The sequence below is a fragment of the Plectropomus leopardus genome, chromosome 6 (assembly GCF_008729295.1).
Source record: "Plectropomus leopardus isolate mb chromosome 6, YSFRI_Pleo_2.0, whole genome shotgun sequence".
Lineage (NCBI taxonomy): Eukaryota > Metazoa > Chordata > Actinopteri > Perciformes > Serranidae > Plectropomus > Plectropomus leopardus.
In genome coordinates, this window is record NC_056468.1 from 9,915,506 (window position 1) to 10,059,684 (window position 144,179).

The 144,179-nt window shown below is 39.9% G+C and overlaps 8 protein-coding genes across 14 annotated transcripts; 5 read left to right on the forward strand and 3 right to left on the reverse strand.

Annotated features, from left to right (window-relative positions):
- The first annotated feature begins 14,062 nt into the window (after positions 1-14,062).
- On the forward strand, positions 14,063-18,629 carry npy8br (neuropeptide Y receptor Y8b). The gene is made up of 3 exons (XM_042488407.1): positions 14,063-14,154; positions 14,523-14,654; positions 16,336-18,629. The coding sequence occupies exon 3, from the start codon at positions 16,497-16,499 to the stop codon at positions 17,598-17,600; it is 1,104 nt and encodes a 367-aa protein (XP_042344341.1). The 5' UTR covers positions 14,063-14,154; positions 14,523-14,654; positions 16,336-16,496; the 3' UTR covers positions 17,601-18,629.
- A 15,076-nt stretch (positions 18,630-33,705) lies between these two features.
- LOC121944750 (progonadoliberin-1-like) lies at positions 33,706-34,211 on the reverse strand. The gene is made up of 3 exons (XM_042488639.1): positions 34,074-34,211; positions 33,871-33,969; positions 33,706-33,753 (listed from the first exon to the last, which is right to left on the reverse strand). The coding sequence occupies exons 1-3, from the start codon at positions 34,209-34,211 to the stop codon at positions 33,706-33,708; spliced, it is 285 nt and encodes a 94-aa protein (XP_042344573.1).
- Positions 34,212-35,540: 1,329 nt separating this feature from the next.
- On the reverse strand, positions 35,541-43,830 carry kctd9a (potassium channel tetramerization domain containing 9a). Its single transcript, XM_042488094.1, has 12 exons — positions 43,660-43,830; positions 43,214-43,335; positions 43,090-43,133; positions 42,095-42,191; positions 41,898-41,956; positions 40,799-40,927; positions 40,623-40,690; positions 40,430-40,525; positions 40,193-40,342; positions 39,559-39,664; positions 38,328-38,461; positions 35,541-37,112 (listed from the first exon to the last, which is right to left on the reverse strand). Exons 1-12 carry the CDS (start codon positions 43,705-43,707, stop codon positions 36,996-36,998), a joined length of 1,170 nt encoding a protein of 389 aa, XP_042344028.1. The 5' UTR covers positions 43,708-43,830; the 3' UTR covers positions 35,541-36,995.
- Positions 43,831-45,987: 2,157 nt separating this feature from the next.
- ankrd39 (ankyrin repeat domain 39) lies at positions 45,988-58,009 on the forward strand. 3 transcript variants are annotated; one of them, XR_006105921.1, is made up of 6 exons: positions 45,988-46,081; positions 46,239-46,342; positions 47,908-48,111; positions 48,216-48,427; positions 56,380-56,460; positions 57,941-58,009. XR_006105921.1 is itself a non-coding variant. In XM_042488497.1 (4 exons), the coding sequence occupies exons 1-4, from the start codon at positions 45,988-45,990 to the stop codon at positions 48,360-48,362; spliced, it is 549 nt and encodes a 182-aa protein (XP_042344431.1). In that variant the 3' UTR covers positions 48,363-49,269. The 3 variants fall into 3 exon arrangements, 1 of the variants encoding a protein (XP_042344431.1); XR_006105920.1 differs by lacking the exon at positions 57,941-58,009 and having other exon boundaries at positions 56,380-56,676; XM_042488497.1 differs by lacking the exons at positions 56,380-56,460; positions 57,941-58,009 and having other exon boundaries at positions 48,216-49,269.
- A 5,658-nt stretch (positions 58,010-63,667) lies between these two features.
- On the forward strand, positions 63,668-97,114 carry fgfr1a (fibroblast growth factor receptor 1a). 5 transcript variants are annotated; one of them, XM_042488890.1, is made up of 18 exons: positions 63,668-64,288; positions 69,839-70,019; positions 77,092-77,334; positions 77,889-77,978; positions 79,438-79,610; positions 83,053-83,176; positions 84,112-84,302; positions 84,967-85,117; positions 89,014-89,210; positions 89,906-90,051; positions 90,408-90,529; positions 91,044-91,154; positions 92,505-92,695; positions 92,892-93,014; positions 93,106-93,176; positions 93,282-93,419; positions 95,504-95,609; positions 95,704-97,114. In XM_042488890.1, the coding sequence occupies exons 2-18, from the start codon at positions 69,866-69,868 to the stop codon at positions 95,878-95,880; spliced, it is 2,508 nt and encodes an 835-aa protein (XP_042344824.1). In that variant the 5' UTR covers positions 63,668-64,288; positions 69,839-69,865; the 3' UTR covers positions 95,881-97,114. The 5 variants fall into 5 exon arrangements, with proteins under 5 accessions (XP_042344824.1, XP_042344826.1, XP_042344828.1 ...); XM_042488892.1 differs by having other exon boundaries at positions 89,014-89,204; XM_042488894.1 differs by lacking the exon at positions 84,967-85,117 and adding an exon at positions 85,888-86,032.
- A 16,643-nt stretch (positions 97,115-113,757) lies between these two features.
- On the forward strand, positions 113,758-122,636 carry lgi3 (leucine-rich repeat LGI family, member 3). The gene is made up of 9 exons (XM_042488340.1): positions 113,758-114,328; positions 115,113-115,184; positions 116,591-116,662; positions 118,268-118,339; positions 118,630-118,701; positions 118,980-119,149; positions 119,230-119,394; positions 119,494-119,584; positions 120,979-122,636. The coding sequence occupies exons 1-9, from the start codon at positions 114,132-114,134 to the stop codon at positions 121,706-121,708; spliced, it is 1,641 nt and encodes a 546-aa protein (XP_042344274.1). The 5' UTR covers positions 113,758-114,131; the 3' UTR covers positions 121,709-122,636.
- A 1,275-nt stretch (positions 122,637-123,911) lies between these two features.
- chmp7 (charged multivesicular body protein 7) lies at positions 123,912-129,324 on the forward strand. The gene is given in 11 exon segments (XM_042488166.1): positions 123,912-124,258; positions 124,261-124,490; positions 125,172-125,343; positions 125,730-125,915; positions 126,050-126,183; positions 126,455-126,503; positions 127,161-127,280; positions 127,372-127,470; positions 127,566-127,623; positions 128,305-128,538; positions 128,631-129,324. Coding segments are annotated over 11 exon segments (1,371 nt in total). The 5' UTR covers positions 123,912-124,225; the 3' UTR covers positions 128,687-129,324.
- Positions 129,325-131,642: 2,318 nt separating this feature from the next.
- ccdc92 (coiled-coil domain containing 92) lies at positions 131,643-143,189 on the reverse strand. Its single transcript, XM_042488702.1, has 4 exons — positions 142,940-143,189; positions 139,746-139,917; positions 138,450-138,491; positions 131,643-133,801 (listed from the first exon to the last, which is right to left on the reverse strand). Exons 2-4 carry the CDS (start codon positions 139,879-139,881, stop codon positions 132,993-132,995), a joined length of 987 nt encoding a protein of 328 aa, XP_042344636.1. The 5' UTR covers positions 139,882-139,917; positions 142,940-143,189; the 3' UTR covers positions 131,643-132,992.
- Between the last annotated feature and the right edge of the window lie 990 nt (positions 143,190-144,179).

The following is a 144,179-nucleotide window of genomic DNA, read 5'->3' on the forward strand; positions in this document are numbered from 1 at the left end:
TTACTCTATACTGTGTGCAAGTAGTCAATGTTGAGGCACTGGATCTCTACTTGAGTAGACTATTTGCATTTTCTTGTGGCCCTGGAGCCTGTGCCTGATAGACTCATTCAGTAATCCATCCATGTCTGAACAAGTTAAGTTAAATAATGCATAAATATTATTGCATAAATGATTAAATATTTTTTAAAAGGAGCCTTTCTTTGTACTTCAGATACTGAAATGCATATGATAGCTAATATGTCTGTGCTTTTTTGTTTCTTAAATATTAGAATTGAACTTGTAATGGAGAACAATAGTATTGCTACTTTCTTCACCCACTTACAGGCACAGCTCCCCTATTTTAAACACAAAATGGCATTAAAAACAGTTCTGTCAGAAGTTTATTCAAACAAAAAAATACATCTTTGTCTGTAAATAATACATTTGTGTGACAAACTCAAATAAAGAGAATCAAAGAATCAAAATACAGATAAATTTGATGTTTGTCGCTGTTTGTTGTATTTATCACTTTTTCCCCTTCAATATTTGATCTCCATCCGATCAAACACTTTTCAGATTGATTTCCTGGTGTTTGATAACTGCATGAGCTGCCAGATAGATTTTCTAAGGCAGCAAGACATGATGCTCTTTTTTTATATATAAAAACTGAGGCTTCCATATTGCCTAGGTTTTACAATCTCATTCATCTTCAGCCAAGGTTTCAATTTGCATATATCATTTCATATAACATTCGGGATTTTTTCACTTCAAAAACACCGTACGAATAATCCATCACTTGATTTATTTTCCAGTCTAATATAGGCTACATTGCAGTGGAGTGCACATGGGGAAATGAAGGGGGAAAGCTCCCCTGGCTTTTTGTCTTGGATGCAGAAATGCCCTTTTCAAATAGCAAATCATAACTTTTTTCCCCTGACACATCTGTCATGTGGCTGAAGAAATGCCCTATCATAATTCCTGTCAGTAATGGAGCCTATTGCAGCTCCCTGAACAGCAAACATGCATCATTACTGATACAGTGCTGTGACTATAAAAAAGTTAATAACTATTTTGATGAGCAATTCATTGTTTGAGTCATTTTTTTAAGTGAAAGCTCCAGACATTTCCTGTTTTCCTTTCTGTGTCTTATGCCATAAATATCTCTAGATTTTGGAGAGTTGGTCAGACAGAAGCGATTTGATGACATCACCTCTGGCTTTAGGAAATTGTGATGGGCATTTTTCACCTTTTTCTGACATTGTATCGACCAAATTATTAATTGGTTAATGGGAAAAAAAGTCATTTGCAGATGAATCAATAATGAAAGTTCCCCCCAAAATATATCAGTCATCAGTCACAGACAATAAATGTAATGATGAAATTCATGGATATATGACTTAACAGGTGTCAGGAGGCCCCTTGGCCTTTACTTGCAAAATTGCGCAGAAATTATGCCCAAACAGGGAAGAGACTAAAAATATCCACAAAAAGATGCAAAAAGACCACAAATAGATGCAAAGGATCTCCAAAGACACACAAAACAATAGCAGTGAGTCACAGAATGAGTACAAGGCAATACAAATTGGCCAAAAAGACAAATTACCTCAAAGAGGCACAAAATAACTTCAAAGAGACCAAAGCAACTACAAAAAGACACAAAACAACAACAAGGAGAAACACCATGACCCCAGAAATGTAAAGGAACTGCAAAGAGACACAAAATAATTACAAAAACTGGCAGAACTACCACAAAGGGACACAAAACAACCAGATGGAGACACAAAACAACCACAGGGAGACACATAATGACTACGAAGGAGCACAAAATTACTTCGAAGAGACCAAAGCGTCTATTAAAAGACAGAAAAAAAAGACAAGGAGACACAAAATGACTACAAAGAGACACAAAACAACAAACAGATGCATAACAACTACAAAGAGACACAAAGCCACCACAAAGTCTGGGTGTCATGCTCCTGTGTCGCGGGGTGGTGGGGCCCCTTTCATATCTGTGCCCACTGTCTCATAATCCGCCCATGCTGAAAGTGTTAGTACCTTTTTATTTGTCCTTTTTAAAAAAATTTTTACTCAGTAGTAAAATCTTGATTACTGACTTTTATTGGGAGAATGTTATTCTCCTAAAAATGCTTTTATTTTCTAGCAAGATGTCGAACCTTCAAAACAGTGAACATCACACACAGATGCATGCCTCACTTTTTAAAATGCTCCACATGAATTTAGAATAACCTTTACACATTACTGCTGATTAGGGCCACATAATCACAGGTACACAAGTGACAGAGTTTGGGATTGTGTTGGTGCTCTCGCTGTTGTGACGTCAGTGGCTGGAAGCATCGTGATTGTTTGTGTCGGACCTTCTTGAAGGTCACAGAGAGCCTGATTTTACCGTTATTTAGAGTAAAGCATTCCAGTACATTAGCAGTGGACCGTCTCATCTCATCAAGCAAGGGCTGTGCAGCGGGAGCACCACAGTCTGCAGGAAGAACTGACAAAGGAATGAAAACAAAGTGGGCTGCATTTACAGAATTAACTGTCAATCCATACTACAAAAAGGCATGGTGGCTGCAGCGGTTAGCAAGACATGAAATAGTCAATCTTGAGCTTTTACGAGCATCCCTGTTACACAGATCCTGTAATTGTTAAGACATTTGACCTCCATTCAGTTCTGGAGACCACCTCTGTGCCATTAGTGGCCATCTTATGATGGAAAGAGTTAGAGAGTAGTTAGGGCACAATAGGCTCAAACAAATGCAGAGCAGCAGGTTGCTGGAAAAACACAATCGTCCCAGCCATGCTCCACAGCATGTCTCCCCTCTGCTGTACGATAAGAAACTGGTAGACCAGAGGACAATACAACTGATTAGTTTGGGACAACACAGCTCCAGTGGTGCCATTCATTCTGCTCGTATCCCACCTAACATGGTTTCCATGCCAACTACCTGCCACTTTCAGTGTGGCATCGTAGATTAAACAAGAAAAGTATGGCACACACACACACAAAAAAAACTGTACCATCATTGTTACTTGCAGACTTGACTTGAATCTGTGCTTGGCGTGTAAAAGCTGAAATCTTAATGAAGGGCCATTCTATACACAATATGTTCTTCAGATCATTTGTAAGTTTTACCACAGAGTCAACAGTGAGGCAGAAACTGCAAAGTGTGCATGTCAAAATTAAAAATAGGACAGTTCATAAAGGAAAGGGAGCAGTGTGAAATGAACTGTGTCTATACCCACTCCCCGCTCTGTGATTCATACGTTGAATGGAGGGCTGTGAAGTGACTGAGGTGCAGCCCTGGCAGGTGCAATTTTGCTGGGGCTGCTCGGTGATTGTGAGGCGAGCAATCAATTTTCCCCTGCACCAAAATCCTGTAACACAACAACTTCCAGCACTGCTGTTTGATGAAGCCTGCCAACCGTCTTAGTACGACAGCCACTGGGTGATACATAATGCTCCTGAAATTATAAACAGTGGGGGGTCATTTACACTGCCACAGGATTTGGACAGATCTGTCTCAGTATATTTTCTTTGTGGTTATGAATCATTTTGTGAGAAACTGCGATTGCAAGCCGCAGTGGGATTGTTTGGAGAAAAAAAGCAATTTTTAGCCTGTATTGAGCAAAGAATCCTAATAATTGAAATTACGTGGGAAACTATTGACATTTATTGTTTGACCATAATGGTCAAGCTGAAGGCCTGGGAGCTGCCATTGTTATTTCTTTCCTTGGTTTGCCCCTCTCCGAGGTTGGAGTCATTGGTCTTGGAAAAGCTGGAAGACTCACTGGGGACTTAGAGAAAACAAACCAATGTTGCTGAAATATTTAAGCATCCCAACAGTATGTGCTGCTCTACAGGAATCAAGGATTGTCAGTTTGTATTAATATTAAGAAGAAAACATGGAGTAGGGGAGACAGGGGATGGATGTAACATCTTTGATATTGCTGTCTGTATGATGGAGCTCTTTTAAGCCAGTGTGTTTAAACTGTGGTACAAACTAGAGACACGTGTCTGCTATTACATAGAGTAGCTTTTATCTCTGTAAAACAAACAGAAAATGCATGGTTTGGTCTCAAAAACACAAGGAGTGCAATGTCACAATTCACATCAGGGTTGGTTGTAACCATAGACTGTATAAAATTTGGATATAGCTACCGAGACGTCACCTATTGATTTGTTTGCTCATATTATGAACTATGAATGAGTTTAGCATTGCGGCCGTCGCCATCTTGGTTTTTTGGAGTGGAGGTGACCTTGTTTGAAAGAGAGGGTGGAGCTGTGGAGGTACGAGGGGTGGATCTGACTCAGAGAACTCTGGCAGTGCCATTCGGACAGCCTGTCACTCAAGCCCTTAAATTTACATAACTTTGGGCCTTAATCAATTGTGAGCAGGAAGTAGGCACCATACAGTGAAAATGAAGGCCGAGAAAACTGAGATTGAACAATGAAGCTAAGTAACGCTGATCAAACATAAACCATGATTCTGTTACTGAGTTGCCCGTTTCTTGCCTCAAACGTTTTCAGAAAGTATTTTACCTTACCATTTAACAGTAATACGAGATTGTTTCTTGATGGCCAGCTAACATTGTTTCACACGAACGAGTTCACATTGCATCACCCACCAATGGGAACGTTTATTTGTCTGGTCCAATGCAGTGCATTCTGGTATGTGTAGGTTTTTCTACCTCTTTTTCTCCTGAAAGAATTCTTTTCCCCTATTTCCTCTGGTCATGCAGCAACAAATTTCAAAAATGATTGTGTCTTTCAACTGCAAAGACTTCTTAGTTTTATTAAGATGCCATCTATCCAGCAGATAAAAACTTACATTTTCAGAATCTAACTACAAAGTAGGCAATGCCATCACAAAAAGTAAGAAGGAAAAAAGTAAATAACTTTTTTACCTTTGAAACTTTATGTCTGCTGGGGTGCGTGGTGACTCAGTGGATAGAATGGGCGCCCCATGTTTAGAGGCTGTGTCCTCACTGTAGTGGCCGCGGGTTTGATTCCAGCCTTGGACCATTGCTGCATGTCATCACCTCTCTCTCTCCCCCTTTCACACTGGTGCTGTCCTATCAATTAAAGGCAAAAACACCCTAAAAAATATCTTTGAAAAAACCCCAAAAAACTATGTCTGTCACGGGGTGTAACTTTCTCACATGAGGAATGAAGATTAAACTGAGCATGTGCAGAGTGAATCGGGGGATTCATACCTTGTTTCTAATTGGAGAAATTGAAAGTGCTACAGCTAACACTTGTTACAAACATCCCCTGTCTCCCCTAATATCACGCACTTTCAGCAAGTTTCCTCCAGTCGTTCCACCAGCTTGTCCATCACTGCTCATTTTAAGATTGTGAAAGAATGAACAACCTTTTGACTTTTTGTAGAGACAGACAGGGTAGATCATCACTTTTTTTCCTCGCCCTGCCCACACATGGCAGGAAACTGGCATTTCCCAGTGGAAAATATTATACAAGACAGCAAGCCGAGACTTGATAGCATTGCTGGACAGTGCTGTGACAGCTGCTCTCACAGGAGAGGTTTGGTCTGCGTCATGTGCACTTTGCCTACACTGCTAATGGAATATAAAAAGCCATGGAAAGAGCTTTATATCTTTACACTGACATGGAATGATTAATTTACATTATGCTCATCAAAGCCTGATCAGTATGCATTTTCTGTAAGATCTCAGCGCAACTGGCATTCTCTCCAGCACTTGCAATGATGCCAAGTATAATAGGGACTTATGGCAGATCAAATTTTAATTGGGATAAAGCAAAACTGTGGCCGAGAGCCGGAGTGGGTGGTTGGTCATATCTGCCATGTGTCAGTGAATCTGGACTCATATTGAACCAGGCTTTTGGGGATCAATACCAACTTGCTGTCCTCTCTCCATCACTGAGCTGCTCTATCATGTTACGGTGCCTCTGAATTCAGTTTCCACCTCTTGCTATTGGGATGAGTGCTATTTCGGGGGTGTGACATCCACCGTCTCATTCGCTGTGACAACGTTAGTGTAAATTCTGAATCATATGTCGACACAGAGGAACATTGAGGGAAAAGCGAGGCGGTAAAGAGAATTGTCCGTGCTCCCCACAGATGTGACTGCAGCTGAGTGGAATACTTATGTGGCTTTAGAAAGCAGGAAAGACATGCAGAACATTTATATGAATTAAAGGGGTCGGTCAGCAGGTCTAATGCACACTGGATTGATTCTACCTTTCTGTCCGCTAATGCAATTGTGTTTTAATAAACTCCAATCTCAGGCTCCTCTCCAGTCTTTTTTTTTTCTCTTTTCTCTCTCTCTCTATTGCTCCCTCCTTTAAATCAGTTTATTCCACTATACTAGATGAATTTTTTGAAGAAGCATATACCGACATTGAAATCAGTTTATTTCTGGCTTTGTTTCATTTGATATTTGGCAGAATTAAACTAGAACACAACTTTTTCACTTGACTTGGAAACATTATGGATGGAAGCATTAGGATGCCTGTATGGTGGGCCTAAATATAAAGCTAGCAGTTGGTTAACTTTAAGGGACAGTTCACCCCCCAAAAAACATATTTCCCCCCATTACCTGTAATGTTTTTTATTAATCTAGATTGTTTTAGTGTGAGTTGCCAAATGTTGGAGGTATTGACCGTAGAGATGTCTGCCATCTCTTGAGTGCAATGGAACGAGATGGCACTCGGCTTGTGGTGCATAAAGCGCCAAAAATACATTGGAAAAACTCAACAGAAATTGTGATTTAGTTATTCAGAATAATCCACAGACCTTATTGTGAGTAGTTCGATGTAGGAACTGGGTTTTCTTCTACACCCACCAAATGCATCACAGCTCAGAAAGAAGTGTGCATCGACTCATGGAGGAGTGGTTCATGCTTGTGACAGCACGAGCTGTAAACAATAATGGCGCCCTCCTCAGCTTAGCTGTAATGTTGCTAGGTGCAGCTAGCAGTAGATGTAGTAGATTTATGGAGCAGCTTTAGTATTCATTTGGAACTGTGTTTACCACCTGTCAAATGTAAGTCCAATATTAAAATGTGTAGGATTTAGTGGCATCTTGCAGTGAAGGAGCAGATTGCGACCAATGGAAACTTCTTCTGTGTGATAAGTGTGTAGGAGAACTCATGTGGCTGGCGCAACAAGGTGAATGGCCAGTGTTTGCCTTGTCCTTTTTGAGCTACTGTCAAAACAACATGGTGGACTCTGTTGAAGAAGACGTGCTCTGTATGTAGAAAGCCCCCAGAAAGAGTGCCAGGCTCAGATGCAAATTTTACTCACTGCCCAAAAGTGGAACTACACTGTCCGGGTCGGTCACATGCCCACTGACCCAGAAAGACTTTTCTTCATTGACTTACATCGGGGAAGAGATGTCTGTAAATCACAACCCTGACTCATTTTACTATCTAGATTTAAGCCATCCAGTTTGATAACATTTGGAAGATCCAAAAGAGATGCAAAATTTAATTTTTTAGACCACCATTCAAGCTAGTGCCCGCTCTAGCACCCTCGGCCGCCGTGGCCTTTAAGTACACACGCTCTGTGGGCCAGTAGATCCGGGTATTTTACACTGATTCTACACCCAGAAAAAGAGCTTTTTCTGCTTCATGTGCCTATAAGCAGCCCTCATTGGAATGAACGGGGCCCGCCTCCATGGCTATATCCAGACTTCCTCTAATACATCCGTTGTATGTAGATATACAGTAAATGGCTCATTCTAAGGTAACAAAAACATGTTTCCGGTGAATATGATATAATGAAAACATAGTTATTAATATTAAATTCAATTTCTGCCAATATATTGACCTTAATCCTACAAACTGGACCTTTAACTCTGCTTTGAGCTCTGTTGTTGGGAAACATCTGGCTCTTTAGCTGATAAATGCCTCAATATGTTCACCTTCTGGTCGCAACTTTGTCAGTTAGCAACTGGTCTTCGCTACCTATAGTAGTGTACAGTCGGTTTTTACACCTTTTTCATAACTGTGTGGTTGGCTTTGGGTATGGACCGCAGTAGATTAATCAATTTGGGATATTTTATGTTTTACAGAATATAAGTTGTGTTTTTCTTGAGTAATCACCAGCATGTGCTCCTCCCAAAAGTCACGTTTAAACAGAGGGGCATCAGGGTGAGCCTCTGTGTCAGATGTGATCTGTGCACCTGATGGGGGTTGTTTGTCATCCTCGAGTACCTGAGGCACCGTGGCATTTGTTCTTGGCTGGGGTTATTTAGAGCCTCAGGGGATTTATAGGACTGTGTTGCAGTGATCGTGTCAAGGATCACTTCAACTTGGTTCATGTAAGGGGCTGTTATACTGCGGGGAAGATTGTCCTTCGCTCGATGAGCAGCTCTCTGCACACAATGCATATGGATTTAGGGTTGCAGTGAGAGAGGAGTTGAAGGAAAAAATCAAGCGGCATGATCAATATGCTGTCTGTGTTACAGGGTTTGATTTTGCTTGATGTCAGACCCCAGCCATGTGCAGATTTTGTATTGTTAGCTGTTAGAGTTTCACGCCACAAAAATCCTAAAATAATATTACAAGTGGGGTGTGAACAGATCAAAAGTTTATTTAAGCAGTCGTGATTGAATTGTACATGCAGTTCCATTTTTCTTTCCTGTCTAATCTTATTTTTATTTTTCTCTTTCTTTCTTTCTTTCTTTCTTTCTTTCTTTCTTTCTTTCTTTCTTTCTTTCTTTCTTTCTCATACACAACATAATTAAAATCAAACAGAATACATATTGCATATAACACTCCACATAAAAATCATAAATGATTCATACATGTGCATCTCTATAAAAATTGTGATTAAAAAACTGGTCAGCTTCTCACATTCTGAAAATGCAATATAGACTCCTGCACAAGAGCTGCAACACCGATACTTTATGTGTGAAACGTAGGTAATGTGTAGCTTTTGATTAATCAGTGCATCAATTATGTTGACCCTGCTATATTCCACACGAATCTGTATCCACAAGGATCCTTATCACAGGCCTGACATATGGGTATGTTTGTACAATCTAATATATGACTGGCACTGCAATGAATAACATTCCCATGGCATTAGGGCTTGGGTTAGACTGTAAATCTCACCGTTCCCATCTCTTTGTACTTATAGATGGGCTATAAACAAGAGCATACAGTCATCTCTGACAGACCTTAACCTAATTTTACAGTAACATGTATGAAATTTACATACAAATGTGATAGCCCGTGTTAGAATTTACAACACCGTCACTATCAGTCTATCCTGTATATCACAATTATGTGCTGTATCTGTATAATCCATGACATCATCTGGAAATATTTCATCTTATTGCTCACTGTAAGAACCTCAGGAAGTAGTCATTTTCTATATTTACATGAATAATTGATCATTTGTTTGAACTCTTTTAGCAGTGCTATTACAGTAAGACATCTTTTATCCTAACAGGAACTATCGGCACTCACCTCATACAGTCTAGCAGAATATCAACGACAACAAGTGGCAAGAAGAGCATCACATTTCTGTGAGTATAATTCATTATAGTGTTTGGCCTGCCCCTTATTTTATTTTTTTATATATTTATTTTATTTTGATTCAGCTTTCTTTTGTGTATTAAGACACATCACAACAGAACTCATGATCCAATGTATCCTTACACAACAGTTCATATGATATTTATGAAAATATACTCACAATGGTTAGCATATCTTACGAAATAGTGCTCCGTGAATGAAATTACGTCCTTAATGTTAAGTTACATAATTAACCTTTTGAAACCTGAGCAAATTTGCTTTTTTTAATCGAAAATATGTGAAAAAAGGCAATGAGCAACTTAAGAAATGGCCCCAAAAAAGTAAAACAAAAAAGACCTGAAAATAATAATAAACAAGAAAATGACACGATTATAGTGCAAAAATGATATTAAATTAAATAACAGAGTAACATAGTATCACTTTAATTAAAAAATAGACAAATACATCAAGTTTTCTTGACATTGTACCAATGGGGGTAAAGACAGAAACGATCCCGAGCGGTCCAGTTAGGAGGCAGTTGATGGGTCCCAAAACACAGGATATTCCCCATGAGACCACTGTTTGTAACCTTATGAACTTTGAGTCATTTTAAGGTACGTCCTCACCATTTTTTTTTCTTAAACAAAACCACAGTAACTTTACTGGCCTAAACCTAGCCTCCATAACTTAAAATAACTTGACGTTTGGAATGTCATTCACGGGATGCTAATTCATAGGATATCATCAAGAAAGAAACCATCATAATACATTCTAAGAGAGTGTTTTTTATTGCCTGATTACTCTATGAAATATGGGGCCTTCAAGTCTATGGGGACAAACAACAACATGTTGTACCTGCAAAAGGGTGGAAGGGGGGCCTTTTGCATCCCAGCCCAGGGACCCATTGAGTTATAATCTGCCCATGCCCATGATACATTCCTATTAATAAACAGTAAATATGCACAAAATTAGACAAATTCTGTGTTTTTCTTATCTGTGCAACTCACAATTAATGTTAGACAGGTTTTATTTATGCTTCCGACTCTTTTCTATAACTTATATGATAATTAATAGAATCAATTATTATAATTTTAATATTATTTAGGGTCCTCGTGCCATAAGTAAAGCAAAATATTCACAAAGGTGTCACACTCTAAACATACAGTGGTTTATTTATGTTGTATTTTTAAAGGATATTTCTTTCTTTCTTTCTTTCTTTCTTTCTTTCTTTCTTTCTTTCTTTCTTTCTTTCTTTCTTTCCCTTCTTTAAAACACACACTGAACAAAGTGTGAAGTCGCAAAAAGACGTCATTTATTTTTGTTGTTTTGGCTGGCTGGTGTTGAAATCTATTTTGAAGCCTCACTGCACAGCAGAGGATATTAAAGGTCTGTTAAAGTGAAAGTTTTTTTGTCAACACAAATAAATCACCCATAAAACGGCTGTGGGCCTAAAAATACGGAGGAACAACGACTCCCCATATACTATTAAACATGAATATGTGGAGCAACAGCATGGGAACAATTCCTTCTTAATAGGGCACGGTATTATATTGATTTACACTGGCAGTGACACATAAAACTATTAACAATTTTCCCACAAGAAGCACTCTCAAATACCTTATGTAAGTTGAGTCTGTCTCTAAATCCAAATATGGACATATGTTTGAATCCAGTCACATTATGTATTGTGTAAATGGACACAGGATGGGAGTCTAAACAGTTGATAGAGTGTACCGAATACAAGAAATGATCAAAGAGGGATCAAATATTTAATGTCACAACGAGATTATTTTTCTAAAATGTTTGGAACATGCTATCTGTTCTCATTCAAGTTTATCACCAAAGACGGAGCAAAACTCATCTGCTTTCTGTTTGTTTATGCTCATGTGACAGAAAGGTTCATTTCATAAACCATGTCATCCACAAGAGGCATTCGTCCTTTTTCAGATTCAACAAGCTTCTCTGACCACACTTTATTTTGCTGCATGTCCTCAAGCCAATCAACTTGTCACTTATCGATCACAAATAAACTGGTTGACACATTGTCAAAAAACAACAACACAATTTCATGTCACCATAGTGCTCAGCTGTCCAGACATTTGAGACTCTAAGAAATGTTTTCTTCTCTCCCTCCATCAAAACAACGCCAGCTCTAATGAAAATCAAGATTTGAGTGACAGTAGTGGAGATTGCACAAGAGGAGAGGTACAACAACCATTCAATTTCTCAATATAGTTGCTCATTCTAGGCATAACATTCAGTCCTGCAGTTCACCCAGTTCTCTCAAAAATATGTGCATTAATCGTCCTGAGCGACTTGACACTCGTGTCTCTGTGTCAAGTAAACACCCACAGAGCTGTTGTTGTTGGTGGCAAGTCATTTCGCCGCTCTGCCTCTCAGACAAACAGCTATTACTGTTCTCTCATACAGCCTCCACTTGAAACAGGAGTGTGTGGGGACAGTGTGAAGAAGCAGTTAACAATCTGTTGCACAAGCGAGAGAGGTGCAAAGAACGGGTTTAAAATAGTTTGAGGTGTTATCTGCGGAGGGATCAGGACTGGGTTTCTTATCATGATGATGTTTTAGATTGTATGGACGTCAAAAATGATGCAAAGGGGCACACTGCAGATACAAAGAACCCGTGTGGCTAGTTTTGGGTGTGAATGCAATAGATTACACATTGACAACGTTACCGATAAAAATAACCGATAGAGCCATCAGTGCATGTCCATGCACAAATCAATCAATACTTATCAGTTTCCATCAATATTCTTTATATTCTGGCAGCAGAAAATGATGGGTTTTTTTAAATGTATACATCATAGTGTTGTGGGTAAACTTTCTCGGGCAGAATCTGCTAAGTTTGGGTAAACTTCATTGTAATAGTACCCAGTGGCACCCCCAAGTGAGGGTGGGGGCAGGGTTGGCATTTGACCCACCTGATACAAATGCTGCCCTTCCCCCTTCCCATTATATTTGCTGATATTGCTATTTCATGTTTTTTAAACTAGCAAGTAGGTAGTGGTATCTTGTGGAAGTAGACAACCAAAATCTATTTGGCGTACATTGGTACCAGCCATGTTGGCATAGCTTGTTGGGAAAGGGGCAAAATAAGTTTGTTGAAAAGCTTCCAGTAGCAACATAACATAAGGAGCTGGAACGAACATCCCTATAAAGCAGGCAAGTGTGGAAGTAGTTGGGTGAAACAATCCCCGGATCTTCACCCAGAATCCCAGTATTTGCTTCCTGTTTGAAAAAAGAGCCAAACCGTGATGTTTTTATCTAAACCTAACCATGTGCTTTTGTTGCCCAATCCTAACCATGTGCTTTTGTTACCATCCCGGCGTCAGTTGCAGCATCCTGGAGCTTCAACAGCAGATGCAGGAGGATGCTTAGAACGTAATATGTAAAGTCGTGACATGTGAGGGCTTAGGATGAGAACGTGTCGCTAATATATGGTCTTGCAATCTTGCAGACAGATCTATGAGAATACACTGACTACAGGCAACAGAAGATAGTAAAATGTTTGCAAGCTATTTAGCCTCATTGAAGCTTAGTGGCTATTACCCTGACATTAACACAGAGGCGCACATGCAGAGTCTGAACTTTGAGAGGAAATTTTGTGGGGGTGTAATGGGATGTTATAATGAATGGTGTAATGAATTACTGTTAGCAGTTAGGTAATGATGTGAAAACAGTAAAGGGAAATAAGTAATAAATAACATTTTCAGGGTTATGTCCAACACCGCCTGTACACTAAAACAGCATAATCAAATTTATGATGTTTAGTTATGGCTTTTGGTTTTCGTGTGCCACCCGAAGGTTTTTAGTTACCAAATCTGGACACTGCTATAGGAAAAATTTCTGGGGGCGGCACCACTGATAGGAGCACAACATGATGTATGTCCTCTGTAAATGGCACTCTGTGTTTTTCTTCTTCTTCTTTAACAAGCACACTTTTCATAAGAGCTTTGCACCCACAGACCCTTGCAGGGTGTGAAAACTTAAAATCTGTGCTTGAATTTCTCTGAACAGTATTGTTCTGTTTCTTCACAGCTAAAATACTCTGTCTTCATTTAAAAAGAATTGTTCCCAATGGAGAACACAAAGGTATATTATACTCTATCTATGCTATATAGCAATAACAGTAAGCCCTATAGGTATTTTAAACATTGCACTGTGATAATGGCATATATCAATATTACATTACAGTCATATTAAAGCAGTTTCTCACTGGGGATATATGAAACGTGCCTCAGTATGAAAAGGCTCAGTATACCCCTTTACAACAGATTAAATGAATCATATAATGTCGCTGGCTTATACATTTGAGTGAAACAGACCATGAGTACAAATTTCAAATAACTCAATTTCCCCATTGGCCCCTGCGAGAGCGCGTGCCTGCGCGTGCGTGCACATGCATGCGTGCATACGTGCGTGCGAGGCGAGCCGCGGCGAATTTATTATGTAACATGTTCCCAATCACATCCCTGCCTGAGTCTGAGGCATAAGGTCGCTTTAAGAGATATCTCAGTTCATATCAGTGATCCTGACAGGACACCTCCTACCTCCTCTCCGACCAAAAACTCTTGTTGTGTGTCTCACCTGATGCAAAGCAGCGCTGGAAGTCCAACAACAACAACAAAGGACATATCGGTAAGAAACGGCTAATTAAAACACGGCATTTTGCTAGCTTATAACTCTTTTAAGGGGTGGAGGGTTACCTGAAAGTAAAACATGTCATTTTATAGGGTCGGTATTTTTTTTTTTTTCACGACGACAAACCTCCAATCACTATAATATTTAAGTTTAAGTAATATTTCTTCATAGGTATTTTGGGTGTTTGCATAGTGAGTTTTAATGTCGCTGCTATTTTGAATTTCCTGTCAAGCTAAAGTAGCTATTCTTATAGTTTTCTTCAGACTTAGCGGTCAGACTGCTGTCCTTATTATGCTAAAAGTGAAAGTAGCGCTGTTTATTGGACGTTCACGTAGGAATGAGTGACCGGTCTTTCCCCCCGACAGGAGAGCAGTGAGCACACACGGTGCTACACCGGAGGACGGAGGAGTCTCCTCCACCTGTCCGGAGCCGAGCGAGCAGACACACAGCTGCGAACAGGCGGACAGGCGGGTCCAGGACAGCGGCAGAGACCGAGGGTAGGCTGCAAATACTAACTCACACTTTTCATCCCCTTATGCGTTTTTCATCCGTCGGTGCGTGATTTCTGTACTCATTTTTGCATGAGCAAATCCAGACTTGTGACATGTCAAAGTGGGTAACTGGACGATGTAAAGGACGGATTAAAAATATTATTTACAATTTACAAACATGTCTATTTTGAGACAAATCGCCATTAGGTATAATTTCTAACTGGTCTTTCTGCAGAGACTTCATAGGCTATTCATTTATGTGAAGATAATGTTTATAATATATATCATATCAAATATAAATAATGTCCTTAATTTTCTTTTTACATCCATAATGCCCTTTACCACCAGACACAACGCAAGAAATGCATCACTTCAAGTGTCCAAATTCTGCCATAAATATTCAGCATCAAGTCTGCAGCATGATATGCGGGCCACATATACAGAAATTCAGCCAGGTTTAGTCAGGTTGACATACAGGAGGGGATTAATTTTCCGGACGCCTTAACAGGGAATTCTGTGTGCCACAAAGGAATTCAAATGACGGTAACGTACTTAACTGCAGGTCAGAGTGTTCACATTTTGTTATGAAGACTTTGTAATCAGCACAGATGAAACAGCACATTGTAAAAGGACATTTCTGCCACAGGCAACTAATGTCCCACCTGTCAACATTTGTCATCGTTTCGGAGTCCTCGATTAAATACGATAAATCCTTTAAATTCTGTAGATTTCATTTTGTTAGCATGTTGCAAAACTCATTTCTGTGGAATTGAGCCGTGGGCAAAGCATCTTGGTTAATCAGTGCTGTTTTTCACTGCTGCACGCGCGCGCGCGCACACACACACACACACACACACACACACACACACACACACACATAGATAGATATGCACATACACACACACCCACACACACCAGTCAGATGTTATTGGTCTTGGTGTAAGGAAATTGTATTTCTGTTCTGTTTTCCAGTACATTAATTTGTAGAAGATTGTCAGAACCACATGTACTTTAGATTTCGGGATGCTATTGTGAATGCTTAGTGACAATGAGAGGTGTCTGTTCCTTTATGGACAGAAACAGAATAAATCCCCGCTGTCAAAAGGGGAGAAAATAGTGAGAGGGAATGATTGTCTCTGAAGGAGCAGTCATTATCACGTTATTGTGATGGAAATTTAAATCAGCATGCCATTAAAGCAATGCCACCAAGTCTGGATCTGTGCTGTGCTCTTGATGGTACGCCATCAGTGCATCATTTCCTCTTATAGCTGGTCCTTGACAAGAAGGAAAATCATTCTCATGATATATGCGTACCAATATTAATCATTACCTTCTTAGGTATCTGTATTTGTGATACTGAATCCATTGCCAGTGTGTGCAAAGGAGAAACTGGACCACTAAACACACCAAAAAGATACTTGTGGAATTACATCCAGGAGTGCTGTGATTTAAAAACTCATCCTGCAGCAAGAGAATCAGCTTCTGCCACATATCCTCATTTAAAGAGTCCAGTAATGAAATGAGCTTTTGCAGCTATTTCTTTTCATGTTGCAATTTATGGAAGCTACATTTCATTTTGAGTGATAAACCAACCTCTTCATATCTCAAGAGTTCATAACTTCAAAGTTTTTATGATTCGTTTAGGGTTACTCGTTTCATTTCATTTTCTTTCTTTCTTTTTTTCCAGGCACCAAATGAGGTCTGTTGTAAAGACCGCCAAAGATTAAGCATGAAGGCAAGCTGAAAGAAAATGCAAATATTGTTCATGAAGTAATTACAGCAGGTGTGACAAAACAAATTAGTTCAATTAATCCCTGCCGTTTGAAGTGAGCCCAGGAAAAAACCACCATGGAACAGCAGCACAACACCAATCACAACCAAGCCTTGTGGAAAGAGATACCATGGGATTTCACCGAGGACTGCTCGCTCTCAGTGAGTGGCACCACATTTCTCATCGTTGCTTACAGTACAGTCATGGCAGTGGGTCTCATTGGGAACTCCTGCCTGGTGTTTGTCATCACGCGGCACAAAGAGATGCACAATGTCACCAACATCTTCATCGTCAACCTATCCTGTTCCGACATCCTCGTGTGCATCGTATGCCTGCCAGTCACTATTATCTACACACTGATGGACCGCTGGATCCTGGGAGATGTCCTCTGTAAGCTCACACCCTTCATCCAGTGTACGTCAATCACCGTGTCCATTTTCTCCCTCGTCCTCATCGCCATGGAGCGCTACCAGCTCATTGTCCACCCGACTGGATGGAAGCCAATGGTGGGCCAGTCCTACTTGGCCGTTGCTGTCACCTGGATCGTGGCCTTCCTAATCTCGGTGCCTTTCCTCTCATACAGCGTGCTCACCTTGCCTTTCCAGAACCTGAGTGTCCCCTTCCCAGTCAATGACCACCTTGTTTGCATGGAGCGGTGGCCATCTGTTCAAGAACGGCGAGCTTACACCACCTCCTTGCTTGTCTTCCAGTACTTCCTCCCCCTCGCCCTCATCATGGTCTGCTACCTGCACGTCTACCTGCGCCTCAGGAGGAGGAAGGACATGGTGGACCGCGGCAGGAACACCACCCAAAAGAAAAACAAAGGTGCCACGAGGATCAACGCCATGTTAGTTGCCATAGTGGTTGCATTCGCCCTTTCCTGGCTCCCTCTCAATGTCTTCAACACAGTGTTTGACTGGAACCACGAGGCCATCCCGTCCTGTGGCCATGACATCATTTTCTCGTTCTGCCACCTCACAGCCATGGCCTCCACCTGCGTTAACCCCATCATCTACGGTTTCCTCAACAGCAATTTCCAGAAGCAACTCAAGTCTACCCTGTTGCGCTGTCGCTGCTGGGGGGTGACAGAGAGGTATGAGAGCGTCCCGCTCTCTACTGTCAGCACAGAGGTCACCAAGGGGTCGATCTTGAGCAATGGATCAATCAGCATCAATACTTAGATCCGAGCCTTTTCAGTAAAAGACAAAGAGACTATCGGGGCCCCTTCAGCCCTCATTCTGTCATCCTTTGGAGCTTTTCTTGCTTCGTTGCATCCAAAAGTGAGGTTGACACTTACAAAGTTATAAACCTCACAACAGCAGTCCAGAGGGAGCTGACTGGAGACACTTAACCAGCATGGCGCGCTGCCCTCAATTCAGTATGAGTTCACATGTAAGAGGAAGTAGATAACAAATTGATGGTGCAAAGGTTGGACAAGTTTAAGCATTGTAGAGCGAGTTACTGAAGGCACTTTACATGAGCACTTTTGCAACTGCAGTCTGTACAGTCCATTCCCCGTGTGTTGTGGATGCTCTCGAATGAAGAGACAGCATTTGATCTGCAATACATCTGTCATATTTCTTTCCAAAGCACTGGGATCTACTCAGGAGTCACATTCTGATGAATATCAGCTGTTAAGGGTTTGCTTTTCACTTTAACCTGCTTTAATTGTGAGAAATTAAACCACCCAAGAGGACTGAAAGGACAAAGGGGGATGGGGTTCCTTCACATTTTGCTGTTTTATATTGATAGTATTGGTAAAAATATTCAGAGATTGTAAAATGTGATGTGTTTATGATTATCGACTGAGCTGTTTCGACATGACTGAAGGAGGGAACATTAATGCATTAAATGTGCCTCCAGGCGTTCACTGAGACGATTTACTAGCATCATCTTAATGCATTTCTTATTACCTAAAATCACCACAAACGACATAATGATCTTTTACAGAAAACCTTGGCGAGAGCTGTATACATTCCATGCCGTCAGCCAAGGTTTGTGCTTCACTATATTGTGGGTGTGGGATGTTTTTTCCTCATAAAATGTGCCATTCAACAACCATACATCAAGTGCCATAAAACAAAATAAAAGAGGCAGTAAAGGACTCTGTCGGAGCGAGGTTCCTCTGCTGTATATAACATTACTAAATACATGTATGTGACACAGTTATAGTTTATGGTGTGGTGGGGAATCAAGAGCACTGTGTAGCATTGCAGATATCTCCTAGGAAACTTGTTGTAAGTCACTTCTGTTTGTGGTATTGAACTGAATTAAAATATTTACTATCATCTTTAATTATAACGTCTATGTTGTAATATTTGGTTTGATGAGTCATAATTTTTGCTAATTTTTGTTGTTTGTAATTCTTGTACTGCGTTTGCTTTTTTTAAATTCTTGGGTTTGCTAAACTTTCTTTCTCTTTGTGTGATAAAGTCTGGGTAAAGGAAAAATAAATATGTTTATTGAGTCTGTCACACCACAGCAAAATGTGTTATTAACCACCTAGCCAAATTTGAATTATTAAAAAAAAATCACCAAGTACGTAAAATTAGGTTTGAAAATTGGATAAATGTGCAGTATTCTCTGCTCTGAGACGCTGTGGAGGTTGGCTCAAGGAACTGAAACTATATTACGGTTACTATGAATGTTAGAGCTCGTAGCATTTTATTACATATTAGTGTCGTTCCGTTCATTCGCTACATTCAACAACCCCCCTTATATCTTTCAGTCTAATAAATACATTTAAAGACCAGGCGGCTAAATTCCTCAATCATATAAACACAAGCAGAATATCCATCAATAACGTGCCGTTTAGTTGATGTAGCTACCCGGCTCAATGGCAGTTACTGCTCACTGTAACTTTGTGCTAAGGTTAGCTGCTGTTTTTTTTTTAGCTCAGGATGTGTTTTACTGTGCTACTGGTTTACCTGCTAACGAGAGATTGTATCTGTTGTTGTAGCTCATCCTTCAGCTCTTGGGAAGCGTGTTCTTTGTGCTGCTTAGTTAGCTGCCAACGAGAGTCCGTAGCGGCGTGGCAGCTCGTTCTTCAGCTTCGAGGACAAGGGTGACAAGGCAACTCGTTCTTTGGTTTTGGGGGACGTGGATGGACGTTGTGCTTGCAAATTTCTGCTAACGGAAGTCTGCAAAGCTTCTCCTTCTTCAGCTCTGAGGATGTTTGTGCTTTGTGCTATGGAGTTAGTCATCAAGCGGACTTTCAGGCCTGCCCAAAACACATTTCACTACAATACAGATATCAGTCATTTTACGTGCTTTCAACATTTTTTTCTAATATTTAGAATGTGTTTAAAAAGAAATAACTGGTTTTGCTTTACCTGGACTTTAAGGACAGAATAGATTTTCCACTGTCTCCTTTCAGGTCAGCTCATCTACATAAGTATCAGCTTTTACCAGATAATTGATTGGCCCTAAGTCTCCCATTAGAGGTAAGAATGGTGCACTAAGACCAGGCCATTCCACTTTTAGGATCCCCAGAGATTACAGCGCTGATGTGCTTACACATGAGTCAATCACCACTCTCCACTGCTGTTGCAATTGGTGTAGGAGAAAACATATCCTCTATGAAGTCAGTATTTCAATTTTTTTGTTTCTGTCTGAGGTCAAATTCAGTGTTCCGCCTCTGTGTGCATTATTCAGGGAGAAGTCTGAGATCACAACAAATTTTCGATGTGCTTGTAGTGTTGAATAAATCAGTGTTGTGTTTGGTGCGTTAGATGTTAAACAGCATGGGGAGGGCAGAAAACAGCATGAGAGATCAGTGGGAATTGTGCTCAATATTCTTGCTGCTGTTGGCGCATGTTAGCAGTTATACTAGAAGATATATATCAACTAAAGGGATATAAAAGAGTAAAACTGTTGCTGTCAGGGGCCTTTTAGCTTTGATGATCATGTCAGAAGGGCAAGTGTAGCATGTTTTCTACACCTAACAGAAAAAGCCGAACCTGTTTGTGACCCTGACAGCGTCACACAGAACCCACCAAACTCTTTTTCAAGGGCGATTCAGTCCATAAAAGCACTCTCAGAGGTCCTTGAAGGCATAATTGACCACATGCTTCCGCTGTCTTCTCCTGAGCTGACCTTTGCAGCCTGTCAATCCCCTCTCTTCTCCTACATTTCCTTCTTCTCACCTGTCTCTCCTTTACCACTGAATGAAGGAGTTCATTTTCTTTGGAAGAAAAGACTCAAGATGCCAGAGGCCGACGTACTCCAGCGACACTCAACAATGAGTGGGACTTAAATGATGCCGTTTTACATTGTTACCCAAGTAACTGCTGTGGGGCTATGGGCACATTACTGCACTATGAAATTAAGCTTGGCTGAAGACAAACACTTAATGAGTCCACAGGGCCAGACTCTCCTTGTCAGTGGAGCAGTTCCAGAAAAGATTAGCATCTTGGCGCTCTGCATTTTCATTTAGAGAGAATCTCATCGAAGCAATTTCTCCAGATCACAGGAACAACGTGAACTACATCGTTGGCAAGAGATTTTCCTCAAGCTGTTGTTTTGAGCATTTACATTTTCTTCTGTCACATTTTTTTTTTGCTTGCCTTGCTACTGTAAGAAGAGGGTATAATTCACCCTGTTTTATCTTATTCCCATGACAGCTTTCTTTTTGTTGCTTTATAGAACTCTTAAAAATAAAACTCTTTCCCTGATGTGTGAATCCTCCCCAGCCACCGCTTGTAAAGATAAAAATATTTAAAGATGTATACTACATAATGTGGATCTGCAGGGTCCACACTGAGTATGAGAAACGGTGATATAAATCATAAGATGTCACAGTGTAGATATGCAACAAAAGGTTTTTTCAGTACAAAATCTTGTATGCAATAATGTCAGACAAAGTCATTGGCCTCATGCACCTTTGATCCCCATGTGAGAGGGAACTAATCTTTTTGTTCTGGCAGATGAAAAGGTCAGAGGGAGTTGGACTGCTGCCTCTGGAATCCTAATCGTGGCATTATACATGCTAACATCTCTATGGCGCACCGAAACTGACAGGTGGCTCTTCTAGGGGTCAAACACATAGATCAGCTCAGTCGATATTCCCTTGTTCTCTCTGTGTTGAATTGCTCCAATACGTCTCCCTTAAATCAGGCGCTCCCTGATTTTTTTTTTAGCTCTGTGAGGGAGGGTTTATTTCACTGTGCATTTCCTGGTTTTAGCTGTTTATTAGTTTGGATATCATAACAGAATGAATGTTGCGCCAGGCCGCTGATGAGTCGGACTTGGGTTATACACAGTTAACCCTTTGAAACCTGGAGCGACATCACTTTTCTTGTGCTGCATTCAGACACCTTTCAGAAGTATTCAAATCTCTGAACCCTGAGCAAAGTGGTGCGATTTCTGTCAAAAACATGGGAAAAAAGGCAATGAGCAACTTGTTAAGAAATGTTCCTCAGATTGCAAGAAATGTAGATTTAGAAAATTATTTTAAAAAAGCAAAGGAAAACTAAACCTATGATATTCATAATTACAGATATGAAATGATCTCACAGAATTATATATATTATATATAATTTTAAGCACTTGTTCCAGGTAATTTCCTTGTTTTGTTGTTGCTGTTTTGTTTTTAAAATTATTTTTAGGTAATTTTCTTGTACTTTTTATTATTTCTTTCTAATTTTGGGGTTATTTTTTCTGCCTTCTTCCCATGTTTTTAAAGAAAACCAAGCCAATTTGCTCATGTTTCAAAGGGTTAATTCTCCAAGATTAATATAAGGCAAAACAGTCCTCAGCTTTTTTAAATAAATCTAGAAATATCCATTGTCTCTGGGAAGATATTCCTGGGCCTCAATTTTGTCTCCTGTAGTATTAATAACACACACATACACACAAACACGAGTGCAGCTTTGTCTTGCATAACACAAGCAGACTTGAAAGCCAGGAATAGAAACCCCCTAATTGGCGTTGGCCAGTTTTTCCTTAGGATTGTTTATGGATGGATGGATATATAGATGGATTTTTAAAATAGATGAACAAGAAATTCTTTCATCTCTATAATCTTGCCCAGACAATTTAGGATTTGGTCTCTGCGTCTGACCTTCCATTTTCTCTGATCAGAAGAAAATAGGCAGACCACAGCTTGCTTTAGTTGCCTGGTTACAGCTTCCTCAGGGGTTTCTATGGGCTTCCTTCAAACTGACACAGAGCACCAAGCTATTAAAGGCACTTTATTAAACACTGACACAGATGCTGCGCCGGGCTGAAGCAGTTCTAGTGGAACCAACTCAGTCGGATGGTTCTCTCGGTTAAAAAGAAGGACGACAAAGAAAGTGAGATGTAATATTTACAGCTGGGGATGGCACATACAGTACTTTTCCTTTTGACTTGAATTGGTTTATCAAGTTAGTAGAATTGTTAGCTGTAACTGTTAAGTAATAGTGATTTCTTCAGCATGTCATAACAGGAAAAGCACAGGTGCAAATAATAATTGTTAATGATGTATTCCATTTAGGTATGCTGGGGCCAAATTTACCGTGCACACGGGTGTTGTATTGGGGAGGTGGGGGAGGAGTAGGACTGACTACCAACCCCAATCCGGAGGGGGTTTGGTTTGTTTGCAATTTTTTTATTTCTAAGTAATTAGTGCCATAACTAAATTAAAACTGGTTAAATAAATTGGTTGAAAGACTGAACTTTGTGTAAAAAAAAAAAATAAAAAATTGTGGAAGCTCCCTCACACCCGTTAAAGGTGCACAATGGTTTAGTCCACCCTTGCGTTTGGGTTTGTCTCTAAACGGAGTTAAAGCCAAGTGACTGACTGTTTATGCCCCTGGAGCACCGATGTACTAATTGGAAAAGAAATGAAGGGAAAGGGAAAGAAGTCAAACTGATGTGTAAAAAATAAAACAATAAATAAAAATGAAAAGGTGCGTGTGTGAGACATGGATCAAGAGAGGAAGGATGGGTGCCCACAGAGACTGCTTATGCATAGGGTCCAGAATTTGGAATTTGCATGCTGATTCATTAGCATTGCTTACCAAGACACTTGGGAGAAAGGCATTAGTGGAGTGGTGCTTATTCACTTTCTTGTCTTGTCAGCAAATATGTACCTTGAGCTAGGAGATGGCTATCTTAACATAAACACTGTGGGTGACAGCTGTCTATGATTCGGTTGCAGGCATAAGCCCGCAGGCTGAGTGCCGAAGATAATCACAGCTGTGTTGATATTTAGTACAACAGCACGACTTCGGGTGTGATAGTGCTTTTATTCAGCAGTTCTACAAGCATCATGTACTAGTTAACACTAATAACCCACAATAATAATATTGTTTGTTTAATCATTTATTTGGCTCCACAAGCACAGATAGTTCCGCAACTGGACTGGGACTGGACTGTGGACATTCCTGCACACTAGCTTTGCTACGTTACGCATTACCGCAGGTCAGCTACTTTGTATTGTGTACATTTATCTGTATCTTCTACTTATTGTGCAGCAAGTGAAATAGGCCTGTGTGGATTCTGATGAGTTAACAGCTGATCAGAGAGTACGTTGCAACATCGGCTGATGTCCTATGAGCACACCTGTGGGTTTGCAGTAACTATTGAGGCTTCTTTTCTTCCATTCTCCCTTTTCTGACTACCATTCATAATTCAATTCAAATGATAGTTGTGGAAATTTGTTTGTTTTGATGATCATTAATATAGCCCAATTAATGGTTATTGTAATTAATGGTTTAACTACTGAGTTAAACCATTAATTTCTTCACCCTTTTTTCTGCAATGGCACCCTAAATTGATACACATTAGGTCACAGGCCCCCATTTGATAAAATTTCGCTTCAGGGATCTCCATCTGAAAAAATATCTTAGTAGTTAAATATAACCAAGAACAGAATTCTATTTTTGTACAATTAAATTAAAACCTATAATCAAAACAGTCACTATTATAACTCTTACTCACACTGGGCTCACTTCTATAGTGAATTAAATATGTGGATAATGATAATATTCCACATTTTCTGGGGACCACCTGAAACTTGCTCAAGGACCTCTTGGGTTCTCTGGATCCACTGGTTGAGCACCACTGGTTTAGACCACCTGTAAAGTGAAGTGATACATGTGTTGTTAAAAGTCCCAGTGATGTTATACCCTATAATAGCACTCATAGAACGCTTCCTGTCCAATCAGATTGCTTAGCCAGAATTAATATGGTATAATTTATTTGTTGAAGCCATACAAAACGTGCGCCAACTTGCTGCTTTACTGGGGGTTATATTTCGGATTACGTTTTTGTTTGGAGCATATTCTGGGCGAGTGGTTTCCAGCTGATGGGTCGCAGTCTAGAAGTGGGTCGCAAGTCCATTCTGAATGGACCACAAGTTCCATGAATGTGTCAAGTTTGTAAAAAACTCACTTTATTTTAAAGTACAGGGAATTCCTATCGCTGAGTTTTTATTTTGAAGTGCAGTTTCTGTTAATTCCTGCAATATGTTTTATTTTTTTGTCCTCCAAGCCAATGTGTTGCTTACATTTTGTGAAATGAAACTGAATATGTGGTCATTTACTGTTTTATTTATTTAATATAAATTCCTGGACCTTGAACTGATGACTAAGGATAAATTTGGACCCCATGACTGGACCAGTTAGGAACCACTCTTCTAGGCATCTAGTGGAGACTCAGGAACTACTTGACGCAGCCAAATAATAAGCATACATAACCCTCTGTTAAACGGTGAATTATCATTGCAAGGTATAGCCTAGGTATGGATTAGACAAACGATAAATAACATGTTGATTAGTGAACTTCAGAGGTGCTAATAGGTGGATATGTTAAGTTGATAAAGCTGACTATTTACGCCTGCACCTAGTCTGTATGCTAAGCTAATATTGAAAGAAAGAGTTTCACAAATAGTTTAGAATAACATGTTGATCCACTCTCTTGTGAGATAAGAAGGTTGATACCACTTACACATCTATACTGCAAATATATAGAAACAACCTGCAGCCAGTTAGTTTAGCTTAGCACAAAGACTGGAAACTAAAGGAAGCAGCTGGCTTTGCCCTGTTTGAAGATTTCCTCTTACCTTTGGTCACAGTTGGTCTAGCTGTTTCCCCCTGTCTCCAGTCTTTATGCTACGGCAAGCTGACTGTCTGGTGGTCTTACATTTATTGCACAGACACAATGCATCAATCAAGCCATCTAACTGTCAGCAAGCAAGCAAATAAAATATTTCCCATCTATTCATTCAATGTAATTGGCATCACCTGTGCTTTTCCCGCCATTACGACTCAAAATGTAGAGTCTGCAAGAATGAAACACACAACATTTATATGTAAACTCCACTGCTGGCCTGCCTCTGCATGTTCCAGTCTTCTCTTTTATTATTTCAATCTGTTTCAGATGGGTCTCAATGAGACTAATTAGAAGTAACATGGTGGACCTCACAGCTGTGGGAGCACAACATCAGCAGGGTGTATGTCTCCAACAGGAATTGTCTTAATTATAGTGTTGTTTGAAAACATCAGATGGCCCACTGTGGTCGTCTAAATCTTTTCTATAATAACCCAAGCACGGGCGAATTATGAGACAGTGGGCCCCTGGGCACGGATATGCAAAAGGCCCCACCAACTCATGAGAGCAACACAAACAGACTTTGTGGTTTGGCCTCCTTTTTTGTTGTTTTGCATGTCTTTGTAATCATGATGCATCTTTTTGAGGTTTTGTGTCTCTTCAAAGGCCTTTTTAGTTATTTTGTGTCTCTTTGCAGTTACTTTGCATAATTTTGTGGTCACTTTGAGTCTTTTCCTGGTTGGTACATTTAATAGTAATTTGGCTGATATTTTGCAGATGAAGGCCAGGGGGTGCTGACAGCGTGTGCCTGATAGATCTGTTTATTAATTCAAACATCAGGCACATGCAGAGGGGGAGGCTTAGGGTGCTTAAGCATGTGCCCCTTTGCCCCTTCATGTCCAAAGTGCCCTTTTGTCAAGGCAAACTTTCTGGTTTCTTTTTTTTTCCTTTTTTGTGAAGGCCTTTCTGTGGCCCTTATCAAGAAAATCATTTATCAATTCATGCCAGATTTAGCTATTAATAAAATGACATAGTCAAGCCAGCTGCTGCTTGGATTTTGATGCCTGTCTATTCTTGGTGTTACGGGGCAGGTTGCTTTAAGTGGCCTAAAAGAAAGATGAAGAAAGACCTTTATTTCAGCAGTAACTTCTTACACCTGATACACCAAATAAAGCAGCTTTAATGCACCCATTATATGAAATCCAATTATTATTTTACATTACCATATTTTTTTCTTTATTTTAAAAAAGTTAGCGCCAAAGTCAGAATTTCCTCATCATTAAAAAAAATCCTCAATAGGTTGTGTGGAATTTTCAAAGGATTGCTGTGCTGTTCCTGTCAAATTTCATGTAAATCCTATGCTTTTTTTTTTTAGAAAAAGGAAAAGTCAGCTCAAATGACAGTGTAACATGTTCATAATTTATCATGTTTAGTTATCATAATCCCCACCTAACTTCATTGTGTGGGGGAACAATGACAATAGTATGATGCGGTTTGTTATAACGTTACACTGAATTTCAGTACACAGCACCTGCCTCTCTAAGGGTCTCTGCCAAACATGCATTCATGTTAGGGCTACTTTGACATTTCCACTTTTAAAAAAAAGTAAATAATGTTCCTTGCTGAAAGTAATGCTTATTATATGATGTCTATGATATTAAAATGGGGGTAGGTGAGAGCTGTTGTACTGATCTTGAGTCAATATTTTATGTCCTGCTGCGCTATTGTCTTTGCTATGTAGTATTAATCGCTTATCAAATCCCTTTCGATAAAGGACAATACTTGACCCATATGGTGTCAGGTGTATGCTCAACAAAAGTAGCTGCGATCTCATCGACATTGTGAAACCAGTGGAAGTGATTTTCTGTCTTGTGTGTTTGCTGAGTGACAGCAGAGTGACCGACTGATTGAACTACTTTGAAAAACACACTTTCCATTGGAGATAAGAGCAGGACCTCCTCACACGCCGGTCCGCAGGATATTACCGGCTGTTGTATCACTGTCAAATCTCCATGATGAATGAACTTCGATTTGTTATTCAGTTTGTTTAAATTCCATACGCTATTGGCAAACACACACACACACGTGTCGCCTGGTCAAATCATTTTCATGTTGCTTATCCAACCGTGAACAAGCACTTTGATAATCAAATGGAGACCGTGGAGTGTGTGCGCGAAACAAGCCAAGCAAGCAATGAGCAATTACACTACAATAAATTGGCCTCAGACACACGTCCTCATGGTGAACAAATACAATAAAGTGCATTAAATTACAGAAAGTATCGACAGGATCTGATCCAGCCCTATGGATGACACTGTAAATAAAATCGCAGTCAGACTGATTGTCTACATTTGGATTTTATGGCACATTATTTTATGGATCAGACAGATATGAATATACCACAGCATTGAGGGAGTAGAAACTTCGTTGTTTTGTGGTGACATCTGGTGGTTGAGCACTGAGCCTCTGATCAGTTCACCTTTGTGTGGAGTTTGGGCAAAAATTACCTGGTTTTATTTTTTTTCTAAAAGGACAAAACGGACGTTCAGCCGAAAAAGTGCCATTTACATGTTGTAACTTATTAAAATTGAACATAATTTGAAAAAAAATAGCACTGTATCTAGTAACTATGGTGGCACTACAAAACACAACAATATTTCAGAAAACAAAATAACATGTCAGAAAACAAAACAGCGTTTCAGAAAACACTGCAATATTTCAGAAAACAAAACCCAAAACACTACAACATGTATCTGCTCCTTGTGAAATGTTTTTGTGTTTTCCAAAATGTTGTTTTGTTTTTTTTCAGTGCTCTTGGTATATTGAAGTTTTATATGATGTATCTTGAAAATACATTTAGGACAAAGTGCACTTTACTTGATAATATAATGTATTATACAAATACATATTATACAGATTTTGGGAATGGCCCTAAAACTATTCTGAACTTTTAGTATCTTCCTCTTGTGCTGGCCATGGGTCAATGTGACCCAAGAAGTTTAATTTTTTTTCATAAGCCCTATCAGTGTTAGAATATTTTGACATGTCAAAGGCACAGGTGTAGTTTCTGATGAGTGCATTCCATTTAGGTGAGCTATAGTCCCTGGGCAGGAAAAAAATGAAGAAAACACTGAAGGAGAAAACAATTTGTTGAGAACAGGAGAGACAGAAAGAGGACGAAATACAGGATGGATAGCTGTGGGCCCTCTTCGAACCTCTCTTTCTGTCTTTCATCTTATTGAATCTCCCCTCCACTCTTCCTCTCCTTGTTCTCCTTGTTTACCTCTCCATCTCCCACCTCAACCCATCCACCCTTTTCTCCTTCATTTTCCCTCCTTTCCTCTCCATACTTCCTTCCATTAATCCTCCATCCATCTTCATCTCATCTTTCTTTGTCTTTCGGTCTTTCATCTTCACTGAGAAAAAGAGACTTGTTAACCAGCTTCAATAATTAATTAATTATCACTCCAGATAGCAACACATATGAAAGATTTTTTAGAACTGTGTTAAGTTAAATTAACATAATTTCTTTGAGATGGAGTTGATTCATTTGTGTGTTAGCAGTTGAAGTAATTATTTGAAGTTGGTTAAGAATTCTCTTTTTTTCAGTGATCAAGAAACCACAGGAAGGGAAGGATGAGCCTATCCCTATATCTATACCTCGCATCTGTGAAGGATATGGAGGGGTTAATCAGACAGGATTAAGCGGAGGAAGTGTTGGGATGAAAGGCAATAAACTGAGGGAAACAGGAGGAATATGAAAGAGAAGAGAGTGGATGAGAGGGGGTGGGGACATGGAGATGAAGGTTGAATAGGTAAAGAAAGATGAAGAGTGGGATGGGGCAGTGAGGAAGATGCAGGAGGGGTAGAGATGATGTGAGGGAAAAGGAGATGAAGAAGGGAAAGAAAGTCAAACACCGGATGGGAGATGTATATGATGATGATTATAGGAGATGAAACCGAAAAAGAGGGATTGGGAGAGGGCCATACGGTAGGATTAAAGAGAGGAAAGGAAGAAAAATGACAGTGAGGAAGGGTGGAAGTATTGACAGTGCAGTATTGACTGTTCATACCATACCAGGTGGATAGCCAGCTGATGAATTATTATGGAAAGCTAACTAATAGCCTAGTAGATGCTGGCTATTCCTAGCATGAGATAACCATTATATTGATCTATTTTCTGTTGCAGGCTGAACCAGCCAGAGACGGAGTCAGAACCATTCAAACAGGTGAGTACAAGTACCTTTTCAAAGGGATTTGAAGTATCTGATGTGGGTAAACTGTGCATGTGCTGCTGTCGCTTGCCTGTTTTCGGGACATGGTGTTGTTTGTTTATAAGTGTTGCAGCTCTCCTCTCTCTTGCCTCTATGTAGAAGAGGAGTGCGGTTGTCATGACTCGTGAGGTTATTGTACAAAAAATGCCTAAAAAAGGCGGCAGTGGTTTCAGCACCATGGTGAAATGGACAGCTCCTCAGCTCTCAGGGGCTTGTTGTCACATTTCAGAACTTCGACAGTCACAGCACTGTCCACGCTTCTGATGACTCTCTTTGACCTCTGTACTCTGCAAATACAACAGCCGAGGTAACACATTCCCACTGTAAAATCCAACACATGGTTGGTATATTATATATACGCATAATTGTGTGTGTGTGTGGGTGTGTGTGTGTTTGTGTGTTTCATATATAGGAGCCCATGGCCCCATTATAATAGCCTGCACTGGGGCCCGTCATTACTAACTTATGTCACTTGGAAGGGCAGAAAAGAAGTTAGAGGAAAGTGGAGAGGGAAAGAAGGTAAAATGAAAGAGAAAGGATGGATAGGGTAGGAAGCAAGGTAAGGTATACAATGGGAGATGAGGGATAGAAAGGCAGAATGAGTAGACGAAAATGAAGAATAAAGAGCACTCCTCCATCTCCCATCCAAGAGTTAATCGCAAGTACATACAGTAATGAATAAAAGGAGAAGAGGAACATGAAAGGAGATGAGAGAGATAAACAGTTAGGGGGTAAAGGAATTAAGAAGATGAAGATTGGAGAATGCCCCAGGTACAGCACAGGAGAAGGGGGTACAGGAGGACTAAGCAATAGAAAGGGGGAGAGGCGCATGGAAGAGGATGAGAGAAAAGAAAGTTTGATAGGTAAAGGCGTGACGGCAAGGGAAGTTCAAAGAGGCGATAGTTGGATGGGACAGAGGGGACGATGAAAGAGAGGAGGAGCTGACAGACAAATCAAGGAAGGAAGATAGAAAGAATAAGAGGAGTAAACAGATGGGCAGAAGAAGGACGATGGAAGACTGGTGCAGGAGTAAAGGAAAAAGAAGCTGAGGAAGATAGATGGGAGGAAGATGATAAATGAGAAGCGGTGGAGAGAGGAGGGGTAAAGGAAGGAATAAAAGATAAAAAGAACAGGAAGGTAAAGGACGGACCATTAAGCAAGGGATGGGTGGATGGAAGAGGGGAGGAGACAAGATGAAAAGAGTTAACAAACAGGTAAATACAGGAAGAAAGTGGATGGGAAGAGATGAAAGGTAAAGAGAGGAAGTCAAAAATGAGATAAGTTGGACGGGAGAGGGAGGAAGGAAGTTGACTGATGGAAATGATGGAACACTGAGGGTATAAGGAGGCTGGAGATGTAAAGGGTAGGAAAATAAAATGGAGAAAATATAGATGGGAGAGGGAGGTAATGTAGGAGAGGAAAGATGGATGGTTGAGGAAGTGAAGTGTGGGCGTATGGGTGATAAAAGGAAAGATAAAATAATGATAGAGAAGATGAGTAAAAGAGGGAGATGAAGTGAGAAGTGTAAAGGATGGAGAGGAAAAAGTGAGAATAGATGGGTCACAATGGGAAGATGAAGAAGAGGAAGGGTGGATGAGTGAAGGAGAGAGATGAAAGATGGAAAAAAATATGGAGACATGTATGAGAAAGTTGAGGGATAGAAAGAATATTAGGGAAACGTGTAGAGGAAAAGCCATAGTTAACACCGTAGTGGGTAACTTTTTTAAAAAAGTTTTTTGTATTTGCTGAAACTATATCCAGGCTGCTCTGCCGACTCTATTGCCGTGCAGTGCTTCTAAAGGTCTAACCACACACAAAAAAACATTCAAAGCGGAGGAGTCTTTAACACAGCTGCCAATCGTGTCAGTCACCACTCAAGGTCAGACTGTCAAACAGGGCAGCGCTGATCAAATAGCAATCAAGAATCTGTGACTGCATTGCCTGTTTCTCACCTCAAATGTTTTCAGAAACATATTTTAGTGTACTGTTTAGCTGTAAAATGAGAAAGTTGGTCCAGCCGTTGGGCAGTGCTTGGTACTTTGGTTGACTGTCACAAAGTTAAGACTAATGACAGGAGACGTAGCTGTGAGAGGGGCAAAGATATAAGAGAGGGAGGAAAGATGGATGGTTGAGGACACCAGGTAATGATGGAAAGATGAATTAGGGAGAAAAAAGATGGAAAGAGTAGAGGAAGGCAGTGATGTTGCTAGATACCAGTCCTGTGTCCCTGACATATTAAAGACAAAAAGGAAACGGTAAACTCAGTGACCTAAAGAGGAGTTAGATGTGTAAATGAGGAAGATGAAAGTTTGAGGTTAGATGGTCCACAGACGGAGGATGAAGGAGATGAAGGAGGGAGACAAAGGACAGAGGAGGGAGCAAACAAAAAATGATTCTTTCATGTTTTCCCGTCGGAGCCAGTCAAACAGTAACGTCGTTTTTGCTATCACTGTCTGGCCTTCATCTTCTTTCTGAGGCCCCAGAATCTCCTTTTACTCTTGATTTTTGAGGAGAGCTTATGAGGATAAAAGTGCACATCTTCCTCCGTCAGGTGTCTGATCTCCTGAGCTGTCCATCTCCCTGATGCAAGCTCTCTCTCTCCCTCCTCCGTCTTACAACATGCTGCTTTAGACCTCAGCCTTCTGAGCTTCAGGGTGATATATATAAACTCAGGATTTTTTTTTCCAAAGCAAACCTTCTCTCAAAATATGAAATTTCTCACAGTATAGTAAGAACTGAGGTTCTGTTTCAAACTCTCTTTTACGAAAAAGTGAACACAGCCTGGCCTCCCTACTTTTCTGCCTGTCAGCTATCATGTCACCTTCATATGACGGCATATAAGGGCCACTTTAGATTTATTTTTTCATTAAGGGCAATATTCTAAGAAAAAAAAAATCATCTCAGTTTCCAAGATTAATGTTGCAAATTTATTAGGAAATAAGTTGGATATTCTCAAGTTTATTAAGTTACAGATTTCTGAGAAAAAAAAAATCTATTCTATTGTCTGAGTTTATAAATTTGCAAATTTGTGAGAAAAAAATAGTCATAAAAATAGTGAGGCTTTATTCACATCACTTTGGATCAACCTCATCATACAGATGCTACCGCCTGCCATGACAGTGCCTGCAGTGAATTAACTTGTAGAATTATACTTAGTTACTGGATTTAGCAATAAGAAAATACTCCTGATTATAGCCCAGAGTCACAGGATTATCACGAGCATCCGGACTTTAACATACTCATTAAGTGATCGTATTACACTGAAATCTGTTTTCTCGCAAATTTGTGACATTGACAACTGATTTTTTTTTTCTCAGACTATTGCCCTTCTTTTGAGCTGTGCTGTTATTTCACAGTTTTTTTCTGCTGCTAGCCTAAAAAACTAAAACCAAAAACTAATTACATGTCAGATTTTACTTTCCAAAGTGTATATAACACTCCTATCATTCGAGAAAACTGAAAATGAACGGTACTCTTACTCTTTGTTGAGATGCCAAACTAATTCAGCTACACTTAAGTACTTACAAATGCAATAAAATACACTCTGATCTTCCTGTTTAGCACATCTAAGGCCATTAAACACCCCAAATTAAACTCCTTAGTTTTTCTGCCTGCTGTTCATTTTACACACACAAGCCCATATTAAGTCTACAGACAACACCAGCTGTAAGTCATTGTATTGTTGTTTTTTTTATTTTTTCATTTTATCTGGAATTTTTTTTAACTGCTGGAACAAAAATCAAATTTGTATAGGAAATGTAAGCTCTTCATGACAATGAGGTGAATCTGTATTTGAAAAAAAAAACAAATCAGCAAACAAACAAAGAAGGCATATTTGCTTATAATAGCACAAACATACATGTATTTGGTAAAGTAAATCTGTAGCTTGTATTTCTAATGTGAATATAAACCGTGTCAAGCAATCACCCAAAAAAACAGTGACATGCTAATAAATATTTATTGTAGAATCAAATAATCGTCATTTTTTGTACGTTCCTCGTCCGTTTTCTCTGACGCTGACACTGCCCTAAAAGAGAACAAAACATGAAATCTGTGAGACTAAATTAAAACTTTGTCGGAGCCATGAGGTGTTAAAAAGACAGAGAAAAAATTAAACACAGAATTGCAAATAAGCTAAACTCACAAGAAATCCCTTTGTTCCGTAGATTTTGGCTAAAGGTGATTCCTCTGCACAACCAAAAACACTGCAAGGTGTGTCCAAGTGTGCAAACCCCTCAATTATCTGTTGAAGGACAAAAAAAACCCAGAAACCCACATTGATTATGTGCATATTGAAAGATGGGCTTAGGAAAAGTGTGAGGCGCTATAAGATAGATTTATACTTACATTGCCCGGTGTGTCTGAAAGGCTGTCCACGTCCCTCTTCCCTCCCGGGTGGAGTCCATATGACCAGTGCTGACAGTGGCCCTGTGACAACACTGCACCGACGAGAAGCAGCCACAGCGCCAAGGATTTTGAAGCCATTCTGAGGGGAAAAATATTGCACATTTAAGCATGTTATTTTCTATTTTACCGTCTCATTTTCTTTAGTTTAACCTCAAATGTCGTCATAGTTCTTCACCCTGATTGACACTTCTCAGACTTAGAGAACTACGCCGATCACTGAATTTCTTACCTTCTGCGCAGAGGTCAGGCAGGCTTCTCTGATTTGTTCTTATCTGCTGTCCCTTGTGAATCTTGCTGCTGCACTATTCTCCAAGGTTTATATAAGCTGCTTCTCTTTCTTTTATCCCTACACTGCACAGCAGGGGGTCACAAAGTGGGATTAAGCAACACTTACTGGCAACCTCCGGAGCTGTTTAAAAGATTACATTTGGTGATTTTTGCCCTTCAACAAAAGAACAAGTTACGTGGGGCAACCATTTTATTTTTTAGCTGTTTCCTGCCTGGTGCTTTTATGACCTATTTTCAGTGTTCAACACTTAACCATTCAAAGCTGACACAACAGATGATTAACTAGAATAACCGCCTCTGCAAACAAGTTGTAGTTACAGTTTACATCATGATATGTTCAGACTCCTATGTAGCCAAGATAATTGACAAAGCTTCAACAACACAACAGCACACAGGATCTATGCAATCACCAAAGAGTTATGAAGTTAAAAATGGCCAGAAAAGTGCGGGGTTTTTTTTTGTAGAACATTATGTCACTGTGAAGATAACCTTTGACCTTTGGGGATATAAAATGTCTCCACTTCATCAGTTTATTTTTAACACATCTGTGTGAACTTTTGTCATAAAAGGCATGTGAGTTCTTGAGCTATGACCTAAAATGCATTCTGTGAGGTCACCATGACCTTAACCTTTAGCTTCATTCACTTCATTCTTGAGTCCAGGTGGACGTTTGGAAATTCTTTTGAAGGTCCTCTTGAGATATTGCATCCAAAAGAATGAGACTCAGACAAGATCACAATGACCTTTGACCACCAAAATCTAATCAGTTCTTCCTTCAAGTGGACGTTTGTGCCAAAATGTAGGAAATTCCCTCAAGGTCTTCTTGAGATATTGCATCCATGAGGATGGGACGAACTCTAGGTTGCAATGATTTTTGACCACCAAAACTCTAGTGAGTTCATCCTTTAGTCCAAGTGGATATTTGTGCCAAATTTGAGAAACCCCCCCCTCAAGCTGTTCTTAGGATATCGTGTTTACATGAATCGAAAGGATACACAGACATACAATATGTATGGACAAACATATGTGCAGACGGGTGGACAACCCCAAAACATAATGCCTCTGGCCACGACTGTCGCTGGCACAGAGGCATAAAAATCAGATGACACAAGATTTTTATTTCTTCTTCATAGCAGTTTATTCATAACAGTCATTCATGGAAATATATTTCCATGGTCGAGTGCAATAATCATAGATAGGGAGACCTACATCACTCCCTGTCTCAAACACAAACCAACCATTGCCCCATATTGCATTCAGCGAGATGTACTAAAATAAATAACCATAGCTCTTCCATTGATTTTCACGCTCAAAGTGAAATACACAATATGATTGCCTTCATCATTCATGCTCACAGGCTGGGTACCTACTGTTGAACTGAGTGAATAGTATTGCATTGGAGCAGCTTTGAGCTACAGCTAGAGAAACTTCACCAGTCAAAGACGAGTATAGGTCTTCAAACATGCAAACGGACACCGTCCTGTAGTGACGTAAGATCCTTGACAAAACAGCTGACAACACCTGCCTAATCTAATAACGCTTTTTTTTTTGGAAGTTTTTGAAACACTGGATTTACTTTAGATTACAAGCACCAAACTTTGTTTTTTTTGGTGAAAAGTTATAACATGTTACAAGTTAACATATACTTGTGCAAATAAGTTCAAAGCATGGTTACATGATATACACTGATACATGAAGCACGTTTCCAGGCAGACCCATTTTGACAGCATGAACGTGTGAAAATTGCTTTCTGTTAAAGCTGGCCTCATAATCGGAAACAGAAGAATAACGAATGTCATACATAAACATTACAATAAGCAGTGCCACAGTCAAATGCATGCAGTTGTGGATCACTCGCACTCTGGATTAAAAAAAGAGGTAGATTCACAGAGCGCAGAACAAGGGAAAGCTTTTTAAGAACACAATATTTAAAAGGAGAAACCTCACAGCTGTAAATTACGTATTGCATACCCAAGCTGTGTTTCAAACTAGCCTGTCGCATAGTTTCGTGGTGCGCTAACAGCACTTTCAGCCTTTTAGACTGTGCTATCATTATGGCTTTGGCTTGCATTGCTTCCTTTAGAATATGTTGAATCCAGCAAAAAATTTAAGTTACATACTTGAAGAGGAATATATATCGACACAGTTATTGGTAAGTGACACCTATTTCTGCTACAGCAGCATTCAGTGAAGCTCAGCGCTCTGAGCTTCACTGCACACGGATAATGTGATTTTTGACTCCCATTAACATATCAAGTAATATGAAGTGAATATAAATTATGTAGTTACATTAAATGAGTATAGTCATGGGATTGCATCCAGACACATGTACATACACTAGGAACATTATTTTTGTTTTGGTGATATATGCAGCTGAACATTTAAAAAACATCCTACCATTCAAACATACAGAGACAACCCTGAATAAATTCTAGTGCAAGGTATTTAAAGCTAACATAATATAGGTGGAATGCCAGGGATGTGCATACAACTACCTGTGCTGCAGACAGGTAAAGAGAGACTGATAGTAGGGGTGTATGCTGTAGGAGAGAGCAATAAAGAGCGTGTGCCGAGTTATCTGACACTCTGGGACATGTGCAGAGGGGTCAGCATCTCTTCAAAAATGGCTCCTTTCACATTGGACCCTCTCAGGTTGGCTTCTTGTAGATCGCAGCCGGACAGGTCACAGTTCTGCGAAAAAAAAGTGGCAGAGACAAAACAGTAGGACAGGAGGAAAACGAGTGACAAGTGAAAAACCTGCAATATGACTGAAGAACTGTAATGTGCTCTAAATTGTTTTGCATGAGCAGGTTAAAAAACATTCACAGTGTCATTACTGCCAAAGTGCTTTGTAAGGCTGCAACTGACAACTTTTTTTTTTGATTAATCATTCAGTCTATGAAATGCCAAAAAACAATCAAAAAATGCCCAAGAACTTAAAGTTCTAGCATGTAGGATTTAGGAGGATATAATGGTCATTACTGTGTTTTCTATAGTTTTTAATCACATGAAACTAAGAATCCTGTTGTCGTTACCTTCGAAATGAGATGTTTATATCTAAATATGGAGTGAGTCCTATTCTGTGGAGTCCGCCATGTTGTTTCTAAAGAAATCCAGAGGGGACAAACCAAGTACCGGCTCTAGATAGGGCCATTAGCATTTTTTGTGTCAGCTACAAGAGTTTTCCTACACGCTTGGCACACTGGAGAATATTCAGTTGTTTGCAATTTGCAATCTCACTACTAGATGCCACTAAAACCTACACGCTAGAGCTTTAAGTTTATCTATTCAGATTGCTTGTTCTGTCCAACCAAAAGTCTAAGACCCAAAGATAATCACCTTAAAACCATAAAAGAGAAAAAACAGCTAATGTGCACATTTGAAAAGCTGAATCCAATGACTTCTGGGCCCTTTTGCTTAAAAACACAACTAAGTCAATAATCAAAATCGATTACTTTTTTGTTTATCACTTATCATTTCAAGTGCTCTGTCTCAGTCCTGTTATTTTTTGTAAGATCCCAAATGCTTGCATTGGAAAGACAATCACTGAAGCTTCCTGATTTGATCTATAAGCTTATTATCACATGCACACTTCAGGTTTATAGAGCTACTCTACTCTGAGCACGAGCCAAAGTCCACCTCAAATTGTGCTTATCTACAGTCTGGCAAAATCAAACTGGCATCTCTGTTTAGGAACACTTTATTTACTTACAAAATTAGTCTAAAACAAAAATAACCTAAGGCAGAAAAACCATTACATTTCAATAAAGACAAAAAAGATTGACATTGTTGTGCCCATTGCTTTTCTGCTTACAGAAAGGTTCTGTTTTATTTCTTTTGGCCACAGGAAAGCTGAGTCAACATGAGTGTTTTTAGAGATAATCCCTTCTGATGGCCCTGACTCACCTCCAGATCAGTCCCTGCTAAAGTGGCTCCCCGCAGGTTACAGTTCTTCAGCTTTGCATTTTTCAGAGTGGCCACACGCAGGTTGATGCCGGTCATTTGGCTTCCTTCCATGTCAACACCTTTCAGGTTAGCACCTGTTGACAAAAACGTTTAGTTAAAACCAAGCGACAGCTGCTGAGGCTGAAAAGCCAAAGCGGAGGGGCCAATATACAAATATAACTCACCGATTTACATGTTATTGAGTCTTAAGGCTATGCATAATTAAAGGTGCATTTTGTATTATGAAGCCACCCCGTCCAACCTCATGGGGGGCAGTATTTCATCCTTTAAATGACAGTGTTCGTGTTGTCATTAGTTACACTGAAAGTATGTGTCGGTAAATAGCACACTTTAGTATAAAAGAGACATTTCTTTAAGACTGGTGAGTTCAGCATCAAACTGCTTCTTTTTTTTCTATCTAAGAGCTGTCTCCAGCATTGGAAGGCCACACCAATATACACCAATTTACTCTAGCTCCTTCTTACATCGCTTCTTTTCATTGCCACAGAACGCTGCTCCTTTCCAGGAGCTGCTTGTGATCGGGATAACGGTTGTTTTCCTGGAGCTTCTGCCATTGCTGTGTTTCTGACACACTAACTAATTCACTGGGACTGTAACTTCTACTTCAATGCTACAGTGTTGTGTTGAGGACCGTTTCCCTGTCGATAAGCGTTTCCTCCTGACCCAAACCTTTAGCCCTAACCCTGACCACCAACGCATTAACACTAAGTGTAAACATCACTGTAGCTGTCACTTTGTAAGTGTGTTTGTAGTTCATTAGAGTTAATTGTAACCTTTTGAGTAAACCTTAAAAGAGTTTTGTTCAGAGTTTGGTCTCCCTTAAAGACCCCCTAAGGAGTTAAATGTTCAGCTTTTCTGGTAAGTTCATTTTTGGTTTTAAGTGTGTTTTTTACAGATGAAAATTAGCATTAGCATTAACACAGTTTAAACGTAGGTGTAAATGCACCCTGCTAACCAAGCTGGCTGACACTAGTGACATTTGGTCACTTCTGGCTCAAAAAATTCAAGATGATGACATCCAAAATGCCAAACCTGAGGCTTCAAAACAGGAATCCACAAACCAATGGGTGACGGCACAGTGGCTACATCCATGATTTTGTTCAGTGTACGGTTAGGATATGACTCAAATGTGAAACTGCCTCTGCTTTGACTAATATTTGTGATGGATTACCTTCCAGGTTGGCCTTCAATCCAGATGGATCTTCAAAGTTGCAGCCTTTGAGAGAAGCTCCCTCTGCATTGGAACAGAGCATCTTCACCCCTTGTAAGTTAGCACCCTTGAAAAGACAACACAATGATCGAAATCATTCATATTGTTGTTGTAAGTTCATATTGAGTTATGCAAGTACACATGCCAGATTGAAGAAAAAAATGTCTGGTAGTTGTTCTTTTAATGGGGTGAATGTGAGAGTAGGTGTGTGCCAACATGTGTAAGACGAGAAGGGCCCCCATACTCGACACGACCAAAGGGGGCAGCAGGTGAGAAGAGGCTGAAAACTAAAAGCCTGGTCTATTGATCACCAGCAGGAGGGCCAACATTTAGAGAAAAAAAGACACGTAGTTTAGACAGAAGATGGAAATGTTCGCTTCCCCACAGAGACATTTATTTATCACATTCTGCACTTACTGTGCATCTGCTGATATTGTATGTGCACATGTCCAAGACAAATTTCTCCTGCGTGAACAATAATGTGTATCGTATCGTACCGTACCGTACCGTATGGTATCGTATCGTATCGTATCGCATCGCATCGCATCGTACATGGATCATTTAGTGCTGACTAGAAAAGAGTTTTTAGACTTACATCCAGGTTGGCTCCAGAAAGATCAGCCCGCTCCAGATTAGAACAGCACAGGTTGGCGTGTGTCAGATTGCAGCGGCTGAGATTTGCCATCTTGAAATTGATGTAGCGTAAATCAAGTCGGGACAGATCAGCGCCGCTGAAATTTAGACCCTGAAAACAGCGAGAGTGATGTTGTCAACTATTAACTTGATACGGTGAAATGATGGGGTGGATGAAAACATTTTGGTTTTGCTGTACCTGACAGCGGAGCTCTGACTTGGTGGGCGTCGCCAGAAGAAAACGAACAAACTCCTTGCGGGAAATGGGAGAGTGGTCCTCAGGTGGCTGCGAGTTCTGTTTAGAGAGTAAGCTTGTGGTAAGTCATGATGCATTCAAGAGAGTGATCGCTTTATCAAATTCAAACATTTTAACCTGTCAAACTTCATGTTACCTTGATTGCTACTTCCAGCTGTTCAGCAAGCTGCTCAATTCCAAAGAAGCGAGCCTCCTCGAGGACACCTGGAAGACATTTACAGCAGATTATACCAGGAAATTTTATTTAATGACCTTCATCAAAGTGATTCAGGTAGACTATATTATTAAGGGTCATTGAGTCAGAAAGCTTACCTCGTATATTTATGCCTTCATTGATAATGAGCTGACCGTGTCTCAAATAGTTGAGAATTGGCTCAAAGTATTCAGGGCTGCGGTCGATTAGGTAAGCCCCGTGCTCATCCTGCTTGTTCCCCCACACATCTGGAGCAAAAACACAGGATGACAACACATGAAACGATACCTTACATTGGGCTGAGTGATGTAGCTTAAAGATAACATTTCAATATTTTTAGGCTACCTCACGATACACGATATATATATCTATGTTTTGAAATCTCCTCTGAACTATTGTAGACTACTAAAATATTAAAATTATTAAATTAACTAAGATTAAATAAAGTAGCTACTGTCATAATAAAGCTGAATTGGGTACTGTTATAACAAAGTTAAATAAAATAATGGTCAGATAAAGTTAAATAAAGTCCTGTTATAATTACATTAATCAAAATGGAGCCACTGGTGCTTTTATTTTGAAGGACCCAGCTCCTCTTGGGCCAAAAGTGTTGATTTTTGATGTGAAGGTTGCAGGGAACTTGCCGCATATGATGTTGAAAGTTTCAGTTTTGGTTAAACATTTGTCAAAGGCCTTTGCCATTGCTTCCCCAACCCTCTGGAACGCCCTCCCTCCAAACATCCGCAACTCAGACTCACTCCCCTCATTTAAAAATAAACTCAAAAAACCACCTTTTCTAAAAAGCCCACAATACCTGTCTGCCTCCCCAAATCTGAACTGCCATATCCTCTAAATTTTGCTTTTGAATTCTATTCTTGTATTTTTATCTGTTCTGTTCATGTAAGTGTTTTTCAGTATTTTGTATTCTCTATTTTGCATTTGTATTTGTTTCCTTTCTGCATTGCATGTAAAGCGTCTTTGAGTCTCTAGAAAAGGACTATAAAAGTCCTATCTATTATTATTATTTAAACAAAGTTTTGTGTTGAAATTTGTTATATTCCAAATTCTGATAAAGATTTACATTTTTATTGTAAATGTATATTGGTTCCAAATATCACTTATCAGTCTCATTAACTACTAATAATCGGTATCGGTATCAGCCCTGAAAAACCAATATCGGTCAGCTCCTATTATGGATACTCTGTGGCAATAACTTACCTTTCTCTCGAAACATGTGAGCAAGCATACTCTCTGGCTCCTTGCTGACCAAAGTGCTCCTGAACACAAAACACACACATTCGCCAGACAAGACAATGAATGGAAATTTTACAGAGGAAAAAAACTGTGGTATAGCAATCTCAAGCCTTTTAGAATATGTTTATTCACAGTGAAAACAGCATTAAGACCACAGGTACCTGGTGGTGGTGAAGGGCCGACCACCTATATTTAGTGTCAGCCAATCAGTGTGCGCTCCATGCTGATCAGATGCAACCTTAGCTTCATTTTGAGGATCTGTGATTTTAAAAAAGAGATGCATAAGAGTGTCTGAGACCATATAAATAATAAATCATAGTAAAATTATATTTATGTAGCACCTTTCATACATGGAAAGCAGCTTAAAGTGCTTCACAGAGAGATAAAAAGAGATACATGAAGGCATAACGAAGAAAAAAGCAACAAAGTATGCAAATGATAACAACCAGAAGGTAAGATAAAACATACAAAAAGCACTACAATATCAACGGATCCAATGTCAGAGACAGCAGGTCAATAGTTGGCCAATGAATCGACATCATCTCACAACTGAAAAGAGCAGTGGCGTAAAGGGGTAAACTAGTCTAATAAGGTTTACAATCTAAGGGAAGGCCAGAGTAAAAAGATATGTTTCAAGCCTTTTCTTAAATATGCTCACAGAAGCCGACTGTAGTGGAGTTGTGGTCCATAATTTCGGAGCAGAGGCACTAAAGTCTGCTGCTGCAACTTTTCTGTGAGTCTTTGTGACTGTTAATAATGCAGAGTCTGATGATCGAAGTGCACAATTAGGACATGGCAGGCAGTCAAGGGGAACTTTAAAATCATTGTACGCTATAGTGAAAGGAGGCGAGTATAGGAGTAATATGTTCTTTTCTTCTTGTTTTTGGTAATACTCTAGCTACAAGCCGAAGTTTACCAGCTGGTGTCTTTGGGAGGCCAGTAAGACGGGTGTTACAGTAGTCTACTCTTGAGAAAATAAAAGCATGGATGAGTTACTCTGCATCCTGCATTGACAGATACGGTCTAACTCTCAATATTTCGATATTGATGATGTTATTTCTATATAAAATACTGTGTTTATTTTTGATGGCAATAAGCAGTTTTTGTAATAAATATTCCCACTTTCACTGACAGTGGATGAGACTGCAGCACTCACCAATGAATGGATCTCCTTCTGACACATACAACACGTCGTCATCTCTGACAGAAACACAGACAGTCACAGGTTAAGCTGCTGTAATGCGCTCAGATACATATTCATTATCATGCTGTGAGCTTACCTTATAAGGGCAATGTCATCTATGAGACCACCCTTCCCATTGTACAAAGAGGCAGCTTTGATTCCTAACTTATTGCTTGCTACGGAGAGTAAGTCGGACAAGGTCCCGTATACTGCTACAACCTGAAAGAAACGCGTATAAATCAGAGGATCGTTGGGGATTAAAGCCTGAGCAGAAATGGGTCACTGCTGCCTAATACAAGATTTATGAGTCGCAGTTAGGTTCATCTAACAGTAACTATTACCTCTGATGGGGGAATAATGTCATAAAGACTCATAATAACTCAGACATCATGTGAATAGTGTCGATAATAGGCAGATGCAGTGTAAGATTAACATTAGCATCAGTTACTGTGGCTGTAATCAAACACGTATGTTGAGTGGAAAAAGCCAGTCATTCTGCGGCCCAGGTCCCAAACTACACACTCCCACAGACTTAGTACCTACCTTGCCATTTTTAGATGTCCCGTTAACAAATAGGGTAACTCTTCTCATTCTTTAGGCGCTTTGGTTATAAGTGCTTTGTTACAATTATGGCGATAATGTGCCGTTTGCCAGCTAACGCTCGCCGATTGAAGCTGGTTAGCTAGCTGCACCAGACAACAACACGAGACAAAAGAGGCGTTCACGAGCTGTCGGACAAACAGAAGACATTATTAAACTATTATTACACATAATGATAATAATAATTATAATAATTAGCCATAATCATCGTAATAATAATAATAATAGTAATTATAATGATAGTAATAACAATAACAAAAATAAAAGTAAAGTTTATTTTTATAGAACTTATTAAAACCAAATGTTACAAAGAGCGCTTTACACATAAAATCACAAAAAACACACACAGGAAAATTTTAGAATACAAAAAAATATAAAAGAAAAATATAACAGCAATGGTTGAATATAAATCAACCACAGCAGTTCAAGACTTAAGTTCAATGTCAAGAGTAAAGTACACTATGATAATAATAATAATGATAATAATAATAATAATATAATCATAATCATCATTGTTCATTCGTAATCATCGTCATCCTTTAAAGAGAAATTATAGGAATGCCTTTTGATAAAAAAATAAGTCTTCAAAAGTAACTTAAAGGAGATGGTGATGTAGCAAGCTGGTATAGGCTTGCTAACTTATTTATGCTTTTTTTGTAGACATAAACCCAAAAAAGAATAGAAAGAGAACAAAAACTATATATATATATATATATATATATATAAATATATTATATATATATATATATATATATATATATATATATATGTACATATATATATGTAGAGCTGTCTTGAACAAGTTTCATTGGCTTTCTCAAGAATTTTAACTCATTCTTCTATTGGCTCAGACTAGGTTAAGTCTTAAAGTGGATCTATCTACATTTATGAGTGAATAAAAAAAAAAACTTCCCCAGTGACAAGACAAGAACAAAGTCTACATCCATGTCTTCAACACAATCACCAAATTTGACTTTCCAGAAGCACTGCACTGAACAAAATAGAAAAAACCTGTGTTCCACATTTTCAGTTTACTTTTCAAAAAATGTAGTGCCTACAGTTATTTCCATCAAAGTTTGGCTAAATCTCAATCTTAAACATTCACTTGTTTGTTAAATCTCAATTAAAATTTCGAAGTTGGCCTCTTTTACCTTAGGGAAAAGTGGAAATTAAATATATATTTTCTTAATTTCTTCAACACCAAAGTCCTTAAGAAGAGTTGTCACCTTTTTTTCCTGTATTCTTTTTTTCAGTTATTCCATACATGGGTCAAGCATATTTGCAAATTCAGTCATGTAACGAACAGAAAATAGGACACTGCAAACGAAACATAATAAAAACACAAAACAAAGACAAAACCATGCAGGACAAACTATACAACTATTTATATATATATATATATATATATATATATATATATATATATATATATATACATATATACTTAGGGGTATCAACCAAAGTATCATACAAAAATATTTAACGAATTGCAAATGTTCAGTGTTTTCTCAGCTTTTCTATCTTTCAGTCTGTGTAAGGCTTGGATATAATGTTCTATTTCTGTTTTGAAATCTTGTATTTTGGGGTATTTCTTTTGAGTCCATTTACATTTATGAATGTAACATTTCCTTTAAAAAAATAAATATATTCAGAATATATTTTTTCTGACTATCAAATCCATATATCACACAAAAATACTATGTCTTGTACCTTAAACGTGTCAGTGTTTACAGAAATGTTCTATTTCCATCCAAAACATATTAACCGCAAAGGCATTCATAAATAAATACATGACAAATACTTTCTGTGTCATTATTACAAAACGCACAATTTTCATCCACATCACTGGATTTAGCAAATACCTGGTTCGGTGCTGGAAGAACCGATCAGATCAAGGAGCACCTGAAGGCGTCACTCTGACTGCAGCTCTGTGATTGGTCGGCGCGTTTACACGTAAGCACGTTTGTTTTATGCGGTATCGGGATGGTCTGAAGTTTTTCCGTTTCGTATATTAATAATTATATCCATTCGCCTAGTTTCACCCGTTATTTGAATTTTAATATGCCTATAACAGTTTTTTGTCTTTCGGTTAAACAGTCACTGAGTTGGGGCTTGTGTGTTTCGTCCTGTTGGTGGTGGTAATGCTCCGCAGAGTTGTCGACCACCAGAGATAGAAGAAGAAACACGGAACTGTCAAACAGCATACATGCCTGTAACCTAAAAACTAGTGTCCAGCTTCGTATTTTTAATCCGTTTGTGCCCGTTGACACAATGGCATCTGACAGACACCATTGCTCGTGTTGCTCCCATCCAGTCTCCTCTCCCAGTGTTCAGCAGACGCTCAGTGAGATGGATTTTGAACGAGGTTTGCATTCATGTGTGAGGCACGTGATGACTGAGCCCAGCCATGTCTCTGAAATAGTTATAGGCTATACAAAGTATATTAAAGAGTGTTTTTACCTTTTATTAAATGCCTAATTTGGTGGATCTATCACTGTGTTGTGTGTCATACTCGTGTGCAGGAATCTGGTCTGCCGCCATGGATGGGGACCTGGACAGGGTCAAGTCGTTTGTCCAGAAGAGCACAGACCCAAACCTGAGAGACTCGGCAGGATACGCAGCTCTGGTGAGTTTTAGGGGATGAAGGGGGAAAAAAATTGATGCAGCTAAGTATCGCGATAATTTGCGTGGCAGTATTGTATCACTCCACACACTCCACCGATCTATTTTTTTTTTTTTTTTTTTTGTATAATTTTTTAATTTCGCAAACGAAATTCAAACTTTTGGCAGCCTACTAGAAAAATAAAATCAGTTTTTTTCCAGTCCATTGGAAACATTTTGCTGCAATAACAATAAATGAAGTGAAATAGACAGACTGAAAACTTTAACTTATTAGAAAAAAAACCCAGATTTTTCCAAAAAGTTTTCCTTTGTGGACATGATTTGCAGTTGAAAAGAAAGGTAATAATTTACCATATATCATAATGTATATTATCACAATACTCAGCATATCACAAAATGTTATCGCAATAACATTGTATGTAATGATAATGTCATATTATGGGGCCTCTGTTGATCCCCACCCAGAGTTTGTTTTTTTTTGGTTAGTTTTTATTGTTTTGTTTTTAGATCTTCCCTAAGAAAATGGAAGAGTAAACATAAAATATAAGTAAAAAAAAAAACAACACCAGAATGCCCATCAGACATATTCAGTAAACAACATAACATTTAACTTTTTTTAACTTGTTTGACTTGACTCATTATTGTATTATATTTTGTTATTATAATGTATGATTAAAAAAATAAATAATTATTGTTTTACTTACATTTATTTATATTGTACATTTTAAATTGTTTTTTTTATATTTTTTATTATGTACTCAGGTCTCTCCTGAAAATGATATCTTGATCTCAGTCGGACTTACCTGATTAAATTAAGTTACATATAAGTATTTCGTGTCTGAAAAGGAGTAGGAGGAGGTGAATACTCAAATCCTGTCCCTTTTTTTTAAAAATAAAAACAATTATAATAATAATGTTAAACATGAAAATTCACAGTTTCTTCCCCAAAATTCACCATACACACCACGATCAAATCAAACAAGAATAGAAGAAGACAAAACGTGAACAGATCAATCTGAATAAACACACACATGCGCACACACACTGCAAAACAAAGAAAACATGTCAATACAGAAAACAAAGTCACTATCAAAAGCAACCTACCTATCGTGTCCCCTGTCTTACTGTGCCAGTTCCACTCCTGTTCTGCCACCTCATATCCCTTCAATATGTTGTCTTAAAAAGCGTGTGTAAATTTGTTGAATGTTTTACATGTTTTCAATTCCACACTACAGCTTTTCCATAAATGAATACCTCTGGCTGTAATACAGTGATATTCAGCTTAGTCCTCACTAACTGTTTCTAGAAGAAATTCCTTCAACAACTTTTGGATACTATTAACTAGTAATTGTTGTTTAGCTCTGTGCATGATTTGAACCATTTTGAAATCAACAAGATCTTTGAATTTGAGTGCTTTTAATTTGATAAAAGTGGGTTTGTTGGTTCTCTGTAAGCGGTTTTGTTTGCAGCTCCTAAAGCTCTTTGTTGAAGAATGGAGATTGGCTGTTTGTCTGTGAGTGTTTGCTGTTTTCTAAATCTCATGCATCATTTTTGTGTGTTTTGTCTCAGCACTACGCAAGCCGCAGCGGTCATCACACCGTCTGCAAGTTTCTCCTTGAGAATGGTGCTTGTGCATCTCCCCAGACACCAGGCGGTGCCACACCGCTCCATCGATCAGCTTACTGCGGTCATCTGGAAGTGGTCAGACTCCTGCTGCACCACAGAGCAGATCCGATGCTCTGTGATGACGACGGCTCGTCCCCGTTGCATAAGGTGCAGAACTGCCAGCAATAACATAGTAAAAGCATTCCAGAGAGACAGTTTGACAATCGTTTAACCAGCGCCTGTATTTATCACTCTGTTAAATGCTTGTGCAGGCTGCAGAACGGGGTCACGAAGAGGTGTGTCGGCTGCTTCTGGAGCACTGTCCTGCACTCTGCAGCCAAGTGAATAAGAGGCTCCAGCTACCCTTTCAGCTGGCGCAGCACGGAGATCTGCAGGAGCTCTTAAAACCACCCCGGTGATGACAGACACGCTGCATGTGGAGTTGCTAAGAACAGACAAGTGACATGAGCTCAAAACATACTAGGTGAGGTCCGCTTAAGTCGGGATTACACTCGTCTTGACCTGGATTCACTACACTTGGCTGCTTTTTTCTCAGCTGAACATCAGCAAAGAGCCACTTAATGATGCTGTCAACATTAACTTCATGCCATAAACGCCATCCTGGTTTTAATTTAAAGCTTATTGTCTGTATAATAATTACACCTCCTTAGCTATAGAGACGTGCAAAAGCTGTTAAACAATACCAGTGTCCAGCATCAGATGACTGTTGACCATTAAGATAAAATAAAAGCTCTTCAGCCTTTGTGTTATGAAGAGTTAGTTACAGCTCAGGTATTTAGTTTGGGTTTGAGGGCTGACTAGTAAAGAGGAAAAACATCATTGGGAAGAATCAATTGAATACACTGACCTGACACTGAATGTTTGATCTTTAATGGGGATTATTTCATAGTGGAATTTATCTGAAAAACAGATTTTTAAGTTCAATACAAGAGCAAAGCAGGCACACGAGTTAGCTACTGACACATAGGAACAGCAGTCCAGTTAAAAGGTCCACTGAGTAGGATTTAGGGGGATATATTGGCAGAAATTGAATATAATGAAATGAGTATGTTTTCATTAGTGTAGAATTACCTGAAAATAAGAAATGTTTTCGTTAAGTTCAGTCGTTTATATATACATAGGGAGGTGGTCATTGTCCCTGAGTCTGCTGTGTTGCTCCGCCATGTTTCTACAGTAGCCCAGAACAGACAAACCAAACAAAGACTCTAGAAAGGTTCATTCAAGCTTTTGCATCATCCATTGTGTGTTAACAGGCTCTCCATGATGAGTAGCATCTGAAAAACACTGATTAAAAAAATATATATGTGTGAAACGGCTTCATTAAGTGTTTTTTACCAGTTTGAATTACCGGTCTGTTTATTTTGGAGAGGAAGAGACCTCTGTGGATAATTCAGCTCCCATTAAAAAAACCTCCTGTATTTCTGGATCTTAAGTGACTGGAGAAAAAAGGTGAGCACACATTAGCATGTGCTACCCTAACAGCCCGTCTCAAACACGCAAAACAGCGTCTGAAAAATACAGACTTTTTTCACGTGGATCTGCTTGATTACAGTGTTTCGATTAAATAATACTACATACCGTATATTGTACAAAACTGATTCGCACTCGAGATAATTTTCTGAATGTTTTCTTGTTTCGCTTGCGCTTGCCTGTAGCTGCTAAGTCAGTGGGTTCGTTTGTTCTGATGAGAAAGTGACACTTGCAGATAATCCAGCTCCTGGTAAAAACCACACTGAAGTAATCCTAACTTTGGAGTTCAGGCTTGGCAAATGGGAGAAGTTTCAAGTGGTTGCAGGCTGCACTCCTCACTCTTAGATGCCACAAAAACCTACACACTGCTCCATTAAAAGGCTCTGAGCCTTGGTATGAGTGCTGCACATTAACCTGTTATGTCTGGAGCTTGAAATGAATTTGTGCAGTGCTCTGAGAATACCAGCATTTGCTCTCACTGCAGCAATGCTGTTTGATTTAATTTGAACATGTGGCATGTTTGACAAAGCATTTTGTATAAAAGCTGGGACATCTTCGCCCATGTTGGGTTATTTTTTAAGCTTTGGCAAATACATTTGAAGTGATCCTTGCTGAGCTTTTTAAAATCTGTGACAGCAGGGGGAGCTATTGTCTTTATAAACAACATGTTTTTTTTCCAGCACAACTTGTGAATTAGCTGGCAGCTTACACACAGTGACCTCATTCGATCCTCCCAGCACACTGTTGGAAAACTAAACGGGATAACTGTTAGAGAGAGAGAGAGAAGCATGAGAGTGTAACTTCTGCAGCTGATAGGAAGACATCATGGTTGGACCTCAACTGTGCAGCCAAGTTATGTTTGGGCCACTGACCTGTGTATTCTGCGTTAATTAAGTTTGATCAGTCACCGCACCAGATGCATTTTTCTAAAATGCTGAAGATTTCAGATTATTTGACACATATGTATCATTAGACATCACAGGCTTTAATATTTGACATTGTCCTTTGAAACAGTCTTGCTCAGCCTGATTATTTTGCTAGTGACCTGTTGCTGGCAGTACCTGCTTCTACTGTAGTTTCATGTCTCTACACTGTGGGAAGATGTTGGTGGTTTATAGTAACAAACTCAAACCATACAACTGATCACTTACCTGGAAACTCTGGCACCTATTTTTTCCCATGTATTTATTTAAACAAGGACCATGCGTAAAAAACATTAACCTCAAAAAGAGAAGAGATGATTCATGCCAGATTTAGCTATTAGTTAGTTTACATCTGCAGTCCCTGGGCAGGTACAAACAGGACAAATACCTCACACTTAAAACACACGTACCACACATGATAAAAACATTACATTACAATAGGCAATACAAACAGATAAAAAACATCAACATACCAACACGTTCATAAAACCTGGATCATGGTGAAATTAATGTTGACATGTCCGGTTACTCAATATCTATTTTTTGCCACCACGGGAGAAAGTCTGATGTTCTGTGCCTGTTTTAAGCTCAGTTGTTGTTAATTAATAATAATTAGTAATATAATTAGTTACTCACTGATACCTCTTTGTGTATCACTTTGACCTTAAATGAAAGATGGAGCACAGTTTTAATTTTTTGGATTATTTTTGGGTCTTCTCTTTTATGCGCTTGCCTTTAGCTGCTAAGTCAGCAGCAGTTGTAGCAGGGCTACGTGTGTTAGCTTCACCCTCTGCTCTTTCTCAGGTGGTTTCTGAGGTGGACAGTGTGTGTGAGAGTCTTTTTACTCAAAATGATCCATTGTGGCTCACAAGAATGTCCCTACACTGGGAATAACAATTCAGCTAACGGGCCAATATGTTTCAGTAGCACATAAATGTTAGCTAATTTAGCATAAGTTAGCTCACATGATAGCATAAGGATTAATGAGAAGCCTAACAATTAGCCAATCAGTAATGTTGTGTGCGGGATTTAATTTGTGTGTATGTGTATTTTCAGACATATTTCAATTTTGGGAAGACAAAAAAAAAAACCCCTTTAAACTCAAATTTCCAAACAATTATGGAGTGCCCCAGACATGATGTTTTTCTTTAGGCCAACCTGGATGCTAACATCGCCCTGGTTTCCTCGTCAAAAAGCCTATGGGATTTTTCCATTGGATTGGATCATTGCAAAAAACAAGCTCTGTTGTAAACAAACTGATGCTTACACATTTTGTTAGCAAGATAGTCCTCACAAATGAAAACCACTTTTAGGATATTTGAAGCCCAAATGCAACCGCCAGAAGTAAAAAGCTAATATTAGGTTACAACAAACTACACTAAGGTTGCATTGTATTCATTGCGGTTCAGCTTGATGATGTTCTGTAGTCTTATTTAGCCACTTTTTAGCAACCATCTGTTTTAAGACACACAAAAGTTTCAAACTTTGCGAGTGAGGTACGAAGTATCTTCAGCTTGTGTTAACCACAGACCTTATTTCAGGATTCTAACCAAAAACCCACTCAAAAAACCCATTGTCTTTGAGACGAGGGAACAGGAGGTGCTGAAATGCTCAATTATTTTCAGATTTTTAGGTGCATTACTGGGGTTCTCTATTTGACAGGACCCTGGATTTACAATCTGTCTTTGTAAATAAGACCATTGTGCTATTTTTATTTTTTTTTTACCTTCAAACTTTTTTTTAGGATTAGTACTTTTCTTTTGCCACTCTCAATGAGCTGACTTGTCCTCTCTTTAGTCATCGCAGAGGGGACACATTACTGAGTGCTTCTTTTAAACCAGTATTTCTATGCAAAGGGCACACAGGATGGAAGCCTGGGGGTGAATAAAGGATGTTGATATTTCCATATCTACTGAAACAGATGGAAATACTTTCAGCCATTGTCTCATATACTTACTTATTCAAAGCATGTTCAATAAGTAACACATGCACATACAAGAGGCAGATATCTTCTCCTCTCAGCCTCCCACAGATGTGCACTGTGTTTGTCCTGCACTTCTTCTGCGCTTCTGCAGTCCGCACAAACACGACCCCGCGACAGAAACCTCGCGCTGTAGTCTGAGGAACTTTCATTGGGTCCGCTGGTGGGTGGTGTTTCCAAACTACCTTCAAACCACATCCAGTGCCGTGACTGGAGGGGTGCCAGGCCACATCTGGAGCTCATTGCAGCTGACGCCACACAGCACAAGGAGATGGGGTGTCGGGGGGTAGATGGGGTGGGATGTAGGTATTTTAGCTCGCAGAAACTAAGCCAAGAGAGCTGTTTACGCTCAGTGACAAGTTCCTGCTTCCACACAGCTGAGGAGCTAGGAACACCCGTTTTGAGTGCCACATGTCAGTAATAGCAGGGGATTGCTCAGCCTTTTTTTTTCCACCGCTCACTGAAAAGAGAAGATATCTCTGCTTGTTTTCTTAATGGCAACAAGAACAAAGCACATTATGCTATTTGAATCAGACCAGTAATTTTGACTGGCACACAGACGATCACACCCGCCCACAGCACCTTCTGATTGTTCCCTTGCCAGGTTTTATGTAACGTAATCAAAGTTGATGTCTAAGATTTGCAAGCAGTGAGCGAGGTAATGAAAACCCTCTGTGTCACTCAGTAAAAGCGGAGGAATATTAAAGGGCCTCATTCTTTTTTGATAATTTTTCCTGAGCTGGTTTGAATTTGAGAGCTGCTTTGCCCCCTTTATGTGGAAACAATCAGGGAGTAGCCTGTGGTGGGTGAAAATAAGCAGCTTTTTCAGGGGAAAAAAGGCTCATTTTAAACATGTTTCTTTCAACTAACTGTGTGACTTAGCTCAGTTTTGGGTTAACAAATGCTACAAGTGATATCTAGAGGGATACAGTGAGCTTTCGAGAGCTTTCCCGTAATGTGAGGACTCCACAAGATGAGGAATTTGGATTACAGCTCTGTTTAGTGAGATTTATTTGGAAAGCAATGAAACTTCCTGGCCCTGGAACCCACTTCCACCGTAATGAGCCCAAGTTAAACCAGAACTGGATGTTATTTTCCTCTGAAATAGAAGGTGGTCTGTGTGCCATGCTTGCGTGGTGGATTTGAAGTCAGTGCTCGGGACTTATTTTAAACAGCACTTTAGCCTGAGAGTGGATGATGAGAACAGCTTGTCCTCTGTGTATTTCTTTAGTTTGATAATTCTATTTAAGCTTTAAAATTCTAGTTTTTGTGGCTACAAAAAAGTGTGGTAAACTCCTTGAAACCTGAATCAACATCACTTTTCTTGTGCTGCATTCAGATGTCTTCACAAGTATTTAAACCTTTGAAACCTCAGCAAATTGGTTGAAATTCTTCCAAAAAATAACCAACTTGCCAAGAATTGTCTCGCAAATTGCAAGAAATTAGACGATTAAGAAAATAATTTTAAAGACGCTTGGAATAATTTATAATTATTCCAATTATATATATATATATATTTATATATATATATATATATATATATATATATATACACTGCAAAAATGGCCTGTCAAATTTAAGGCCAAACACCCTAGATTTAAGCATACTTGCACTTAAAAGAAGTGTCACTGTGTGACTCTCAGTATAGCCCATAAAATCTTGAAATAAGATCAAAAACACTAATTTCAAGCAATTTATTTAAGCCTAGTTGGACATACTAGTGCTTAAAATAAGGTTTCTATAGACCTGAAGTGGATGTTTCCAGACTTGTCTCCTGTATCTAGTTAAAAATAACTCAGAAAAAGACAAAGATGCTTAACAAGACCAGGCAAGTGATATTTACTTGAATTAAGTCAAATGATCTTTCCTAGTCAGCACTAGATAATCCATTTATACTTAAAACATGACTAACTAGATTTTTTAATCTAAATATAAGATTATTACACTTGGTTAGATCGGCAGTTTTTGCAAGGTACATATATATAATTTCTTTTTTACAATGTGACACATCACTGGTATTGGTCAACATGCTGATTTCTGCAGATATCACAAACCAATATATATATTTTTTACTATTATTGACAAAGTGAACATTTCTATATTTCTTCGTGTTCATTTTTTGGGTCATTTTCTTGTACTTTTTAAAAAATTTCTTGCCAATTATGGGGCCATTTTTTGTTAAGCTGCTCTTCACCTTCCTCTCATTTTTTTGAAAGAAATTAAGCCAATGTGCTCAGGTTTCAACGGGTTAAGCACTAAAAAATACATATAATTCAACACTGTATTCCAGTGTGCCAGATGTCAATTATGTCCATTCTGGTCATATCTGGCTGCTTGTTTTCACACATAAAAGGGTCATCTGGTCCTTATCTTTCCTGTGTCCACCTGTACAAAACTAATGCCATTCTCCAGCCTCCCAGCTGCCCTGGCAGAGCCCGAGCTGTCTGAGCTTTCCCCAAGTAATCACGTAAATGGCTGGCAGATGGGCACACATTAAGAAGTGGAGTACCAGACTCTGGCATGGAGGACCGCCCTGCGTCGTCTCATCTGCATTGGAGAAATCGGGGGAAAGTAGCAGCAGCGAGGGTGTTGGGTAAAGGGTTACATGTAATCAAATCTACAGGAGCAGCTCTTCGGAGATGCTGCATAATCCAATTTAGGCCCACTCCCACTTCAAAGCAGCATGTTGTCTGCTGGTTGAAGTGATGTTGCAGATCTTACGCTCCCATTTTCCAGGTCAGCGGGTGATGAGAGCCATGAGTGCAGGGGCCGCTGCTCAACTCTTCCAGGCAATCAGCACTGTAACTGTGGGAAATATCAGGCTTATCAGGTGATCCAGCCAAACACAAACAGGGACCATGTGATGCATGTTTCTGTAGATATTATCAACATACTCGTTAGCCTTATGTTTTTATCTGAAAGACATTTTTTAAGCACATTATAGATCTTCCAGTTGTTAAAACATATGATACAGGAGCCATGTCAGTGGAATTTCCACCCCCACAAACACACTCACAAACACTTTGACTAAAATTCAACACATCTGGACAATGTCACAATGTCCTTACCAGTGAACATAATCATTAAAAAAAAAAAAAAAAAAATTTCCCCCGGAAATTGCTGTTCAGTGAGCATGCTGTGATTTCTGTGTTATTGTGGGGATATTATTTGAGGGGGAAAGTTTATTTTCCCAGATGTTTTTTTTCTTTCAGACTCTGTGGTGGATGGTTTCGTTTTATTGATTATGGAGATGTAATCTTCTCGAAAGCGTGGCCAGACCAACAACCCATAAGCTGTACCATATGAGGCAGAGGACAATTAATGAAGCTTTGGGGATCATATATCTAGGTCCCGTCATACCAGACTGTTGTTATAAATCAGATTATTATGTATCATCTGCCAAATCTACAGACAGACTATCTACTGTGTAAGCTCCTTGTTCAGTGCAAATGGTGCTTTTCCAGCACGTTTTTTTGTGTGAGCAGGTTTACTTTATGTCCGCAGTGTGGAGTTTTAACTTGCATGTACATTTTCCACATGGTCTGTTTTCATGGCTTGATAATTTGTCAAGTTTTGGCTACAGAGTGCTGTTGATTTACGCAAGTTTTAAGCAGTTTATTTTGGAGACTCTCTTAGATACACCGTAACAGATATGCAAACTCATCCTAAAAATATTACCTTAAACTGCATATACTAATATTTCTGTTGTAACAATGGATCTAATTACTAAGTGTAATGTGAAAGGAGTCAAATGTATAGTGTCGAACCAAATCATAGTTATCACTCAAATCTATAGTTGCACTCAGCTTTGCTGTGCTTTATGTTTTTCAAACTTTTTGTTTGTGTGGGCCACCGTAGTTCTCCTTCACGCTTCGCACACAGGAGAAGTTGCAGTTCTGCAGCCTCACTGCTAATGCCCCTAAATCCTACACAGTGGTAAAAGTGCCCATACAAAAATATTGTATGAGTCATATAAAATTGACAAACAATTTAACATAAATGTTCAACTGAATTTTCCCTTTCACTTTTTTGTGTCCACAGAATAACATGAAATCAAAATATTGGTGTTGAATATTGACCCCAGCAACAGCCCAGATCATCTTTACGCAACTTTATGTTGAGGTGAGTACAAATTGTGGGTACTTTACCTCTGTATTTCCATTTTATCAGATTCTTCACAGATACTCCACCACACTAAGCAAAGCAAATATTCTGTCTTTTACTTCTCTAAATGTATGTCTGTATGACAGCCATAGTTACTAGTTACTTTACAGCTGAACCTGTAGAAATGATGCATTGATATAGATTAAACTGTCCAAAAAGCGATAAAATGAGCTTCACCTTCTCTAATTAAAACATTAGAAAACATTTTCTCGTGTTGCTTTCAGATGCTTTTCACTTTGCACTTTTTCCAGGTCATTTCCTTGTTTGTTTTTTTTAGATTATTTTGGGGGCGTTTATGCCTTTAATTGACAGGAAAGCTTAAGCATGAAAAGGGGGAGGGTGGGCGACATGCAGCAAAGGGCTGAAGCTGGAATTGAACCTGCAGCCGCTACGGCGAGGACATAACCTCTGTACATGAGACATCTGCTCTATCCACTGAGCCACCAGGTGTCCTATTGTTGTTGTTGTTGTTTTTTTTTAGAAACTTTTATTTTATTTGATTTATTTATTTTTTTAAAAAATTTTGGGTAACTTTTTTGTACTTTTCACCATTTTTTGGGTCATTTTCTCTTTTTTTGTTGCTCATTTCCTCCTTCCAATATTTCTGAGAGAAATCAAGCTAATTTGCAGGTTTCAAAGGGTTAATGTTTTGGCAATAGTAATCCAATATAATGAAATGTAATATTATGACACTTTCAGCCCATTTTGTGCATTAAAGGTACTTTTATTTAATCATCTGAGTACATTTTGCTGATTAAAGGTTACTTTACTGACTGCAGATCTTGAAATGGAGTATTTTTACAGAGTGGTTTTGCTACATTTGCTTAAGTGAAAGTAAGTAAATGATCTGAATCCCTCCCCCACCACTGATGAAGTAAAAGGAAGTGATCAAGGAAAACTAATTGTAAAATGTTTTCTAATAAGTGGTCAGAAAAAAGACTTAAGGGAATTGGAAAAGCTTATATCTAATACTGGCATCAAAAGGGCCTGCCTTTATTCAATTATAGTCAGAAATGGAGCATTTAAAAAATCAGATTTTATTCAAAAACAAGATCCTGCAAGCACTCACTTTGAAGGATTCAGATCACATCAGTCAGATTCTTCATAGTTTCTGATATGATGGGAAATATACTAGTTGAGTACAACAGAAGGGCTGAGGTAAATAGCTGCATTTGGCCATGATTACTCACAGCTAAAACAATACTGCTGACACCACATTTGTTAAGAACTCCCCTACAGCGTAATATTCACAACCGCAGTGACAATACTCCCATTCAGTGTGAATGACCAGGGGACGCAACGCCGCGCTGCACGTGTAATTGAACAAGATGGTTACGCTGATGAACTAAGACTCATAGAGGCACGCCGTCCCTCTGTCAGCAGGTGCCCGGCACACACTAGCCTATTCATATGCGCATTCCTGTCTCTCCACTCGCAGCCCAGCAGGTTCCTCCTGGCCACTCAGGACAGGGGCTGACGCACACAAAGGGTCTTCAATCTGCCTCAGACAACAGCCAGCATAAAGGCCCGGAAAGCCACAACAGCGTTATGTCAAAGAGCAGGCTGGGGGTAGTGAGCACAGTTTGGGGGGCCCCGTGTAGGACAGGGGCACTGCTGATGGACGGATGAGGGCTGGGCTCAAACAACATATAGTGGAAGGCCTGTCTGGGGTTTTTCTTCATAAAGGAGGATATTTGTACTTGCCTGGTAACAATGGAATGCAAACACGAGAAGCGAGGACAATAAAACACCACTTTGGGGCGATGAAGAAGCTGCTAGGAAAATCATCATGCAAAGCGTCCTGCAGGGGCAGATATTGTTCACTCTGAAGATTGCATGACTCTCTGTTTGTTCTCATGCTGATGTGTGGCTTAGCTTGCCTTCAGTTTGCTTTTGCATAAGGTATTCCTGGCTTTAACAGTGTCCGGCACATTTCCTTACGCTGAAAGGAAGTGAGGAGTGATCAGAAATGCCCCACCTCGTCTTAAACAGAAGGCTGAGCTTTTGTCAGACGCTTCTAAGCGAAAGTTCAACTGACTTCAAAACCTATGCAGTCCTAGTACTGTGTCCAATCTGCATCATTTCATCCTTTTGAGACAACTTGTGCACATTTCTAGCATTTCCTCACAGGTGACGAGTGACAGCACTGCAAAATTATTAATACACATCATAACCTTTATGCCTACATTTCATTGCCTGTCTGTCTGTAACCCTGCCTTTATATTTCTTAAGCTACCACGGCATGTACACATCACAGGGGCTGGTTAATAATTAATGGTTGAGGCTTTCTTAAATTGGCCCCACATAATACAAGTTCTGCTTTCGTTCTCGTATGTGTGGCCGCAACCAGTATGGAAATATAGACAGTATGTCTCCCCCTGTGCTGCTATAAACAGCCAAAGACCATCTTTTATTGGTCTGCAATTGCTTTATTTTATTTCGTCTCATCTGCTCTGCACAAATTTTACCATATAAAGCTGTCACTGTTTAGATGGGGGTGAAGATTTCCAGAGTTTCAGATACATCACTCACCTCTTTGTCAGAGGAGAACAATAGGCAACTGAAGAAATAAACAATCACCATATGTTATGAACACTGCCAAGGCTTTCTTTTGCTGCGCAGAACTTTTTTTTAATCATTAACAGCTTGTTGCACATCCCCAGAGAGATCTTTATCTTTGACACAAAAAGAAATGTCTATAAAATATTTGGTTTCAAACTGTCGTCGCTTCAAAGATCTTTTCAGTCGTGTTTTGATGCTGGAAATCGTAAGATGTGGCCGATGGCAGCACATGCGCGTTTAACTCTCACTATTAGTTACCCTAATAAACATGCTTGGTTTTTCTCTGGTATGTATGCGGTTGTCAGATTCACACTCCATCTGCTACATAGTTAGCAGCTGGCTTTGAAGCTGCGAGTGAATTTGAGCTCAAAGGGCGGTTGACTGAAAAGGATTTTTTAAAATCTTAAAAGCAACAGTGTCTGACCAAAATGCATTGATGTAAATGTGACACAAAGACTATAAATGTCCTTTGGCATCAGTCGGTTACTTTAAGTTTAAGGAATAGTTAAAATTTTGGGAAATATGTGTATTTGCTCTCTTGTTTAGAGTTTGATGAGAAGATTGTATGAAGCTACAGCAAAAATTTATCTTAGCTTGGCCTAAAAACTGAAAGCAGCGAGACAGCAGCTAGCCCGGCTCGCACCAAAGGTGATAAGTGCGTCAGTGCCACTGCATGCTTGGATTTGGCTCGACTCAACCCACTTTTGGAACCAGGTCCTTTTTCTCTGTTTTGTTTTCCACAGCAGATAGCACCACTTCAATGTAGGTGGGATTCTCAGCTGGTCGCCATAGCAACACTGTGTGAATCCTTTCATCAGCAACAATGTCTGCACCTCGTCAAATATGCAGCATGATGTACGTAGTTTTGCAGTTTTTTTAAAAATCTGGGGCGAGTGAATAAAAAAATGGCAATTACTATTGACTGTCGCTTGGCTATTTAACTCTGGTGGGTTTGTGCAAGATGTCCCATGTTGCGCTCTGACCAATCAGTGGCCTGCAATATTTCAACTCTTTTTTTTTGCCTCAGCTCACATGGAACCTTGATGAAAGTGGTAACAAGAAATTTACCATCTACCACTATCCACAATTTTAATACAACAGAGCCAAATCAAGTCGATTTTATTTATAAAGCCCATTATCACAAAACACAGTTTGGCTCAGAGAGCTATACAGCATACGACATCCATCTGCCCTTAGACCCTCACATCAACTAAGAAAAACTCTCCCATAAAAAACCCTGTAACGGGAAAAAATGGTAGAAACCTCAGGAAGAGCAACTGAGGAGGGATCCCTCTTCCAGGACAGACGAACGTGCAATAGATGTCGTAAATAACAATTAAAGTACAATAATGACAAACCAATGACATTTGATTTGTTGTATTCAACACATATCCCTTTCTTGAGAAAAAAAACTGGCTCCTACATTACCCAAAACTCAACGCAACTCAACCACCAAGAGTTTGGTCTGAGATTTGAGTGTGTTATGCTAACAGCTACAAGCCTCAAGCTTCACTGAGAAATAAGCTACATAGATCTGGTAATCTCATCTCTTTTTAACGTCACACAACCAGCTGACGCTAAAGTCTGATAATAACATCAAGTGATGCCCTTGAGTCGAGTTATCTAACCTCGTGCAGTTCCTCCGGAGCTACAAAAAGCTTTATTCAGCTATTTCACATGTGCAGTAGTACTCCACGAGTCCTGTAAACAGACTTTGATGTGTAAAATCGGTGGAGTTCCCTCATAAAGCATATAAAAGAGGTGGATGTAGCCCTTCTTTTATACAGTCAGTGAGTCCCCCTGTAAGAAAACTGTTGTTTGTTGAACTGCAGTGGACAAAGGTTTTCCCGCTCATTAAAAGCAGGGACGTAACACCAAATTCTGGGCCCGTGCAGTAACAGTTGCTGTGGGGCCCCCTGCCCCTCCTCTCTTTTGATTCATGCCTCTTTCTTTGTTTACTACCCAGATTTCCCTTTCTCTGGGAGAGATGTGCACATTGGGGCACCAGCAGCATAAGCAGTCACTCACTTGGCTCTTAGCTACATTTAGTTCAGGGGTGGACTAAACCATTTTGTGCATTTAAGGGTCGAGAGGGGCCTCAGGGGGCTACCACTATTTGCACTGAATGTGGATTGATTACAATATCAACACTTATTCTCATCTGGACAAGTCAAAAAAAAAAGTTATATATTCTGTAACATCATGCCAAAATCCTGCTCTTGTGTTTTTTGATAGAAGATCCATTTCGGGCTTGAGTTACAATATAACAGCAAAAGGATAATATTTGTATTCCAAATAAAAGTCAGGTAATAGAGATATCCTTGTATCGGGCTCTTTTTTATTTTTTTATTTGACTCCTAAGTGCTTCTCTCCAAAATACTGATTTGGATTTCCATTGATCTTGAGCAAATAATGAAGCCACCTCATTTGTTAAATGTCAAGTAACATCACACAAGACTTGCATGGAAGATGAAAGGCTAACACATGTTGAAACACAAATCTGTTTCTTTGTCGTCCCATTCTTTAATCCATTTACCAAGCTGGGCCTCACGTGTCTCTGCAGCTTCAGTCGTCAATCATTTGTCAAATGTGACACGAAATCAAAGACCATATGAGCTCTTTGGATATGAACTATGTGTTTGATCAGGCGGTGCAAACTTATGTTTGTGCTGAGTTGGCGGATACATTTGAAATTCTGATGCTCTTTGATTTGCTGCCAAAGCATATGATCTTTACACCAGCACAATAAAGCTATTTTATTATAGTTGCCTTGAACGGGAAGTTGATGAAAGTGTTCGCTTTCCGTCAGTGAATTAGTATTCATGTTGGTTATCTGAATTCCTGCAAAGAAAACAAATTCCCCTCCTCAGACGCACACTTATAATATTGCCCACTGATTCAGTCAGTAAACATCATTACACATCTGTTTTCACTGATAAATCTCAGTCTCTCTTGGCATTAATGCAACTTTTCAGAGTGTAATATACTTTTAATTTGCAACGTTTAATTGTAAAAGCTTTCATCATGAGCTCAACTTTCTTTGGAAAATGCTACAAACATTTATAGATCTATTCCTTTAAGCCCAGGAGACTTTTCTCTGTGATCTTAAAGTGTCCTTCCAAAGTAAAAGTGGTGTTCAAAAGTAATAAAGCATGATCTTTTACGAATCTTTTTGAACTCTATTGTTTTACATTTACTTGATATTTCGAATGTCTTATTGTAGGCTATATTTTATTTAGTGTTTCGTTGTGATCATGAGTTTGAAGTGAGTTTATGTACTTTATATCCACTATGCAATGTAACACAGGAGCACTGTAATTATTTATAGTCACAGTATTAGCCTGTGTGTTTTGTAAGCACCAATCCCACAATGCAAAGAGCGCGGTGTGGAGAGCTGGTGGAGCTCTGCTGGAGAGCTGCTGTGGATGGCAGGGGGAGCCAGGTTTCTACCAGCCCGACCAGACCTGCGTCAGGTTGGAAAGTAACAGCCTGAATAATGCACGACTTCCGGCTGTGGGACATTCAAAATAAAAGCCGCGCTTTCCTTGCAGAAGGAGGAAAGAAAAATCTGCATTTGTGTGGAGCAAAACAACAAACAGAACATTGAAACGGATAATGCATTGAACATGGAGTGTTGTGTGAAAATGTTTAAACTTACAATATGGTGCACGATGTTTCCGGATGAATCGTCCTCCCATCAGATGGGTTTAAAAAACTGTTTTTCATCAAATAACGGTAACACACAGAATAACTTTGGAAAAACAACAAATTAATTCCAATTGAAACTCAGGTGAAAATAAGAAGTAAGAAAAACATGAGAACATATACATTTCGACAGCTACTGGTCTTTGACAAATAGTCCCTAAAACAGAGGTAGTGGTTGATCTCTATTTTGATGTAAGCTTACAGTGCTTTTCTTTTTTAACCTATTAAAGCTTATCTTTCCATGTATTGTGTTTAACAAGGCAGTAATTGTAACATACACTGCCCCCCCTACCGCCCCAAATAATGACAATGGGAACATAGGAGAGAACAAATATAACCACATTGCAGCACAACAAAAGGTGAGGCACAAACAAAAGATCAAATCAATCAATCTAAATCAATTTAACTTGTCTTCTTTAAATCAATTTTATGCCAATGAAAAGAGGTGGGTCTTCAGTAGTGACTTGTAAGGTTTCTATTGTTGGAGCAGTTTTTATTTGTATGGCTAAGATGTCCTCGAGTTGAAGGATGCCACCGCAAAGGCTCGGTCACCACTGGTTTTGTACTTACTTACCAGTGGAGATGCTAGTATTGGAGTTAGGTGACTACGGCCCCGGTGTTCAAGAAGTTTAACCTTTAGAAGCAGCATAATTACGTGCGGAAGGATAGAGGCTAAAGTTAATGTGTCTCACAGAGCTGAAGTAGGTCAGCTGGGTGACAGCTATGTGTTTAGCCATGATTTGTATTTATTTCAGTCCAGCCAGCTGCTGCTCCTTGTGGCAATTGATGTGGGCTTTTATTTTGTAGTCGTAAAGCGGAAGCGGCGTTGTGTGGGTGCGTCAGCGTTGACAGTGGTCCCGGGTATGCGCATATTCTCAGATTTAAGGGGGGAGGTTTGGAGCAGCTCGGACTCTCGTTGTTTAACAGCATTTCTCTGCCAGGAATCGTCAAAATACTTTCCAGGATTCATTCAAGTGCCGCTCTTTTGCCAGAAAATAACACCGAAGAACATTTTGTGTGCGGATATTTGGTTAGAGTGAGTTGAACAACTTCAGGTCTCAGTTTTCGGAGGTGAGCGGACTTCGTTTCATCGCGAGCGAAACGTTTTGGGATAAAGGGACTACCAAGAACCACCGCACAGGCTGCACTCACGTAGTTTCTGTGGGTCTGTTAAGAGTACCTTTAGCTAGGTAAGATTAAAGAAGCTTGTCGGGAAGCCAAACGTTTAAAAAAAACGTAACAATAATTAGGAAGTTTATTCCGCTTCGTTGGTTATTTGGGTTTTTCGGAGCGGGGGATCACATTCTTCTTCTTCTTCTCTGTCGCACAAGTTTTGCAAAAAATATGCGCAAACCTGTTAGCCAAACGTCGGTAGCTTGGAGTTAGTGAGCTTCGTCAACGGACCACACATATAAGTTTGGATATATTGTTTTTTGGGAAGTTTTTCTGCGTCCAATCTCAGCTCCGGAGTCGTCTAATCTGCCCGACACTGGCTGTTTCACAGCCCCCCGCCAGTAAGGTGAGGTGATTTCTTATTATTCTTCACTCTTTGATTTAGCTTCACTACTGTGTGTTTACCTGCTAAAGGAATAAGCCATTGTTCCCTATTGTAATGAATTTTACCGATTGATAAACATCTTGTCCTAAAAAAAAAAAAAAAAAAAAAGTGGGGAAATCGAGATTTGTGGTTCCCTAAATTGACATGCTGTTTTATTTCTGACAACCACCTGTTTTATATTAGAAAATATATTTTGTACTCTGCAAATTAGTCATTTTACGTGTGTATTTTGCTTTTTGTGAGAGTCTCTTTCGTGCATAGTAACCCCTCAGTCTCCTCCATGCTTGGAAATCAAAGGGTACAAACAAGCACAAGGCCTAAATGCTGCCTGCAGTCCTGCTACCAACTTCTGCGTTTTCTGTGAAGTCACAGGCGCCTTTTATCAGATTATATAATTTACGTGAAAAAAATACTGCCCACATCAAAGGTAAAACCTATAAATCAAGTTTTTAAAACAGCACATGATGGCGTGATTTCTTTTCAGATTTCTTTCTTTCGTCTCTGAATTTCTTTATGGTCTCCTGATATATGTTTTCACTATCAGTTGTATTTTTCTCTACAAAAATGATCCTTATCGCCATAGTTATGTCTGTAGCCCTGTCCCATACATGTCCCAAACAATTCTTTCTTTGAAGTTTCTGGACAAATTACATATTCAGATAGTGAAGTAAGATTTCTGAATTCTCAGAGGAAGGACATCATTATTGCATCTGTCATGAAGTCTGGGTCTGGAGGGGCCAGTCTAATGTTATGTAAAGCCCTAAATGTTATGATATACAGGGAGAGGGAGAAGATGGATGGTTTAGAAAAGCAGCATGTCCACAGGGAGTTCACCAGGAGGAAAAAGAAGTTTTCTCCTGAACCATATAATGGGAAGTGGGGAATAGTCCTGCCCTTTAATTTACTAAGCTGCTCCTTTGGCACACAATTTTTGTCTCTATGAGCTGTGTGATTGTATTTATTATAACTAAACCCATGTAGAAATGTGGTGTGGAATTAAAGGTTTTACTGCAAGCTTAAAGTAAGTGTGATTGTTACTAGTATGCAGGTCGAAATCATCCTTCAGTGAAATGTTTTAGGTGTATTAGGAGGTTTAGAATCTCATTTGATTGTGTGTTTGTTTTGGGATATTCAAGGCTGAATAAATTCAGATACAACATATTCTGTGCTTGTTAGTATTTTCTCCAGGGTTGTTGTTGTTGTGGTTTTTTGTTTAAGCTCTCTTGGGAACACATACACATTCATGCATACTGAGAAAGGACTGGATGTACCGAAAAGCACTTTGGATTTAAGTGTCGACCAAATGGCACAGTGTCGGATGGCTTGACATTGATTGTCTTTACATTTGAGTGTAAACTCATGACACCTGATCTCCCCCCATGGCACGCTGGTGGCGATCCACAGATTCAGACTTTGAGGCTGCAAAGAAAAAACCAGAAGTGTCTGTTTTTGTGAAAACAGTAGCCTGAGGGAGATGGTCCGATGCTCTTGTGTCTGCTGAACTGCAGCCGTGTGCAGACTGGTCTGTTGCTGGCTGGGAGTGCAGAGTTAACTGGGATGGGGGCTCCAGAATTTGGGAGCTGAGGAATTTTATGCATGGATGGCAGTGAACAGTAATTATGGTGCAGGCCATGTTATGGGTTAGGCCTGTAACCTTTGTCTTTGTATAATGAGAGAAACTTAATGTGTCTTGCGTGTTCTAATGTGTTTAGTTTAACCCCTTTTTATATGCCAGATTTTCTGCAAAAACAAGTTTGATTTAACCAAACGTGATATTGTACCGCTTCAGTTATGCAGCAAATATTCTTAATCTCTCAAAATGCAAGTCCTAATTTTCTGAGAAGTCACTGTACATCAGCTGCGGGACATCCTGGGTTTTTCTTGGATTATTAAATCTATTTTGTTTCATACGTTAGTAAACAACATAGCTTCCTGAAAAATGTGAGCAACAAAACTCAAAGTTCATTTTTATATTTAACCATCAGCTATACCAACAAGTAATGAAAGATATCAAAATGAGAAGGTTTTGAAAATGTGAAACAAGAGGGTTTTGCACTAAAAGGATGAATTTAACAGCAAATCTATAGATAGGTGTTGGTTTTTAGCGCTGTTTCATTTTGAGTTTATGGCTGCTTAAAAGTTTAGCCCGTTGCAATCCACCAGAGCCAGTTGATAATATCAGTTGTGGAGTGGCCTCAGCAGAAGGCTGCAGTGTTGGAGAGCTCACAGGTGTGAGACACGTTGGTCTGTAATTTTTCTTTATTTCCTCTCCTGTGTCATTTCTATGAATCAGAATGTGTCCTTAATGTCTTGGCTGGTTAAAAGAAATACTTGGCAGAGATCCCTGCAGTATTCCAGGTTTTGCAAAATATAGGTCCCGAGGCAGTTTATTTCACTATTGAGCAATAAGATATGAAAATGACAGCAGGTACTATGTAACAGTAACTTCTGACCAGCACTCCTCAATGAAAATTTAATTATTATAACGGCAACCCAACAAATGCTGGATTTTTGAGGCTAGTATTGATATTTGAGAAACACATTAGACAGCAATCTTAATACAGATCCCTTAGATTTGTTTTTAAAAGTATTGTGACAAATATGAATATACACGCTGAACAGGAAATTTTAAAGTTGGGGAAAATTTAATTATAATTGTTACAAAGTTTCCAAAAAATACTCCTAAAATATACCTATTCCGGCATATCTGTGCTTTTGATAACAGTCATTCGCCGATATATCTGTAAAAAGTTAATTTTGGTCTAATAGCTCTGTGATGTGAGTCCACCAGAAGTCCAATCATTCCTATGAGAACCTAAATGATCTCCAATGTGTTTGCGAAACTCCTTCTGTTTTTTTTTTTTTTTTTTTTTGTTTAATTTTTGCATCAGATTATGTACAGACCACATGCACTGTGCTACAAGAATTAAGAAAAAAAAGAAAAAAACCCAAACCATAAAAATAAGCTAATAGATTGATTAATGTAGAATGGCTCTATTTATACATTTTTTTTCTAAGTGAAAAGTTTGAAAGTGAAAAGGCATGTTTGGCTAGCTACAATGGTAGCGTGCAAACTGTGTAACATTTTGAGCGAATGCATAATAATGGATGTCACATCTTTAAGTATTCCACCAAACCAGCTACACACCTGACAGACCAACCTACACACTTATTTGTCATTTGTACTACTCCATGTGCATATTGCACAAGATTGTACGCAACAACCACTCAAAACTAAGTTCTCTCAGATTTCTGTGGTGGTGTTTCCATCCATCTGTGAAAAGCTGCATTTCCTTGCGTTGAGCACTAGGGGCATACTCCGTGTACTATATGGAAAATCTGACACAAACTGTGGAAACAAGGTGTAATCAGTGGTAACTATAAATAAAAAAAATGCTGAAAATAAACAAATCTGACAAACTGGGGGTCAGATATATACAAAAATGCAGCCTTAACTTCTTATGTACTGTAATTTTTTTTGTAGATACTAATATCTATAATAAGCCCAAAATACTTGCCTGCTAATGCATCAGTCAGTCTCTGTTCAGAACCACTCACAAGTTCAAGATGAGTGTGCCCTGTGTGTGGATAGTAAGACATACTGTATGTGTAACTCTTGCTCCCAGGGGAGCGGGAAATGACAAAGTGTTGTGTCATACTTTGACGAAGCTACTTCCTCCTCCCTCAATTATTGACGGTTGTCGTAGTGACGAGGGCCAGGGGAACGTGGTCGGCTGCTCTCTGCGGTTCCTTCTGTCTGGCAGCAGAAGCACTTTCTTGGAGCTTTCCCAAACACTGACTCATTGCTTACGGAGCCGCGATGACCAAGCTTCTTTATCCCCCTCGGACCCCCCTGACCCAGCTCAGCTGCTGGAACACTAGACCATTCTTGGAAAGTGAAATTGAATTGGTTTTGAGGAGAGCACAATGACTGTTTCAGTGATGAACACTCACACAAGCGATTACCTCTTAAAGGAAACCACAGCTGCATCTGAACATGACTTTGTGTGAAAACAAAAACCGAGCTGGGGTTTCTTTGACCCAGATGTTGTGATGCTGCTGTTGTTGTTTTACAGAATAGACTTTGATTTTTTTGGATTAATTTATGACTCTTCATTGAATCTTCATTTATGGGGCCCGCCTTCTTTGGCTTGACTCGACGAAAACACAGCACTTGTTTGACTCTTCCCGGCAACTCGTGGGAGCAAATGGTCGCAGGGGGGTCAGTTTGGGCTTGGGGAGCAAAAACCAACTGTTAGGTGATAGATCTCTCAGTGTGGAAATGATGGCCTGGCGGTCTCTCTATACAAGGGTGTCACATAACGGGGTGTAGTTTTTTTTGGTCTTAAACAAATTCCTCAAGGGGGGTTTTGGGAGTTCGGGGCAAGTGTTAATCTCTGTGGCCAGATGCTGCAGTGGTGATGATGCAAGCAGATGTGCATGAGAGGATCACCCACTCCACTGTGTTTGGAGTGCACTCTTCATCCTTCGAACCCCAACTGTGGTGTCACAGCAAAAACTTAAACATTGGCTGAGCGTTATGACCGTCTCTATGAGTTCATTGTTACTTTGAAGTCTTGGAAACAAAATATTTAATTCTTTAGAACTGAGCAAGATGTATCCAGCGTGTGTGTGCCTGAGCTATCAGAGGAGCCTGGTGCTCTGCAGCTCCTTATCAGTGTACTAGTACAAGCAGGCCTAAACACACGAGTACCTACCCTGAACCTCGTGGACATGCAGAATATTCTCTTCTGTTTTTGGTGAGTGACAAATTTCCTTGTCAACAAAAATATACATTGCCACATAATTTATTTAACTAATTGTTTCATGAACAGCTCAGGGCCATGAACAGCTGTTGGAGGTTTTTCCTCTAGCAGGGTCCAAGCAAGTCTTTCTGTCTCACAAACTTCTACTTAGAGTTTTTGCAATACCCAAACTAGTACCGGAAATGCCTTCAGTACTGCCTAAAATCCTTGACAGGGTATCGGCGAGTGCGCTGATCTGATACTGTATCATCTACTGATGAACTTAAAGTAGGGCTGCACAATATTGGTTTTTGTCAATATTCGATATGTCGACATAAAAACCACAGATGTTCGATACCGATATCTTTATATCGACCTTTATCCCCACCGAGTTTTAGTTATCGTTGAGTCTCTTCACTAGTTGAATTAACAGCATATTATGTATACTCTTACTGTGATGGCCCACCAGCTAATGGAGACATAAAATACAGTGTTTTTCAATTATTTCATATTTATTGATTGTGCAAAATAAGAAAAATACTGCTACAGATTAGGGATGATGTTTTGTACATGTTCACTTTGTCAATAAAAAAAAATCTGTTTTGAATACTGACAGAAATCAGCATGTTTGCTGATTCCGATATTTCATTTTAAAGCCAATATCTGCCATAACCGATGACATGTTGATCATTTTTTGCACAACTACTACTATTACTGCTATCACATGCATTAATTTGTTTGTGTTACTGTTTTTGTTTGTTTTTAGTTAAGCACTGTGAATGACCTGCTGCTGATGCCCCAACGGTCTGAATGGAGTTCCAGTCGCAGAAAAGCCAACAGTTGTAGCTCCCTCAGCAGGATGCTGATGAGGCCAAGTATACTTCTGTGTCTGGTTTTATTCGCCCAAGTTTTAAGGACCCAGTGCCGGCCTGCCAACACTGATGAAGGTAAGACGGCTTTAGAAGTTGAAGATACTCATCCCCCCCACCCCCAGTTTTGGTGGCAGAATTAGCTGTTTGAAACATATTAAGTCGGACTTATCTTGACTTTTGCCTTGAGAATCAGTCCACTGATAATCAGAGCTTTGTTCTTTGTATAGGAATGTAAGCCTAACACACTCCAGGCTATGGTGAGGTCTGTACTCTGTAGCATCTGTGTGCCACCTCCATTTGAGTCTGATGTTTGAGAGCACTTCACTGCGTCGGATGTAGCACAAGTGTGTTTCTCACCATTAGCAACACCTTCTCTGTTTTTCCTGGCTAACTAAACCGTATTCATGCTCTGAGCTTATTAGAAATGGGGTTTCAACTACTGGTATTGACTCAACTTTTTGTCTAATGACTTTATTCATGTTCTTAAACTGGACCGTGCAACTCTAAGATCCCCAATAAAGAATTAAGCGTGGTCTGGCTGTTACAAAAGTTAACTTCTGAAACGGGGGAAAAGAGGCACTGAAATTGAATCCTTAAAAATGTGTCCCTTGGATGCAGTCCAGCAGTGTAATAGCTGCCTGGACTTGTGGGTAGATGGCTTTGGATGTTTACACTCTGCAGTCGGAAGTGGAGAGCAGCAAAAGAATATGATAAAGCTCAGCATTATAATTAGAGTAATTAAGCAAGAGGGTCTCTCTTGGGCTGTAAGCTCTAAAATAAACTTGGTGTGGCTGTGTTTAAGCCAACAGTGGGACAGGGAGGAGTAAATGACTCCCATGTGTAGCCTGAGGGCAGCCCCACTACCTCGCAGTCCCTGCTCCTCTCCTCCTTTGTAATGAAAAGGTATTTGTTGTCACTGAGAGAGGAGTTAACTGCCAGGGAAACCATAAATTAGCCTGTTTTTTGAAAAAAAAAAAGGAAAGAAGATGCTACTTTGAGCCCTCCCTTATCCCTGAGGATAGGGTTTCTGAGGAGAATGTTTGTCTTCTAAGGTGAGCCATAAATTTCCTCCAGGGTGGGGGAAGTCTGATGCATTTACACTCCACCCAGTTCTTAATCATCAAATGGCCAGGTACTATCTATGCGCCTCTGTGCTTTTCCTCCTGCTCCCCCACTGATTTCTTCCTGGGAAAGCTTCACTTTCCCCCCCTGCTCCCCTGCTGGGTGACGGATGGCTTCAGCTGTCGACAAACAATCACAGCAGAAGCATTTGGTTGCATTCCTTTTGTCTTGGTTGGGGAAACAAAATAGTTGTATGGAAATGGTCATGTTTTATTCGTGCTTCTTTGTTTATCTTTTGGGGAGGGTTGCTTTTGTGTTGTTCACATAAGAAAAGAATAATGCCTGAATAAATTCATTTCATTAAATATCTTCAGGGGCCACATGGACAGCCATTCAAATGATCATAGCCTCTCAAAGTTTTTGTCAGTGAGATCATTCACAGCAATTTGTCTTGTGATTTATTTTTTTTTTTTCTTAATCGTTTCAGTGTTTGCACATCTTTTTGGTTGTGACAGTGAGATGTCAGAAAGTTACATATACGGCATTCCCAGAGGATTTGTTTGACTCTTTGCTCTGCTGTCAGTCAAAGCAGATGATCCACTGACCCTTCAGTGAAGGGGTCTTAAAATCCAGAGCTGCCACAGTACTGAGAAAGACTCATTTCAGACAGTGATGGAGGCCCAGAGGAGCAGGCGTCTGCTGACTCCGAGAGTGGACAAAACATTTGAATTGAAACTTAAGAATAACATTCTACTTTCCAGCTCGCATTAATTTCCACTCAGTGATAACCAGCTGGTCATTATCTTTCTGTGGAATCATATAAAAATTGTGTATTATTGTGACACCAATCAGCTTTAATGCTTTGTTGTTTAAATGTTTAAAATGTTTCCCCAACGCTCTCATTGATAGAAGTTGAGCAGTGAGGATGATGTCAAAGCTTAATTTGTAGAAAAAGTGAGCAGAATTTGTGAAGCAGTTGAAAACTTGAATATTGCTCTTGAAAGCGGGCTTTGTGATGCAGAATGATGCTTTAAATGGCCGAGCAACCATGCACAGCTTAGAATCAATACAAAGGTTAATCACTTATTCTGATAAATACCTGAAGGGAAAACCAGGTTAGAAAGGACAGCGATGCCTGTGTTGTTTGAGTGAAATGGATTACTTTAGTTTATAGTGCAACATGTGTTTACAAACCATTTAAATGGTATTTTTCAAACTGTGAGTCTGTGCTGTTCCTCAGATAAACCTGCAGTCGAGCAGACAGCTGGGCTTTAAGTTACAGATTTTTTTCATTATGAGTTAATCTGACCGTTCTTTTCACAATTAATCGATAAATTGTTTAGTTTAGGAAATGTCAAAAATGGGAGATTTTGCTGCTTGTCTTCTCTTGCCTAATTTCATTCTAAACTAAGTATCTATAAGTGCTGTTTGGACGAAAGACGTCATCGCTGGGTCACAAACGGTGCCGTTTTTCATAATTGTCTGACATTTTGTAGGTGATTAACTGTGCTTATCACAATTTTTTAGAGCCCAAAGTAGGGTTGCAACAGTATGGTATTTTCACAGACTACAGTAACCACAGTTTCACAGTATAAAGGAATTAAAGGAATGAAAACAGAAGGGTTTTTTTTTGGTTGATCAAATGTTTTATCCCTAGAATTTCAACTTGAAATCGTTTTTTAATGGAAGCGTGTGTAAAAGGTCTCTCATTTGAAAATGACTAAAATAAAGGTGCAATTTTCTATCAGTTGCTTTTTTTTTAATATCGCAGAAAAGCAAATGTACACAGTAGGATAATCTGCAACTTTAACATAATAGTTTACGAGTATATCACTGCAGCCCTTAAGCCAAAATAACATCTTCAGAATGCTTCTTTCGTTTAATCATCTGTCCTGAATGCAGAGTCTCTCCATTTATTGGCACAATGACCAAGAAAAGCATCAAATTCTCACTTTAAGGAAGCTAGAAACAGCCAGTGTTTGACAGTTTTGCTTGAGAACATGACTGAAACAATTATGAGAATAGCTGGCAATTGATTTTCTTTCCATTGACTGATTAAACAACTACTTTTTTTTTGGTCCAGCAGACAGTCCTCTTAACATTATTAACAGACATGGATCAACACAAAGTTTGATTCTTTTTGAAGTCCTGCTTCTCCTGCGTTTGTCCATTAGAGCCATCGTGTAAGGCTAAATGTAGCTGAAGTCATTTGAATGACAGTGGCACAACTTTGCACTGCACAGTAATCCTTGTAGCTCCCAAGTGTTAATCCATGCTGATTGTCAGCGGCTCATTTAGGAATGAAAAGGTCCTCCACTGGAGGGCTTTCAGGAGGGACACTCAGTCAGTGATTTTTTTGGGGGCTTGCTAATAGGCATTGTCCTATTCTTCTGCTTCCTGCCAGTCCTGCCTTTTGTCTCTTATCAATCCCCTCTACACGTCATCCACCCCTTCACTCTGGTGCGGTCAATGCAGCAGAGGAAACTTGCCATAGCCATTTTCCCCCATGTGCCACCGCAGAGCCTCAACCAGCCTGACTTTACGGCATTCAACCATCACTCCAGTGAGAGCAGGAAATCCCAGAAGTCATTCACGCGGCATATTGCTTCCTATCTTGTAGCCAGAGAAGGTTCCATAGACTGGCGCCAACTCTTCCTTTTAGTTGGTCTTGAATTTACAGACTAGTGAGCTTTTTCCCTCCCTCAGTTTAAAACCTCTCAATGATTTCTTCTCTAAAATTCCTTTCATGATTTGTGTCATTAGGCTGATTTTAAACGACGTCAATCAATTTTTCCAAATGGCTGTTAGAACACGTTCCAGATGGGTTGCTTTCTGAAAATATGGTCCTTAATCCATTTTAATCCAATCATAGCGGCAGGGGGATTAACTGAGATGAAACGTCCTCAAATTCAAAGGAAATGCTGGAAAGTTGGCACTTACCTCAGTGTGAAAGAGTTGAAAATAAATTTGTTGTGAGTGATACAAGCCTGTTGCTATTTGTTAGCATCATATTTCTACACTGAGTTAATCAGAAATCTTTTTTCTCTGACAGTTGTAGGGTTGATTTGACTGTAATGTGTTATATCTCACTCCATTTTAAAGTAGGTGGTCACAGAAGCACAAATGGTCCTGGCTGTGGCCTACAATAAAGCAACAGGCAAATTTTACAGCTTTTATGGGCGTTTTATGATGTCTGCAGTCAGATTAACAGCTGGGATGTTGACACAGTCTTATCAGTGGCATCTACATTTGGAGGGCAGCAGCAGAAACACAGTGGCCCCCACACACAGCGCAGAGCGAGAGAGAGACGCTGCGTTTAAAGGCTGTGTATCCTCGGGTCGGGTCGCTCTAGTCCATCACAAAATGCCTCTTCTGCTTTCCCCCCTTTGGTTTTTGTTTTTGAGGAGAAAGTTGATCCTACCCCCTGGCCCCTTTTCCTGCTGGGATTAAGGGCCTGTCAGACATATGTGATCCAGGAAATACCTTTACTAGGCCCAAGTGGGGTCACCATAGCAACTGGCACTAGAACCTGCCGCTGCAGGCCCTCGCTCGCTCGCTCCTGTGCACATGCTCACTGGGTCGCTCTCCCTGCTCTCTCTTCCCCTTTATTGTTCGGAGGCTTTTGTTGTGATGGTGGGAGGGATTAGTCAGGATCACTGATGTTGTCCCAAGGTTATGCTATATAGATGTGCTTCCTGCTGCGAAGAGGCGCATTTACAAACAAGGTGCGCTTTGGAACAGCTCAGCACGATCTCGTCTTGAGGCACCGGTTATAGCTGTGACATTTGATTATCTTGTTCAATTTCTCTTGATATAATGCCAAAGGGACTGCGTAGAAAATGGGAACAGAGTAAAATGACTCAGATTTGACATTTTAGTGAAAAAAAAAAACAAAAAAAAAACAGAACTATGTCAAGTAGAGCTTAAAAAAAAGAGTCAGTAGATTGATCAATTAGTCAGTCGACAAGAATTCATCTGCAGCTATTTTGATAGTAAATTAATAATTTATGTAATTTTTCACGTGCAAAACATTATTTGTTTCCAGCGATTTGCTGCTTTGCTCTTTTTTTTTTTAAATCATCATAAACTAAATAACAACACAATTGAACAGGTCATCTTGGGCTCTAGATAATTATGTGTCATTTTTCTTTTTTTTAATGTCACTTAAAGGTTAATTAGCAGATGACTCAGGACTGAAAATTATAGTTAACTGAGATTCCGAAAACTTTATGTATCCAAAATTGGCAATTCTGCTTGCCAGCCTTCCTAGTTTGCATAATAGATGAAACTAAAAAGACATAACAAATTAAACTACAAAAATGCTCAGAATAGCAGTAGCACTCCCATCAATATGTCAGTGACAACAGATCAGCATGTGGCTCTCAAGATAAGATCGGCAAACAAACTCTAGGCCCCACAGGTTGCTGCATAATGGCTTATACAAGGAACAAAATTAAAGAGACAAACCTAATTACTGTCAGCATCCTGATAGCAGAAGAAATAAAATCATTTGAGTAGCCGTTTTCCTCAGAGGTGCAAGATACTGCCAGCCTGAGGGCATTAAAGCAGATGCATTGGACATAATATGGACAAGAAAATCCTTTTGCTTACTTGACTACGTTACCTCCAGATTGAGCACAACACTTTCAACAGGACTCCAATGATCTTGTAGCACACTTTAACAATGCTGTTAAGACTATTCTTGTCTTTCAAAGACAACCCATTGAAACATCCTATGAAAGAAAATGTGAAAAGAAGTTCAATAAAAGACTGATTAAAGCTGCATGGAATATTTTTAGAGACGCTGAAAGAGTTCAGCTTCTGCATCAGGTGGATTCTTTGTTGTCCTCGTTTGGCAGTCAACTCTTTGTTTGCATCAAACACTGCTCCTAATTATTTGTATGTGTCCACAATTTGTACTTCTTCAGCATGTATGATGCAAGCTGTTTTTCCTGAGGTCAATGATTAATTCCATAATCACGTTAAGGTCAAGGAAGTTTTTTCACAATTACCATCTAAGGTTACAGCAGTAAAGCGGTTTTAAGGTATACCGTGGTATAAAATTAAATGTAATCATACCATGTAAATTTGCTTTTTACATTGAAAAAAATATGCAATCTGACTGAGAATCTTATGTGCACATCACATCTCCTTCCCCCCTCTACTGCCTGTGAGATTTTTTTAAACATACTTCCATTAAAACAGTTTCAGTCAATATAAAGCGATTTATGAACTTAAAAAAACCCTTAATGTGTTTAGGGATTGCTGTGACTGATGATGATAATTGTAATGGTGTAATACCTTTTTCTGTGTTATTGTGAAACTGAGATGTTTCCTGAGACGGTTATCGTACCATGAAAATCTCATGCCGCTAACCCTAATTCTCATCCAAGTCCTAAGGTAAACAAAATCAGATGTCTCCTTAAGTGGAACAGTGTACCTCATGTACCTTTTTAGCATGGATATGTGATCCTAGAGCAAGAATGTCAAGCAAACTGGCCAGTGACGATCTCTACCTTTTGTAAACTAGACAAACAACACTATTGTGATGGACAACGTGTCAGCATAATTGGGTTACCCCCTCCCCCTTGTGGACTATGTAGTCAGTTGGAACAGGGGGGCTCAGGTGTCTAGCTCCGTGACGCCTCCCCTTTCTTCAATCCTCTAATTGAATTTCACCTTCCTTTCCCAAGTAGCTCCTCTCCTGTCTGATGATAGGGCCTTAACTAATTTGGGGTATGATTTAATTTGAGGGAGAGGTTAGGCAGGCAATTTGCCGGGAGGAAATCAAGGAAGGACTTTTCTGCTGTCTCTGGGACCCTGTTTTATGATTGAAGTACTTTTTGGAGTTTCTACAGTACAGATTCAGCTCTGTGTTGTGGGAGAGCTCTCTGATTATTTTAGATACTCTGCCAGTTAGTTACTATTAATATTTAGTCAGAGATATTATGCATCTTATTTGAGTTGGAACTATCCTTGTGGTTGTCCTAGATTATGCCAAAGATATAAACTTTTCTATGTGTTCATGGAGCCATTATTGTGTTTATTATAACCTAAAGTTAAATAAAACTATTTTCCTTGTTAGTGTCTGTGGAAACGCAGATAGAGCTGTTCACGGTCTATCCTGGGGATCGTCTGGATCTGAGTTGCTCTGTGAAAGACTCCCTCCATGCTGTCAACTGGACCAAAGACCATGTGGCAGTGGTCCATGGAGAACACACACACATCCGCAACGGCCAGCTGGAGATCGAGACAGTGGAGCTGACGGATTCTGGTCTGTACGCCTGCACCACCTTCGGCAATCACAGCGTCTTCTTCAACGTCACAGGTAAAGTTGTTCAGTAAGCAGGTGAATTAAAGAAGCCTTCGTAGTTTTAATCATTTTGTTGTTGACTAGTTGCATTCTTTTACTGTTTAAGTAAAAAATCTCATATAGTGGTCATGAAATGGCATCAAAATGTTGCTATCAGAAATACAAAGCTGGCAGAAAAAGAGAATGAAATGTCATTTTTTTTAAAAGAATAATCACCTAAACGGTCCTAATTTAAAACAGTCCTAATTTAAAATTAGCCTTTGTCAATGCACAACATTAACAAACGTGGATTGGTGCCACATTTATTAGACTATTCCAACTAAAAAGCCATTGATTTATAACAACAGTCTGTGCATCACTGAAAGTATGTACTGTACATACTGACCCTTGTCTTCAGTGTGTCTGTACGTTCTCAAGCATTGTGCCCGTACTGGAAGAAGAAAAATAAAACTTTATTCTCTCATACACATCTTAAAAATGTTGAATCACAGACAAAATACTGTGTGGATCACTATAAATGGAGTTGTTTGGCCTCACGCTTCTCTGTTCTGTTTTTTTTGTTTCACTAGTCGATACCCTGGCCTCCTCTGAGGATGACGATGAGGATGAAGAGTCTTCGTCAGAGGAAGCCAAACTGTTGGGCAGTCAAAAACTGCTGCGTAAGTGTGCTGATCTCTTTAATGCCACTGTAACAAATGGTCATTACTCGCTCACCCAGAGTCACAGGCTTATGAGTAATTGTCATGAATGGTCAGTGATTTGAAAGCTTTATGATTCAATTATGGGTGTGCCGTGTGTGTGTGGGTCACACTTGGGTGAGTGATTTAACTCTGAATCAGAGGGTTTTCACTACCTCAGTGACAGCTTTTACATGAGGAATGTCCCTGCGGTGACTAACTGTGGTTAACGTTAGATGTCTTTTCAATTTTTCTCTGGAGTAATTAGGACATTCAGGCTTCATCATCTGACTCCTACTGCCCACTGTGCCCACAACCCAGCAGCTGCCAAGCATGCCGACCTTCAGTTTGTACTCTTACTCCCAGAGCTTTGTACCTTAAGAACACAACATGATGTTACTTAACTAAGGCATTTTTTTTTTCTATTTCAAGAAACTTAAAGTCCTCAGTTGTACTGCCAAGCCCCGAGACTATAATTTAGAATTCTTTCTTGGAGAACATGCATTATGTAATGCATTCATCCACCCAGTTTCTGACATTTAACCAAGACTGGGTTTGCGTGGCAGCATGTTAAGCAAAGTAGTCAGACATAACTCATTGCTCCTTACGCTTTCTCTAAGGGTGAGCCCTACCTCCCTACAATGGAAAACCAATCTGGCCACTTATATCTGCAATCTCACTCTTTGAGTTACTACCCAAGATCAAAGCTGGCTGATAATACAGTGACAAAGTGTGAGGAAAAGTCTTGGCTACCCCTTCACCCAACAGGTACCTTTTACTCAGGGAGGCAGGAGTTTGATTCTGGACCCAGCTATGCCTAGTTGGTAGCGCTCCACCGCCCACACTTTCTCTGGTTCCTCCTCTTCCAAAAAAGTGATGTTCCAACTCCTGACAACCAGTCTGCAGTGCCAGGGCTCAGCGCTCCTAGGTCCCCGCCTTTGCCTGCCGCCCAGCTGACAATGTACTGACCTCAATGCCCATCCTTTTGGGTGGTGGGCTCGTAGGGTGGCAGCTCCATGTAGTTCTTTAGGACTGTGCCCAACTGGGCACCAGACACTCCCGTCCCAGGTCTGGCTCCAGAAGGGGGCCCCTGATATGACCAAGACGCTGCAGATCCTTCTTGGCCTTTTCATGTTGGGGCTGTGAATCACTCTTTGTCTGGCCTGGCCTTTGGAGACCTTTCCAGAAGTTATTGCTCACAACAACACAACTCCAGCGTCACAGGGACGCACACACACCCCCACCAATATAAAGTGGTCATTCTTGTAGGGGTCATTATATAATGTTCTCTTTAAAAATGAGCTTGAGGTTTCGGGTACTTGAAATGAGTTTTAAGCTTTAGTTTTATGTTTTTAGTTTGAGAACGTACGCCAATTATTGCATTTGTATCAGACACATAATTGTATTTGTTACTCATCAGTTTTTCTGCTTTATTTTTTAGCAATGGCCCCACAGTGGGCTCACCCAGAGAAAATGGAGAAAAAGCTTCACGCTGTCCCAGCCAGTAAGACGGTGAAGTTTCGATGTCAGGCCAGCGGCAATCCAACTCCCACTCTGAAATGGTACAAGAATGGCAAGGAGTTCAAGAGAGACCACCGCATTGGAGGCTTCAAGGTTAATAATTAAAACATTTATCAAAAATTGTTTTCCCCTCAGCTTCTTCTTAGCGACACTACACCCTCCTTAGAATTTCTTATTGAATCACTCCGAGCTCATTCACTATGAGTGGAGATGTGTCAGTGATCTCATCTCCACATTAGATCACCTCCGCCTCCCCTGGAGTAACAAACACTTCCTGCGAGTGAAAAGCGGAGGCAAGTTTCACATTTGACCTGAGAAACAATGCGAGATGAAATCCTATGCCACAAAAAGCCATGTTGTGCCATAGTTTTAATACCTTCAGGTGGGCAACCCTAGCCATCCGTTTGGATGAAGGATAATATTGGCTGTCCTCATTACGGGTATCAGTGCATCGTCTTTACTGTAATTACACCCAGGCAGCAGTAAATCCACCATGGGACTTACTGTATCTTTGATATATGATGTGTGCTGTTATGACTCTTCTAGTCACCATCCTCCCACTTCTAGGCAAGCTGTATTCAAATGGGACGCTAACTGCTGATGAGCTGCAAGGTTATAATGGGTGATAACACAGTTTACTCTAGTGTCTGGATTTACTTAGTAGAAGTGTAGCAGGTGAGGGGTGTGGATGTACTGTCAATGACATCTTGACCTCTTAGAGACCATAAAATATCTGTTTTTGAAGCTTGGCGTGTCTTTAATGCCGTCTATCACTTCCAGCCTGTCACTGTATTAATCCACAACCGTATGAGCCATAAACTAAACACCAGACTGGACAGGTTTACCAAATTTTATCAGGTGTCCCTCATGATTCAGCAGTCAATCCTAGTGGAACATAATGACACAATGTCTCAACAGAAAACGAGTGTGTAACCATCACATAGCATCGCGTAATGTCCACAATCAAATATGCACTTGTGTTACTTCATGCATACAAATCACGGAGCAATACGCTGTGTGCTAGAGATCAGACCGCAGATGTAAACACTTAGAAGATGGGTGAGTAGCCCACTTGCTATCTTCCTATGTCTGTAACGTTACTTTTTAAATTGGAAAACACACGTTTTGTATTGTGATATTATTTGTAAACTGCATACCAGATAGCCAGCAAGCCCAAGCAATGTTAGCTTAGCTTGTTTTTAGCGATGGTCGTTTACCTTAGCAGGAACTTCAAGCTTCCTGGTGATCTCCTTCCAGCCAGCTGACACTGTTTAGTTTTTTGCAGTGAAAAAAGCAGGTTTTGTTTAAATTATTCCTCATTTCAACTTCATGAATCAGTCAGTCCTCATCCACTGTGATGCTTTCAAAGCCAGTGACAGGAATAAATAGAATAGTGTCCAACAAAAGTTCAATTCACAAAAGTGCTTGCAGCCAGTAAGGACAGCTCTTTCGTTGGCTTCAAATCCTATATGTGGTCATAACGGTGGAGTTTCAGTGTTTTAAAGAGACTAACTCCCTAGCGAATAACCCCCCCCCGCTGAAATTTTATCTCCGTTATGTTTAGCAGTAAAACACACATGACCTGTATGACGCTAGTTGCCCCATTAGTAAGTTTTCAAACATTAATCTTGTACGTCGGACCAGCAAACTTAAAACTCAACCCAACTCTAATAAGGAGGCTGTAAATGTTGCGCTATGTGTATCTTTACATTGACTTCTGTGTGAAAAGCTCCATTCAGTGGCAGTTGCCTCACAGGTGTGCGATGGATGTGCATGTTCACAGACTACCCTCCTTCCTCCCTGCATCTGCTCTTCCCATCAAGGTGTAGGCCAGTCCAGCCTTGTCTCGTGCTTCCCCAGCCCATCTCCCTCCCCAGCTGGGACACATTTAGGAGTTTCCTCTCAGCTGCCTGTCCCCCCCCACCTCTGCAAGACCCCCACCCAGCCAGGCTGCACACTTAACCATCTGGCTGCTGTTTTTTTAGTCAAGGTGCAAAGGTCTGCATCAGCGGTCGGGGACGTCTCTCATCCCTCCCACACTCATGCTTTTATGGCCAGGCTTCTATTGTTCATATCGTCTGCATGGAGACGTGCAGGAGGGAGGGAGTAATGTAGACCACATGTATATGAAGCCAAGCACAACACATCTGGCAGCAGGCAGCTGGACTCCCTCATCACGTTTTTAGCTAAATGAGGGAAACCGTATGGCTCAGTCTGTGTATATGCATGTTTGATGTTGCCATTGCCTTAGAGGTCCGTTGGTTAATCACACACTGCCGGTACTGGCAGATTTATGGAAGAAAAACTATAACATGTCTTGGACAAAAAAGAGCCAGACGTCACTTGGCGCTAATAAGACAGGTTGGGGCAGATGTATATAAAACATGAACCCGTTTTCCCTTTGTTAGGTAGGACAAACATCCAACATTTATAACATGGGGTGGTGACACAGGAAGATGGAGTAGTGTGTTATCTTGTTATCATCACATTGCACATCATTGACCTTGTTAGCAGTTGCTTTGGAAATAAAAAGATTTATGACAATTCATATTGGTAGAAAGCAGATGGAGAAAAATTTAGGAGTTCTTTGAAGGTTTTGCCATAAGCATCCATCTCTGTTGCCATGATTGGGTCACTACTGGCCTCATTTTCGTTAAATTTGATTTAAAACATTTGAACTTTACATTCAAGAACTGGTGGTACAATTTTCAAGAACTTTTTAAGTGCTTGTTCTTACCGTTTGTCTCATAGACAAGAACTACATTGATACTACAGTGAGATTTTTTGCATGTAGAACAATTCACAGCCACTAACAAATACATAAATCTGTGCACACAGCTGGAGCATTAGCCTAAAGCCCTGCTCAGACCAAAGATTCACAACAAGACGAGTTGAATCTTGCAGCTACTTGCTGTGCATCTGCAACGTTCTTGAAGCTGCCAGTTTACGCCAATGCAACTATATGAGCGGTGCATCATCTTCATAGCAATGACTCACTGTACTTCCATTCTAACTTACAGCTTTTTAGGTACAATTAACACCAGTACGTTTTCTTCTGAGTTTATGTGTGTACACATAGTGAAGCAGTAGCAGAGACTGACTGTCTGACACTGACACTGTCAGGGCGGAGGCCGAAATACATGTCAACAGCCGCGGAGATGTAAATGAGACGGACTCTGGCTCAGCAGTGTGTCAGAGAATGACACAGTAAGCAACACATCATCTGCTGACAGTTGGCAACTGACTTGACCAGCTAACTTCCTCAGAGTTCCCACAGTCATGGAAAACATAGAAAGTTATTGAATGTCACAATCACATTTTCCAGCACTGGAGAAGTTATTGAATAAGTATATTAATTGTGTGTTTTAAAAAGGTCATGGAATTTATTTTTTATTCATTTATTTTCCTTGTCTGATCTGAACTGGGTTTAACAAATTCAACATAATTCACTATGAGCAGATGTCTTGTCTGAACTTAATGTTTTTTTTGGTAATTAGCCAGCCACTGTAACCTTGTCTTTTTCCCCAATGTTTAGGTCCGTGACCATGTGTGGACCATCATCATGGAATCTGTAGTGCCCTCTGACAAGGGAAACTATACCTGTGTGGTGGAAAACCAGTACGGCAGCATCAATCACACCTACCAACTGGATGTAGTCGGTAAGTGTTAACTGTGATCACGTTGTTGGCATGTTAAACCACAATCAATAAATACTGATTGCATTTTTTCCACCTGTTGAATATTCATGAGGCCTTTCAGTCATGTTGGATCAGTTTCACAAACATCTCATATCAACATCATGATTGCAATTGCACAGGGACACTGTTGGGGCTTTCCTGTAGGGTGAAGTGGATATTTTGTTAAGAATTTGATAAATAAAGTCTGTTTACTTGAGGCTCGAGTGATGGATCCATGTCGAGGGTAGAGGTGATTATCCTCTAGGACCTGCCCTTGTGACTGGCTCTTACACCACTGCTTCAATAAATCACAGTCCCACTTCCTCCGTCAACGTTGTCCCCTGGGCTTCAGCTGACCTCAGCAGAGGCCAATACCCCTGTGAGCAGTGATATCGCTTCAGTAAGGGTTGTCATAAAGGGTTTGCTAAGTGCCTGCGAACGTCTCGGTCAGAAAAGCCTGGACGGTTGACACTCTGCCAGATTCTTGGCTTGTAAGTTTACTTTGGGGAATTATTAGTCATCAAAATGGAGCCGAAAGAACATTTCATTTCACAATAGCGGCTCTAGATAAGATACTTCACTTGCTTGCAGATCTATTGTGGCCAACTTGAAATAATTACACAAGGAGCACACTGCTGAGGAAACAGCCAATTCAGTTCTGCTTATAAGAATTTATAGTGTGTAATTTATACAGTATCAGATCTAATTATACAGGCGACCTTGTTTGCCTTCTGCTCCGGCCATTTCCAGTAACAGCCTTGACGTGACAGAGGTTTTGTTTGGCTTGTGTCTGATAATCAGTCAGCCGTGTGTACTTTTGAATTAATGCAAGTGTTTGTCTTTATTATTGCCTGGTTGCTTCATTGCCCACCAAACTTCTTCCAAGCTGATGTTTGTGTGTTTTGGTTGCGTTGCAGAGCGCTCTCCCCACAGGCCAATCCTGCAGGCTGGACTGCCAGCTAATCGCACTGCGGTGGTGGGCAGCGATGTGGAGTTTGAGTGCAAGGTGTTCAGCGACCCTCAGCCTCATATCCAGTGGCTGAAGCACATTGAACTCAACGGGAGCCGAGTGGGTCCTGATGGTTTACCATATGTCCGTGTCCTCAAGGTAGGAAATTTCTCCCACCAATCCTTTAGCAGAAGGCAATGAAATCTTCTTTTTATAATGCTATGTAGGAAAATGGAGGAATTTGAATAAGGTATTATTCTCTGTTGCTATGTCAATTCTTTTTTTAGACAGCCTGTACAGAGGTTGGGTACAAAACTCTGAATATTAAGGGGTACCAACCTAATTACATCGGTATTATCAAGTTCAATTTCATGGTAAATCCACTGATGCCAAATTTTGGTACCTGAGAGCTCTGTGGATGCTCCATTGGCTTTCAAGTTAGCCAAAAATGTTGCTGCAATGCCCATCTGCAGCTATAGTTATGTCATCTGGTCTACATTCTTTTCTGTATTATTATAGTAATAGCGTGGTATTACTGCTAGAGAAGCAGGCACACACAAGCAGTCGGACAAACAGAGACAGCCAGTTCACTCTGTGTAATTAGAAAAGAGCAGAGGGGCAAAATTGCAGGAGTTCAAATGTGAATGCTACTCAACCCTAGCTGGTACTGTCTGTAAGTGCACATCCTTTTGCAATGTATGAACTTAATCTTGCTAACTTTGAACATAACCCAAACAAATCCAAAACAGCTGTTCCTGAATATGATTTTGTGTCTGCCCTCCTTTTATTTTCTGTGCTGCACATGACATGTCTTTATTTCCAGCATTCTGGGGTCAATAGCTCGGACGCTCAGGTGCTGACCCTCTACAATGTGACTGAGGAGGAGAGCGGAGAGTATATATGTAAAGTGTCCAATTATATAGGAGATGCCAATCAGTCGGCCTGGCTGACTGTCACCAGATATGAGCCCACAGGTAACCACCAAGCAGCCGCACAGAGACGACACAGTGGAGGCGCTTCTAGGACCACCTGGGGAAAAAAAAGCTAGGGCTGTATAACTCTAGACAACCTCAGCTGTTTCTCTCCTCCCTCCCTCCGTTTCTCCCTCTCTCTCTCTCCTGCCTCAGTGCTCCTGACTGTAAATGACGCTATGGAAAATTCCCAGCAGAACAGTTGAAAGTGTTTAGTCTCAGGTTTATGTTGGACCCGTTCTCATTCCTGCCCCATGCCTGTGCTGTGCCCTCCTAATAAGGGCCTCTCTTGCCATCTTCTTCCATTACTCTCGCTCCCTTGCCCTTCAAAGTCCTTCGTGCGCTGCTCACGAGCTCTCTCTCTCCCCTTTGTTTTTTTCCAGCTGTCCTCCTCTGCTTACCTATGTTTCACAGGCCTCCTGTTGTTTGTCTTATGCTCACATAGTTTGCAGAAGTGTGAGTACGTCCTGTTCTGCTGCGGAGTTTTCCATGTTGCCCATCTCTTGCATGTAGAGAGATGAGGCTGAGGTATTTGATGTGGTGATGGGATGGCCCAATGTGGGGTCCAGCAGCTCACAGTCGGCCTAACCAGCTCCTCCACTAACCGATACTGGAGTCCTCTGCAGGGGCTCTCGGTGTACTTTTTGGGCAGATGGTGTTGGATCAAGGAGGAGGACGCTCCTCCATCCCTTTCTCTTTCAGAATCCTTTACTCATGGTTACCTTTCCCCTCTTGGGCCTCTTGTTGGGTCTGCTTCCTTTGTTATTTTCTAGACTGCTGGCCTTAACACCACGGACAAGGAAATGGAAGTCCTCCAACTGAGAAATGTGTCTTTTGATGACGCTGGGGAGTACACCTGCTTGGCGGGCAATTCTATCGGGTTCTCTCATCACTCTGCATGGTTGACCGTTTTTGAAGGTATCAGTGGTTCTGTCTCTCTCCTGTTTTTCCTTAATTTCCCTTTTCCAACTCCAGCCTGGCTATCTGGCTTCACATTTGCCAGAAAAGAGTCTGAAGGACTCTAGTTCTGTCGAAAAATGTGAGAGGAAGCCAGGGCGAGTTACAGGTACTAAAACTCCTCCTCTCCCTGTCCTCAGCATGGCTCCTGCTCCATCTAAACTCTTTAGATGGGAGAGTACGGGCCATGATCTGTTTCTTAAATGAAATCAGGACATGCCAAACAAACCAAGAGCTGTTTGCTACCTGGTCTATCATAAAAGAAGTAACATACTAGTAGTATTTTTAAATCATGATCACATCGAAGTGCACTCAGTGTTCTCAGCCAGGTAGAGCTTCACATTTACAGAGGGGTTGTTTGGCAGCTGACCAGATTTCACTTTGAACTGTCTCTACCGTTCTGCTCTTTAACTGGTGTTTGCATTTGATTTGGTGTAAAGCTGATTTCCTTTGACAAGCGCTACAAATGACATGTACTCCTGATGTCATTTCCTGCTGTGAGCACAGCGGCTGGCTTTGATAATTGGCTCGCTGTAGTGGATGTGTCTCATTCCAGAGGGGTGGAATGAGCATTTTGTCCAATTATCAAGCTGCTTGTCAGTCAGCCTCTTCACACAAGTGCAGCTCACTTGTGTTGCCGGTGTTGGTTAGGGGTGTAACGGTGCACTTCAGTCGGTATGGCACCCTTGGTTTGGGATGCATTGTGTAATTAGGTAGTGCTTCCAGCACAAATTAGTTGTATCATATAACCTCCCACCAACAAAAGGCAACACGATCTCATATGTAATATTTTTAAGTGGTAATATTTCTTGCGACTGTAGAGTTATTATGAGAGCAAATGCGCATCTTTATTAAATTAAAATAAAGAAGTTCTGAAGAAGCAAAAGCTAGCATAACACTTTGCGGAATATACATCTGTTCCTGAAAAAGTTATTAAAGCTATACTATGCAGGAGTTGTATGTTACACAACATTCAAACTTGGCCCTGTCTCCCTGCGCTGTACTGCAACCAGCTGCACTATTGTATAGAGTTGGGGGGAAAAAATCGATACAGCATAGTATTGCAATTTTTTTGCATGGCGATATTGTATCAGTACACAAACATCAAGTCAGTTGATTTGTTTGTATTATAGAAATTATTCATTTTTATAAATTAAACCTTAATTAGCCTACAAAAATAATTAAATCAATAGCTTTTTCAGTCCTCTAGATACACTTTGCAGCAATAACAATGACTGAAGTAATAGAAACAGACTGAAAACTTTTTCTTATTAGATAAAACAGATGTTGACAAAGTGTCTTTTGGGAATGCAATTTGCAATTTAAAAAAAGGTAATAAATCACAACTTATGTTACTGCAATACTCAGTGTATCTCAACATGTCTAAGATTGCAGTAATATTGTATTGTGACTTAAGTATTGTGATAAATATCTGCCTATTGCAATTCCCACCCCTAGTATTGAAAGAGTGTTACCTTTGTTGTAATGGAAAAAGCAATACTTTCGCATTCTAGCTAAGTTAACTGCAGACTCTTACCTGTCTAACAGAAAGCCAGCCAGCTCCATGTAGCTCTTCATTCCTGTCCCCTTCCTCAGCTAACCCCCTGTTCACTTTGTCCAGTCGGTGTTTTGTTTTTATTTTTTTTTGGTGCTGCGTCCACAATTTTCATGGCTCTCTTTTTATTGCGTGCTGCTACTGTTTGATCAGAAAGTTTTGATAAAGTCCTGTCTGCAATGTAATTGTCTGTAATTTGCTGGAGCCTACACACCACCATTTAAATAGGGGGGGGGGGGTCGTCTGGGCCGATAAATACACCGCCTCCAATTGGTCATAATTATGATTTCGAGGATAGTGAAGATAAGGTCCTCATAAGGCATGATGTTCATTTATTCATTGAGGAGTACTTTTAGCATACAGCAGACAGGTCTGAAAGCAGTTTTTTGGCATTGTATCAACTTTTTTTTTTAAATAAAGAAAAGACAATTAACTGCTTTATTTATGACCTCAACAGGATTTAAGACCATAGGTAAACTTATGTTTGAACAAAGACCACTTTCAAACTGATATGCAAGATCTAGCTCCTGCACACAAAGTCAGATCCCAAGCCAAGGTATGCACCGAAGAATCATTTTCATTGAAATATGGAATCCATTACACCCCTAGATCTGGTATGAATAAACGTTGGTGATTTCACTGAGTGGGAGGAAAAAAACAAGATCTGAATTGGATAGTGTCCTTTTAAGTGTTAGAATTTTTTTTCTTATTTTCTCAAAAGATATAGATAGAAAGTAACATTGTATATTGTATTACCAGCACCAACACACAACTCAATTTAAAATTGCATTGCAGTTAGAGTAAGAATTTGATATTTTATTGATCGAGTCAAGCAGTTAAACTACTGTATTGAGCTAATGCTTTATGGTATGCTGCTTTTAGACCTACATGTAGTCATGAGATTCAAGTTAGGCTTTTTGATAAATAAGAAATGATATGTTGAAAAATGCTGTGTGAAGTGATGATACGCTGTATAAAAGTCAGATCCTTTGCACATTTTTATACTCTTGCATGTAAATTTACATAAGTCGGATAACTAAAAAAATGGATTATCTGAATTCAGCAATGTGATGGCTTGTGTAACACAGAATTTGGGTCACTTAAGTTTGTCCCAACCATTTCTCAGTAACTCATGAGACTATCACTGCTGAAACCTTTATGCTACAATACAAGTTTTTGTGATGTCTGTGTCAAAGGCTCTGGTTTTTAGACAGGGCAGATGTGTGTTTGTGTGTGTGTGTGTGTGTTTTGCCGTGTACTTGAAAGCATGGGTATGTTTGTTGTGATTGTGTACATAAAGTCAGACCTTTTGTGGTGGTTTCATGGATGACAGCTGACCCCTCCCCTCCCTGCTCCCTGTCACCCTGCGTTCCTCCCCCCTATCTAGCTGTCCCACACTATCCTCCAGCCAACCACACCTACCTGGAGGTGGTCATCTACTGTGTAGGCTTCTTTTTCATCGCTGTCATGATCGCCATCACAATTATCGTCAAGATTCGCACCTCCTCAAAGAAGAGTGACTTCAACAGTCAGCTGGCCGTCCACAAGCTGGCCAAAAGCATCCCGCTGCGCAGACAGGTAACAGAAAGTAGATAGGGGGTTTGGAATATTTATACCTTTTCTTCTCCTCTTTCCTTCTCCTCGCACCATTTGTTATTTTCTAAGTTCAAAGCTTAACAATGTCTTTCAGCTCACAGAGTTTCTGGTTTTGCTAACAGAAAACTAAAAGCATGCATTCAAAGAGCATTTCAGGTTCATTTAAGCCTCCTGAGGTCTTGTACATCAGGTAAGATTTGCTGCATTTCCACAGCTTGGTACGGCTCGACCCACTTTTGGTGCCAGATTTTTTAGATCTGGGTGGAGTGAATTTAAAAAATATCTCGGTCCCTTTTGACGGTTGCTTAGTTATTTAATATGGCAAAAATGGGTCTGAGCAATCTGTTATCTGCAGTGTTCGGCTCCATCCTCTAGTATGAGCTCAGCTCTGTCAAACCTTGAAACTTTGAAATACCAGGAGCTATTCACAGCTTTTACCAATGAAAAACCAAAAAGAGTGAACTGAGGTGAGAAGAGCTGTGCTGTGATGTGGAAATGCGGCAAATGAGTATTCAAGTTTCTGAGTATTTCTCCTCCATGGTTGTGGTACACCTGAGTGGTTTTTACAAGGTCCTATAGTTTAACCTCTAGTTTTCATTTCCTTTTGGTCACTGTTGACTGAGTTCTTGTTACTGGTGTCTGTTCCACTATGAGGGGAGTAATGTCAGTCTTCTTTTCTTCAGGTCTCTGTGGACTCTAGCTCCTCCATCCACTCTGGAGTGATGCTGGTTCGTCCCTCCCGCCTGTCCTCTAGTGGATCTCCAATGCTGTCAGGGGTGTCTGAGTATGAGCTGCCCCAGGATCCCCGCTGGGAGCTTCCCCGGGACAGGTATGTCTTGGATATAACCTTCAGACAGCCTAGAGGCTAGAAAAGTGATGTGAAAGGAAAGTTATTATTTAAAACAGCCAGTCAGCTGCACAAGGAAAGTGAAAGTTTATTTTCACAAAAAACTTATGTTTTGCTGCCCTTATGCAAGGCACTCAAACTGCATTAGAACTATGTGGTTGTACAGGGCAGCAATCCGTATACAGCTAAACTAAAGCTCAAAGCAAAAGTGTCTAACATATTTAAATTAAATTTTTGAATGAACTTGAAGCTAAAAAAAATGAAACCCAAACATCACACAAGTAATACAGAGTTGAACTCCTCTGACTTCTAATGACTGTCTCTTCTCCACCTCACAGACTTGTTCTTGGGAAGCCACTGGGTGAAGGCTGCTTCGGTCAGGTGATGATGGGCGAAGCACTGGGTCTCGACAAAGAGAAGCCAAACCGTGTGACCAAAGTCGCAGTCAAAATGTTGAAATGTAAGTTAGCTGTTCCCAGCTAAAAGTGCAGTCCTGTGTATATACAGTAGACTTGAATTGATTTGCTCTGAAAGTAACGAGATCTGCTGGTTTAAGTCACAGAGTGAAAAGCTCTTGGGTGTATATCAATAGATTCTGCAGAGGCTCCGGGGACGACAGAACTTTAACACCAAAACTGTGAACGGATACTAAGAGACATCTGCCATTGGATCCCAGCCACTGTGCAAATGGGAGAGCAGAGTAAAAATTTATGAGAACCCTTGACATCCCATATAAAACAGTGTTCATTAAACTGCACAGTGGAGTGAGGATGCAGGGAAAGTAGCATTTATTGTCTCCTACTTTAAGTGCCTTTCCCCAGGGAGCATTCAACAAGACAAACTCCAGCAGTACTCAACGAGAGCAGCGATGTCGATGTACATACCTTGTAGGGTGATTATTGTGAGGCCTTTGCGGGCCTTTTCACCAACAGAACATTGACTAATTGCCCTAATATGATTTATTTCCCCTCCAGCTGACGCCACAGAGAAAGACCTGTCAGACCTGATTTCAGAGATGGAGATGATGAAGATCATTGGGAAGCACAAGAACATCATTAATCTGCTGGGAGCCTGCACGCAGGATGGTAGGACCAGACAGTCAGGGGTCTGCTGCTGACCTGCCCAGGCCTGCTCAGGCCAATACACACACACACACACACACACACACACACACACACACACACACACACACACACACACACACACACACACACACACACACACACACAGCGTTGTCCCTCAGACTACCATGAACCTTACTTTGAGAGATGTGTAGAACAGCATGAGTAAACGCCTCTGACACCAGCTTCCGAGCTCGCAGTTTGAATTGACCACGGCTGCTGCCATTTCCCTCCAATCATCCCTGACAAAAAAATTAGAGTTAAGTAACCTCGAGTGATCCCACGGTGCACACTGCTCTGTTGCTTCCACACAGAAACACAGAGCTCTTTGTTCACTGCACTTTTATCAAGAGTTACCAGCTAATTTTCATTTATCTATTGATCTCAAAGTATTTATAACCTCTGCCAACAAGTGCAGCTTATGCTCATTTACTTGCTTCTAACCACGGGACCTTTACTTTTGAGACCCCATCAGGAAAAGATTTCTGTTTTAAGTATTTCCTGATGTGCTGTAAATGCACAGTTTTCTGTGAATACCACATCCATCATGAAGGTTATTTTGGTGCCCTTCTGACAGATTCCTCAGAGCTTCCATCATTATTATTCTATGAAATTATCCTATGTCTCTGTAGACCGAATCACAATGTTTGATAGAATAGCTTATGGTTAAAAAAAAACCAAACTGTACATATATATTGAACAGCGCTGAGAAAATGCTTCCTCAATTGGTATATGTTTAGCCACCAACAAAAAAGTCCACCTCAGAAATCACTTTCAAAATGTTGCCTGCCAGACAACCTTTTCCAACTGGGAACTGAACGAGGGAGTTGCTGATATACTGCTGCTGTTAGTGTGTACGTTAAGTTGTTAGAATACTCCAAATATAATTTACACTTAGACTGATAATGATTTTTTATATGGGTCTTGTAGATTGCCTCAATACATTTTATTGCAGCCCCCATTCAACAGCAGCACGCTGCTTAGCTTCTGTGCTTGTAGTTTTTGTTTATCAGACATTAGCAAAGCAACACCATAAATAAAATTAACAGAAAACGCCATATTGGTCAGACCACCGTGTTTCACTATATATTTTTAAATGTTATGGTTACGGCTGAAAATGGCATAAGAAATGAACAAGTCTGCTGATTTCACATATCTCCGCAACTGAAATCATTTGACAGTCCACCTGGAAGTGGTTATTGATGTCAGAGTGACATCAGAGTAGTTTGGTCAATTTAAAATTGGAAGTTTCATTGTCTCAGTTCATGGCGATGATTGTATGATTTATTATTGTATTTTGTTCAATTGTTTTAGGTCCTCTGTATGTGATAGTGGAATATGCATCCAAGGGCAACTTGCGGGAATACTTGCGAGCTCGACGCCCACCGGGTATGGAGTACTGCTACAACCCGGACCAGGTCCCCGTGGAGAACATGTCCATCAAAGATCTGGTGTCCTGTGCTTACCAAGTGGCCAGAGGCATGGAGTATTTGGCTTCCAAAAAGGTAAATACAGAATACAATGAAGCTTTTACGCTCTTCCGTATTCACAGAATCGGGTGGAGAAAGACGTCTTTGTAGAAAATGTACATGATTTTTTTTTGACAGTGAATATTCTGGGGAGATTAAGCCTCGTATTTGAGACACAGAATGTTTGAGGACTTTGGTCCAGTTTTAGTAACATCTGTTGTTATTTTTGCAGTGCATCCACAGAGATCTTGCTGCTCGCAATGTTTTAGTAACAGAGGACAACGTGATGAAAATAGCCGACTTCGGCCTGGCAAGAGATATCCACCACATTGATTATTATAAGAAGACCACCAATGTGAGTATTATTTTCATCTGTTTAACACACACACCCATTAGAATAACTTTAACACTGCAGACAGACATAACATGCACAATCTTTTCCTCAGGGGCGTTTACCAGTCAAGTGGATGGCTCCAGAGGCTCTGTTTGATCGGATATACACACACCAAAGTGATGTGTGAGTATCACGTGCCTTCACTTTTACGACTCATTCTCGATGGAATGTGAGAAAACTGTTAGTGGTGCAGAAAATGTAGATGCTCCTGTCTGTTTCTGTCTGCAGCTGGTCATTCGGGGTGCTGCTTTGGGAGATCTTCACTCTGGGGGGCTCTCCGTATCCCGGAGTCCCAGTGGAAGAGCTGTTCAAGCTGCTGAAGGAAGGTCACCGCATGGACAAACCCTCAACGTGCACTCATGAGCTGTGAGTAAAATATTACGTACCCACATCAAACATGTTCCTCATACTCTTTTCTTACTACTTGACCTCCTAGTACCTCTTTTCCAGCATTTCCTTATTTGGTAAGGTAAAACTAATTGGGTAGTATCAAATGTTTCAACATGGCAAGATGAGCTGTAATTATCTGTAAAAAGATCTTCTATTCTCAAAAAATACATTTTTTTTTTAGTACACTTGACACTGAGCCTTTGTTCGCTACATAATCAAAACAGTCCTGTAATTCTGACACAGCTGCATTTTTGTTTGTTGTAATCACTTTGGAGAAATCATGACGATCGGTTTCTAGCAAGTGATGGTTACAGAGTTGCAAATATATTGCCGATCAAGTCCAAATATGTGTCCCATTTTCTCATTCTGGCATATGAACTGAATAAAGTCTTGTCTGTGGTTTTCTGTTTTTGAGCCTGCATGGTCACAACCAGACTCTGAACCAGATGTTGCCTGCATCAATAGTATCACTGTTGAGGGGATGTGTGTTTGGATTGAAACAAACTTTTACTGATTTGACCTGCTAATGCCAAGAGAGTAAGCCAAGTATATGGCATTTAAAAAATATATATATATAAATTTTGAAAATGACCCACAATCTACGAGGCTCTTGAAGTCACTGCTGCGCCTCATGCTCAGCCCAAACAGTTGGTATTAATATTTACATTACCCATGTTGTTGTATATCAGAAAAAATCCAGGTGCTTAGCAACGTAATAATGATCCCGACCACTGTTTGTGTGACGACCAATAAAATGAGATGCTCACAGGTTGAGTGAGCCTCAAATGGAACATATTGTTCAGCATTGTTTTTTAGACGGTAACCTACAAGGTACAGCTGGATGTCAGGCTTCTGTCCACGCTTACAAGAATTCAACATTCTCTAAAGTTATACGATGCAGGATTCTCCTGAAAAAACAATGCATCATCTCATACAAAAGTAATCGCTCTCAATCATTTCTTTAGACCCACTAGAAGTGTGTGGCGGTGTATTTGTTTGCAGAGACTAGGGGTGTCAGTGGTTAATCATAAGTTGGTTAAACACTAAGAATGTTTTTGACCAGTTACGCATGTGGATTTATGGGTAAATTTTGCAGCTCTTTGGTTGCTGCATTGCGCACCACCAGGGTCTGGTGGGAGCTAGCTTGCAGTGCCACTCATTCATTATCACAAGTAACACTGTCCCAAAACAAAAGCTTTGCTTGTGAAAGCTTTGTACCCATCCTCTGGTCTCTCCCAGGGCTGCTCTGGTGAGTGAAACCCCATTAAGCATTGTTAACTATGTTAGCAGTGTCAGCACGGCTAGTGGTGCTAACATCTTTAACAAAATCAAAAGGGTTTTGAGCCTACAAATGAAGCTGCTTATTCACTGGCTATGAAGGGCACCACTAGCAAGCTGTCACCTGACCCAGGTGGTGTGCAGTGCAGAGCGGCCAACGCTAACGTTGGCCAACCAGTGGAGATTGCAGGGTGAGCGGTGGGAATGTTTCCATATGCTGACAGCAAAGCCGACAGAAAATAAAATAAAAGCCAAGACATTAACGTTATAAAATAAATGAATTGAAAATAAATTTCACCCTCTCTAAATGAATAGTGCTTTGTGTGGGGCTAAAGCTCACTGAGCCAGTGGAACGCCGGACTAAAAGGAAAGGCTGCCTGCATGCATGCCATTTTGCGTTTTCTTTTTTTTCCCCCTTAAAAATTAACAGGTTAGAAACCAGTCAATGGGTATCAGACTATCAAAAACTAACTGAATTAACTGAAACTGATATCCCCAGCACAGAATCTGCAGGCTTTATAAAAAGGCAGCGACTAGGTTCCACACCCAAGCAACATCCAACAGGAAACTACAAAAATTGTAGACACAGCACAGAACAACCAAACAAAAGTCAATCTGGGCTTGGCTTTCACTTTTGCTGGCGATACTGTTTATGAACACTAACTGACAACTCCTGCATAGTAAATCTTCAACACAAGATTTGTCTTTTTGAAATTGCTTCTCAGAGATTAGAGGTAAGATAATCTTGACTGCTTCATTTTTTTATCCCTTTATCTCCGCAGGTATATGATGATGAGGGACTGCTGGCATGCTGTGCCCTCTCAGAGACCAACATTCAAACAGCTGGTAGAGGACTTAGATCGCTGTCTGGCCATGACATCCAACCAGGTCGGTTCTTCTCTCCTCATCATACGAGAAGAGGCAGAAATGTCTGTTTTAGAAGTAACATGACGTTTTTTTTTCCTCCCTTTGTTTCCCACAGGAGTATCTAGAGCTGTCGGTGCCTCTGGACCAATATTCCCCCAGCTACCCAGACACCCGCAGCTCCACCTGCTCCTCGGGGGAGGACTCAGTCTTCTCCCACGATGCCGGAGCCGAGGAGCCCTGCCTGCCAAAGTTTCCTCCCCACTCCAACGGGGCAGCCATTAAGAAACGCTGATACCTCATCTCCATTCAGACAAACATTGACATTTCCTCCGCTCCCTGCCTCATGGGGTTGGACTCTTCCCCACATTCCCAGAGATGAAGCTAAAAAAAACACTGGTGCTCTGTGAGAGAGGAGCTCGGAGAGACACCTCGCAGAACTTGTTGGATCACACGGACTGAGGAGTGCAGCCGTTTCCCAGTTCTCGGTGGCGACGATGTTTATGGGGCACTTTGTATTACCGGGAGTGGCAGTTTGTCACAGTGTCAGAAAAAAAAAAAAACAGCAGACTCCCACTCTTTTTTCACTTTGGGCATTCCACAGGTCAGGAGAATCGTAAGGACTGACTGATCGTCAGGTTTTTGTTTGTTTTGTGTTTTTTTTCCCCTCCATGGTTGTTTCATCAGTAGTGAAGGACAATATTCTGTGTTTCAGACCAAATCCAGAAAATATCCTACCAAGGGACGTGCAGCACCATGGTCCTCTGCATCATTCACTATCTTCTTGTAAATACAGTTAGAAAATTATAAATATGAATATATATTTACATTATACTCTTATTTTTATTACCATAATGATTTATTTTCTTTTGTACAAGGATGCTTTTGTTTGATCCATTTTTTGATATAGTCTGTAGGGGCAGTTGTTACATGAGAATATCTTTAAATTGCTGAGGATTACATGGCCAGTTTTTTCGCTGTATCACAGCTTTGATTCCCCTAAATTTACTGCATAATCATCAATGGAAAAATATATATTGGGTTTTCTATTTTTTAACTGTAAGTGCTTTTCATGACACAACCTGCAATACGGTGTAACTCAGTGTTTGGGGATTCTCTCCGTCAAAAGAGACAGATTTATGAGAAATATTTGTTGTGTGTCTGTGTGTGTGTGTGTGTGTGTGTGTGTGTGTGTGTGTGTGTGAGAGAGTGTGCCTGTGTGCATGCTGGATGTGCGTGTGGAAAATTTTATCTTGTCTCCTTCAAGACTGTTCATTTACTCCAAGGATGGTCACAACTGTAAATATTCCCGGTTGTACGCCATGATTGTTAAAATCCAGAGTAATCTGCTTCGGTCAACGTCGTGCACTTTCACCGTGCATGCCTTCCATGTGATGAACTTATCTTCTACTGTAAATGCTTTAACAGGAGTTACATTTGCTGCCATATAACTTCTGACGAAGGGTTGCAGAACACGTATGTCATCGTAAAAAGGATTACATTAAATAAAAATGCTATCGAAAAACAAACCGCCGAAGCTTTCAGAGTTTGAACTCGACTCCATAAACGGGTCAATAAATATCCAGAATTTCTTGTTTGTGATGTAAATCATGTTTACAGAGATGGACCGTCGGCCACATCAATCTCCCACCCATTTAACACAGGTTGCTGGGGGCTGATTAGATATGATAATGTGCTGCTGACATCAGAAGAAATGTTGGCGAGCGCGGAGAGCCACAGCCGGCAGTAAACATGTAATTTATGGGCGTGGGAATGGCTTGGCAAGTGCTGGTGCTACACTTCCATCCATCAGCCACACCAACCTTGATGCCCGTGTCTGGCTCTGGCTTCCTGCCATTGGCTGATGCATCACCTGGATTGCAGTCGCCACGCAACAGGCTAAAATCAGCCGCGACTGGCTTTCGACCCTTTTTAAAAGCCAGTTCTTACAGTTTGGGTCAATGCAGTTAGCCTTCTGTGCATACTGTATTACAGCAGCACAGTTTATTTGTTAATAGCGAACACATCCTTGTTACGTTAATATGAATTCAAACTGCTTGGATTTGTAAATGAACACCAACGTACTGTGTCCTCAACAACACATGTCATGGCCTTCCAGGGTACAAGGTCACGTCTGGCTCACTGTAAACGGCCACTTTCAGATTTCAACACACACCTCCAGGATTCAAACAAACATTTGACCTTATTGTTTTTGGGATAAATATCATCCACACCTGGAAACGGGAGGGTAATAAAGCATATCATCTGCGCCGTGGTTGAGGTGATGATGAAGAGCTCTATTTCAGAAAAGAAAGCACAGGAGAGGCTTTATAACCTGCTAATGGTGCAGAGTGAGGAGCACAGGTGCCATTAGGTGCGAGCCTGTTATCACTTCTGACAGATGGCACAGGAAGAGTTTGCTAGAGCAAAGTTCATCAGATATCGTCCAGTATAGTGCAATAGTGGCTGTAATTTACTAACTCAATCAGTGTGTCTTTATTTTGCTGTGGTGGGAAGGTGTTTATTGTCAACAGTTATGACTGAGGAATGTGACGGCATCTAATGAAACAGCTTGTAATCGCTGAGATGAAAGAAGAAGGGACTGCTATGTCCTGTTTTTGTCTCCTCAGAGAAATTACCATCTGATGACTGATTTGGGGAATGGAAATTGTTCTGGGAATACTGGAATTTCATCTCAGCTTTACCCAGTAATTTGTATGTTAAGCTCCAGCAACACCCTTGCTCAGTTCTGGTCAGCCTAATATTATATGTCCCATTATACTGGCTTATTTTTAAGACGTTGGATTCTTAATTGCAGGATGCACATTGAGAAATGTTCCTTCCAACATCGGATGAAAACACTGATGAAAAGTTTTGCGCTGAAATTGAGGAGAGCTCTTGATGTGAAAGTAGCTGAAGTTTTGTGGGCTGGTGTCTGGAAAAATGTACCACATCCTTTCCGTTCAACCCTCCAAAAAATTCAGTTGTCCAAAATGTGGGCGACTGAAGCATCGTTATTACAACTTCTGTAGGCATGAAACAAGGTCGGAGAACTGTGGTTGGAAATTTTAGAACATATTACAGCAAAATAGGCCTCAAATTAACAATACAATCCGTGTATTATTGTGGTATCTGAATGATTAACCAAAGTAAAAGCTTTTTTTCTTCCAGTCTGAGTAGGACCAAAAATTACTGGCTTTACTTCATGATGCTAACCTGCAGAGTGGATCAGTGAGGCAATTTACTTCAGTATTACTAGGTAGAAGAAGGATTGGACTACATGATTTGTTTTTGTAAGGTTTGTAATGTAATTTTTTTTATCTGTCCATGTTTTAGTCAGATGTCACTGTTTTTAATGTTGTCTGACTAGCAATAGGAGTGTAACTACCCATCAGATAAGAAAAACAGCATTAAAACTCAATACATTTGTCAAGTATTCATATTTCTTTTTACCATACATTGAGGTTTGAACAATTAATTTTGTATTTATTATATATTTGTGGTACTATAAAAGGGGAAAAGTGAACAATAGTTAACTTTTATAATGATATTGCTTTTTAAAAAATGTTTTGACCATAGACTGTATATAAAGATGGATGAGGCATCTCCACTTCCACCGAGCCAATTTTACATAGTGACAGGAAAGTGGAATTACAACAGCAGGGTCAGTCACATGATGCCACGGGGCCCAAAAAGACTTTTCTCCCGTAGACTTACTTTGTGAGAGATGTTTGTAAATCAGATGATACATTTTTTGAGCATCACAACCCCTGTAAAATCCTTCATTTCACCATTAGAATCTGATCTATTCGGTCTGATAATATTAGGAAAGTCTAGAAAAGTCACACAATTAAATCATGCCCCACGATGTGGAAAAATCTGGGTAAATTCATACAGCAGAAATGAAGCTTTTTTGGCATCATGCGTCACCGAACAACTTTCATAGGAATGAACAGGGGCCCACTGCCAACGCTGTATGCAGTGCTCTTTATACATCTGTGATTTGGAGCCAGAGTCTGCTCAGTAGTGATGCATATCAAGTATTAAGGCCTCGCCTATATGCCCACCTAACTAATTAGAACTAAAATTATTAGAAAATGTAACACTTGAACGTTCAAGTTCAAGATAAGAACTAACCAAAATAACAAACCATGTTTGGTTAAAAATATATATATATATATTTGACTTGGATTTTTTCAGTTTGTTGCATTTTCTTATTCACTAAAAGGGGGCGGGGTTTATTATCTGTATTTGCAGCCAGCCACGAGGGGGCGATAAACGTTTCGGCTTCACTTTGGTAAACTGACAAGTGTTTATTTACGGTCTCCACAACTTTATTAGAGGACTTCCTCAGACATTCGGCTGCGCTTTATGTCAATTGCCAAATAGCACTGTGGTTTAATGTAAACGAGGTAAGCACTGGGTTTGCTGAACCTAAGTATGTTAACATTGTCATTGTGCGTGTTAGCATGCTAACGCTAGCATTTAGCTTAAAGCACTGCCGAGTACTGAGCATGTAAACAAAATGTGTGTTCCTTGTTCCCCAGCTTTAGAAGTTGAATTGCAATACTAAATGACTGGAGGGGCCCTGTTAACATTTACTTTGATTCATTTTTACAGTTCTTGTTGCTATTTTTAAACAGACTGTCATTCTTGCTTAGGTTTTCATGTCACTGCTGTGGCCTCTTTGGTAAATGAGCCTTCTGGTTTTATTGAAGCTCTTTATTTAAATATCTCAGTTAATTAAATGTCATGAGACAAGGCATTAATGCATGGTCACATCATGCAGGTATAAATTACTAAAAAATCAACATATCACATGCAAACTGTACATCTTTCCTAAAAGTCAGTAATACAAGCAAGATGAGACCCATGCAGGTTTATTGGTGGTCTGTTAGATGAATTGCTTTGTGTTCCTGTTTACCACACATGGTTTGATTTATTCCAGTTTGGGATTATCATCTCCAGGTCTGGAGAAAAGCCTGAGCAGTACCATTAATCTCCACCCTGCGTGTTTCCTTTCAGGGCTGACAGATGACCTGCCCTTCAACTATTTGCCACCCTGTGGAAGAGACATGTCGTCAATCAGAGGATCATTCTCAGCTCCAGTTAGTTGAAGAGGGTCCTGGGAAGGTGACGCAAGTGGTGATGATGGTCCCTGTGATGGTGTGTATTTGTGTGCGTTTCTGCTTATTTTAGCCTCCAGGAAACAAGGAGCGGTGACATCAGCCTGTTGTCATGCACCTCTGTCTCCTCACAAATGAACGGATTATTTATGGGAGCGAGGGAGGAGAGTTTAGTGGAGGGGAGCCGTCAATGCATATGAGGGGACAGAGAGGATGGCAGCAGCAAAGCAATACTGGAACTCATGAATATCATTCTGGCCAGCGTCCATGTGCAAGGTGAAGGAGACATGTCTCTTGTCCTTGCATTCCTCCCTATACCAAGTACATAAAAAAGAGACCTCAGACAGTTCAGACATGATGTGTATGTGGGAGACCGCAGCAGACAGGCTTAGCTCCGGTGCACCATAGATTGCAGATTGCAAAATAGAGGAGGAATTTTAATTTTCTGTTGTTTGCTCCGTGTGACAGATTCCCTGCCCTCGGTTACAAGATGATGAGCAGCTGTTTTGTGTCTAAATGTGGCCACTGTGGTTTTGGGTAAAGTTCACTCCTGAGGACAGAGTTCGAAGAACAAAATACTTGAAATAATATTTTCTAAATGTTTTGTAACCGGATGTCGACGTCTTACTGCTGAACCCCTGTTGGCCTCCCGAAAAAGAAATGACAGACGAAGACAGGCAGTGTCCTCTCTTTGCCTGTGCTCTTTGGTTGTTGATGTGTCTGTCTCCACAGAGGGCCCGGGCCCCTGTTTGTGAGATGGCTGTCTGTATGACAGGGCCACAGCTCCCTGGCTGCTCTGTGGGACAGACATAACAGAGGGGGTGAGCCTAGGGCATTGCCTGTCAGTCATTGTGTGTCTCACTACTGTCTTTGAGTTGTTGCCTTTTTCATTCTTTTCTTCACATCACAAAAACCATAAACAAATAAGTTGGTGGGGAAGTACTTTTTCCTACACAACAAGCATTACTCTGAGCTCAGGGGATTTAATTGGGATAACACTTTAGGTTATAATCTGCAAATTAGAGTGTAATTATTTAGAAATGATTGAACAATGGATTGCTTATAACCCTTATTACAAGCTTTATTAAACTTAATCAGATGACATACAACACAAAGAATACTGTGAAATTTATGTATTAACTAATCACATATTTTTACCAACTTTTTTTTTTTTATTAAAGCATGAATTAGGAATTTCAGCTGACTTAATGGATGTTGCTTTTTAATTGTAGTGGACTACGATAAAGAAAAAATGAGGATCTATTTCTATCTAAAAGTGCTAACATTACATTGTAAGTTTGGAGTGTGTTAGCTGTAAGTGGTCCCTTGTTGACCGTTATTTTACTGTAATAATAGTGTAGTTAGTTTGAGTGTAATAAAAGATATAGGCTAAGAATTTTGGTCCCTTTTGTACCCTTTCATTTTTTATTGTACTGTGTAATAGAAAAGAAAAGTAGATAAAGGAACAGTGCATAAGATTTAGGGGGATTTAGTGGCATCTAGTGGTTGCGATTGCAGACTACAACCAGCTGAAACTTCTCCCAGTTAGAATTCTTTCACTGGTCATTGCTCAAGAGGTTTTTACCACTTGCTGAATTAACTGCAGAGGTCTTTTCTTCTCCAAAACAGACCCTGTGATTTAAACTGGTAAAAATACTGACTAAAGCAGTTTCATGTTACAGATCAGTGTCTCTCTGACACTGGCCTGTCTGCAATGAGAATGTGCTCCAAAATTAACTGTAAAAACACAGAATAAAACAGTTTCGTGTTAAAAATCAGTGTTTCTCCAACACTTTTGGCATGTAAGAGACGAGCCACTAGCCCAGCACCTGCTAATGTGTGCTTACCTTTTTTCTTTGATAACGTGAAATCCAGACGTTCAGGAGGATTTAACCGGGAGGCAAATTATTTGCAGAGGTCTCTTCCTCTCCAAAACAAACGGACCTGGAAACACTGGATAAAGCAGTGACACGTCAAAAAATTGGTGTTTTCCAATGCTACTAGTTGCAGAGGGGCTGCTCACTACGCTGCTGATGCAAAAAAAAAAAAAACGCCCTATCTAAAGCCGGTATTTGATTTGTCCTTGATGGGCTACTGTAGAAACATGGTGGTGCAACAAGACTGAATCAGTAGACAAGGACCTGCTTCCTATGTGGATATAAACGGCTTAATCTTAAGAGAATGAAAACACTACAGTTCTTATTTTCAGGTGATTATACACTTAAGAAATTATAATTATTATATTATATTCCATTTCTGCCAAAAAAAAAACCCCACTAACTTTAAAGGTCAAGCGTGTAGGATTTAGAGGGATATTCTCTAAATCCTACACACTTGACCTTTAAAGTTAGTGTTTTTTTTATTATTTTGGTTCCCCTTAAACATAAGTTTGTTACCTTCTTCCCTGTACTTTTACCTTGCAACCACAGATAAATACCCTGTGTTTCTAGGTACCCAATAAAAATAAAATTATTTGTGGATTGTAAACTAAAACGTTACCAAACTCTGCAAAATTGTCACAGACAAAGACTGAAAATGAGAAAATGTGCAGCAAACGTTTCTGCACATTGTCTGGTGGAGAAATATGTATCTGGCATGATTTATGGAAAGAGTATTTATGGTGTCTGGAGGCACGGGTGTGGTCAGGTAAATGAGATGGGTGAGGGTGTTTGTTTGGTGTCGAGCTAGCAGGGGGGTGGAGATGGGTGGGGGGGTAGTGGTAGTGGTGTCTGCCCGACAAGGTGTGCATTGGCGCCCACACAAAAACTGACGCCTACAGGCATGGCCCCGCCTCTTTCCCACCAGATCGACTTTCTTCAGCGCAGGAATGAGACACAGACACCTCCTCCAGGCTGAGACATATAATCTGGGCCTGTCAGGGCCTTTATCAAACAGGATCAACTGGTGCGCTGGGCCTTTCTCCACAGTCCCCACAGGCAGCAGGATACCTGCACACGCATTCCTTCGACACATCCCTGTCCCAAGAGGCGTATCACCTGTCTTTTATGGCAGCTCAGCTCGAGGATGACAGAGGGGGAGGGCAAGGGTACAGTTGCTCCTCTGCATTGTCCTGATTGAAAAATAAGATAGCAGCATGGCCTTCGCTTTGGACGATTGTCCTGATCCCCTGAGTCCCAAAATGTCAGAATGCTAATCAACAGAAAATCCTGTAGAATAAAATGATTTTGAGCTTGTCACTGCAGCCTGTTGTCATTACACAGATAATGACAATATGACCTGTTGATTGTCAGAGATTAGCACAGGAGGCCTCTGGAGCCCCTTGAGGATAGTGCAGTCCACCTGAGGGAGCCCTCCTTGGCTCAGTTGCTGCAGCTCGTCACTGTGAGTGACCAGATAAGCGCGGATATGAATCAGAGCGGCAGCGTCGTTGTGCACAGAACTCTAATCATATCACGCGCCCCTGAGCCATATGTCTTTGTACTCTCTTTAATTGAATTGAGCCGGGGATGAGATTGGCTGACATACCTTCCAGTGACTGAGCCGCACTTTAGAGAGCGAGGCGAGGAATAAGAGCAATTTGGGGTGGTTGTTTTCTTGGCACAGTTTGGTATAAACTCCTAGAGGTATCTTGCAGTTTCATCTCACAGGTTTCATTGGTCGTACTAGACTTGCCCAAGGCATCAACCTTTATCGTCCGATATGAAATAATTGTGAAATTTATTGGCATGTTTTCAGCCCGACGATCACCTATTAAAGACAGACTCATTAAATGTGACAGGCTTGTAGGGACAAACACTTACCTTATTAAGTTTCTTGGTCACGTGTGAACGCATTACTTGAATCACCAAAGAGGACATATGACGTCAACTTGTCCTCAGACTCGGCCAACTGAATTACCGGCATCTATCAGCCAGTGGCCTCATGAAGACACATGAAGATTAAGTTAATGATTTAATACCTCCGAATCGCCTGTTTATTTGTGCCCTTGTCCACCTCTGTTAATCACTTTGTGTAAAGAACTGCAGAGGAGCTGTGGACATATTGCACGCAATATGGGGACTGTCTCCAACAGTACAGCATCTACAGTATAGAAAGACCATAACGTGTGTGTACATGTCTGACTGACGTCTCAACACCTTTGTGACTCCTGTATGAAAAGACGTAGCCTGGAGCAGCTGGGATTTTCCCTAAAAAAGAACTGAGGTGAAACACATTTGGTCTTTCTTCCTATTTTGTTTTTCCTGCTTCCTGTGCAGCCAGGAGGCTAAACCGTGAAAGCCAAACAGAAATGGAAACAGACAGACAGAGAGGTCTTTTCAGTCTCCTTGGCCCATAATCAGAGTGGGATGTGGGTTTGAAACTGAAGTGAACAAAGTCAGTGTTAAGAGTGGTGGTGACGTAGAGTTAAAGTTGTCCAAACAGAGTTGAAGTGGGGTTGGCCAATGACGAGCTGAACAGCTCTGATTTTAGAATTCATACGTGCCAGACAGCAGAGAATATAATGAGACGGTGAGAGTCTGGCACAAGACACAGAAACACTTTGTGATGTTTGATGACTAATTTTTGCCAAACTTAGCATGGCCAAGTGGTCCTGCTATTGCTGAGCTCTCACAGTGAGTGCTAGCCTGGCTGAACTGCTTTATAACTTGAAAAGTTGATTTGAAGCAAAGCGGCTCAAGATGCACAGCTGTTAATGCTATACACTAACTGACTGTTAGAAACAAACTGAACCCTCAGTGTTTGTTCATAGTGCATTCTTAAAGGGACACTTCACCCCCAAATCAAAAGTACATATTTTGCCTCTTACCTGTAGTGCTATTTATTTATCAAGATTGTTTTGGTGTGAGTCTTGTGAGTTTGAGACATCGACCATAGAGATGTCTGCCTTTTCTTCAATATAGGTGAACTAGATGCCACTGAGCTTGTGTTGCTCAAAAAATACATTTGAAAAAAATCAACAGCGGTGTCTCTTTCCAGAAATCATGACCCAGTTACTCAAGATAATCCACTGTCCTTGTTTTGAGCAGTTTCATGTAAGAACTTTTTTTTTTTTGGACCAAATTACACCCATCAACCAGAAATTACACCCCTCACCAGACACTATCGATAACTTGCATCACAGCCTCTAAAGCCAAGCAGAATAAGAAGGAAGATGCAAAGAAAGACAAGCCAGCTGCCGAAGCTAACCAGATTAGGCAGGCAAACACCTCGCTCACCGGGCCAGGGCTGCAGCCCTCTCAAGATTGATTCCCAGGATAAAAACACCTCAGGGGACCATTGTCTCTGACCCAAAATTGGTAAATGAGGTTTTACTTAACTTTTATTCCGGCCTTTATTCCTCAGAGTTGCCAGCCTGAACTTGGAGTGGCCACAACCCTCTGGAGATGACTCGGCTAACAACTTAGGAGCCCCAATTTCAACTGCGGACGTACAAGAGGCAATCAAGCTGCTGCAAAATGGTAAAAAAACCCCGGCCCTGATGGGTTTATAATACAATTTTACAAAATGTATTCTAATGTAATTTTTCCTCTCTTAGCAAGCATTTATAATGAATCCTTTATAAATGGTCAATTGCCCTCAACTTTATGCGAAGCCACCATCTGTCTCTTGAATGTAGCAGTTATAGGCCTATATCTCTTTTGAACGTGGACCAAAAGATAATAGCCAAGGTTTTAGCTTTGCATTTACGACAGGCCCTACCAGCCTTGATTTCATCAGATTAAACTGGTTTCATGATTGGAAGGAACTCCTCATTTAATACCAGAAGGCTATTCAGTATAATCAGCTCCCCCAGCCCTCACACCCAAGGGGTAATACTGACTTTAGACGATGAAAAAGCGTTTGACAGGGTTGAGTGGAAATACCTCTACTATGTCCTGAAAAAATGGGTTTTAGTGCTGACTTCATAACTTGGATCTAGTTGCTTTACAAATCCCCTGACGCCTGTGTTCTAACCATCAGTGTGCGGTCCCGCCCCTTTGCTCTTAGCCGCCCTCTATCCCCCCCTTCTGTTTGCTATTGCCGTTGAACCTCTAGACATTTGGCTTCAAGAGGAGGGGGGATTTGAGGGTATCACCGAATTTGGACAACAACCACAAGCTGTCCTTGTACGCGGGAGACCTGTTGATATATGCCGCCAACCTCGTGTCATCCCTCCCAGTTGTAAAAAGCTATTTTAATTCAATTCTGCAAATGCTCTGGATATAAGTTAAATTTTCATAAAAGTGAACTCCTCCCCATCAATGCACCATCTATGACAATTCCACGGATGGTGTTCTCCCCATTCAGAGTTCTTTCTGGAGGTTTTAAATATTTGGGGGTATATATTACAACCTCATTTAATAAACTCCTTTCTAAAAATTTCAACCCTCTTATTGAAAAATGTAGGCTCGACATAACTCGTTGGTCCTCTCTCCCCTTGTCCCTAATTGGGTGTTAAAACCTTACAAAGATGGTATTTCTCCCTAAATTTCTCTACCTGTTTCAACATATCCCAGTATTTTTTGAAAAAGTCCTTTTTCCGTCAGGTAGATCAGTTAGTGTCATCATTTCTGTGGGCTTATAAACCCCCATTTATTAAGAAAGCCTTTTTACAGCTCTCTAAAAAGTCAGGTGGCCTGGCATTACCCAGCCTTATCCAGTATTATTGGGCTGGCAGTATTGATAAATTGTGTCATTCGATCAATAGTAGATGTGAGGTATGCCCTTTGTGGGCTCAAATGGAACTAAAGTCATCAATGCTTTCCCTCCCATCCTTAATTACTGCAAAACTTCCCCTTAAAATCCACAGTATTTCCCAAAATCCATTTGTTATCAACTCAATTAAAATCTGGATTAAATTCTGCAAACACTTTGGACTAGACAGTCCCTCTACCTTAGCCCCAATCTTTAAAAAAATTCCTTTATTCCCAAGCTCTATCTCAGACCCCATACTCGTGTTTGGCATGTCAGGAGCTTACTGCAAATGAAAGATTTTTAAGAGGACGGCCTCGCTACTGATTTCACAGAGCTCTCATCAAGGTTTGACCTGCCCAAATCTCACTTTTTATCGTTTCCTTCCAGCTAGACATTTCATTAAATCTAACTATCTGCACTTCCACAGTCACCCTCCTCGGTCCCCGATAGATTCTCTTCTGGCTCTGGATTCAGACCAGAACGAGAACTTGATGTGTCAATACCTGATAACAGGTGGGACCATATCACGGATTCAGTACACTCCTTGTCGATATGTGCTAGGCACGGTTTATGTGCAGTGTAAGGTTCTCATAAGGGCATACTACACAAATGCCTGGCTGGCAAAAATCTTCCTAGACATCAGTGATATTTAAAACACGTGTGAACAATCGCCTGTTCTGCTCGAACTTAACTGATTTCTGGCGTCAAATATTCAACACACTTGGGACAGTTCTCAGCATACCCCTTACCCCTGAACCTCTCACTGCCCTGTTTGGAATCCCACCATCTGTAGCACCACACCTCCCATTGATACAGCAGCTTGTTCTGGCACTGACAATGTAGAAATGTGGATTTCATACAGCGCAGAAGAGCTGTAAATCATTATGACAAAAGAAAATTGAAATTGGAAGATTGATTATGTGACAATATTAGGTAACTATTTAGTAAAATTAAAGTAAAGTAAAATTTATAAAATTGAATTTGAGTTGTTTTAAGACTATGACCGACCTGCAGACACTCTAAGTTCACCACCTGTTCAGCACCAAACTGCGGTTAGCAGTTAGCTGGTGTTCATAGTGGAGCATTTAGCAGCTAAATAATCAAATACTTCTCTTAGGATTTCTCACAAAATGAAAACGGAACCAACGCTTAAAAAAATGTAAACATATTTAAAAATATATGAAGTAGACTGCATGAATGCTTATAGAATATGGGAAATATTCCATAACACTTTCATGTAGAGATTTAGATATTAATCTCATTTCTGTACTGTAAACGCAGCCGGTTGGCTTATGTTAGCATAGCACGTTGGATTGGAAACAGGTAGAAACAGCGAGCCTAACTCTGTTAAAAAACTCCCTCTACCAGCACATCTAGCCTAAAGCTCATCAATTAATACATTTAAACTTAACTTATTTTTGCAATTTGTTATATATTACTTTGTTAGCATAATGAGATTTGGGTATGCAGACTTTGTTCAAACAGAGCCAGTTAGAGTCAGACTCAGGTTAAAAATTTGATGACTTCAGGCTTGACTTGACAAAATCAGAAACCACTTGGACTTACACTCCAGTGATTTGTGACTTCACTTGAACTTGAGCCTTTTGACTGGAAAATACTTGATACCTTCCCCTCTATTCATCCCCAGCAAGCCAGCAATTAATTTCCCAGATGATCCACTTTGCTTGAACCAAATTTGACAGTATCCATTTAAGAAAAACTTATCTTAATATAATTTTGTTTGTGTACAAAAAGTATGAAGTGATCAAACAAATTGCAGTAACAAACAAATAAATGTGCTGGTCAGAACTTAGAGATGCAACAACTTCCAACAAACTTGTTTTATTACGTTTTTAAAAAACTTGTATTAATTATTAATAATTAATCAGATAATCAATTATTAATCATTGATGATTTTTGTAAATTTAATATATTATTATTATTCTTTCATTTATTCATTGTGTGTAACCGCTTGTCCTGGTAGGGGTCACGGGGGAGCCTATCCCAGCTGTCATTGGGCGAGAGTGAAATACACCTTGGACAGGTCGCCAGACTATCACAGGGCTAACATATTATCACCCTTTTGTTAAAATATATTTGGTGAAGAGCGCATTACGACGTGTTAAGGACTCAAAAATCAAAGTTTAGGACTTGGAACTTGAGTACCAAGACTTTGGACTTGCTTGTGACTTGTAAAACATTGACTTGGTCCTACCTCTGTTAGCTTCATAGCAGTACTTCCTACACATGCATGCAAGTATATGTATCAATCTCTTCAGCGAGCAAGTAGCCTTAATATGTATATTTTCCAAAATGTCCGACTACTCCTTTAATAGACCAAAGTTGTTTGTCATTAAAAAGTATACAACATAGTAGGCCTAGCTTAGGCCTTGACAAGAGTTTGCATTCTTTGATATGAAAACAGATTTAATTCTCACAGCACATTTTCAAAACGGTATTTAGGACCGAAACCTGTGATTTAGTTAAGCATTCTTGTACAGGGAGAATTTTGTGGATTAATCTCAGCAGCATTTCAGATTCCTCACACAGAGCATGTTAAGGTTCCCAGCTGCTGTTTCATGCTCCGTTCTCTGTGCCATGCAATTATGCTGGTTCCCACCGGAGGTTTGGATTGGGTGGAGCTCAGCGAGGAGTAAGCTCAGGCATTAACTGCTCCTCTCTGAGCTTAACTTGCATGAATCCACAAATACAGTTAGAGCAACAAAAAAAAAAAAAAAAAAAAGCTAAGACGCACGCAAACACACGGCACCAAAGCACAAAAGAAAATAAACCATAAAAATAGCTGCTGTGCAGGAAATGGCATTCCTTGGGCTAACTGGATAAGGCACGGAGAGACGCCACCCATAATTTTGTAAATGATTCACATGTGAAATCACTCTCTGTAAAAAATGTCTTGTTACTTACAGTACACTTGAGGGATGGACAGATTTTTTACTAGAAACACGAGATGCTTTTCACTGATAGCAATCAAGCTGTCCAGAGGCAAAGAAAACATCTAGCAGATTTCAAATGAAGCCCCTGAAGACATTCTAAGCTTTTCCTCTTTCATCTATCAAGATAATGTTTTTTATTCCATTTCATAGCTTACAAGAGGTGTACATCAGAGAACATGGGCGTATGACAGAAAGAAAGAAAGTAAGAAAGAAAGACAGAAAAAGGGTACATTTAACTATGCTCATATTAAAGTAAATATCAAAAACAAACTCGACTTTGTCTTAAGTTATTGATTGAAAAGTTATAAATGTCTTTAAAAATAAGATCAGATGTAGATAACCACATGCTGTGTCCCTGCTGCCTGTCTAGGCTGTGAACAATGTGCAGAGATCAGGACAGACGGCCTGTCGCAGGGTCTCTTTGCATATGACAACAGAGTTGTTGTGAGGGAAGGCTGGTAACGCCTGGCACTGAGGCTGCAGCCCTGCCACTGCTGCCAGTGGCCATTCTGCCCCTCGGCACAGTCGCCTGCCCTTGATGGACCTCATTTTGTGGTCAGCAACTCCCTCTGGTGTCACTGGAGAGAATTGTTTTGTGTTAGGTGCATCTCTGTTTCGTATCGGCTGTTTGTGCATGAAACATGGATTCTCTTTTAGATGGCATCAAACGTTAAATTGAAGTTTTTAAAAGAGCGTTCCAACAGTCTTGCACTTTAAGAGTCACATGTCACAAGGAGTCAGCATGTAAAAACAGTTCTTCATCCTTATATGGTTCTGACTGAGCTTTTCAAAGTCGCGGTATATAGGATTTAAGGGGATTTATCGGTAAAAATTTAATATAATGTAATTATTCTGCTTTCTTTAGTGTATAATCACTTGAAAATAAGAATCATTGTGTTTTTGTTACCTTAGAATGAGCTGTTTATATCTACTCACAGAGAGAGCCATGTCCATGGAGTCTCCTGTGTTGCACTGCCATGTTTCTACAGTAGGGTCATCAGCCTCATGGCCCTGAAGGCCTACAAGTGTTACTGGAACCCTCAGCATGTTTCTACAGTAGCCCAGAACAAATAAACCAAACACTAATTCTAGATAGGGCCCTTTGGATTTTTTCATTTTTCATCGTCCACCACATTTTGCAGCCAATATGCGATGAGCAGCATCGGACAACCAAAGATTTTTTCTTTATTCAGTGTTGTACTGGTTTAAATCACCTGGTCGGTTTGTTTGGAGAGGAAGAGACCTCTGCGGATAATTCAGCTCCTGGTAAAAATCTCCTGGATAATGAACATTGAAGGAATTCTAACTGGAAAAACTTTAAACTGGTTGCAGTGTGCAATCCTTACTACTAGATGCCAATACATCTCACTTAAACTTACAAACCAGTAGTATGTAGGATTAAGTGGCTTCCAGCAGCAAAGTTTTAAAAACAAAACTTTTCTGTGTGCAAAGTTTTTAGGAGAACTATGGTGGCTGAAACAAAAACGTGAATAACTAAATCTGGTGCCAGTGTTCGATTTGTCTGTTCTGGGCTACTGTAGAAACAATATAGCGGACTCTGTGGATGAGGTCTGCATGTAGATATAAACGGCTCATTCTACAGTAACTAAAACACACTTCTTGTTCTCAGGTGATAATGTAAACTAATGGAAACAAATATATGAATCTTATATACTATATCTGCCAATATACCCCCCTAAATCTCACATACTAGGCACTTGTCCGATTTTACACATTAAGATTTATGTGTTACTGTGAGTCAGCCTGTGAAAGTATTTAGGCCTTGTGTGGTTCTGATGGAGGATTTTAGAGTCTTAGAAAATAACTTATCTCAGATTGGGTTTCTAATTTTTCATAGAGAACTCATGTTACAAGCTGGAGGCAGAAGTCTGAAAAAGATGGGTGTACCAGGTATGGAAATAGATGTTATTGAGTTGCATTATGGGAATTGTAGGATCCAGTGGAGCTTGACCATTGACTGTATAAATACAGTAGCCACTTTGACTCCACCCACTGATTTATGGACAGCGTTTTGAACCCTGAATTTTGGCGTTCTGGCCATCACTGTCTTGTTTTTTGTGTTTTGAGCCAGAAGTGACCATATTTGAGAGGTTGGAGCTGTGGAGGAGCGAGGGGTGGATCTGACTCATAGACTGTGATGACGCCTCACAGATAGCCTGTCACTTAAGAGGCCTGCCCTTAAATATATGCAACTTTAAGCCTTTCTAAAATATAATCACTTGAATTCTGTAAAAAATTAATTTATCATGAACTGGGAGATTTGGTGTGGAGATGAAAACCATTCATTTGTACCTTGCTGTAAACATATAGTTATTTAAAAGGGACATAGCATATTAATGAACATCAGTATAAAATACAAATGTAAATATGCTGGTGTTAGCATGACTGCTAATTTTCATCTGTAGTCCCTTGGCAGGTATCAGGTAAAAGAAATAGGGAGAGAAAGAAAAGAAACAGAAGATAGGAAAAAAGCATAATTTATACAGAGGACAAAGTGCCTTAAAAGTGACAATGTAAACGGTATGGTATAAAGTGCATGGTATAAGTTGCAATATGCAAAATGCTTTATCTATGTGCAGAGAGTAGAGTTCAACATGTTTATTTCTGCTGTAAAGTTGTGCATTTTAACATGGGGGTCTATGGGGATTTACTTTGTTTTGGCCAAGTAGCAAATGGCCAAGTGTGCGTCAGCGTCATTTTTCAGCCTCCGAGGTTGCCACTTGGTCAAGATGCTGTTGAGCTGCATCATGGGAATTGTAAGACACAGTGGAGTTTTACCTATACAGGTCTAATGCAAACTAAAAGTAAGGATATCTTGGCTCCTGCATTTTTTATTCAGACTATTCCTTTTTAACCTCTTTCTCTCAAGTCCCTCACCCTGATCAGAGTACAATACTACCCTTTAAAGGTATACTTTGTCATCTGAGAGGTAGTGTCTTTAAAATGTAAATGTTAACCCTTTAAAACCTGTATCAACACCAGTTTTCTTGTGCTGCCTATATATATATATATATATATATTTATCAAAATGAAACCAATTTGCTCCGATGTCAGAGGGTTAAACACTCTAGGTTGGTTTTCTTGGGGTTTTTTTGTACAACCCCCATGTATTTTTTGGTATTCAGATTGACTTCACCAGTGTTTCTTTGTACCATCCTGCTTAGAGAAAGTCTCAGGACTGGTTGCTGTTTAGAAACTACCAGAACACAAGCACCCTCCCACACGCATCCACTGACACATGGATGCATGCACACACATTTTTTTCCTGCATCCTTGATGCCTCCTCGTCTGCTCTCATGACTGCAGCAGCTCGACACGACTTCACACCTGATAAGAGCTCCACATAACATGGCAGTATAATCTTCCATCAGCACCGACCCAACTTCCCCTCCCCTCTCTCCCTCTCCCTCCCTGCTGCTGTTGTTCTGAGGTTTTCTGCGTGTTCGATAGTAAATAATTCATTGTCAGCGACGCTGCCTACAGGTCCTAGTGCGGAGAAAGCAGCCTCGCTCGTCATTCCTGCAGTGTGCACTCTGGCAGCAGCTCTTGAGAGAGACAGAGAGAAAGATTGCACAGATCCAAGGAAGCTGCAGAGCTCCCACACCCACTGAGGATACACAGGACTCCCCTTACTCTCCCTCCTCCCTCCCTACTTCTCTCTCTCTCACTCTCTTTCGTGGTCAACTCTGTGCTCAGCATTATCAGAGCTGCTGGGGCTGTAGGCAGGCTGACCATCGCCTCTCAACAAGACACTTGAGGAGAAACTTCAAGAAGCTCATCCACACGGCTTCCTTTCCTCCTGCCCAAGAATGACGGAGCTCGGACGGAGATGGATGATCTGCTTGTCGCTTCTGTGTCTGTGTCTCTGCCTGCTCAGGGAATCAAACGCCAGGAGAGCCCCCAAGATCCCCCGCTGTCCTGCGACCTGCTCCTGCACCAAAGACAGTGCCTTCTGTGTGGACACCAAGGCAATTCCCAAGAGCTTCCCCCCTGGGATCATCTCTCTGTGAGTCCAACATTTCTATGTGTGAAAAGCATCTTTTCCTAACCTGTGCGCAGGCTGGTACAGATGGCTACATCACTGATGTCACCCTCCATTATGTAACCATGCCTGAATCCCTACTTGTCTTTTAATTACCTGCAACCTAAGTTGCCAAGTGATGTTTTCCTGATGCAGTGTGTCTATGCATTAACCGAGAGCTGTACCAGACAGCATTACATCATCATCAAAATAACGTTGCCTTACTGTGCCATCTGCCGAACTTAGTTTAGGGAGTACAGCGGTAAAAATCTGTCGAGCTCCAGGGAGGAAAACTAACAATAGACTCCCTCTCTCGCTGCAGGAGACCTGCTTCTCCTCTGAGAGATCTAATCTTGAAGAGAGTCCAGAGATTTGCTCGATAAATGGAGCACGTGTAATGAAATGGAAAGCTTAACACTTGACGGGGGAAGGTTATGTATCGCTAAGAAGGTTACAAGGTGCCCCCTTTTGTGTGATGTCAACCCCCATCGCCCGTGGATTGAATATTGAGTCGAGGGAATTCCAGAGAAGGGCTGGTGGAGGTGCCCTCATTTTTCAATAGAGAAGACGTTAAGAAGTGGAGAAGGAACTTGTGTGTCCTAGATTTGAAAATATTTAGTCCTGCTTGATATTTAAACTGCAAGGACGACTATGTCCTGAGAGAGGAAATAAAAAATACAGTGATGCTAATAAGACATCTACCCCCACAAAACACATTAAGGCACTTCTCTGCACATGTAATGATAACTTCTGTTGTCTGCCTGAACAGGACGATGGTGAACGCAGCCTTTACGACCATCCCAGAGGGAGCTTTCTCTCACCTTCACCTCCTACAGTTCCTGTGAGTGTCCTGGCACATGACAAAGCACCTTCACAGCTTTTAAATGTTATAACATCTTAATTCTGTAGGCCTAGATTTTGGGGAGGATGCAGGGGACACATACCCCTCAATATTTAGAGCATGTGCGTTTGTCCCCCCATAAAAACTGTCCTGTAAAAACAGGAAAGTAGCCGAGAACTTTTATTTAGAAGAAATTAAAGACATTTACACCATAACTTGATGCAAAACAAGGAAAATCTATGCTCAAATTGCAGAAAATTAGATGTTCAAAATTTCCTGGGGAAAGACCCCAAACCCTCAGTGTTGAAACGAAACTTATGCCCTATCTCATCCCTTTGAAACCTGAGCAAATTTGTCTGATTTCTTTCTAAAACAGGGAAAGAAGGCAATAAGTGAGGAAAGAAGAAATGACCCAAAACGAGGCAAGACTTCAGTAAAAAGTACAAAAAAATAACTTGTAAAATAGTTTTTAAAAAAGCAAACAAAGTAAAAATGGAAATGACCCAATATAATGATTTTGTAGCATAATTTCAAATATGTAATTATGATAATTAGAAATATATATTTTCCCCTTGGTTTTTTTTTTTGCCCTAGACATTTTTCCCTTGCTTTAAAAAACAAATTCTAAATCTAGTTATGTCTCGCCATTTGTGGAACATTTCTTATTGAGTTGCTTGTTTCCTTTTTTCCCTGTATTTTTGAAAGAAATCAAACCAATTTGCTCAGAGTACAAAAAGTTTTAAAAAACGTGCAAATTGCATCTGAAAGCAGCACAAGAAAACTGATGTGGCCCTAGGTTTTAAAGAGTTAATTTAGTATCTCTCTCCTACAACCAGTGAGGCCCCTGTTTTAAAATACAGTCCCAACACTTAATGCCACTCGTATGTTTTTATGCAGCCGATACCGTGGTGCACGCAGACAGCTTTTGTCTCGCACTGACAATGAAAGTGACTTCAGCTCGTAGAAAATGAATGCTTATTGAAAACAGTGGGTGACATAGCAGTAATAAGAGTAAAGTGGCTCTGTATCAGTGTCATTGCCAATCACTGACTCCCTTCAGTTCTGCTCTGCCAGACAAAGAGCCGTTTATCTACTCAGATGCAATCATGAGTGTGTGTGGTCACGTCCGTGTGTGTGTTTTTGTGTAGGTCTGCATGTATTTGTGTAAATTCCAAATGTGTTTGTGTTTACATTCGATTATATACCGTGATTGTTTAATGCAATACAGGCTATAAGTATTTCTATAAATGCTTTATTTACTTCTTCAAAAAGCTCTAAATTAGCCCAGCGACAAATAGAAACTTTTCAGATATTAGAGTGGAAGTTGGTTGTTTAGCTATCTAGCTTTAGTTGAGCATCTCCTACATCATCTACACGATTTGATCATGATTGCTTTTTTTTTACAGGCTCTTGAACTCAAACACATTCACCATGATTGCTGATGATGCCTTCGCTGGACTGTCTCACCTGCAGTACCTGTAAGTATCTCACTAACGTGTATACTTCCAAAATAAGTTTGACTCGTCTTTTAACTCGCTTTGTTTTGGTGCACCTCATTTTTGAAACACTGATTTCCAATCCAAATTCCATTTTTAATTCATACATACATTTTCACACTTGAAAAACAGCAACAGTTGACCAAAGTGCTGCACATGAAAAATGAAAAAAAGAGGAAAAAATATCTAAAAACAACAAACCACACAGATGATGGAAAATGAATAAATAAATAAAGATAGTGATAAATAGATAAATAAAAATGTGTTTAAATATAGGATTTAACTGAAAAAAGCATGGTCTCTCCTGTGCTTTGACTGCACTGTACATGTCCTCAAGATTTGCTCAAGGAACAGTGAGACTTTGTAACACTTGAAAAAAGAAAAAACTTGCACTGCTTGTTATAAATGGAACGTTAAATTCGTAAGCTGTAAAAAGCACCCTCACTCAGTTCAGTATCTCAGGGCGTTTATCCTCCACAGCCTCACTTGTTCTGGTATGAGGAGTAGGAAATGGTGGCTAATGATAGCAAATTTTGAATAAATACTGCTGAGTCAGATTGTTGGCTTTGACTGACTCTACTAGTTTTCCATCCATTTTTTGCATCATCACTATGCAGTTATTCTTCATCAGAAGTCACATGAGCTAACTTTAAAGCAAAGGTTTTAGCTGACTTTCAATTTTGCACTAATTTCATTTCCATCATGCATTGTTTACGTTTGTGATTAATTACAGTAGGTCTAGGTAGGTTTATTTATCTGCAAAGTGAATAGAATTCGCCTTAAGGCTGCACTTCAGGATTGGACTCTGCAGTATGGCAAAGAACGCCAAAAGTTAAACTGAAAATAAATCCTCCTACGACAGCGAGCACACTGCCTCTGTGCTGTAATAAAGCTGAATATGCCATTCTGTGAACTGATGGGCTTTGGAAAGTAGTTAGCTGATGGCTTGGAGCTTCCGTGATGGCCATGCCTCTCTCTGGCTGCCTGCCGTGTGGCTTTTGGCTGCAGCCCAGCCATCAGGCCTCTCTGCATTACTGCCACTACCGCCATCGCTACCCGCTGTGAATGCTAATAAAGACATACTTTCATATCCAGCTACCTCCAGAGAGTCTGCACATGCTGCACGTCCTCCACTATCAATAGATGAAACGTAGATGGGATCAAATGATGCTGACACGCAGACCTTTGAAATACTGCTGCAGTCAGTGTCTTTTTTTTTTTTATCACATTAATCAGATGCATGAAATGAGATTTTACCATTGAGTCATTCATTTTTGTTTTAGCTTTTTCTGAGGTCATTGCAATGGTTGTTTTGGACACATAAAATATAAAATAATAGAGATAATACACGACTCTGTATTGTCACATCTTTATTTTTTCAACTCATGCCATTACCTTCTGATTGTAAATCCACCAGATGCAGACTGTACTATTACTGAAATAATTACTGCTTACAGTCGCACTCTTATTGTGTCTTGCACCGACAACACAACCTCCTACCACACAAGCATGACATCCTATAATACTGGCTGGATTTCAGAGGTTGTCCTCACTGTGTGACATGTGAGTGGTTTGTTCTCTCCTCAGGTTCATTGAGAATAATGACATCCAGGCTCTGTCAAAGTATACCTTCCGAGGACTCAAATCCCTGACTCATCTGTAAGTGTTTAGTTGAGCTCATAAAATGAAGAAACTGTCCACCATTTGTCTACTATCTGACTATATAAGCTAAGCTAACTGGCTGTTGGCTGTAGCTACATATTTACTGATGCGAGAGTGGTGTCGATCTTCTCGTCTCTCAGCAAGACTAACTGACTATCTGATGATGCTAAAATATGCACATTGAATAACCAGAGTATTTGAAATAGACTTGGAACAAGTAGGAAGAATTACAAACTGCAAGCAACACATAACGGTGACTCATTTTTTTTTATGTTTTTTTTTTTCAGATCTTTGTCAAACAACAACCTGCAGCAGCTGCCGAGAGATCTCTTCAAACATCTTGACATCCTCACTGATTTGTAAGTGTGCCTTCGCTCAAATAAAAACAGCATGTTGACAACCCGCGAGCTCTGACCCTACAATCTGTCCCGACAAAATACTGGTTTGCTGCTGTTCCCTGGGGGTTTAGTGGAATACCACACTCATCTGCAAAACTGTCTGGCTCGAGCGGGTGGTTTGTGTCTGAGTCAAACCACACTGGTGCACACAGAGACTTTAATCTGCTCTTTCCTTCCTTCTGTCAGGTTTGGAAGATGTTTTTGAGACATATCTTCTCTTTTGCCTGTCTGTTACTCAGAGACCTGCGAGGGAACTCTTTCCGCTGCGACTGTAAAATCAAGTGGCTGGTCGACTGGATGGAGAAGACCAACACTTCTGTTCCTGCTATCTACTGCGCCAGCCCTTTTGAATTCCAGGGACGCAGAATCCACGACCTCGCACCACGAGACTTCAACTGCATCAGCGCAGGTTTCACCTCTTCCAACACTTTGGTGGTGTCGTGGCATAACTTCTTGGCTCATGAGTAATTCTGCGTTGTCTTCCTTCAGATTTCGCTGTTTACGAGACCTTCCCTTTCCACTCTGTGTCGGTGGAGTCCTATGAGTTCAATGAGGATCAGTTTGTGGCCTTCGCTCAGCCTGATTCGGGGTTCTGCACCTTGTATATTTGGGATCACGTGGAGATGGTCTTCAGGAAGTTTCATAACATTACCTGTAAGTTGTCATCTATGAAAGTATGAATATTATAGCATTCTTCGTTTTTTAAAAAAAGAATCTTTATGTCTTTTCTGCCTCTGTTTGTCACTCTTGCAGCTCGCTCTGCTGTCTACTGCAAACCTGTGGTGATAAACAACAGTCTTTACATGGTTGTCGCTCAACTTTTTGGTGGATCTCATATTTACAAGTAAGGCTTGCAGTCCAATCTTGAAGCTATTGTCCTGTTGAAATTCCCTAGCATATTTAAAAACCATAACCTTAAAATTATAGCTTGACACATTTTGGAAATTCAACACCACTCACATATTGGTACGGTAAATAAATGTCTGTCCAAAGGTAATCTGCCTACCAGCACCTCTGAAGTTCACAAATAAACACATATCTTATCTATGGGTGTGTATCATTATGCTATCGTGTCTCCTTGCTTCCTGCACTCGTGTCTCTTTCTCGAGTCTCAGCTCCTCCTAGCGAGGATGCGAGAGAGATATGCAAGGAAGAGATGCGTACGAGACACCTTTGTCTCCTGGCTCAAAGCTCCTCCAGAAGCCTCCTCTCTCCTCGTTTCCTCAAGGTGAATTTAAGGGATTGGAAGAATCGATCCTCCATGATGGGAGAGGGGGAACAATTTCTGGGTCACAGGAGGAGAGAGGACGCAAAGCATAAGTTAGCATAAAGAAAAGCACCCTTTTTCTTGGCTGGGACCAGAAACGCTCCTGAGTTTCTGCATGACAGCTGCTCCTCACCAACAAATAGTTACACATAACCACTCGTAAAATGGTCCAGTTTTCAATGGCTTAAACAAAAGACACAGAATGTGTTATTTAGTGCACTTTAGGCTCACTCCCTACTTATCAAATACAGACACTTGGTCAGTGGTCCTTAGAGTCACCCTTTAGCAGCAGTATGGGACACACTGGGTGAATTTCTGATGCTCCAGGCAACTACTGTAGTAAAAGGAGCAAGAAAGTCCACATAGGGTAGATGGGTCAAACAACGTGAGGTTTTATTGAGCTACTAGCACGCTTATATTGAGCCAAACCATTATGTTTTTTTCTTAATCCTGAGGGCTTTTGTTGCCTCAATTCAAGAAAATTAACCTCAAAATCAAGTGTTTTTTCTAAATTTTAAGTTTATTTTGCAGAGAGACTGTAAAGACTGTGTTCAATGAGTGAAAACTTTAAATTTCCTGTGACAACAGAAATTTATTTTGAAAAGACAAAATGCATTTAACAAGTGTAAATTGCCGCTCCAGAGCATTGAAAAATTGACAAAGTCAGGGTACCTAGCGCAACATATTTTGACGTAGGGCATGTGACCAAGCATCGGTATTAGAGGAGTCAGGGTTGAGGCGGTGTTGGATGGTAGTTGGATAGAACCATGATGGCTGTTTCCGCTGGATTCAGTTTCAATGCTAAGCTAAGCTAACTGGCTGTTGGCTGTAGCTACATATTTGCTGATGCGAGAGTGGTGTCGATCTTCTCGTCTCTCAGCAAGACATAAGTAAATATCTCAAAATGTCAAACTACTCCTGATACTGTGAGAAGCTTTAGAAATACAATGAAAACCTTTCTGATATCACAGGTGGGAAGAGGACCCGCAGCGCTTTGTGAAGATCCAAGACATCGACACGACTCGGGTGAGAAAGCCCAACTTCGTGGAGACCTTCCAGATAGACGGAGAGTGGTACTTTGTAGTGGCAGACAGCTCCAAGGCGGGATCCACCAGCATTTATCGCTGGAACAGCAATGGTTTCTACACCCACCAGTCCCTCCACCCTTGGCATCGGGACACCCATGTGGAGTTCCTCGATGTTGGGGGGAAGCCTCACCTCATCCTCTCCAGCGCCTCTCAGCCGCCGGTGGTTTACCAGTGGAACCGAAGCCAGAAGCAGTTTGCTTTCTTCTCCGTAATCACAGAGCTAGCAGATGTGCAGATGGTGAAGCACTTTTGGGTGAGGAAAGTTCTTTACCTTTGCCTCACACGCTTCATAGGTGACTCCAAGATCCTCCGCTGGGAAGGGCAGCGTTTCGTAGAGATCCAGACTCTTCCCTCTCGGGGCTCAATGGCAGTTTATCCCTTCACAGTGGGCCTCCGCCAGTACCTCATCCTGGGAAGCGATTTCTCCTTCTCCAGAGTATACCTGTGGGATGACCTCACTCAGCGCTTCCAGCCCTTCCAGGAGCTCAACATGAGAGCCCCACGGGCGTTCAGCTTGGTGTCTGTCGACAACAAGGACATACTGCTGGCTGCCAGCTTCAAAGGCAACACCCTGGCCTACCAGCACCTGGTGGTGGATCTCAGTGCCAAGTAGACGTGTGGGAGCGAGAGGAGGTGCTTCTGAGCATTTATCAACACGTGCCAAATAAATAAAAGACTGCAAAATGTTTAAGCCATGTAACTTAAGGTCTGCTGTTTCACCTGATGTTTTTAGCGAGGCAACTAATGAAATGGTAGATCTATTTTTATGCACTATCCCTTAACATCTGAATGAAATAATGTGATATTACACAGCATCAGTAACACGCCAACATAACTGCCGCAATACTGCTTCTGTTCTGCCAACTATATATCTAGGCCAATTATTTTTCAAAAGTATTATATTGTATATTGTACTTTACTAATGTAAAAAAAATTATGTGCATGTGCATTGACTGAATTACTCACTGGATGAGACGGGATATTGTAACCGACTGACTAAAACTATGGAGGTTGTGTAGGTTACACAGTGCAGTTTATCTGTGTAGCATTTTGCATGACACAGTAAAGTGATATAACCATGTAAAGTAAGCAATACTTACCATTGCAATACTTTGAATCCCATATTGCGTTTATCTTTATATACGAGATACCCTTGAGTTTATTTTGGATTTAATATTTATTCTGCGATAATAAGAAGAGATCAGGCATGAGCAAACTAAGCCAGGGGCCCTGGAATTAATTGAAAACGTGGGCGCATTATTGCTTTTTAAGTTTTTAAAAATGTCATCGTTAATTTTGTCATCGTTCCCAAATCACATAATGTCCTCCCAGTTTACCACAGTTCTGAGAGGTGTTATACAAAATTTGGCAATTTTAGGAGCTATAACAAGATCAGATACAGCTTAATAAAGTAAAAATACATAAATAAAATTATCCTTTCCTGTTTTTCAATGTACAGTCACAAACTGGATTTATTTGTTGCTGTGTACATTTGCACATAGAAGGGTAGGAAAGGGGTGTGATTAAATCTGTATTATGGCCCCCAAAAAGTCTTGTGTCCTGTTTTATGTAGTTAGAATTGCTTTTCAAAAACACGATAACTACTTGTAGTTTCTCTTGTGTCGCAGTGTTGGGACTAACTAGTTATTTTTAATTAAATAACAAAAATGTATTTGTAATCAGTTACGGTTACTAAGAAAAGATTCAATTAAATTACAGCTACTAATCAAAATATTGGTGGTTACAAAAGGGGTTACTTTCACATTTATTCTTGTGGATAAAAAAGTTTATATGTTGATTATAACATTAATTCTGTTGCTTTGCATCTTTTCACAGTTCAGGCATACCCTCTTTTGGCATTGCCTATTTCTGGACATTGATCAGCTTTGTTGCCTAATTGAAATCATTCTTCAGAATCAAAAAGGGATCAGATGTAATTATTTGCATTACTTATTATATTATATAATATATATTATATTATATATTTTTTATCATATTTTATTGCATGTATTCTTATATTTTCTTAATATTTTTCCATTTAGTACTTTAACTGTCAAGATCTGCCTGCTTTATAACTTTTATTCCTTTTATTTGCTTTATTCTTGTTGACCTTTTGTATATGCATTTTGTTCTTGCCTTTTTGTTTGACTTTTATAGACCTTTCTGTTTGTTAATGTTTATTTTAATATTCCCTGAGTGCCTGCCTTTACTTTATCTGTCAAATTACTTTGTCAACAACCGTTTTTAAAGGTGCTATTTAAATTAAGTTATTATGATGATGTGATGATTATTATTAAAATAGTCACATCATTTATTACATTTTCAATAGGGTAACTGGTAATCTAATCCTTTTTAATTTCAAATGTAACCACTCCTATACTGTGCAGTGCAAATCAGTTGTACACACAGACTGTACATAGATATACTAAACACAGTCTATGGTCCTAAAGAACTGGTACCATGATGTTAGCTGTTCAAACTAAACAGTGGTATAAGTCTTTAGTTTGTTTGACTTGTGTATACTTAGCCATGACAAAGATCATTAAGTTACGCCATTTCGCGCGTAAATCAGTTTTTACTCACTGAAAATAAAAAAAAAAAGATACTTCAGCCACATATATTCTGAGAAAAAATAAAATCTGCTGCGGGCATGCGCAGAAAGGGCGCAAACTTGACGTTCCTGAGGATAGCTTTACGTGCGCTCGCTTTGTTGTCCAGAGTGTCTGCGTGGGTGGAGTTAAAGCATTTCCTTTACAGACTCGTGAGCCCGCCTTTTCGCGCGGTTCTGAATTGTTAAAACGCGCGCGGTCCTCTGTTGTTGTTGATATGTGAGACGTTAGCTCGTGTTAGCCAAATTTCAGTGCATCATGGTGAAGTGAGGGTCTGGCGTGATAGCCTGGCAGCGACATGAGAGCCTCAGCTCTGAATCTCCCTTCAGCAGACGGTATTTTAGCCTCCAGGACGTTAACGCTACGCGGGGATATTTGTCTATGGTGAGCGCGAGGGAGGTAACATTAGTGCGTGTTGCTAGCTAACGTAACGTTAACTCGGTGCTAAGCTAACGTTAGCTGCTGCAGCTGTCTCAGGTGGATAAACGGCTGAAGCTAAAGTTTAGACTCAGCTGCAGCAAATGTCTAAGGCCCCAGGAATGACTCTGACGCCGGGGAATGGGACGACGACGAGCGGATGAATTGTATGTTCTCGGACTTCAGTGAGAACCGAGATGTCAACACGACGGACTGGGACAGTAAAATGGACTTCTGGACGGCTCTGGTCATTAAAGTGTGCAGGGACCGAGGCACCGTGTGTGTCAGCCTGCAGGAGCTCAACAAGACCTTCAGGAGGAAAGAAAAATCCCCGCTGGGCTTAGCGACCGTCATCCAGTCCATGGCCAGGTAACTGATACTGTCTGTCACTGCTGCTGCCAAGGTACAATGTATGTACATTTGCAGTACTTAAGTACAAATTTGGCGTATTTGTACTTAACCTGAGTATTTTCTTTTCATGGCTTCATGTTTCATTTATGCTTTTACTTTTTTTCCTGCACTACATTATCAGAATCAGAACGACTTTATTGATCGGGGGGAGGGTCGTTACAATCTGCAATGATTAGTCGATCAATCAATATTCTGACAAACATTTAAGATTTGTGGAGAGTTTTTTTCTGAGTTTTTTGGATGTATTTTATATTTTCTTTCCTTTTTCACTCTTTAAAAATGTTTTTTTAGTTGTTTGGGTGTTGTGCATAATTTGTTTATTATTGTTTATTTATTTATTTTTTAGTTTTGGGCCCTGTTTTTTTTTGTTGTTGTTTAAATCATTTTAGAATTTTTAGATTTTTACGCACTTGGGTCCTTTTACCTTTTATACTCAAAGTACTTTTTCCTGAATACTTACTTATTAACTTTTACTGAAGTAAAATTTTCACTGCAGGACTTTTACTTGTAACAGAGTGTTTTTACAGTGTGGTATTAGTACATTTACTTAAGTAAATGACCTGAATGCTTCGTCCATCACTGGCTGTTGCTGTCTCTCTGGTCAGCACAGTTACACTGCTTGTCTTTAACTTCTGCCAGATGTGGAAAGATCCAGAGGGAGTCGGAGTTTGCTGCCAATGTGGACTGTGGCTGGCTGTCCTGGGGTGTTGGCCTGCTGCTGGTGAAACCTCTGAAATGGACCTTCTCCACTCTTCTGGGAAGCAGCCGGGTGCCTCTGGAGGAGTCCTTTGTTGTCATTGAACTAGTAAAGGTTTGTCAAACTCAGTTTTTCCTGATGTGATTCAGATTTAATATTATAATGATACTGGAGACACCGTGATTGTTGTTGTTTTTATTTATCCTCATTGCAGCAAGATGCTGTGCATTACATTTATCTTAATTTACCATACAGTGATTCAGTTTTTACATCAGCTCTCAAATACAGCACTGTGGTACAAACCAGTCATCTCAATTCAAAGTGGTGTGCATCTGAATCAAAAACTGACACGTACTGTCGTGCCGCGGAGACCTTGAACACATGTCAACCTGCAACCACGCTGAATGCTTTCTCTTTCCCTATCTCTGGTGTTTCAATAGTGCAGTAAAGGTTATGATGGCGGATGCTAGATATGAAGGCTGTTATGTTTTCGTTTCCAGGAGAAAGCAGCGGAATTACTCAGGGTGTACCGAAGCAGTGAATATGCAAGCTGCTCCATCCTGTCATTTCAAGAGCTCTGCACTCTCTCCTCTGACGTCTGTGCTGATGAGAGCACCCTGTGCATGGCTCTGCTGCAGCTGCAGAGGGACAAGCAGGTGACCGTTTCATTGCACGAAGGCGAAAAGGTAAACAAACTGCTCGTTCATAATCCTTAGATGCACTTTTTGCAAGGACTCTTTTACATAGAAGCCTGTTTTAGAGACCGTTTACCCTCTGACTTGTTTGATGTTTTATTTTATTATTTTTTTTTTTTTTACAGATTGTTAAGTTTTGTCAGGATGGGCAAGATCATGTTTCTCCAGTCAGTGATGTGGATATGGGCATCTACCAGCTGCAGCGCAGTGAGAAGCTGCTGGGAGAGCGGGTGGAGAAACTGGGCCTCGAGGCTGACAAGTACAGTAACTCAAAAATGATTTTATAGTAGAAGCAGAATAAGTGCTGACTTATGATTCATGATGACAGAGAAGATAGCACATGTTTTAGATACTGACATTTACAGTATGTGATTTAGTCATGACCAGTACCATGTGTGCTACTTGATGCTTTAGCTGCCCTTTTTCCAAATATTGGACTAATAGTCAGAGGAACTGCGTTGCATTTAAATGGTTCTGAAAGACAGAGATTGTTGTGATTAATACTAAAGTTTTGCAATACCTTTGTGCAGGTGCAAAGAGGAAGCAAGGCTGCTGCTGCGGGAAGGCAAAAAATCACAGGTACTAATACAAGTTTCCTGCAGATTCTTAAAAAAAGTCTTCAAAGGCATTTAATTCATTCATCTAAAAAAATAAGGCCTTAATTTGTATTAAATCGACTTAAATTAATCTTTCAAAAGTCTAAAAAGGATTTTTTGAAAAGGTTTTCCCTGACGTTGCGTAGTGAAATTTAAAAAGAATTAGTAACATCTAATTTTTTTTCCCAAAATAATTTCACAAATGCCTCTGCTTAAACTCGTCATGATGGGAATCCCAGCAGTGGAATCTCACACGCAGAGCGAGAAGCACAAAATCAGCAAGAAAACCGCCCAGAAACGCCAGATATTTCCCACTTTTGTTGCTAAACCAAATAGATACTTTGATGATAATGTAATATGTTCACCGCTTCCACGTGTTTCACTCTAAAAAGATAATCATAAGTTTTCACTGGACAAGAAAAAGTTATGTTTTATGTTACAATAAATATTTGGGCAAAATGAAATTGTCCTCCAGTTTCAGCTATTAGGAAATTGGTTTAAACTTAATTCTGAGTTGCATTAAAAAAAGTCTTAGGAAGTCTTGAGTTTACCTTGCCTTAAGCTGCAGGAGCCCTGTAATAATTCATAAAAAAAAACATATGCATTCGCCATATTTGTAATGCTTTCGTCTGTCCTTCAGGCTCTGAGGAGTTTAAGAGGCCGCAAACGGGTAGAAAAGAGAGCCGACAGCTTGTTTGCTAAACTGGAGTCAATCAGAGGAATCCTGGACAGAATCGCTCAGTCACAGACCGATAAGATGGTAAGAAGCAAAAAGAAGAACACTTTGAGTGCCGTTGTTTCTGAATAAGTTTATTATCAGCACTCTAAGTGTGAGCTGAACATGTGTGCAGGTCATACAGGCGTATCAGGCCGGAGTGTCGGCGCTCAGACTCTCTCTGAAGGACGTGACCGTGGAGCGTGCCGAGAGCCTCGTGGATCAGATCCAGGAGGTACGCTGACCGCTCATATTAACACAACAAATTCCGTATTTTATGAGATGAACTGAACCTTTGCATCTTTCTGTGTCTGTGTCTGTGATTAACAGTTATGTGACACTCAAGATGAGGTGAACCAGACTATCTCCAGTGGCGTGACCGGCGCAGGTATGCCATACTGTTGTGCCGCCTTAGCTGCGTTCACGTGCTTTGATGTCGTAAAGTGGGAACAGCATTGAAGCTGCAGAGAAGAAGGGCTGTATCTGAATGCTGAGAGCGTTTAAACGAGGTCGATAGCCGTTTCCAGTTTATTCATGACAGCGAAGAGCAGAAGAAACGGAAACTGTGACGTTAACGTTAACACTATATTACACATAAAACCACCACAATACAGCTCAAGAAAACCTGACTTATCAGGGTTTATGCTAAAGAATGATGTTTCTCACTAATGTAGGTCACACTACAATGACAACATTTAACGCTAATACTATATTATATACATAAATAAACAACTAAAATCTAGCTTTAAATATAGTATTTGCTGACTTGTTATCAGGGTTTATGTTAAAAAACACACAACATTGTTTCTAACTAATGTACATGAACAGCAGGTAACATTAATACCATATTACACTCTACATGACATTTAATATGTGAATTAATAAAAAAAAGTTTCTCATCATTGACCGATCATTGACTTTTGGTCGCCACGTTTATGCATTTATGACGTCAAGTCGGCAATCCAGTGATTTCGACAAATCACATGAACGCAGCATAAGTAGCGCATCTTTAATATGTTGAATAATATATATGATTATCAAGGAGATCTAAGTTTGTATTTTTTTGTAGATGAAGACATGGATGAGTTGGAGAAGGAACTGAAATCTTTGTTGGACGAGTCAAAGCCGGATTCCGTCTCAGGTTTACCCGAAGTTCCAACAAACCGTCTGCGAGCCTCCGAGGAGCCGAGCGTCCCAGGTACCGACCCGCTCAGCTCTCTGCCTGCAGTACCTTACCGCCACCTGGATATTTCTGCTGAGCAGCTGGAGGAAGAACTAAACCAGTTAACACTTACAGATTCAGGTTTGTACTCCAGGATGTCTTTTTTTTTTTCTCTTTTGGACGTTAATATAAATGCTTTGGAGTGACATTTGGTCTCTTCTCTGTCTGTCCAGGCGTTCAGCAGAAGAAAATGACATCGCCAGCCAAGAGATTAGAGCCTGCACAGTGAGGCAAGTTTGAAGCTCTGCACCAACATATCAGACTGCATCTCCTAAACCTTTTCTGTGACAGAGTTCATAGAAGTAAAAAAAAAAAAAAAAAAGTACTGAGGAACTACATTAGCAATCGCTAAATCATAATTGTAAGAGTTTTAAAATCAATATCAGGATTAAAAACAAGGCACTTTCCTTCATTAATGAAAAAAAAAGCCTTTTCTGTTGTGACATGCCAAAAAAGGATTTTATTTTTTTGTAAGTGAACATGCAGTTAACTCGAGAGCTTTTAGATCTGCTCTGTCATCAGGATCTGAAGGATCTCAAGTCAAAAGTGAGCATTTTATCAGTTTAAAGTATGCTCTTTGGTATGGCGCCAGGAAAGCTTTTAATTTTGTGGTATTTTTGACGATAGTGTGAACAAGTATATTTGTCGTTTGTAGTGTGTGTTTATCGATGGACGGTCCTGTAAAGTGTATTAAGTGGCCTTTTCAACTGTAAATGTGAAACTGAAAGTAAAGAGAATATTATGCCAAATGATTAAATCAATAAGTATATTTAGTCTCAATGCAACATACCTGTGACAACTGAGAAGCCTACCTTAAGTGAGTTTAACCAAATATGTTTCTCAAAAATAAAATTTATTTTAATCACTCCTCTGCAGTTGTATTTATAGGTCAGTGTGTTTAAAGCAGACCTGAAATGAAGGCTATTTTACTCTTTAGTGTTACACCACACCTCGTGAGGTTTGGGGTGAAGTGAAGGAGCGTTATACATCTTTTTTAACCTTCTCTCATAGTCGTACCAGCACCAGAGACTGTAGGCAGTTAGTCTTATGAACACAATGGCAAACATGGCATCATTCCTTACAGGAAACAGACCCAGCAAAGGGATTTTTTTGGGCATTATCATACAAAAAAAGCTTTAAATTACACCCATTAATAACTAATCATTATCCACGATTTAAAAAAGGTATGATAACATGTTTAAATAGAGGTCAACCGTTAGACCTTTTTTTTAATATAATAAAAGACTTCTTTATTCAGAATAACTAAAAATAAAGCAGTGCATGTTTTACTAAAGTATTTACAGGCTTTGGCCACCAGAGGTCACTGCTATTCATATATTTTTCGACTCAACCAGATAAACTGCTTGCAATTAAAAAGCGTTAAAGTAGCTTCACTGGTATATATAATTTATGTAATTGAACAGCTAGTCTCTAATTTCTAGTTCCACTTGCAAAAAACATAAACTGTGCTGCTATTCAGTTATGTCAATGTTTATCAGTCTTTTGACTGTCAGTTTAACCAAAAAGAATACAACAAACACATTGAAAATAAATTCATGTTATCAGTTATTATTAGCAGGCCTGACTGAAGCAGAATCTGACTGGATGTTTGGGTTGAAAGATTCCTGTTAAGAAAAAATATGCTGAGCGCTAATAAAATGATGTCTCTTTCAGATTACTGAATATTTTAATCAAAATGTGCTTTGGAATGATGAAGGTCAGGAATTCAGATTTATTGCCAAATCCATACCAGAGATTATATCATATCAAGACCTTTATTTTGAGATTTGCAGTTTTTGTATCAAATGTCCTGCTTCAAACCAGCGTAGTGCTTCTTTAGCAGTTATTATAATATGTTTACATAAAGACTGTTTTCATATTTGAAGGATCGTGACAGTAGCACTTGTTTTTGTTATCACATAATCAGTCCTGGTTCTGGTAGGCCTATATGAGAGCCCTTTTCAAAGAGTTTATTTATCAATTTATTATCAAGGGGCATTTAATCAGCTTCTATTTTTGTGTCAGTTCAGGAAAATAAATCCACAGATTTAATAATGTATTACTAAAGTTGAGGGTTGATATGTATACGGGTGGTAGTATGTCTCACTTTTCCATTTACTTCCATCGCTCAGCTCTCCCTGTAATTTAAGGATGACACCTAGTGGCCACTCGTTTGAACTGCGTACACATTAATATAAACGGGCTCGCTGCTTTGATTTTTCATTAACATCAGACTCTTTAGAGTCAGAGAGCAGTGATGAAAGAAGTATTACTAGTACTAATGCCACACTATAAAAGTACTCTGTTACTAAGAAAAGTCCTGCACTGAAAATTTTACTTAAGTAAAAGTAAGTAAGTATATTCAGGAAAAAGTAATTAAAGTATTAAAAGTACCTAATGCAAAAAAAAAAATCTAGAAACTATCATTGAAAAAATATAGAAAACATTCTAAAAACTTTTAATAAAGAAATTTATAAAATTAATAAATGAAAAATAAATGATAAAAAGGAAAACACCCAACAAACTAAAAAATGTATTTAAAAAAAGGAAAGAGAACCACCCCCAAAACTCAAAATTATTATAAAAAATAATAATAAATAACGAACACCCCCAAAACAATTATTTTTTAAAAATTCAATAAATAAAAACAGTAAAAAAAATTAACAAAACTCAAAATTATTAAAAAACATAAATAAAGGGCTTACATGTTTCGCAAAAATAGTTCAACATATTTTTTTCTGTCAATTTACTAATTGACTAATTGACCAATCAACTAATCATTTCAGCTATACTTAGTATAACAACACATTATATTTTGTAAACTTTTGTAAAAGTAATTAGAACGTTCAAAGGAATGTAGTGAAGTAAATGACAATAATTCCCGTCTGAAATGTAGTGGAGTAAAAGTAAAAAGAAAACACTCAATTACAAATCTGAGGTACTTGTACTTTACTTAAGTACAGTACATGCCTAAATGTACTTAGTGCACCACCATCAGAGACATTAAAGAAATACTTCATCTGCAACGTGAAAATTTGTTGATTAATTAATCATGCCGTGTGACCTTGAATTCATGAAGAAAACTTTCTTCCTCTCGCATGCCTCCGTGAAAAAAGCCGACGTTTTGATAAAGTTTTGCTGTTGTTAGTTCGTTGTTTTTCATGAGGCATGCGAGAATATTCAAGGTAACATGGCATGAATAACTTATATATAAATGGGTGGGGGTTTTTTTTGATAAAATATTCTTTAAGTTGTTGCTATGCAACACTGTAATGTTACTAAAATGATACTGAATGGTTGTTGGTGTAGACCAATAATCCGTGGTACGTAATGGTCACTCTCCCCCTCTGTGATAACCAGCTCTGAAGTGCACTTTAACAAGACACTTCTTCAACTCATCCAGCTGACCAGCTCACTGATTTGCACGATGCAAATACAATGCAAACAAACAAACAAAAACCAAGTAACCAAACAAAAAAAGCATTGCTTTATTGTATTGATTCATACGTATACTTCAAGGACAAGTGATATTAATGTGAAAAGCAGATTATTAAGTGATTATAATTACCGTCATGTTGGTGGTGCAGTGGCTACTGTCAATATCTGAGGTGCTTTTGTGTTCTCTATTAAACAATAAATTAAAAAAGAATTCATTACAAATGTACAGCCTTTATAAAGTACAGTCAATAATATCACAAAATCCTATTACAGCAGTGTTTTCAAAAATGCCCTTGTATCACAAATAACATCAATGGATACTGTTGAAGCCAAAACTTCATCCTCTCAATGGCCTTCATTGTCTCTCTCTGAAACAGACTTTCTCTCACACACACAAGTACACGCTCTGGTCACCATCGTTTCATACTGCATTTACACAACGCTGCTGTTTTTGCAAGCCAGCAAAGGAAAGGTGAAATTACAGCTCTTTCACCTCGCACCAGCAAATCTAGGTTGCACATTACGCAGCTCGTACTTACAGTACCGTTATCTTCCTGACAACACAAGAAGATGAAAGACATTCGGGGAGTATTAGTTTAATAATTGCAGGCCTATCCTATGCAGCTGCAGATATCTTGTTATATAGTTTGTTGATACTTAACGTCCAGACTGTTTATTGAGAAGATGGAGCAGACAGAGATATGTAAAGATAACTATGAGCCATGACTAAGCTACACAGCTTGTGTATGGTCTATCCGGTCGAGCAGGCACTGATGCAGATATTTGGCTGAAAGTTCGTTGTGTGCACCATGTAAGACAGAATGCAGAGAAAGTTGAAGCAAAGAGTGAAGGTGTGTATAATACAAGATCTCACTGTAAATAAGAAACATTTGGCATGCTTTATAGGAGTCCTTTACTAATGTATATCAAGAAAAACAGAAGTCTTTATGGAATACCATGAACAAAATTATAATTTTGTACTTTTTTATATTGCAGTGTTGCGTAAAAAGCAGGCTACACAGTGGGTCAGGCTCCGTCCTGCTCTTGCAGTGTGTATACAGTAGGTGTGTGTTTATGTGCGTGTTAGCGTTGCACTGTTAAACTGTCCTGTCGGCTCCTGAGCGCTTCCGCACGACCTTCTCCTCACTGACCTGGTCCACTGCCAGTGTCTCCAGCTCTGCTTGCGGTGGGGCCAGAGGAGGGTTGCCATGTGGGATGCGGTGCGCCACGCCTACGTGAGCCCTGTACTGACGGTCCCGAGCGGGGCTGTGACGAGGGCTGGCCGTAGCCCCCAGTGGAACAACAGGAGGGCGCTCAGAGGCGATAGGAGGGATAACCGCTGGCCGTTCTCGCACAACCTGTGGCTCAGGAGAGTCTCTCCCAGCCTGCAGGAAGGGTGTGGGGTCGGGCATTGCCTCTACTGGCTCCCGCAGAACCAGCCGCCTACCGTCCGAGCCGAGGCGGTACACCTCTGTCAGTTCTGGGTGAAGAGGCTGGGAGAGACTCTTCTTCATGCGGCGCCGTGGGGTTTCAGGCTGCCTGTCCTTGGCCGGTGGAGGCGTGGGCTTGTATGACGTGACTGGACTGACATTGGGGCTGGCCTCAGACGAACTGCCGGCTAACAGCTTCTTCTTGGTGGCGTGAAGCTGTGAGGTGAGGTAAGCGATAGTGCTCGCTCTCTGCTCCAGCTCTCCTGACAAAACAGCCAGTTTGTGACTCTTCATCTTGAGCTCCTCCAGATATTTCTTCTCCCTTTCCTTTATGGTGTTTTCCAGGACGGAGATCATGGCGTTCTTCTGCTCAAGGTCCCGCAGCAGTTCTGTGTTCTCCTCCTCCTTCTTCTTCAGCTGCGCCTCCAGCTCCTCACACCTGCGCTGCAGCTCCCTGCAACGGACCTCACTGCTGTCTGCGCACACAAAACATAAAAGGTTACATAAACATGCGTTAATGTAGTAAATAACAGATGTAGACACCCTGCATTTGTCTACTTTTGTCTATCAGGCACTTAGATTACATGCCTTTTAAGACATTTTAAAGATAACTGTGACCAAATTTAAAAAAATAATGTGTTAGTCATAGGGGAAATAGGTCGCATCTATGGTCAGAACTGCACCTAATGCCATAGTATACTATGTTGAAAAAAGTCAAATTTTGACATGTGATAAACATGGCTGGAAATCTCATATTATAGCTTGAAGATTTGCATCATGGCATACAAAGTGGAAACAAAGGCCAAAAAAGATCATAATTAAGCATGTCAGAAAAATGACTGAAAATGCCATAGTATAGTATGTCGAAAAAAGATTGAAGAAAAAATTTTGAATGTCATAAAAATGTCAAATTTTGACATGTCCCAAAAATGGCTAAAACAGCATATTATAGCTTGTAGAAACGCGTCATAGAATACAAAGTGGAAACAAAGGCCAAAAAAAGCCAAAAACATCAAAATTTAGCATGTTTAGAAAATGGCTAAAAATCGCATACTATACTATGGCAAAAATGTCAAATTTTGACATGTCCCAAAAATGGCTACAAACGACATATTATAGCTTGTAGAGATGCGTCATAGTATACAAAGGGGAAACAAAGGCCAAAAAAGGCCAAAAATGTCATAATTTAGCATGTTGAAAAAATGGCCAAAAATCGCATACTATAGTATGACAAAAATGTCAAATTTTGACATGTCCCAAAAATGGCTAAAAACGACATATTATAACTTGTAGAAACGCGTCATGTTATACAAAGTGGAAACAAAAGCCGAAAAAATGGCCAAAAATCGCATACTATAGTATGGCAAAAATGTCAAATTTTGACATGTCCCAAAAATGGCTAAAAATGACGAATTATAACTTGTAGAGACGCGTCACAGAAAACAAAGTGGAAACAAAGGCCAAAAAAAAGCCAAAAACATCAAAATTTAGCATGTTTAGAAAATGGCCAAAAATCGCATACGATACTATGGCAAAAATGTCAAATTTTGACATGTCCCAAAAATGGCTACAAATGACATATTATAGCTTGTAGAGATGCATCATAGTGTACAAAGTGGAAACAAAGGCCAAAAATGGCTAAAAAAAGTGTATATTGTAGAGACAAATAGAAATACAAAGTGGAAAAAAAGCCAAAAAAGGCCAAAAACGTCATAATTTAGCATGTTGAAAAAATGGCCAAAAATCGCATACTATAGTATGGCAAAAATGTCAAATTTTGACATGTCCCAAAAATGGCTAAAAACGACATATTATAGCTTGTAGAGACGCGTTATAGTATACAAAGTGGAAAAACAAAGGCAAAAAAAGGCCAAAAACGTCATAATTTAGCATGTTGAAAAAAATGGCCAAAAATCGCATACTATAGTATGGCAAAAATGTCAAATTTTGACATGTCCCAAAAATGGGCTAAAAAAACATATATTATAGCTTGTAGAGATGCGTTATAGTATACAAAGTGGAAACAAAGGCCAAAAAAAGGCTAAAAACTGTCATAATTTAGCATGTTGAAAAAAATGGCCAAAAATCACATACTATAGTATGGCAAAAATGTCAAATTTTGCGATTCCTAAAAATGGCTAAAAGTAACATATTATAGCTTGTAGGAGACACGTCATAATGTATACAAAGTGGAAACAAAGGCTAAAAAAGGCCAACATGTCATATTTTACATTTAGCATGTCAAAAAATGTGAAAATGTAAATTATTTATCATCCATAAAAATGTTTTGGAAATTGTAATATTACAGCATGCTTTTTTTACAGTTGTACTTAATTTGACATCTTTGAAAATTATGTTGTTTTTTTCCTATATTACATGCTAAATTTTTGGGGGCACTATACTATGACGTGTCTCTAAAAGCTTTCATTGGCTGGTTGGCTGTTTTTGTTAGTGTGGCTTTGTCTTTTTCTGTTGATGTGTTTCTTTGTCCTGGGATGCATGTATGCATTTTTTCTTTTCTATATTAATTCCTGTTTGATTTGATTAAGCTTGGTATGGTGTGTGTTGTATATGTATATGTGTATTTATATGTAGGGGTATGTACATATGTATGTATGTATGTATGTACATGGGTGTATAACTGTATATCCATGTGTATATATGAATGTTTTTTTTGTGTATGAATATACATTTCTGTAAATATAACTATGTTAATATATATATATATATTATATGTACATATATATATATGTATATTTATATATATATATATACAAATAAAAATTGGGAAAAAAATGGGTAGGATTTGATAAATATTTACTTAATCCTCCTCCTTTTCTGATATGAAATACTTATGTTTGTTTACTAAATATGTATTGTGGATATCTGATGTTTTTTTATTGCCCATGTTTTTATTTATTTTTATTTGTTGTCTGATTGTATTTGCCATGTTTGAAATAAAGCCTATATTATGACGTTTTTGGGGGCACTATACTATGACGTGTCTCTAAAAGCTTTTCATTGGCTGGTTGGCTGTTTTTGTTAGTGTGGCTTTGTCTTTTTCTGTTGATGTGTTTCTTTGTCCTGGGATGCATGTATGCATTTTTTCTTTTCTATATTAATTCCTGTTTGATTTGATTAAGCTTGGTATGGGTGTGTGTTGTATATGTATATGTGTATTTATATGTAGGGGTATGTACATATGTATGTATGTATGTATGTACATGGGTGTATATACTGTATATCCATGTGTATATATGAATGTTTTTTTTGTGTATGAATATACATTTCTGTAAATATAACTATAATATATATATATATATATACACATATACATATATGTATATATATATATGTATATATATATATATATATATATATATATATATATATACAAATAAAATTGGGAAAAAAATGGGTAGGATTTGATAAATATTTACTTAATCCTCCTCCTTTTCTGATATGAAATACTTATGTTTGTTTACTAAATATGTATTGTGGATATCTGATGTTTTTTTATTGCCCATGTTTTTATTTATTTTTATTTGTTGTCTGATTGTATTTGCCATGTTTGAAATAAAGATCTGTCAAATTATATGTCATTTCCAGTCATTTTTTTTCAATATGCTGTATTATGATGTTTTTGGCCTTTTTTTCAACAGGCTATATATATATGTACAGCAGTGGATCTAACAAATCATACATATTTTAATTTTTATTATTTTCGTGAAATCATATATGGATTCATGACAATAAATATGAGGGGAAGAGAAGAGTGAGTGTGAGCAACCATCTTGTGTGACAACATAACGTTAATTGAGCATTCAAATTCATTTGTGTTTACGTATTAACTATGGTATGTAATTACACAAAAGAAATACTGGACCAATCATGAGTACACTGAGGGCAGTAACTTACTATGGACAGTGTGTCAGCTGACAGAATGATCCTGTGGAGACTCATCTGCAGTGGGCAAAGAGCTCCAGTCTCACATTACAGCTCTGGTAGACAGAGAGGGCACCGCTCCTCTCTGACCTTGATCCTTCTGCAGCCACCCTGCCCTGCCCCACCCAGTTATAGCTTCTACAGCCATGTTTGTTTAAGTGCAAATATGCAGAATAAAAGAAAATGGTATATTATTTCCATAAATGTGTGTACATCACAAAGTGCAAGTTTCAAATTCCAGTTTACATGTCCTACATTCAGTCTTCTCTAAAACACAGGGATGGTCATAAAGATGCTTTCCCTGAATTTTTTTGTCGGGGGTGGTAGTAAATTTTTACCCCAGTCAGAGCAGCTGAGCCTTGCTGCACTAAGCAGGTTGCAGGCCGTGCATTAGAGCTGTGACAGATAATCTCATTTCCTGCACTCCAATCTCTGCGATTTCCCACGCTAACATGATAGTGCCTCTAACCAGAGGCTCCTAACAATACTGCTCAGATCTGTCCCAGCCATGTTGAAAAGCCTATAACATATAGAGACCCTAGTGAGACGCAACATGCTTCCTGATCAGTTACACAAATCAATGGGGTCATCAGTAGCATGTAAATAAATTAAACTGTATGTAGCCTGCTGGGGCCTCCCTGACCGCACTCTGCTGTACCTGAACCAGTATAAAGACAGTGGAGCTGTGGCCTGAATTGGACCAGTGTTGTGACTCCGTGCCATGGCCATGGCAACGTGGGGGGAGGGGCAGTTGGCAGTGAGAAGTAGGAGCTTTAATGAACAGCAGGGAGTCCCACATTGTAATGCTTCCTAAGTGGGACTTTTGTTACCAGGAAACCTACAGAGCCCCCTGCTCTCGGGCCTGTCCACTGACCTCTATCTTAGCCAAAACATGGATTTATAGCCTTGACTGTTGTTGAGTTTGTCTGCCGCTGCTGTGCACTTTAACAATTTGAATCACTAGTTTAAAACTAAAACCATACCGTGAGATATAACTAGAATTACTATAGAAATAAAACCAGATAGAAAAGGCACAAGTACCTGAGGCATTTCTAAGTCAAACTAATCTGACAAAGTGCAACGGCAAATTAACAGTTATGGTAACTAATGATACTAGACAATGAATGTTGGTGGCAAAACTCATGTGCATGTGTAGTATACAGTACAATGGAGACTTACCTGAGGGATCAGAGCTTCTCACAGTGAGCTCGTACGTCAGATCTGTGAGAAAAGGAGAGGGTAAACTTACTTACATGTCTGCGTCACATGAGGTTGCAAGAGGACAGGAATCAAACAGCATACTTCTCACAGACTGTCTAGCAGCAATGCATGATTGGGAATGAAATGTCAGTGCTTTCCATATGGCCTGTGGAGCATTCATTTAACAAGATTAGTGAGAGTTCCAAGTCAGCTTTTATTGACAGGTGAGCCAAGGATACGGGAAATGAGGGCTAAAGAACAGTGTCCTGCTTTCCTGGGTGAGCATCTTTATATCCTCCTCCCTTTGAGGAGGAGTATATCTATTTACTGATACTGATGCTTAATGTAGGTTTTGCATCCCTACAGTCCATGGTGTGCACACTAATGCTCGAGTACTTTTTCAAAGTCAGCATATTCTCTCTATAAGGTTTAATAGTGGCACTACAGCATCTTGTTGACTTTTGGTCTCAAATATCTATTTAAGTTATACAGCTGTCCCAGGTATAAATTCAAGGATAGTTGGATCATTATTTGGATTAATTGTTTATTTTATTGTTTTCAAGTATCCCATGTCTTCTCTAAGACAATGTTCCCAGCCTGGGGCTCCCAACCCCCATTGGGGGTCACCAAATCCTCTCAAGAGGCCTTCTTGATTTTTAGCAGCGAAGGAAAACCTTTTACAAAATTACAATAGGCCTGTATCTCAACATTACATGCATTTCTATAAAGAAAACTAAAGCAGATTGTTATTTTTAAAGTTTCAAATATTATTCAAGATATACTTAAGAAAGTTTTGCAACATAAGAGCACAGTGATGACCTGAACTCAAGCTATAATTCACAGAGCCTTCAGTCTCTGTTAAACAGAGTCAGTTAAACAACCAAAAACTACATATTACAGACAAAGAATTGTATTAAAACATTTCTGTATTCTCTCTGATGCAATATTCACAGAAAATGACCTGCTCAAAATTGATCTGTATCTCTCATTTTTCACAAACTGTCTACAATTATTGTTAACTTTGTGGGTTACAGTTTATCACTTCTTTATTATACATTGAATATAATCCATGGAATATGTCACTTGGTCAGGGTTCGTGAGTTCACTCAATTTATTCACAGAAAAGGGGTCCCTTAAGTAAACAGGTTAGGAACCTGTTTACTTAAGAGAACCACTGCTTTAACATGTTCTTTAAGGTGCTGATTTTACCCATAGACTCTGGTTTTACCCAGCAGCACAAAAAGATAAGAAGTGGCCACTTGTGTCTGTACTCACCTGTGCACTGCTGCTGTAATCTGCGGATCTCTGCGTGAAGCCCCTTCAACGTGTTGGCATGGTCCTGTTGGAGGAAGAGCAGGTTTTTCTGCGCACTGTGCAGCTGATTTTCCAGTGTGACATTTGACGACGCCATGGCTGATTATGTTTGGACACACACTGGCTTTGCAACCTCCAGACACAGGTGACAGAAAACAAGGAGAGACAGAGAAAAAGAGAGAAGACGATAAACAAAAGTTAATGCATCTAGCAAAGAGGCTGTTAATTCTCACCTGTTTGCCTATAAACATCTGGGTTTTGGGATGTGTTCCAACTTTGCTCTGTCTGCCAACTGGCCAAGACAATCTGATTTAGATGACAGAACGAACTAATCACTATTGGATAATGCTATCAAACCCATTCGCAAAGGGAGCCAATTGGCTTTTCAACTAATCAAGCAAGTGAAAAAATTGTAACTTTGCTTGTTGATAAAAAGAGCATACTAAGATAAAGACAGGATGCACATATGTTCAAATGCAGAGCAGGTGCATTGGCTATCATCGTGAATAAGGCTGGGTCAATGCTATGCAGAGAAAGGCTAAGCAACTATAAATAGACACACTCCAATTGTGCTTGCTGTAATTATCGACCAGCAATCACTGACATTAAGCTATTGATTGTGATCTTAGGAGTGAGCAGAGTGAGTCTTTAAAAAATAAGACATCTGAAAGGTAACACTGATTTAAAATACACTCATTTGGTCTATACTGTATAGAAATAATATAGGACATACGGTGAATATACTCTTCCTCAGCACAGAAGATCAGTTACACAATAAAGTTCAAATCTTCTGGAATTAAAGAAGCAAATTAGAAAGTGTAAAAACTATTCTTCAATTGCATAAATAAATAAAGCAGATGGCAGGAATGACATGTCTTTCTGCTTCAAAAGTATTCTCATGTCCATACCATGGTCAACAGTGATAAACACTTAAAAGAAAATCAAAGCTGAACACTTTGACAGACATCGCAATGACACTGGGTGTGGCACAAAGGCTGCCAGTCTCAAGCAGGCCTCCTCCCTCCCTGTCTTACCCCACCTTCCACCTCCCTCCCTTCACTGGATGTCCTTGTTTCCAGAACCAAGCACACACGAGAGAAAACCATCACTCAATCCCAACATCTCCACCCTCTGCCAGACTGTACTGGGCTGAGAGTTGAGAGCACATTGATCCATGCAATACCCCTCCTGAGTGCAGAGAAAGCCTCTCCCTGCATACATAAGTGTGCTTCAATAAAACATCCCAGAGCTTCTCGCTCTTACATCATCAGCTCACAAACATGAATAATATATCTCATGACACCCCGCTGGACACACTTCCCAGTTTCAACAGTCTTTCATGGCTTACAGAGGAAAAAGTAAAGCATGTGAAAACCAAAACACAGACTAGTAATCACAAATAGAGCCACTGATGTATCATAAAGACTGAGGAGATAATCTATTATTGATGAGTAATGTGGAGTCCTTCCGATAAACCCTGCAGTGCAAGCATATCTCTCATCACAGCTCTTTCCTAGAATAGCTTGGGCAGCTTTCCATTAGCAAAGGCATGACCTCACCTCAAAACATGGCTCATGCCTTTACGTAGAGGTGACAGTCCTATTCTGTACTCCTATACAAAGGTATAGGAGTACAGAACTTATGTGAATTGAAGAGAGACAATATACTGTAGTGTATCTCTTTGTTCAGAGACAAAGTAAGGTGTAAATACATATATTTGTCTACTTTAGGAGGCGGAGGTAAATGTCAGTGACATGTCTGTTTGCTTCCCATTCTCTTCCTAGTACACAAACCAGCATTTCCCCATACAGAGGACATAAATAATCAATGAACTGCAGCAGCATGAAACATTAGCCATTAGCTACCATCCTTAGCTTAACAAGATCTTAGCAGTCACTGGTCTTCCTGTTATGAAGTTTTTTTCTATGCACACACTCTCCATGCTTCAGTTTGGTTTTGACTGTGTGGACTATTGCTTGTCTTTGCATGTCATCTATACATTTTGTTGCCTTTAAGGGAGAACTGCTTTTTAGAATTTAATCATCAACCTATTCAAACCTAACACACGTTTGTGTTTGTGGACCCTTCAACATTTAAACACATGACACCACAACAGTAATATATATATATATTAAAAAAAAAAGGGCAAACAGATGAACAACTGAAGGTTAGCCAGTAGACACATTATAAACTCTGCCTACAGGATATAAACTGCGTGTTACCCGGCAGGCATACTTTAAACGGCACTTCCAATTTCAGCACCTGCATTGCGGACAGCACCCCAAACCCACATCTCACATCAAACTGCTGCTGGTCCTAGTTAGCTGCCAAAGGACCATTACTCCACGCAAATGCTATTGTCAACAGACAGCGATATCATTTAGGACATGACCCTCTTTATTATTATCAAACATAAGGTCTGTGGTGGTAATCCAGGAGCTGGAGAGAGGTGCCTGCGAACGACTTCGAAACATTTCACTTTCCTCGTTGTTTTATGACCTGATGTGAAGTAGGATGCCATCACTGCATTTCCCCCGGTCATCACAAAGGCTGCCCTTGCAGCTAATGTTATGTACTGCAGCTGTCCAGGGAGGAGCTGTCCAGTTTCAGGAACCGAAAACAAGCTAGCCCCAATAACGTGCTATTCTTCACTGAATGGGAACAACGTCACACTAAACTCCATTCACAATTCGTCACAAAATAATACCCTGTTATACACAAAAGGAAATGCACCAACCCTAGACTATAAACAATGTGTTTGGCGTTCTGGAGGTGTTCTGGTAAATTCGGCAAACGCCGAATCCACCCAACCGAGACCTAATTTCGAGAATAGCCCGGGGTTTAGCAACATTGGGCAGGTGCCACGCTATTATTGACGAATTATGACGATGAAACAACAGACACAACAGGCGAAACCTTTATAAAGGGTTAATATGTCAATGAAGTCAACCTGTTTGGATGAATGCCGAGCGATACCCGTTAACATACGCAATAATAAACTGTACTGCGTTTGCCGATAAGCACAGTGAAAAAAAAATGTCTTTAAATGAAACAGTGTCTCCATACAGAGGAAGTACGTATGAGGCGTTAATTACGTTAGCCTAGCAGCACAGCTAACGAGGCTACAGCAGCACATTATCTGATGGAGGGCTTACCTTATGGCTAAAAATACGCGGACGTCGAATATCCTGTAAAAGGCTGTGAACTGTCGTTGAACAGACAAGCCTCACCGGCTAAGAGCGTTGTGTCTTGCGGGGCATGTCGGTGATGCTGTCAGGGGCTCGCCTCGTTTGGTCGGGTGAGAGGGGAGGGTGGCTGTGTCAGTTTCCTATCATCTCCCTGAGCTACTAGACAAAATAAAGCGATGCATCATGGGAAACCAAGGAAATCATATGTAGCCCAAAGACATTCGGTTATATTCAATCATATCAGTCAACATTAGCAACAAAGATTCCAGCTTTTTTTTTTTTTTAAAGTACAATATAAGCCGTAATGTAAGTGTTACTGACCTTATCTTGACTTGAAATGTTGAGCAACGGTTGTCAGGGACGTGCTACAGTTTTTAGTCACCAGCGTCATCACCATAGCAACAGAATATGTCACCTGTTCCACAGTGATGCTTCCACGCCATCTAGTGACAGAAGCAGGATAAAGCATTACTGTAATAAGTTAGATATGTGACAATTTATCAACGCTTATTAAGCTGTATTTAGGTGTCAGATTCAATGTCCATCATGTGCCAAACTGTCAGAATGTAGTAATGAGATGAAACAGATGGAAGCTGTTGGACAGAGTGGGCCTACAGCTGGTGGACAGCAGAGGGGAGTGTTGCCCAACAGTGGCAGATTAGGGATACTACAATATGATAATGTGATCTCTCATTTTCACACTTCTTTTGTCCATCTTGTTTTTTTTTAATTTATTTTTTACCAGATCTCACAGTGATTGGTTTTATTGTGTTCATTGCTGCGATTTCTTGTACGTTTATGCATTGTCTGACCTTAACTGATTTTTTTCTGTCATATAACTACCAAATGATCAGACAGACAGACAGACAGACAGACAGACAGACAGATAGATAGATGTACTTTATTGATCCAAAACTCAAATTATTTTGTTACGGCAGCAGATTAAAATTTAAAACAGTAAAAACACAGTAATACACATACTACTCTAAAGAGAAAAGAAAAAAGACAAAAATAACTATTTGTATACAACCCCTTTATACATATGCATGTATATAAAGTATCTATAGAATATACAATGTAAAGATATACAATAATACACATTACATATACTAAATACAGTAATATTAATAGTATACAAATACTAAAATATTAGATATATTGATAGGATGACATATCAGTATACATAAAACAAATGTGTGCATTTGCT

Bases quoted from the DNA above. Each gene is read 5' to 3' on its own strand.
- npy8br (XM_042488407.1), top strand. From the start codon at position 16,497: ATGGAACAGCAGCACAACACCAATCACAACCAAGCCTTGTGGAAAGAG.
- LOC121944750 (XM_042488639.1), bottom strand. From the start codon at position 34,211: ATGGCTTCAAAATCCTTGGCGCTGTGGCTGCTTCTCGTCGGTGCAGTG. The intron at 33,970-34,073 runs GTAAGTATAAAT...GTCCTTCAACAG, and splicing joins TTTCAGACACACCGGGCAAT to ATAATTGAGGGGTTTGCACA. The intron at 33,754-33,870 runs GTGAGTTTAGCT...GTTCTCTTTTAG, and splicing joins ACGGAACAAAGGGATTTCTT to GGCAGTGTCAGCGTCAGAGA.
- kctd9a (XM_042488094.1), bottom strand. From the start codon at position 43,707: ATGAGAAGAGTTACCCTATTTGTTAACGGGACATCTAAAAATGGCAAG. The intron at 43,134-43,213 runs GTAAGCTCACAG...TGTTTCTGTCAG, and splicing joins GATGACATTGCCCTTATAAG to AGATGACGACGTGTTGTATG. The intron at 40,928-41,897 runs GTAAGTTATTGC...TTTTTGCTCCAG, and splicing joins TCACATGTTTCGAGAGAAAG to ATGTGTGGGGGAACAAGCAG.
- ankrd39 (XM_042488497.1), top strand. From the start codon at position 45,988: ATGGCATCTGACAGACACCATTGCTCGTGTTGCTCCCATCCAGTCTCC. The intron at 46,343-47,907 runs GTGAGTTTTAGG...GTTTTGTCTCAG, and splicing joins CGGCAGGATACGCAGCTCTG to CACTACGCAAGCCGCAGCGG. The intron at 48,112-48,215 runs GTGCAGAACTGC...ATGCTTGTGCAG, and splicing joins GCTCGTCCCCGTTGCATAAG to GCTGCAGAACGGGGTCACGA.
- fgfr1a (XM_042488890.1), top strand. From the start codon at position 69,866: ATGCCCCAACGGTCTGAATGGAGTTCCAGTCGCAGAAAAGCCAACAGT. The intron at 90,052-90,407 runs GTATGTCTTGGA...TCCACCTCACAG, and splicing joins TGGGAGCTTCCCCGGGACAG to ACTTGTTCTTGGGAAGCCAC. The intron at 92,696-92,891 runs GTAAATACAGAA...TTATTTTTGCAG, and splicing joins AGTATTTGGCTTCCAAAAAG to TGCATCCACAGAGATCTTGC.
- lgi3 (XM_042488340.1), top strand. From the start codon at position 114,132: ATGACGGAGCTCGGACGGAGATGGATGATCTGCTTGTCGCTTCTGTGT. The intron at 116,663-118,267 runs GTAAGTATCTCA...TTCTCTCCTCAG, and splicing joins CTGTCTCACCTGCAGTACCT to GTTCATTGAGAATAATGACA. The intron at 119,395-119,493 runs GTAAGTTGTCAT...TCACTCTTGCAG, and splicing joins GAAGTTTCATAACATTACCT to CTCGCTCTGCTGTCTACTGC.
- ccdc92 (XM_042488702.1), bottom strand. From the start codon at position 139,881: ATGGCGTCGTCAAATGTCACACTGGAAAATCAGCTGCACAGTGCGCAG. The intron at 138,492-139,745 runs GTGAGTACAGAC...CTTTTCTCACAG, and splicing joins ATTACAGCAGCAGTGCACAG to ATCTGACGTACGAGCTCACT. The intron at 133,802-138,449 runs GTAAGTCTCCAT...TTGTGTGCGCAG, and splicing joins GAGAAGCTCTGATCCCTCAG to ACAGCAGTGAGGTCCGTTGC.